The sequence below is a fragment of the Oncorhynchus mykiss genome, chromosome 25 (genome assembly GCF_057628025.1).
Source record: "Oncorhynchus mykiss isolate SJ-2025 chromosome 25, ASM5762802v1, whole genome shotgun sequence".
NCBI lineage: Eukaryota > Metazoa > Chordata > Actinopteri > Salmoniformes > Salmonidae > Oncorhynchus > Oncorhynchus mykiss.
In genome coordinates this window covers 55,783,167-55,927,001 of record NC_143046.1, presented here as the reverse complement: position 1 = coordinate 55,927,001, position 143,835 = coordinate 55,783,167, and the positions used below count along the sequence as shown (strand labels likewise).

The 143,835-nt window shown below is 44.2% G+C and overlaps 3 protein-coding genes and 1 long non-coding RNA gene across 8 annotated transcripts in view; 3 read left to right on the top strand and 1 right to left on the bottom strand.

Moving 5' to 3' along the window:
• The window catches only part of mboat2a (membrane bound O-acyltransferase domain containing 2a), a 117,732-nt gene extending 104,446 nt beyond the window's left edge, over window positions 1–13,286 (top strand). For 2 of the 3 annotated variants that reach the window (XM_090220574.1, XM_036962314.2), the window contains 8 exons: window positions 2,136–2,190; window positions 4,112–4,295; window positions 6,158–6,350; window positions 6,875–6,978; window positions 7,088–7,152; window positions 7,438–7,570; window positions 9,992–10,143; window positions 10,925–13,286. In XM_090220574.1, the coding sequence (XP_090076700.1) occupies window positions 2,136–2,190; window positions 4,112–4,295; window positions 6,158–6,350; window positions 6,875–6,978; window positions 7,088–7,152; window positions 7,438–7,570; window positions 9,992–10,143; window positions 10,925–11,111 (1,073 nt within the window). In that variant the 3' untranslated portion in view covers window positions 11,112–13,286. Of the gene's footprint in view, window positions 1–2,135; window positions 2,204–4,111; window positions 4,296–6,157; window positions 6,351–6,874; window positions 6,979–7,087; window positions 7,153–7,437; window positions 7,571–9,991; window positions 10,144–10,924 lie in introns of all 3 variants that reach the window. The other variant, XM_090220575.1, reaches the window with a different exon arrangement.
• Window positions 13,287–16,585: 3,299 nt separating this feature from the next.
• LOC110505318 (uncharacterized) lies at window positions 16,586–19,346 on the top strand. The gene is made up of 3 exons (XR_016491887.1): window positions 16,586–17,134; window positions 18,442–18,566; window positions 18,746–19,346. It is a non-coding gene; the product is annotated as an uncharacterized LOC110505318 (long non-coding RNA).
• A 5,595-nt stretch (window positions 19,347–24,941) lies between these two features.
• Window positions 24,942–122,990, top strand: kidins220a (kinase D interacting substrate 220a). Of its 3 annotated transcripts, none has more exons than XM_090220573.1 (30): window positions 24,942–25,598; window positions 34,785–34,937; window positions 35,154–35,252; window positions 35,995–36,093; window positions 37,754–37,852; window positions 37,959–38,057; window positions 38,234–38,332; window positions 38,682–38,879; window positions 39,123–39,221; window positions 39,581–39,679; window positions 39,907–40,005; window positions 40,192–40,369; window positions 40,633–40,797; window positions 41,116–41,295; window positions 41,580–41,745; window positions 41,872–42,023; window positions 44,828–44,928; window positions 45,066–45,251; window positions 45,707–45,847; window positions 58,367–58,607; window positions 59,028–59,116; window positions 61,224–61,368; window positions 61,514–61,676; window positions 102,244–102,422; window positions 103,830–104,056; window positions 104,573–104,695; window positions 111,757–111,894; window positions 117,648–117,746; window positions 118,630–118,845; window positions 121,096–122,990. In XM_090220573.1, the coding sequence occupies exons 2-30, from the start codon at window positions 34,806–34,808 to the stop codon at window positions 122,134–122,136; spliced, it is 5,052 nt and encodes a 1,683-aa protein (XP_090076699.1). In that variant the 5' UTR covers window positions 24,942–25,598; window positions 34,785–34,805; the 3' UTR covers window positions 122,137–122,990. The 3 variants fall into 3 exon arrangements, with proteins under 3 accessions (XP_090076699.1, XP_036818610.1, XP_036818611.1); XM_036962715.2 differs by lacking the exon at window positions 24,942–25,598 and adding an exon at window positions 27,444–27,678; XM_036962716.2 differs by lacking the exons at window positions 24,942–25,598; window positions 104,573–104,695 and adding an exon at window positions 27,444–27,678.
• Window positions 122,991–124,369: 1,379 nt separating this feature from the next.
• Window positions 124,370–128,294, bottom strand: id2a (inhibitor of DNA binding 2a). The gene is made up of 3 exons (XM_021584480.3): window positions 125,813–128,294; window positions 125,492–125,553; window positions 124,370–124,954 (listed from the first exon to the last, which is right to left on the bottom strand). Exons 1-2 carry the CDS (start codon window positions 126,161–126,163, stop codon window positions 125,497–125,499), a joined length of 408 nt encoding a protein of 135 aa, XP_021440155.1. The 5' UTR covers window positions 126,164–128,294; the 3' UTR covers window positions 124,370–124,954; window positions 125,492–125,496.
• Window positions 128,295–143,835: the final 15,541 nt, after the last annotated feature.

Below are 143,835 nucleotides of genomic sequence, written 5' to 3'. Positions count from 1 at the left end.
TGCAAATAGAGCAGTAAAAATAAATATTCTGTCATACCCGTGGTATACGGTCTGATATACCACAGCTATCAGCATCCAGGACCAAAACGACCTGGGATATAGTAGGGGCGGCAGATAGCCTAGTGGTTAGAGCGTTGGGCCAGTAACCAAGGTTGCTGGATCAAATCCCCTTGCTGACAAGGTAAACATTTGTTCTGCCCCTGAACAAGGCATTGTTCCTCGGTAGGCCGTCATTGTAAATAAGAATTTGTTCTTAACTGACTTGCCAAGTTAAATAAAGCTTCCATTTTTAAAAAGGAGAGAAGACTGGCTTCCACCCAAATGGCACTCTATTTCCTATGCAGTGCACTACTTCTGGTCAAAAGAACACTAAAATAACACATCCTAGATCTGAATGAATGAAATAACTTTTTTTTTTACATAGTTGAATGTGCTGACAACAAAATCACACAAAAAGTATCAATGGAAATCAAATGTATCAACCCATGGAGGTCTGGATTTGGAGTCACACTCAAAATTAAAGTGGAAAACCACACTACAGGCTGATCCAACTTTGATGTAATGTCCTTAAAACAAGTCAAAATGAGGCTCAGTAGTGTGTGACCTCCACGTGCCTGTATGACCTCCCTACAACCCTGGGCATGCTCCTGATGAGGTGGCGGATGGTCTCCTGAGGGATCTCCTCCCAGACCTGGACTAAAGCATCCGCCAACTCCTGGACAGTCTGTGGTGCAATGTGGCGTTGGTGGATGGAGCGAGACATGATGTCCCAGATGTGCTCAATTGGATGCAGGTCTGGGGAACGGGCGGGCCAGTCCATAGCATCATCATCATTCCTCTTGCAGGAACTGCTGACACACTCCAGCCACATGAGGTCTAGCATTGTCTTGCATTAGGAGGAACCCAGGGCCAACCGCACCAGCATATGGTCTCACAAGGGGTCTGAGGATCTCATCTCGGTACCTAATGGCAGTCAGGCTACCTCTGGCGAGCACATGGAGGGCTGTGCGGCCCCCCAAAGAAATGCCACCCCACACCATGACTGACCCATCGCCAAACCGGTCATGCTGGAGGATGTTGCAGGCAGCAGAACGTTCTCCACGGTGTCTCCAGACTCTGTCACATGTGCTCAGTGTGAACCTGCTTTCATCTGTGATGAGCACAGGGCGCCGGTGGCAAATTTGCCAATCTTGGTGTTCTCCGGCAAATGCCAAACGTCCTGCACGGTGTTGGGCTGTAAGCACAACCCCCACCTGTGGACGTCGGGTCCTCATACCCCCCTCATGGAGTCTGTTTTTGACCGTTTGAGCAGACATATCCACATTTGTGGCCTGCTGGAGGTCATTTTGCAGGGCTCTGGCAGTGCTCCTCCTGGTCCTCCTTGCACAGAGGTAGCGGTCCTGCTGCTGGGTTGTTGTCCTCCTACAGCCTCCTCCACGTCTCCTGATGTACTGGCCTGTCTCCTGGTAGCGCCTCCATGCTCTGGACACTACGCTGACAGACACAGCAAACCTTCTTGCCACAGCTCGCATTGATGTGCCATCCTGGATGAGCTGCACTACCTGAGCCACTTGTGTGGGTTGTAGACTCCGTCTCATGCTACCACTAGAGTGAAAGCACCGCCAGCATTCAAAAGTGACCAAAACATCAGCCAGGAAGCATAGGAACTGAGAAGTGGTCTGTGGTCACCACCTGCAGAACCACTCCTTTATTGGGGGTGTCTTGCTAATTGCCTATAATTTCCACCTGTTGTCTATTCCATTTGCACAACAGCATGTGACATTTATTGTCAATCAGTGTTGCTTCCTAAGTGGACAGTTTGATTTCACAGAAGGGTGATTGACTTGGAGTTACATTGTGTTGTTTAAGTGTTCCCTTTATTTTTTTGAGCAGTGTATAATCTACAAACCCTGGAATGAGTAGGTGTGTCTAAACTTTTGACTGGTACTGTATATCAATATTTTTTACTCTATTGTATTGCAATCAACACTTGATGAGTAAATAATATTTTTTCTTCAAATTGAAATGCATACACTTCTTACTTACTGTATTAGGAGTTGACTATACAGTAAAAAATAATAATTGTCAAAGGGTTGGCTTTGGTGCAGTCATGTGACCACACTGTGTTCCCATAGGCTTGGCGAGGAAGGAGGAACAGCTGACCCCCAGTCAGAGATGCCTAGCTGTAAGGTATGTGATCCAGGTATGTTTTTACTCTCCCAGCTGGACTAGAGACAGTTCTACTGCCGTACTCAAAGCTAGGTATTAAAATGCTTACTGGGGATGTTTTATTTTCTTCGATTTTGACCATTTTAAAGCACAATACAACCACACGTGGACACTGCATTTAAAAATCACAGAGGATGACAATTGTATTTCCTTTTGGGTCCCCTTATAAATACATCAAAACTAAATGTATACACCAGATTATAACATTAAATGTCCAATGATGTTTGTTCTGCTTCTTTATTGGGTCTCTTCTTTCTCTCCCATTGTAACAAACGGGGGTCTTTTTTTCAACTTCTACTCTGATTCTACAATAATATTGAGTGAGAATATCGAATGCTTTGGACACAAGGAAAGATTGTGTCCAGCACCATGCAAAATGTAGCTCACAACGGCATATTTGCTTCTAAAAGAGGAATAAGATGGAAATGATTGCCTCTGGAGGAATCTTAGAATATTGTATTTTCTTCTCATGAAATGACTGAGTACAGAATGCTCTCGGTATCAACAATAATTAGTGGTTATTATGACTTAAACACCCCACGGCTCCTCTGTCACAGGGGCTGTGAAGGAGTTTGTATCCCTGCTCCCCCCTCACATTTTGATATGCAACCTAATTCAGTGATTGTCATGAATTTTGAGTTGACGATTGGGCTATTTCTGTTTTTATATTTTACTGTAAAAATAGGGGTCTAGAATTAGATTTTTTTTTTTGTTCAATATAGATGAATTTGCTTCAATAGAGATCAATCTTTATATGCACTAATATATATTGTGGAAACTCTGAACACATTACCTAGATCGCTAACTCTAAATATAACACCTACTGCTAGTAGCCATGTATTCATCTAACAATGAATGTAATGTCCTGAAAAAAACGGGGCCTAGTGCACTTGCGATAGCCAATGCTCAATTTGTTCCGTATTTTGAGCTCAATAATGATCGTTGAGAAATAGAGACCGTCCTCTCTTTAATATGGACAACTAGTTACTTCCACGGCTGTTCTTTTTCTTCTTCTCAGAATTGCATTTTGAAATGCAATCACAAGGGGCACACGAGGTGGGGGAGAGTGTGTGTTAGGCTTGCTCATTACAGCAGCCAGGCACAGCGGCAGGGCAGAAACTTTCAGTACAGGAATCATGACGATAATGCAGTTTGTTTAACCTGCCCCCCCCCCCCCCCCCCCCCCCACCTGTGAAAGGAATTTAATCTAAGAGTCGTTTTGGCACTACTTTAACAATATCTGTGCAAGTTTAGTAGGACATTGAACAAGTCGTCCTTGAAAAAAAAACAACCAGAAAATGACACATCGTTGTCAAATCAGTCTTGTGAAGTACATTAGGAGTTAAGAAACATGCTTTACGTATGTCATCTGCTGATGTGACCCCTAACACCTCAACTACAGTGCAACCTAGCCAACCCTTTGGCCGAAACACCTTGGTTATTGTGATTTTGCTGCTTGCCCTTGAGACAAACCCCAACTTTGCTGTACCTCCACCACCACACTCAACAGCTTGCACGTTGCAGGGAAAGGCCTCACTTCCTCCCTGCAAAGAGCCAGACAGACGCAAATGGGCGTTCACTATCGCCATGCTAGAATGCTACGCCAAAAGTGCTGACGCATGTGCTACTTGTTTCTAAACCTAGGGTCAAAGCCGGGGTAGGGGTAATGTTACCTACTTACCGTGCTAAAAGACACATGGATAGAAACGAGACGAGAGTAACGTTAGATGGAAGGGAGGTTCGAGCGCTCCGAGAACGCCGTCCAGCACGTTCACGTTTTCTAGCGTGGTCAATAGAGACGACCCTCCGCTTGACCGCTGACGGCTGCCTCTCTTTGACATCTGTCTAACGTCTCATCCGTTGTCTGGTCCTCTTCCCCCAGGAAGATGCCCAGTCTGCTGGAGTACCTGAGCTACAACTGTAACTTCATGGGCATCCTGGCCGGGCCCACCTGCTCCTACAACGACTACATGGCCTTCATCGAGGGCACGGCCTACCAGCCTCGCCACCTGGAGGCCAACGGGACGGAGAACGGGAAGTACAAGCATACGGAGCCCTCGCCCAAGGTACCACAATGCCAGAGCTCCCTGAACCAGGATGAACCAGGATGAAACTAGTAGAATAGGAAAGATACTTTGTCCATTTTTTGTCTTCAACTCTGGTCCTGGGTTTTGCTCTAGTCCAGTCCTAGCATACCTGGGCTTGAGGATTAGGTGAGTCGTTGAACTAGTTGTCTTAGTGCTGGACTGGAGCAAATGCCTGCGCAGCCTATATTTCTAGGAAGAGTTGGTGATCATTGGTAGTGTGAGTTGGCGATCATTGGTAGTGTGAGTTGGCGATCATTGGTAGTGTGCGTTGGTGATCATTGGTAGTGTGCGTTGGCGATCATTGGTAGTGTGAGTTGGCGATCATTGGTAGTGTGAGTTGGCGATCATTGGTAGTGTGCGTTGGCGATCATTGGTAGTGTGAGTTGGCGATCATTGGTAGTGTGAGTTGGCGATCATTGGTAGTGTGAGTTGGCGATCATTGGTAGTGTGAGTTGGCGATCATTGGTAGTGTGCGTTGGCGATCATTGGTAGTGTGCGTTGGCGATCATTGGTAGTGTGCGTTGGCGATCATTGGTAGTGTGAGTTGGCGATCATTGGTAGTGTGAGTTGGCGATCATTGGTAGTGTGAGTTGGCGATCATTGGTAGTGTGAGTTGGCGATCATTGGTAGTGTGAGTTGGTGATCATTGGTAGTGTGAGTTGGTGATCATTGGTAGTGTGAGTTAGGGCGTAGTACGTAGTGGATAAACAGTCATGGTAAAGTGTGTATTTGTATTTATTAGGGATTACTATTCCTGAGGTCCAAACACATTAAGGCACTTACATCACACACACAACAAAAGCTAAAACAGTACATCATATAACATTTGGTACCCCACTACATATCTACAATACAACATGTTTAATGCAACAATATTACAATGTACGTGTGTGTGTGTGTCTCTCGTCAGTCACTGCTGTAATGTGACATGGAACTTTGACCAGGAAAAACTCCAGGCCCTAGTTATGCCGTCTTGTAGTTCAGAATGGAAACACTGTGCTTTTCATGCCTAAAGCGAGAACAACCAGTACCACAGTCCTTTTGTCTAGAAATTCAGCTGTCATTCCAATGAATTCAACTACAGATGCTGAAAAGTTCAGATGAGACACCATCAGACAGTCAGCGTTTTATTCTCCTCCTAATCCCCGCGATGGTGTTATCACCAGGTTACCAGACTAGACTGAGGAACTCCGAGCCTGCGTGTCAATGAAGGAGCTTATTTTGCCTGATAACCGCCAATGAATTCAGTCTTTCCTGATAATGTTTGGTTTCACGGGTAGAAGAAAAATGCCCTCTTACTCTGTGTGTGTGTGTGTGTGTGTGCTCGTGTGTGTCCACCACAACAATGATAATCAATCCCATGACCTACAATCCATATAATGTGTTGATTCCTCGGTAAGATTTTAATCACAACCCAAATAAGCTTTTACATCAATACAAGCCGTGCTAAATATAGACTTCTCAGACAGCCTCGCTGAAGTGTCACTTTTTTTTACAAGTGAATTTACAGGCTAATCTTGAACAGAGGTGGCAATTCAAGACGGCAAAACACAAAAGCTGCAACACAACATGTCCAATATTTCCTGCTGTTGTACATTATGGGATAGGCCTATACCTGTCAAGTTCCTCACACCCCCCCCCCCCCAAAAAAGCTGATATTTCTGACGTTAACTATTGACTATAGTATTCAAATTCTCACACATCTACGGTAAATTGACTTTAAAAAATGTTAACCCTAGTTTGCAGGTATAATCGATTTATCTGGTTAAAATGCTTCTTAAGACTGTCATAAGCTTGCATGACCTCCGTATGTCTTAAAATCATCCGTTTCGCCTTCACAGAACAACGTGATCTCCAAGCTGTGCACTTGTGCCATCTCCCTGGCCGTCTTCCTGTCCGTGTCGAAGATCTTTCCTGTGGAGCGCTCCATCGACGACAAGTTCATGGCCTCTACCCCCTTCATCCTCCAGGTCCTCTACCTGTACCTCTCCATGCTGGCCACCCGGCCCAAGTACTACTTCATTTGGACCCTGTGTGAGTGCACCTGAATATTATTCACGTGACTAAATGTGAAGTTTAAAAAAAACATGTTTTTCTTGGGAAGTCATTTGGGATTTGAAGGCTGTTGGGGAATAATTATATGGGTGCTGCTTTATTTAACTAGGTAGGTCAATTAAGAACACATTTTTATTTACAATGATGGCCTGGCCAGAGGCCTTGTGGTGCAGGGATTAAAAGTGTAAGACAAGATGGACGACAGACCTTTTGGGCATTTGAAGGCTGTTGGGGGAGAATTATGTGGGTGCTGGCCACCCCATATAACAAATCAGGGTGACATTAGAAGGACCACTATCCGAGGCAAAGTCACACAAAAAACTTGGGCTACTATTTTGAGTTGTGTTACACTGCCCTCCTGTGGCAATGTGGAGAACAATACCCCCGAAGAGCCTAGTACAGTCAAACGAAATGGTCTTGACAGTAAGGGATAATGTTATTCTTTGTTGGCCTCTGCAATTCTGCCTGGTAACTTTTCGTTTGTTTTTTTCCCCATTGGACAGCTGATGCCATCAACAACGCTGCAGGCTTCGGCTTCAATGGCTACAACAAAGATGGCACACCAAGATGGGACCTGATATCCAATTTGAGAATACTGGACATTGAGGTAAGCCTTTAAAAAAAAATATTATTCACATTTCACTAGTACTGTAGAAGTAGGCTATTATTCATTATTTAGGCTACATTCACTACTTCAACAACCACTCTCTTTCCAGTTTGCCACCAGTTTCAAGATGTTCCTCGACAACTGGAATATCCAGACGGCGCTTTGGCTCAAAAGGTAAAATGCATCATAAACCAGATTACGTTGTACTATCGCACAACAGTAGTCGTGTGTGTGTGTGTGTGTGTGTACAATCTACATGACGGTATATCTACTATCACAGATAGTAGGCTTATATCAGTAGTAATGCTGATAAATGCACTGAATCTGCTAGCGTCTGGGCCGTTATCTCTACACGGGTGCTAGTGTGCTAATGCTAGATCTGCATCATGTGCAGTCAGGCTGCGATTTGCATTAGCGGGGATGCTAATGCTATATCTGTGCCATGTCTGTCTTCAACAGGGTGTGTTATGAGCGCTGTCCCATCAACCCCACGGCGGCCACCTTCCTACTGTCGGCCATGTGGCACGGAGTGTACCCCGGGTACTACCTCACCTTTCTCACGGGCATTGGCATGACCATGGCAGCACGGACAGTGAGTAAACAGCCAACACAGCTGGTGTTACTGACCTGGAATCATACCTGGGGTTGTCTGCACACCTCAACTGCATTACCTCTTTCAGCTGGTATTTTATTATGATCCCCATTAGCGGTTGCAAAAGCAGCAGCTACTCTTCCTGGGGTCCACACAGAACATGACATATTAACAGCAGAACATTAACAGCTCAAGGACAGTAATGTCCTTGAGCTGTTCTTATCTGTTAATGTTTTGTAATATAAAAAATATAAAAAAAGTTACAAGTAGCCTTTCATATCACTATCAATACACACAAACTATCTAGGTCCAATAGGGGAGAGGCGTTGTGCCGTGAGGTGTTGCGTTATCTGTTTTTTAAAACCAGGTTTGCTGTTTATTTGAGCAATATGAGATGGAACAGAGTTCCATGCAATAATGGCTCTATATAATACTGTACGCTTTCTTGAATTTGTTCTGGATTTGGGGACTGTGAAAAGACACCTGGTGGCATGTCTGGTGGGGTAAGTGTGTGTGTAAGTTGACTATGCAAACAATTTGGGATTTTCAACACAATGTTTCTTATATAAAGAAGTGATGCAGTCAGTCTGTCCTCAACTCTTAACCAAGAGCGGCTGGCATATATAGTATTTATATCAGACCTCTGACTACAATGAAGAGCAAGACGTGCCGATCTGTTCTGGGCCAGCTGCAGCGATAGTGTCCATTATGTAATAGTGCCCTGTATAGTAATAATAGCAGAGGTAAGGCGTGATAGTGTCCTGTATAGTAATAATAGCAGAGGTAAGGCGTGATAGTGTCCTGTATAGTAATAATAGCAGAGGTAAGGCGTGATAGTGTCCAGCATAGTAATAATAGCAGAGGTAAGGCGTGATAGTGTCCTGTATAGTAATAATAGCAGAGGTAAGGTGTGATAGTGTCCAGCTGCAGCTTAACTAGGACTTTCCTCTAAGCACTGGACCACACGACTGGACAATAATCAAGATAAGACAAAACTAGGGCCTGCAGCACTTGCTTTTTGGAGTGTGGTGCCACAATATTGTGATCCCTGCATCCAACGGGTACGGATACAGCTTCAGAACAAGGTTCTACAGTAAAAATGTGATCGATACATGTGGTTGATCTTGTTCCTGTGGTGTTTGTAAACACCCTGGTAGGTTGATGAATAACCTGAACCAGATTATAGGTACTGGTTAAACCCTCGGTGTCATGTCTAGGCGCGAACACGAGTTCTGGGGTATTAGGCAGGATTCCATGGGTTGTCAGTACAACTCTAAACTCCGTTAGCCCTTTGAGCTAAAGCCGAGGTGTTACCTCTGGCAAAACCAGAATTCCTCAGGTGTCACGCAAGGTCACAAAAGCACATAACTGATGTCTTTTAGCTGGTGTTGCCCCCATCTCGTTCCTCAATGCATTTGTCACAGTCACCATTAGCGACAAAACAGACCTTAAATTTGATAAACATGCCACCATTTTACTTTTATGGTTATGTAAAGACAGCAGAGAGGTGACACGGGGGGAGACAGAGCCGTGACCCTGTTCTTATTTTAACGAGAGACTATAGAACGACAGACCCTGGGCACTGTCCGCTCGGATCTAAAGCTCATACCCCACAGTGGTTGTGTGGGTGGGAGTCTGCTTTACGCATGAGCAATACGCCAGCCAGGGTGTGTGTCGCAGTATGATAGAGCCCGAGATCACAGGGTAATGGACAGACGGATCCCCACGGCGACAGTAGGAAAGTCCTAGAGGATAGAAAGAGAACCTCTCCTCAATACGCGGCTCCCATTCTCCCTCTCATCACATCTAGGAATAACACCATCACAAGATGTCACGATACACAGAACTAGAGGGACTTTTTTTTTACGGTTCCCTATCTGAAAGTGTGCACTTTGCACTCACCCTCATGGATTCATTTAAGCATTGGATTTGGTGTAAGCATGGGAGTTTTCATGCGTCATGTTTGTTAGGCCAGTGCATTCTCGTACAAACCACGGGGGGGGGGGGGGGGGGGTGAATGAGTGAGAACGGTAGCGAAACTCAGCCATGTCCTGAAAAACTATTTCAGAAAGACGAAGCTCTACTTTTTGAGATTCATATCGTTACTCTAAATGCAGGACGTGGTTGAGTTATGCACTAATGATAAAGTACATTGCTTCTGTCCATGTAAGGTAAAGAACGGGGTCAGTAAACCTCTTGTTGGGCAATTTATAATGGCTACAACATGCCTGAAAGTCTGAAAGCTGATTTTGTTTCTGTGCCTTCACTGATGGGTCTATCGTTTAGTCTTTAACCTCCATCACATCTTCTCTACAAGTGTTTTAGTTTTTACTTTCTGCATCTTAAAGTCAATGCAACATAATGATGTGAGGCGTTTGCTGTGGGACCGATTCACAATGTATTCCTTTGGCTCACTTCCAGCTTAGACACAACATCAAACCGTACTTCCTGGGTTCCACGACACACAAGAGCGTCTACGATGTCATCACGTGGGCAGGGACTCAGGTCGCCATCTGCTACACGGTTGTGCCATTCGTCCTATTGGCCGTTGGGCCGTCACTCAAGTTCTACAGGTGAGTGACATGACTGATTCCACATGCATCATGTAAGAAGTTGTTATATTTAACAATGTAGGCCTAATTTTCAAAACAGTAACTTTTATTAATACATGTGTAGACTACAAAGGTGACATACTGTGTTGGGTCCTGGGAAGCACCACCAAGTTCAAAACCTCTCCTGATTTTTATGGGACATTTTTACAAACGCCTGTTTAAAAAGGCAGGCCAATAAAACGAGTGAGCACGGCACAGATGGGCACACGGCCCTAGGTCTTTCCCCTTTAGTGTCCAACTGTTAACAAGACCAGTTAATGACTAGAAGACGGGGATGATTCACACGGAGAAATAAGAGGGGCTTTATGCATTCAGAGCACTCCAGTAAAATGGAGGCAAATATTCTGTATCATCTGCCAGGTTGAGGAGCGTATAAAACCCAGTCATTAAACAGGAGAGTTTGGGGACGGCTGGCTGCTGAAAAGGAAGGAAGGACTGGACCTTGAGGACATAGTGTTCCCATAATCAGAGATATAAAACTCAGGATTTTCTATCCCGTTAGGATTAGCTAGAATAACTTGTTGGGACCCGTAATGAGTCCATATCATTTGTATTCACAATGACATTTTGCAAACTCTTCTGGAATCTTTACGCCACATAGAAAACTGTCCTCGGCATGCTCTTTCCCGGGGCTTAGGCCTGGATTTGTGTTTCGTGACAAATGCATTTGTGAAGAGTGCTATACTGAACAGATGACATTGGATTGATTTGATTACTTCACTGATTGATTTTCTCTCGCCAGGTCATGGTACTACTGCATACACATAGCATGCCTGCTGCTGGTGTTAGCCCTTCCAGTGAAGCCATGGCACCTCCGCGCCAAGGAGGAGCAACCGCAGCAGAACAGCCTACAGGGGGGGTTGACCGGAGACCACAACAGCCACTCCATCACAGACAACAACTGCAACCAGAAACACAAAGCCACATGAGACCCGGGAGGAAGCCCCTCCACCCCACACCTTAAGAGCTCAAACAACCGGCACAGAGAGAAACAAACTCTGTGCGAACACTGAGACAAAGTGCAGCGATTCTTTGAGACCACAAAGAACCAAAAAATTGACAGGAACACCGGAATAACAGACAATAACAAACTCAGTTTAACAACAACCCATCAAACCTTCCAGTAGCGAGGAACGACAGCAAACCACGCTTTGGAGAAATATGAAGTAACGAGAAGAATGGATAGAGAAATATCCGAGGGCCACTAAACGGCTAGGATCTAATGAGTGATAATAATGACATTAGCGATGATGCTAACGGTGCAATGCTAAATGACAGAATGCCGAAGAGTGCAAAGCTGACTGAAGTTTCCTTACCTCTATGTATTGCTAACAAGTTAGCGGCTAGGTTTGGTGCAGATTCTGCAGGGTGAGAAAGGTTGTGTGGAGGGGGAGAGCTTGTGGCATTGGGAAATGAAGGAGTTGCAGTTTGACCTCGAGTGTAGAGGGCGCTATACAGGCTAGGGTATCGAGAGGATTTTTGTCAGGGTAGGAAAACGATGTGACCTCTACTAGGAAAAGAGGTGTAATAGAAATATGAAATAACTTTTTTTTGTCAGATGCCAACTACAAGCAGGCCTTAGGATCCTCTAAACATTGTTTGATTGCTGTCACTTTTCTTTTGATTTACTGTCACCTTTTTTGTAGCTGCTGCTTTTTTTGGAATGATACTCGTTCTTTAGAGGGTTAATTCACGGTAATTGATTAAGGGCTTTTTTGACATGGGGTTAATTCTGTGTAGCTTCCTTGTTTTCCTACTGTATCTGATTACAAACTGTAGGTTTCCTCTCGGTTCATATGTCTTGCCTACTTCTGTAACATCAGTTACAAAGTTCAGTTCTGTTTAACTGGTTTGAAATCCTCATGTAGGCTTCTAGTTTTACTATGATCTCAAGTGGAAATCTCCATCTAGATTCGTTTTCGAATCCATCGCCTCAATGAAATGGAACAAACTGTATTGTTTGTGACCTAATCACTCGTGGACAGACTGACCAAATGATGCAAGATTTTAGTTCTGGGTTAACCAAGATTATTTGACCTTACTGTATGAGTAATTGGATATACTGTAGGATGTAACGTTTACTATCACAATACAAATGCAGCTGATTTTAGATTAATATGAATGACCTTTAGTAACACAGGTTGGGAAAATATGTAATTGACATAATTGGAAAACAAACATAACAATTCTTACGCTCCAATCGTGAACCCTAACTTGTATGCTCGCTTGTCTTGTGACCCTCTTAATCAACAAATATTTCAAGCCAGTTCCCAGACATGAGCCACAACCCAAGAGGTTCCCTCGTTCTAGTAATGTAGAAAACACTGGTGTACTAGAGTTCTATCAGGTGGGTCCAACCAACTCTTCCATGAGGTGGGGTGTTAATTGTGGTGCAGAGGACAGCCCATGAGCATACCCTACACGTCCTGATTAAATGTTCCACAGTGCCCTGTTTCTGGAGAGGTATGGCACATTCCATCTCATACAGTACAGGCAGGCATAGATGTGCCATAGCCACATCTTTTGGACCACACACACCATTCATTAGCTGGTAAGAGTTGGATAAGTACTGTAGTACAACCAAGAGGGGAGCCAATGGACCAGTTTAGGGGTTTATTTTGTGATGAGTAACAACCATGCAGCAGATTTGAGTTTCCAAATGTAATCTTTCCCTAACGTGCACACTGTACTCCTGCCATAAATGTGTGTATGTGATTTTTAAATGTTCCTGTGGTCTATAAGTGTATTTGTAGTCAAGGTATAAATGCCCGAGGGGAAAGGTGTGCCATCTTTACCAGCAAGTTGATAATTGCACTGCATGGCCACCCAAAACTAGCCCGGTGAAACCAGACGTAACACTACGCTCACCATAGCTTGTGTATTATTCAGTCTGGTTTAACTAAGCTACCCCAAACCAGCAGATCAATGCTAACTGCTCCATATGTCCAAAGTGCCGTGTGTGTGTGTGTGTGTGTGAAAGCATAATGGTTATTTTTGTGTCAAGAAAGAAGAAACTTATGGAAAGATTTGTATAATGGTACTTAACTGATTTATGTCAAAGGGAAATTATTTTTTAAATACTAATACAGAGATTTTAAACCAGAGTTCTCCCTCGCCTTCTTTTGCACCTTTGGTTGGAATGTGAAGTACTACACTGCTCAAAAAAATAACAAAATATTCTTATTAAATAATTCTCTTTACATAGTTGAATGTGCTGACAACATAATCACACAAATTATCAATGGAAATCAAATTTATCAACCCATGGAGGTCTGGATTTGGAGTCACACTCAAAATTAAAGTGGAAAACCACACTACAGGCTGACGTAATGTCCATAAAACAAGTCAAAATGAGGCTCAGTAGTGTGTATGACCTCCCTACAATGCCTGGGCATGCTCCTGATGAGGTGGCGGATGGTTTCCTGAGGGATCTCTTCCCAGACCTGGACTAAAGCATCCGCCAACTCCTGGACAGTCTGTGGTGCAACGTGGTATTGGTGGATGGAGCGAGACATGATGTCCCAGATGTGCTCAATTGGATTCAGGTCTGGGGAATGGGCGGGCCAGTCGATAGCATCAATGCCTTCCTCTTGCAGGAACTGCTGACACACTCCAGCAACATGAGGTCTTGCATTAGGAGGAACCCAGGGCCAACCGCACCAGCATATGGTCTCACAAGGGGTCTGAGGATCTCATCTCGGTACCTAATGGCAGTCAGGCTACCTCTGGCGAGCACATGGAGGGCTGTGCGGCCCCCCAAAGAAATGCCACCCCACACCATGACTGACCTACCGTCAAACCGGTCATGCTGGAGGATGTTGCAGGCAGCAGAACGATCTCCACGGCGTCTCCAGACTCTGTCACTTGTGCTCAGTGTGAACCTGCTTTCATCTGTGAAGAGCACAGGGCGCCAGTGGCGAATTTGCCAATCTTGGTGTTCTCTGGCAAATGCCAAACGTCCTGCAGTGTTGGGCTGTAAGCACAACCCCCACCTGTGAACGTCGGGCCCTCATACCACCCTCATGGAGTCTGTTTCTGCATGCACATTTGTGACCTGCGGGAGGTCATTTTGCAGGGCTCTGGCAGTGCTCCTCCTGCTCCTCCTTGCACAAAGGCGTAGGTAGCGATCCTGCTGCTGGGTTGTTGCCCTCCTACGGCCTCCTCCACGTCTCCTGATGTACTGGCCTGTCTCCTGGTAGTGCCTCCATGCTCTGGACACTACGCTGACAGACACAGCAAACCTTCTTGCCACAGCTCGCATTGATGTGCCATCCTGGATGAGCTGCACTACCTGAGCCACTTGTGTGGGTTGTAGACTCCTTCTCATGCTACCACTAGAGTGAAAGCACCGCCAGCATTCAAAAGTGACCAAAACATCAGCCAGGAAGCATAGGAACTGAGAAGTGGTCTGTGGTCACCACCTGCAGAACCACTCCTTTATTGGGTGTGTCTTGCTAATTGCCTATAATTTCCACCTGTTGTCTATTCCATTTGCACAACAGCATGTGAAATGTATTGCCAATCAGTGTTGCTTCCTAAGTGGACAGTTTGATTTCACAGAAGTGTGATTGACTTGGAGTTACATTGTGTTGTTTAAGTCTTCCCTTTATTTTTTTGAGCAGTGTATATGGGGAAGAAGCCAAGAAAGGGATGGAGAGTGAGAGTGAGGATAGAAATATTTCATCCATGTGGAATTATTGGAAGGGGTTTGTTTTAGGGTGCATCCTAATAGTCTAACATGGATTACTTTTCTTGTCTCCTTCCTTTCATCCTCACTAGTTTGGAACTATAGGACATGTGAACGCACTATGGTAGATGCCCTAGCTGCCAGCCAAGCTTCCACTAATCGAGCTCTTTCAAATTGGTATAGATGGAGGAAAGGAGATGAAGCCACTTTGGACTATTGAGATGCACGCTAAATACTGTGTGTCTGACTCTGGCCCTGTAGCTCACTGGAAAGGGCGCTTGGCAAACGAGCTAGTTAACGAGCGTAAAGTCACTGGCCCTAATCAAAAGCGGAGTGGAAATGAAAAGGCTTGCTTTGTTTCTGGGTCTATGAGATCCCTCTCATTTCCTAACCTAAAACAAACAAGGATCCTCTGCTGTGTGCGTGTGAGAGGTTCTGTGTAGCTGTCGCTCAAACCATCTCTTCGTTAAACTTGGAAGCATTTGTTTTAGTCATGTCTATGATAACATGCAGACTTGGGAGGAAAAACATGTAAGACAACACATTAGCCTTATCCCTCCATCTACCATCAATGTCCCACATGACTGCTAATAATCCTAATGTAGCCCTTGTCAGTCAACATGGCTCTGAATGCTATATCAGTTTTGGAAGGCTTTCACCAGTCCTCTCCCAGGTATTAGCTATCATTACTCAGTAGGTTGTATAATGCGAATTACATTTTCCAAAAAATCCAGACACTGAGATATGTTGTTGACAACTGAATAGTATTTGCATTTTACTTACAAATTTAAATTTCCCGTTTGAGCTATAATTCTTCAAATGGATTGGTAAATGGATCTTTCGAATTACTGACCTAGTTTATACCAGGTGATTACATTTCTAGGTCACTTTCAGTGGTTCATAGTAAAGGCTATAAAACCTAGCTGTGGATACAATCCACGATGATCTTGCACTGTTAATGTAGGCATATCAATAAACCAGATTACATGACAGGCCAGTGTTAAACACATTTCTAGCCTCGAACGATGATAGATCTATTTGAAAACTTCCAGGAACGGTGCAGCTGTTTAAACTTTTTTCGCAACCTTTTCTCCACGTCACGCCCTCGCAAATCGTCAAAAAACGTTCTTAACAAAGCCTGCCCGAAACACTAAGTACAAGAGTGTTGTGGTTTCAAAGCAGTGAAGAAACTAAACGTTGGAAAATTAAAAAAGAAACAGGGTAACCCAGTTCGAACGAGAGGGCGTGGTGTTTGTTTATCGTAAAGGTAAGATGCAAAGTGGGTTTTTGTGATTAGAAATCGTGTTACCTAGCCTCTGCATTTGGTGTTTTTGTCGTGACCAACAACAGTGGCATCGGGATTCGCCTTCAAAATAAATCACCCATTAACTTGCAAACGGATTTTTTAAAAACTAATTGGAATTATGCCACACTTGTTCTAAACAAGGTTGTAATGTTATACACATTCAGCCTACTCGGGAACACAATGAAGTTCACACATGTTCGCGTTGTAGCTCTTATTGTACTACTTAAACTATGGACAATCACCTCACTATTCAGCCTATTGTACTTGTTGAACATTCATATTGCTATTGTATATTACCCCCATTTCATGGACTCAAGATCAATGGGTATCAGCTTACTTTCAATTTCATGGACCCAATATCCGTAGGTAAGGTAGTTGAGCGTTCAGCCCGTTCTCTTGAGGTGGAGTTTGAGTTTTGATTGCTGGTCGCGGAATTTGGTAGCAACAACATTGAGTCTCTGTCAGTCGATTCTTGTAAAAGTGTCAATTCTGAAAACGCTTACCTGTACAACTGCGGTTTTTCCGCGGGGTGCTGAAATTCATTTTTTTGGTTAAAAGGATACAACCTCCCTCTCGTTTGTGTGGCACAAATCCGCACGCATGTGCCAATTGAATCTCAGTTTACGTAGTACGACCGACACGAGGAAGAAGTCAGTGGTTTTATTTGATAAAAGTTTTTAAAGTATGAATTTTCAGGACTGCAGTTGTAAAGGGTAAACCGGTAATGTAGGCGTTTTCAGAATTGACTGAAGGTGACTGTTGTTGCTTGTAAATCCCGCGACCGGTTATCCAAACTCAACTATAGGCAAGGCTGTACATTTCAAGATGAATGTTAAATACACACAATAGGCTGAACAGTCAGGTGATTTCCAATAGTTGAAGTCCCGCAATAAGAGAGACGATAATATTTGTAACCTGTGGGTGACGCTGAGTAGGCCGGACCCAAGATCCAGACAGAGGTAAGGCTGTACAATGCATATAAGACCTATGTCCCCAATGCAATTATGACGTCTAATACATCCTCAGTGCGATGTCAACTCATTATACTTTATCTGTGTCAAATTAACGGCATTTTGTTGAATTTATACAACATTAAAAACTTGTTTAGCATTAACTAGTCCAATTGGCACGATTCCATTATTTGCATCAGTTTCAATGGGGGACTTTTATTTTGAACGCTAACCGCCGATTCCAATATTGCCTATGCCATCTATATATTTATGTGTACATATTCTTATTCATTCCTTTACACTTGTGTGTATAAGGTAGTTGTTGTGAAATTGTTAGATATTACTGCATGATCGGAACTAGAAGCATTTAGCTACACTCGCATTAACATCTGCTAACCATGTGTATGTGACCAATACGATTTGATCCTCACACTGATGTTGTTCATGACACAGTGGTCAGTATTTGGCACTTCTTCCGCGCGTGTAAAGGTGTCCGCATGCTTCCCAGTCGAAACAGTTCGTGCATATATTATGTTTGTGGACTTCGTTGAGGGTTTATGGAGACAAGCCGAAGTCTACTGATCATTTTCCATCAATGGATGTTTTTTTATTTATCCGTTATTTTACAAGATAAGTTGACTGAGAACACGTTCTCATTTACAGCAACGGTGTGGGGAATAGTTACAGGGGAGAGGAGGGGGATGAATGAGCCAATTGTAAACTGGAGATTATTAGGTGACCATGATGGTTTGAGGGCCAGATTGGGAATTTAGCCAGGACACTGGGGTTAACACCCCTACAATAAGTGCCATGGGATCTTTAATGACCGCAGAGGGTCAGGACACCTGTTTAAAGTCCCATCCGAAAGACGGCACCCTACACAGGGCAGTGTCCCCAATCGCTGCCTTGGGATATTTTTTTAGACCAGAGGAAAGAGTGCCTCCTACTGGCCCTCCAACACCACTTCCAGCAGCATCTGGTCTCCCATCCAGGGACTGACCAGGACCAACCCTGCTTAGCTTCAGAAGCAAGTGGCCCCACCACCAAGCAAGTGGCCCCACCACCAAGCAAGTGGCCCCACCACCAAGCAAGTGGCACTATGAAGACTAAGGAGCTCTCCAAACAGGTCAGGGACAAAGTTGTGGAGAAGTACAGATCAGGGTTGGGTTATACAAAATATCCAAAACTTTGAACATCCCACAGAGCACATTAGGGCCTAATTAATTTATTGCAATTGACTGTATAAACTGTAACTCAGTAAAATCTTTTAAATTGTTGCGTTTATATTTTTGGACCATTGGCTTCCCTGAAAACAGGTACTGACAGGAGGCGTGACGAGGACGCTGATCCAGTGGACCTGGTGCCAGTAAGGATGGTCTTCACGGAGGCGATAAGACCGTCCAGGATAGAGAAATCCTTCGACTTCACTGCCTTTTCAATAGTAAGGTCCCTTGCACCACTTGACCTCCACCACTGCTGTGGTGCCCACCAGACCATCTGGTGAGGCACTCAGGATCCCAGACCCCATGACCCAAAGCCCTGACTCCTGCACATCCATCCCTGTAGCCATTTTGAATGCCTTAATGTCCTCCTCTTTGTTATCTGTGCCCTACTTTACAGACAACACCCCATCCAATGACTGTGATCTGAGGACCCTTTTTTTTTTTAGCAGCGAGGGAGTAACGTGCTTGGCCCTAACTACTGCGCCAAATGTCTGGCCGTCAACCTCCCTCTCCTTATGATGTGCCAGTTGGGGTTGGTGCACTGTGCCAACTGTTGCCTGCCGTATAGCATCCTGCTGCTCCACCGACAGCGCCATGCATGCTCCAGGTGCCTTTAAAAAATATATGTTTGGTACAGACATGCCATTCCACTGAACCTGCCCCAGAGATGGTTCCTTAGTCACTGAAGATCCTCCTCTGTGGGCTCTAGGGACAGAGACTTAGTCGTCTTTCGGCCAGGTAAAGATCCTCCACTGACTGCATCTGGTTGGGCACAAGTGGCTTCCTCCACTCACATTATACAGCCGATATTGTGAACCGCAAAAATAGCCAATGCAGTTGCATGGCTGCACTTAGGAGCTCCACATGTGGTAGAGAGAATCCCCTGGTCACCTATAGAGACCTGCCAAGAGGAAAGTGCTATATGCATGACTTTGAACACCTTGAAATGCATTTGTTGTAAGAAATGTGCTATATTTATTGAACAAAAATAAAAAAAATCATACAATTTCAACGATTCTGAGTTACAGTTCAAATATAAGGAAATCATTGCAATTGAAATAGTCATTAGGCCCTTCCCACATGACTGGGAAGGGGCGCAGCCTTGGGTGGGCCTGGGAGGGCCCACCCATGGCCCTCCCACCCATGTGAGGAGATTCATGGGTGGGCCTGGGAGGGCATAGGCCCAGCCAATCAGAATGAGTTTTTCCCCACAAAAGGGCATTATTACAGACAGAAATACTCCCCAGTATCATCAGCTGCAGAAAAGTCAGCAAATTCACATGCAATAAGTAAATGTTAATCTACTGACTGGTTTATGCTACAGAGTGGACAGTGTTGTCCCCAGTGACACCAGTTTGATTATTTGAAGCTTAATGTTTGAGATTTTATCCCAGCATTTAGAATGTGAGGTTCTGAGGCTTATAATTTTCATGTTCATGGTCTCAGACGATCCCACAGATGAAGAAGCTGGAAGTGGAGGTCCTGGGCTGTCCTGGTTACACATGGTCTGTGGATGTGAGGCCAGTTGGATGTACTGCCAAATTATCTTACAAAGTTGAAGGCGGCTTATGGTTTTATTGTCCCCAGCACAAGGTGCACCTGTGTAATGGTCATGCCGTTTAATCAGCTTGATATGCCACACCTGTCAGGTGGATGGATTATATTGGCAAAGGAAAAATGCTCACCAACATGGATGTAGACAAATTTGTACACATTTTGTGCATAATGGAACATTTCTGGGATCTATTATTTCAGCTCATGAAACATGGGACTAACACTTTACATGTTGCCTTTTATATTTTTATTCAGTATAAAGTTATTTGATTGATTGACATTACAGCTGTAAAATATTTAACAAGTGCAGTTGTTCCATAAACGTTCAATTGAGAACTTGGGATTGTATCACTTGACATACCATACACTGTGAAGGATCCTATAAATCAAGACTGAATGCATGTGGCACTCTGAATAAATAAATACTGTGACTTTGAAGATTTGTCTCTGGTTATGCAACAACAATACAGGCTGGATGTTTAAAAGTCAATCATTCTGAATGTCAATAGATTATTAGATAAATTCTCATCAAATGACAACATTCTAGAATTGCATTATCACTCATCTAAGTCAGACCTGGGGAAATCTGGTTGATGATTATATAATTGATTTTCTTTCCTTGTAGAATGTTGACAGTATAGAAAACATTGTCTCAGTGGGTTTTGTCCAACATGTCTCTGGACCCACTCACTGTCACAGTCATACGCTGGACCTAGTTTTGTCCCATGGAATAAATGTTGTGGATCTTAATGTTTTTCCTCATAATCCTGGACTATCGGACCACCATTTTATTACGTTTGCAATTGCAACAAATAATCTGCTCAGACCCCAACCAAGGATCATCAAAAGTCGTGCTATAAATTCACAGACAACACAAAGATTCCTTGATGTCCTTCCAGACTCCTTCTGCCTACCCAAGGACGCCAGAGGACAAAAATCAGTTAACCACCTAACTGAGGAACTCAACTTAACCTTGCGCAATACCCTAGATGCAGTTGCACCCCTAAAAACTAAAAACATTTCTCATAAGAAACTAGCTCCCTGGTACACAGAAAATACCCGAGCTCTGAAGCAAGCTTCCAGAAAATTGGAACGGAAATGGCGCCACACCAAACTGGAAGTCTTCCGACTAGCTTGGAAAGACAGTACTGTGCAGTACCGAAGAGCCCTTACTGCTGCTCGATCATCCTATTTTTCTAACTTAATTGAGGAAAATAAGAACAATCCGAAATTCCTTTTTGATACTGTCGCAAAGCTAACTAAAAAGCAGCATTCCCCAAGAGAGGATGACTTTCACTTTAGCAGTGATAAATTCATGAACTTCTTTGAGGAAAAGATTATGATTATTAGAAAGCAAATTACGGACTCTTCCTTAAATCTGCGTATTCCTTCAAAGCTCAGTTGTCCTGAGTCTGCACAACTCTGCCAGGACCTAGGATCAAGAAAGACACTCAAGTGTTTTAGTACTATATCTCTTGACACAATGATGAAAATAATCATGGCCTCTAAACCTTCAAGCTGCATACTGGACCCTATTCCAACTAAACTACTGAAAGAGCTGCTTCCTGTGCTTGGCCCTCCTATGTTGAACATAATAAACGGCTCTCTATCCACCGGATGTGTACCAAACTCACTAAAAGTGGCAGTAATAAAGCCTCTCTTGAAAAAGCCAAACCTTGACCCAGAAAATATAAAAAACTATCGGCCTATATCGAATCTTCCATTCCTCTCAAAAATTTTAGAAAAGGCTGTTGCGCAACAACTCACTGCCTTCCTGAAGACAAACAATGTATACGAAATGCTTCAGTCTGGTTTTAGACCCCATCATAGCACTGAGACGGCACTTGTGAAGGTGGTAAATGACATTTTAATGGCATCGGACCGAGGCTCTGCATCTGTCCTCGTGCTCCTAGACCTTAGTGCTGCTTTTGATACCATCGATCACCACATTCTTTTGGAGAGATTGGAAACCCAAATTGGTCTACACGGACAAGTTCTGGCCTGGTTTAGATCTTATCTGTCGGAAAGATATCAGTTTGTCTCTGTGAATGGTCTGTCCTCTGACAAATCAACTGTAAATTTCGGTGTTCCTCAAGGTTCTGTTTTAGGACCACTATTGTTTTCACTATATATTTTACCTCTTGGGGATGTTATTCGAAAACATAATGTTAACTTTCACTGCTATGCGGATGACACACAGCTGTACATTTCAATTAAACATGGTGAAGCCCCAAAATTGCCCTTGCTAGAAGAATGTGTTTCAGACATAAGGAAGTGGATGGCTGCAAACTTTCTACTTTTAAACTCGGACAAAACAGAGATGCTTGTTCTAGGTCCCAAGAAACAAAGAGATCTTCTGTTGAATCTGACAATTAATCTTAATGGTTGTACAGTCGTCTCAAATAAAACTGTGAAGGACCTCGGCGTTACTCTGGACCCTGATCTCTCTTTTGAAGAACATATCAAGACCATTTCAAGGACAGCTTTTTTCCATCTACGTAACATTGCAAAAATCAGGAACTTTCTGTCCAAAAATGATGCAGAAAAATTAATCCATGCTTTTGTCACTTCCAGGTTAGACTACTGCAATGCTCTACTTTCCGGCTACCCGGATAAAGCACTAAATAAACTTCAGTTAGTGCTAAATACGGCTGCTAGAATCCTGACTAGAACCAAAAAATTTGATCATATTACTCCAGTGCTAGCCTCTCTACACTGGCTTCCTGTCAAAGCAAGGGCTGATTTCAAGGTTTTACTGCTAACCTACAAAGCATTACATGGGCTTGCTCCTATCTATCTCTCTGATTTGGTCCTGCCGTACATACCTACACGTACGCTACGGTCACAAGACGCAGGCCTCCTAATTGTCCCTAGAATTTTTAAGCAAACAGCTGGAGGCAGGGCTTTCTCCTATAGAGCTCCATTTTTATGGAACGGTCTGCCTACCCATGTCAGAGACGCAAACTCGGTCTCAACCTTTAAGTCTCTACTGAAGACTCATCTCTTCAGTGGGTCATATGATTGAGTGTAGTCTGGCCCAGGAGTGGGAGGGTGAACGGAAAGGCTCTGGAGCAACGAACCACCCTTGCTGTCTCTGCCTGGCCGGTTCCCCTCTTTCCACTGGGATTCTCTGCCTCTAACCCTATTGCAGGGGCTGAGTCACTGGCTTTACTGGGGCTCTCTCATGCCGTCCCTGGAGGGGGTGCGTCACCTGAGTGGGTTGAGTCACTGATGTGGTCATCCTGTCTGGGTTGCCCCCCCCCCCTTAAGTTGTGCCGTGGCGGAGGTCTTTGTGGGCTATACTCAGCCTTGTCTCAGGATGGTATGTTGGTGGTTGAAGATATCCCTCTAGTGGTGTGGGGGCTGTGCTTTGGCAAAGTGGGTGGGGTTATATCCTTCCTGTTTGGCCCTGTCCGGGGGTGTCCTCGGAGTGGGCCACAGTGTCTCCTGACCCCTCCTGTCTCAGCCTCCAGTATTTATGCTGCAGTAGTTTATGTGTCGGGGGGCTAGGGTCAGTTTGTTATATCTGGAGTACTTCTCCTGTCCTATTCGGTGTCCTGTGTGAATCTAAGTGTGCGTTCTCTAATTCTCTCCTTCTCTCTTTCTCTCTCTCGGAGGACCTGAGCCCTAGGACCATGCCCCAGGACTACCTGACATGATGACTCCTTGCTGTCCCCAGTCCACCTGACTGTGCTGCTGCTCCAGTTTCAACTATTCTGCCTTATTATTATTCGACCATGCTGGTCATTTATGAACATTTGAACATCTTGACCATGTTTTGTTATAATCTCCACCCGGCACAGCCAGAAGAGGACTGGCCATCCCACATATGCTCTCTCTAATTCTCTCTTTCTTTCTCTCTCTCGGAGGACCTGAGCCCTAGGACCATGCCCCAGGAATACCTGACATGATGACTCCTTGCTGTCCCCAGTCCACCTGACTGTGCTGCTGCTCCAGTTTCAACTATTCTGCCTTATTATTATTCGACCATGCTGGTCATTTATGAACATTTGAACATCTTGACCATGTTTTGTTATAATCTCCACCCGGCACAGCCAGAAGAGGACTGGCCACCCCACATAGCCTGGTTCCTCTCTAGGTTTCTTCCTAGGTTTTGGCCTTTCTAGGGAGTTTTTCCTAGCCACCGTGCTTCTTCACCTGCATTGCTTGCTGTTTGGGGTTTTAGGCTGGGTTTCTGTACAGCACTTTGAGATATCAGCTGATGTACGAAGGGCTATATAAATAAAATACATTTGATTGATTGTATTGCTAAGATTCTCAAACTTAAACCTCTACAGGATCGGTGTCCCGACCTCGGGTCGGTTGAGCTAAAGTAGGCTAATGTGATTAGCATGAGGTTGTAAGTAACAAGAACATTTCCCAGGACATAGGCATATCTGATCTGGGCAGAAAGCTTAAATGATTGTTAATCTAACTGCACTGTCCAATTTGCAGTAGCTATTTCAGTGTAGAATACCATCCTATTGTTTGAGGAGAGTGCACAATTATGAACTTAAATTTATGAATAAACCAATTAGGCACATTTGGCCAGTCTTGATACATATTTAATAGATATGCAATAGTTCATTGGATCAGTCTAAAACTTTGCACATACACTGCTGCTATTCAGTGGCCAAAGTCTAAATTGCACCTGGGCTACAATAATTCATTATGGCCTTTCTCTTGCATTTCAAAGATGCTACAAAAAAATAAAGACACCTTTTTTTGTGTGTATTTACCAGATGTAATGTGTTATTCTCCTACATTCATTTCACATTTCCACAAACTTCAGTGTTTCCTTTCAAATGGTATCAAGAATATGCATGTCCTTGCTTCAGGTCCTGAGCTACAGGCAGTTAGATTTCGGTATGTAATTTTAGGCGAAAATTTAAAATTGGGGTTGGATCCTTTAAGAGGTACACTCACTGACACAGGATAAACTTTATTCCTCATGTTGGCCCTCACCAAACCTTTAAATTGCCCTATCACTATAGCTGCACTTCTCCATATGGCCAGATTTAGTGGTATTCTCCCCTTTTAATGCTCATCATTGAAAAATGCCGAAAGGTCTGAAATAGACACCGAAGTCGACATACTGTACAGACAATGATCTATAGTAGGCTAAGTAAAACAACATGATTCGATCAACTGCTCTGCTAACTAGCTAGCTAAAGTGTAGTCTGTGGCTAGCTAAGAAGGATAAAGGGGACGTAAGAAGTTGAACACTTTATTCATTTCAATACAGCACATAGATTCACCATGGAAAGGCAGAAAAATGCATCCGGTCGCGCTAGTGAACGGTAGCCGACAGTGTTGGCTACAAATGACCCGCAGGAATTTGTAGTCTTGCCGAGGTCTTCTCTGTTGCCAATTAACATTTCGAATTTTTGAGAGTAAATTGAGGCGAATAAATTGATTAACAACTCACCTTGTTCGAGAGAGAATTACAAGGTCACCAAAACCGTCACGCCAAGTTAAGCCAACACCAAACATGTATTTAATTGGAAGTGTTTGGAAAATAAATTATGTCAAGACGATTGGAACCTTTTTCCGGGTGACCGCTAGTTTTTTTTTTTTTTTTACCGTGGAGGGGGGAAGAAGGCACACAGATACCAATGTTTGGAAGTCAAATATGACTTTCCTGTGAATATTTTGTCTCATATTTCCAGCCGAATAAGGACGAAATCAGCGGACAGGTAGAGTCAGTTCAAATGAAGTGTATTCAACATTTAGACTATATGTTAGGTAGGAGTGAGAAAATAAATGTCACATTCGGATTCGAAAGAGGCATCCCCTCTAGCGACATTGTGACAGCTTATTGTGCATAAACTGTCCAATAAGCTGTCACACTAACCAGTGGTGGAAAAAGTTCCCAACTGCCATACTTGAGTAAATGTAAAGATACCTTAATAGAAAATGACTCAAGTGAAAGTCACCCACTAAATTATTACTTGAGTAAAAGTACTTGGTTTGAAATATACTTGCTCAAATATGCTTAAGTATCAAAAGTAAAAGTACAAATCATTTCAAATTCCTTACATAAAGCGAACCAGACTGCACCTTTTTCTTGTTTTTTTTTAAACCAGGGTACACTAACAATCAGGCATAATTTACAAACAAAGCATGTGTGTTTAGTGAGTCCGCCAGATCAGAGGCGGTAGGGAGGACCAGGGATGTTCTCTTGATAAGTGTGTGAGTTATACAATTTTCCTGTCCGGCTAAGCATTCAAAATGTATGGTCTACTTCTGGGTGTCATGGAAAATGTATGGAGTAAAAAGTACATTATTTTTTATAGGAACGTAGTGAAGTAAAAGTTGTCAAATATAACTAGTACTTTAAAGCATTTTACTTAAGTACTTTATACCACTGACAGTAACCTGCCCATTACATTAGAAACATCTGAAGAGTTGTCTAGCTATCTTTAAAAGTCCGTCATTGGCATAGTTAGTCACCCATTATAGCCTATGGTTCATCATTTTTATGTTACACCTAGCTTTGATGCCAGCACAATGTCAAAAGTCTCTTGGTTGCGTCAGAGCTATGTTGGACCATGTCCCAATGGACTTTTAGGCCATTTAGGCTAGGTGCAAAATGACGAAACATTAACTCTGTACCTAGGCTGTTGCATTCAGAAACATGTCCTTTCTAAGCTGTCTGACCCTTTGCTCTTCCAAACAAAAGACCTTGTGACCAACACATTCCCATGGAAATATATCGTCAGCATTTTCATCCCCCATGACAGGAAGACAGGCTATAACGAGCTGACTGGTTAAATTTAGAGATCTTGGAACTACACTGAACAAAAAAATAGAAATGCAACATGAAACAATTTCATAGATTTTTACTGAGTTACAGTTCATATAAGAAAATCAGTCAATTGAAATGAATCAGTTAGGCCCTAATTTATGGAGTTAACATGTCTGGGGAATACAGATATGCCTCTGTTGGTCACAGATGCCTTAAAAAAAAAAGTAGGTGCGTGGATCAGAAAACCAGTCCATATGTGGTGTGACCACAATTTGCCTCATGCAGCGCGACACATCTCCTTCGCATAGAGTTGATCAGGCTGTTGATTGTGGAATGTTGACCCACTCCTATTCAATGGCTGTGCGAAGAGGCTGGTTATTGGCGGGAACTGGAACACGCCGTCGTACATGTTGATCCAGAGCATCCCACACATGCTCAATGGGTGACATGTCTGGTGAGTATGCAGGCCATGGAAGAACTGGGACATTTTCAGCTTCCTAGAATTTGGTACAGATCCTTGCGACATGGGTCAGTGTATTATCATGCTGAAACATGAGGTGATGGCAGCAGATGAATGGCATGACAATGGGCCTCAGGATCTCATCACAGTATCTCTGTGCATTCAAATTGCCATCGATAAAATGCAATTCTGTTCATTGTCTGTAGCTTATGCCTGCCCAAACCATGTGGGTATAGAGTTTTTACCTTGTCCTTCTTGTGGTATTTGAACCTAGAACTTATTTATCCTTTTCAGTAAATGTGCATCAGAAGGTAATATGCATTAATTCATTAGTATTTGACCGGGTTTCATTATTGAGACATCCGCTTTTTAAAAGCTGTGAAAGGATGGATTCAGTGACAATGGGGTTGGGGCATGGCTCTGCCTGCTCATCCATTATTCATGAGAGTCAGGGAGGGATGTGGAGCCTAGGCAGCGCTTGTTGATACTCAGTCAGTGTGGGTGAGGGATAGTAATTGAAGAACAGCCATTGCCATTCAGTGCAGTCAAATTGACATTTTCCATAAAGGTAAGCCACTCGGTTCTTTGTTAGTTATTTGACTTTGCTCATTGCTATTTGTGAGGCTTGTATAAAATTAAGGCTATTTAGTCTACTTATCTTCTATTTCTTGGTGTTTCTTTGTTGGTTTCTGTTTTGCAATGGTGGGGGATGAGGTGAAGTTTTCAACCCCCTCAATCAATACTCTGTGCAGGGAATCCTTGAGGTTCCATTGATTGTTGTCTGGTCACTCATTGTCCATTCTTTTGTGCTGATAGCGGCTGTGCTGCCTCTGATACACATGAGGGTGTGTCAGCGGGTTCGTGTTGCCTCAGCTGTAAACAAAGGCTCTGTTCAGTTGTGTGTATGAATAATCTGATATGAGAGAAAATAAATCATAGACCTTTTTTTTTCATTTTAAACTAAGCCTGTTATCTGCTAGCCTTACCATACTTTCTTTGATTTAGCCTATGTAGGCCTAAAGGCAGAGAATCAGATTCAATTTTCTTCATCTGCTGTTTGGTGGCAGACTGATGTAGCCACCAGTTTTCAAAATATGCTTCTTTCTTACAATCATACAGGCAGTGTTGAATCTTAATTTTTTCAAACAAAGTTTTATGCATTTATGATGTTGGAAGAATAATTAAGACCTATCTAAGGTCTTTGCTGAAGTTAATATATTATGTATAGGCTAATAAAATGATTCATTCAAGTTTTATAGGCTAAATCATTATATTTGTTTAGGCATACATTTTCAGGCTCCGTTGCTCATGAAGGCTTTTCCAGCTCTTTTTGTCTTAAGTTTTGTCATTGGGCATACCGCATAATTCTGCAAGTAGACGGCACAACAATCGTTCTCCACTTAGCCAATCCTTGAAAGGTTTCCCCATCTCATTTGTTTGATTATTTTTCAACTAAATCATGCTATGTAGGCTAAGGCCTAATGATCAGCTACAATCGCTGATAGTAAAAAGGCAATTTTAGGCCGAGACCCTGCCCTTGTCCAATAGACAAAGTTAAGAAGGCACAGCACATCCTGACATAGCCTAAGTAGCAGAAATTGGAGTGCTGTGTATGTCCATAACTGCCAATTAAGTAGGCTTCGGGCTTTTTCTTTGCCTTCAATGATGGAGCTCATCTCATTATTGTATTGGGCTGTATTGTTTTGTCTTATAGTCTAACGTAGCCATGGTGACTGCTTTGCTCTCATTATTCCTCTATGTCTGGAATACGTACTGTAGTTCCTAATTAGTTCAGATTGTCAGAAGTATGAGTGGGTTCGACATCTTTGGTTCAGAGACAGGGTAATGGGGGCATAGCCTACTGTTATTAGGGGTAGCCATTTCATTATTATTTTTTTGACTGTTTGAGTACTCGTGTGTTTTTTTTTTTAGAGTACTCGAATGAAAATAAAAAATATTTTTAGAACAAAAGGCCCGCACTGGATATATTTTTTTGCGCATTTATCTATACTGAGCAAAAATAGAAACGCAACGTGTGAAGTGTTGGTCGCATGTTTCATGAGCTGAAATAAAAATAATCCCTGAAATCTTCCATACGCACCAAAAGCCTATCAAGAAGCTATTTAAACAGTATAAGGCCACTCTAAAATGTGCGGTTTTGTCACACAACACAATGCCACAGATGTCTCAAGTTTTGAGGGAGCGTGAAATTGGCATGCTGACTACAGGAATGTCCACCAGAGCCGTTACCAGATAATTTAATGTTAATTTCTCTACTATAAGCCTCCTCCAACATCTTTTTAGAGATCTGGCGGTACGTCCATCCGGCCTCACATCCGCAGACCACGTGTAACCACGCCAGCCTAGGACCTACCCATCCGGCTTCTTCACCTGTGGGATGGTCTGAGACGAGCCACCCGGACAGCTGATGAAACGGTGGGAACTGTCTCAGGGAAGTTCATCTACGTGCTCGTCGTCCTCACCAGGGTCTTGACCAGATTGCAGTTCAACATCGTAACTGACTTCAGGGAGCAAATGCTCTCCTTCGATATCCACTGGCACGCTAGAGAAGTGTGCTCTTCACGGATGATCCCCGGTTGAATCTGTCCCGGGCAGATGTGTATGGCGTCATGTGGGCGAGCGGTTTGCTGATGTCAATGTTGTGAATAGAGTGCCCCATGGTGGTGGGGTTATGGTATGGGCAGGCATAAGCTACGGACAACGAACACAGTTGCAATTTATCAATGGCAATTTTAATGCACAGAGATACTGTGATGAGATTCTGAGGCCCATTGCAGTGCCATTTATCCGCCGCCATCACCTCATGTTTCAGCATGATAATGCCCATGTCGCAAGGATCTGTACACAATTCCTGGAAACTGAAAATGTCCCAGTTCTTCCATGGCCTGTATACTCACCAGACATGTCACCCACTGAGCATGTGTGGGATGCTCAAGATCGCCGTGTTCCAGTTCACGCCAATATCCAGCAACTTCGCACAGCCAATGAAGAAGAGTGGGACAACATTCCACAGGCCACAATCAACAGCCTGAACAACTTAACGTGAAGGAGATGTGTCACGCTGCATAAGGCAAATGGTGGTCACATCAGATACTGACTGGTTTGATGATTCACACCCCTACCATTTTTTAAAAAGATATTTGTGACTAACAGATGCATATCTATAATCCCAGTCATGTGTTATACATAGATTAGGGCCCAATGAATTTATTTCAATTGACTGATTTCCTTATATGAATTTATATGAATTATTTTAAATTGTTGCATGTTGTGTTTTATATTTTTGTTCAGTGTATATGCCAATAGTGTGCATCAATGCCTACTTTATCATAACCATTACAGATAACAAATTCTAATTGCTAAATGGGCCTGACAATGGGCCTCAGGATCTTGTCACTGTATTTCTGTGCATTCAAGTTGCCATAAAAACAATGCAATTTTGTTCGTTGTCTGTAGTTTGTGCCTGCCCATACTATAACCACACCGCCACCATGGGGCACTGTGTTCACAACATTGACATCAGCAAACCGCTTGCCCACACGATACCATACTCGTGGCCTGCGGTTGTGAGGCTGGTTGGACTTACTGCCAAATTTTCGAAAAAGTCGTTGGAGGAGGCTTATAGTAGAGAAATGTACATTCAATTCGCTGGCAACTGCTCTGGTGGACATTCCTGTAGTCAGCATGCCAATTGCACGCTCCCTCAAAACTTGAGACAACTATGGCATTCTGTTGTGTGACACAACTGCACACTTTAGAGTGGCCTTTTATTGTCCCCAGAACAAGGTGCAACTGTGTAATGATCATGCTGTTTATTTATTTTTTATTACTCCTTTTTCTCCCCAATTTCGTGGTATCCAATTGGTAGTTAGTCTTGTCTCTGCAACTCCCATACAGACTCGGGAGAGGCGACGGTTGAGAGCCGTGCGTCCTCCGAAACACAACCCAACCGAGCCGCCCCGCTTCTTGACACAATGCCCACTTAACCCGGAAGCCAGCCACACCAATGTGTCGGAGGAAACACCGTACACCTGGCGACCATGTCAGCGTGCACTGCGCTCGGCCCGCCACAGGATTCGCTAGTGTACGATGGGACAAGGACATCCCTGCCGGCCAAACCCTCCCCTTACCCGGACGACGTTGGGCCAATTGTGCGCCGCCCCATGGGTCTCCCGATCGCGACAGAGCCTGGACTTAAACCCAGAATCTCTAGTGGCACAGCTAGCACTGATCATGCAGTTTAATCAGTTCATTGATATGCCACACCTGTCTGTTACTTTTGCTCATGACAGGTGGGATCAACACTTCACACTGAACAACATTATAAACACAACATGTAATTTCATATACTCAGTCAATAAAAAAGTGCCATTTACTATTCAAATATTATATCATTAACACAATCTTCAAAAGGGAAGTAACCTCAGCAGTGGCACTTGCTTGTAGAACCCTACGGCTGTGCAATGGCATAGCCTTGTTTTGTTCATTTAGCAGACAAGACACTTATTTTCCAAGCTCTTATCACAGTCAAGACACGCCCATTTTATAGTAAAAAAACATGATGTAATATAATAAAATAGAACAGAGTAGTGCAAAATGATTCTTATTTCTCGTAAGGTTTTTGTTCTACATTATTTTGTTGTACTGCATTGTTTGGTTTAGAGCTTGCAAGAACGGCATTCCACTGTACTTGTGCACATGACATTCATTTAACTTGATGTGCATCCTGCGCCTGGAACAGTTATTCCCCAGGAGTGATCATTTGAAACCGGGCTCAATTTGGCGAGTTGAAAGACCATTTTTTTCAGGGTTGCAAGCCAAAATCGGTCATATTTTCGATATACAGATTTGTAGTTTATTCTGCCTGTTCTTTGGAATTTTCTAAAATGGATTAACAATTCCACATTGAATGCTGCATGGGGATGAATTACTCTGTTTGGTGATTAGGCCTAAGCTTAATGATTCTGATTAAAATACACAATTTGATGAAGACAAACTTAAGTTTTTGCATATTTTCAGTGTGGACCCTGTATGTTTAGGGAGGTTATTGCGTACAAATTCCGAATGGCACTAGCAGTTCGCAAAGGAGGGTTGTCAGTAGTGACCACAGCCACAAAGTCATACATCCCACCTATTTATACCTAACCCTTAACCACACTGTTAACCTTAAATTAAGAACAAAAAGCTTTTTTTCCCTTCCTGAATTTGGGCGATATAGCCAATTTTGACTTTGTTCATGCGGTGATAAACGCAAGTTGGCCTAAGCGAAAAATAAAAATAGACCAGACGCAATTATTTCAAAACTGCAGTTTATTATTGGAACACATATTTCCCTGCTTCAGTCAACCAGTCCATTTTGAATTTGTGATACAACTGTCATCATTTGGCAATAAATGTAGCTTGTGTATCCCATTAGTTAGTTGTTATAGGCCTAACAGAGCTTGTGCGTACACTCGGCATGTGTGTAGAGGGAGTGGTCAGAACGCAATTGAGCGAGTGAGACACAGATGGAACAAGGGAATTTTGGGAGAAAAACCGTGTGATGCTTGGCATGGTTTATTTTTTGTTCTGTACCGCAAATGCACATGCACAAATATAACACTAGAGTCCAAATGAAATGTAAGTGTTCTTCAAGACAAGATTTAAACCAAATCGTTTTAAAGTATATAAAAAATAAATCTGGTTAAAGATCGAGTTTTGACAGTTCATTTGAGTGCTTGAATACTCATGCCCGTCTCTAACTGTTATAATTATAGTTGCTGTCCAGTCTCATGTCCTCTGCCATACTTATTAGGCCTGTATGAAATACAAGTGTACAGTGCATTCGGAAAGTATTCAGACCCCTTGACTTTTTAGTTAGTCATTCTAAAATGGATTAAATCACCCCCCCCCCCCCATCAATCTACACACAGTACCCCATAATGACAAAGCAAAAACAAAAGTTTTTTTGACATTTTTCCAAATGTATAAAAATATATGAAACTGAAATATCACATTTACATAAGTATTCAGACCCTTTACATAGTACTTTTGTTGAAGCACCTTTGGCGGTGATTTTTCTCCCATTCTCTGCAGATCCTATGAAGCTCTGCCAGGTTGGATGCGGAGCATCGCTGCACAGCTACTTTCAGATCTCTCCAGAGATGTTCCATCGGGTTCAAGTCTGGGCTCTGGCTGGGCCACTCAAGGACATTCAGAGACTTGTCTCGAAGCCACTCATGCGTTGTCTTGGTTGTGTGATTATGGTAATTGTCCTGTTGGAAGGTGAAGCTTCGCCCCAGTCTGTGGTCCTGACTGCTCTGGAGCAGGTTTTTATCAAGGATCTCTCTGTACTGTGCTCAGTTAATCTTTCCCTAGATCCTCACTAGTCTCCCAGTCCCTGTCACTGAAAAACATCCCCCCCAGCATGATGCTACCACAACCAATTTGTATTTATTTTATTTATTTAACTAGGCAAGTCGGTTAAGAACAAATTCTTATTTACAATGACATCCTAACCCGGGCGGCGCTGGGCCAACCATGCTTCACCATAGGGATGGTGGCAGGTTGCTTCCAGACGCTTGGCATTCAGGCCATGGTTTCATCAGACTAGATGTTTCTAAAGGTCTGAGAGTCCTTTAGGTGCCTTTTGTCGAACTCCAAGCGGGCTGTCATGTGCTTTTTACTGAGGAGTGCTTCCGTCTGGCCACTCTACCTTAAAGGCCTGATTGGTGGAGTGCTGCAGAGATGGTTGTCCTTCTGGAAGGTTCTCCCATCTCCACACAGGAGCTCTGTCAGAGTGACCATTGGGTTCTTGGTCACCTCCCTGACCAAGGCCCTTCTTCCCCGATTGCTCAGTTTGGCCGAGCGGCCAGCTCTAGGAAGAGTCTTGGTGGTTCCTAATTTCAAGCCTCATAGCAGAGGGTCTGAATACTTATGTAAATAAGGTATTTTTTAAATATATTTTTTTATAAATTTGCAAAAATGTCTAAACCTGTTTTTGCTTTGTCCATTATGGGGTATTGTGTGTAGATTGAGGAGGAAAATAAGGCTGTAACGTAAGAAAATGTGGAAAAAGGTAAGGGGTCTGATTACTTTCCGAATGCACTCTGTCTGCACTGCTCACTGTTTGCTTCTACGAAGTTGAACTTCTGATAACATATCAAAGCTCAAAGAAATACCATCCTTTTGAAACACAAAACAGTGAGTGGACAACAAACAATCCCTTTGTTTGTACTGCTTGGCTTAGGGCCTATTTACAGTCATAATCCATTCATTTGATTTAACTATGTCAGTAACACATCCATAACGCGTTTAGAAGCATTTTGACCGGTGGATGCTGCTGAGGGGAGGACGGCTCATAATAATGGCTGGAACGGAGCAAATGGAATGGCATCAAACACATGGTCACCACGTTTGATGTATTTGATACCGTTCAACCTATTCAACTCCAGCCATTACCCCCGAGCCCGTCCTCACTAATTAAGGTGCCACCAACCTCCTGTGATGTTGACTGACGTTTGAACTAAAAACATCAACTTGTGGTTGTTGACTCATGGCTTATTAATGTGTTGGGTTGTCCTTATGACAATGTGCCTCGAATATGTCCAGCCAGCTTTGACTGTGCCAGGTGCATGTGTACATAGGCTAATAACCTCTCTTTGTGTCTCCTAGTCACGGTGGTGAGGCGTAGTCATGGACACCACCACCTCTCTGAAGATGACCACTCTGGCCACCCAGAGCCTGTTCAGCTACGTTGAGGAGAACAACGTGCCGGCCATAAAAGCCCACCTGGACAAGTTCAAGGAGGTGGACAGCAGGAGCGAGGTGAGTCAACGACCACTGGATACTAGGCATCGCGCGGAACACAGTAAACATACAAATGAGAGTTAACATAAACATCTAAATAAGTACTAGGCTAATTTGTTTAGCTGGGTTTTGCTATAAAAGTGAATGCTCCAATTAAATCAGTGCTCGGGTAACTATTTTGTGATTAGTGACCGTCTCTCTGTCTCTGCCCCCCCCCCCCCACCCCCCCTTCAGAATGGTCAGACTCTCCTCATGGTGACGTCAGAGCAGGGCAACATAGAGATGGTCCAGGAGCTCATCAGGAGAGGAGCCAACGTCAACCTGGACGACGTGGTACACTCACACACACACACACACACTCGCACACCACACTTAAAAGAAATGGTAGCTAGACAATGGGTTTGAGGGTTGCTGTCACATGACTTTTAGACCTAGGACTTTTCCAATCACAGCCACACGCCTATGCTCAGGACAGGGAGAATAAGTCTGCTGGGAACACGTAAGATTTAGGTCGCTCAAGGTACATAGTAAAAACCATGGTTCAACCCTGAAATGCACCATGATGCCAACAGAATACATTACCGCACAAAGTTAACATTTGGTCTCCACTGCCCGAAAAGCCCTTAGTGTCCAGCCTGATGAACTCACCACACTGTGGGTTAACACAGAGACCCATAATGAGCACCTGTCGAATGCCTCAGGCCTCTGTTAAAGTAAATTACAGGGTGTAGAGCTGCTGTCTCCATCAACACACCCAGCCTCAACCTCTTACTAAACCTCAGACACACACACTCAGACTCTCACTACACCAGACTGAGTGAGACGGACCAGACCTGGACACCGCGTCTCTCTCTCCCTCTCTCCTTTGCTCTCTGTTCTCTATCTGACACGCTCTCTCTGTCACCTCCACCCCGCGTCCATGAGCACCTGGTACGACCAGCTGGTAGGTACAGCACTGTGCAGCGGATTAATACAGACCGGCAGCCCTCTGATTGGTGGTGGTCCACGGCGACGACGACATGATTGGAGTTTCCGTGGTGACCAAGTGTAACCCCTGTGTTCTGCCCGTCAACAGGACTGCTGGACGGCACTTATCTCAGCGGCTAAGGAGGGCCATGTGGAGGTGGTGAAGGAGCTGCTGGCCAACAATGCCAGCCTGGAGCACCGGGACATGGTGAGAGAGGAGGGTGGGCACTGGGTACAGGGTATTGGGCAAGGACATTGCAGAGTGGACACTAAAGTAAACTTTGGGCAACATGAAGTAAAGCTTTTGTACCTGTGTGTAACATTTCTCTTGAAGTAGTAGTTTGATTGAAAAAGTGTGGAAAAAACAGCATAACTAAAAGATGAAAGGAGGATTATTTTAGGTTGGACCGTCTTTTATCTGGATGCATTTTCAAAAGCGGTCAACCGTCTGGGGTGAACAAGGTCACCTACAACTCTGGCACAGCAGTCATTGACTGTCATTGATGGTGGCCATTGGGTATTTTGTATGAGAGCTATAATGCAGTACAATACTTGCTTTATTGGTCCATTTGCACTGAAATTCATATTTTCCTTGCTGTCACAATACCCAACGCGCGCACACACACACAAACACACACACGCACACACGCAGTAGAAAGAGTCTATTCATATTCTTCCTCTACTGTCTTATGTCTGACTTCAATCCATTCCAGGCTGCTTTGAAGTGATTTATCCATTAGATTGGGATGCGATTCCATTACCTCCAATATAATCTCCTCCGTTTTGTAATAATTGCATTTACTGAGCTCTGGATGTCCGGAGTACATTAACCTGGGATATGGTTAATATCTGTAATACAAACCTCTCAGTGGAAGAAGCCTACTTCACATCCTATTCTGTCTGCAGCTCTGTTCGTTCACAGTACGGTTTAGGTTATTCAATAGGCCGTGTTTTTGCACTTCTGCATGTTCCCCGGAGGGGTAAAGACTAATTGACAGTGTTCATTGTGAGTGTCATGGCCAAAGCTTTTGCCTTCTGAAATGTGCTATTTCCATTTCATATTTACACTGGTACACTGGTTCTAGTGTAAGGTGACTCAGGCACTCAATCATGGCTGTGTTGCGTGTCAGTTCGGGAACAGTTTCTGCATATGTTATGACGACATTATGTGACATTATGTGGCTATTTATTTATTTATTTTTGTACGTTTTGGACTTCGGCAAGAGATTTTTCGTCTCTTCAATGTTTTGCCAAAAGTCGCTAGCCGACGTCGGCGACTGGCCGACCGTAGGATTCTTCAACGAAGTGCCTGTTGTCATTCAACGAGAGATGACTCATCCTCACGCACATTTTTTCACTTGAGAAATACTGCACCAGACGTCTTAGTCAGATGGAAAATCTCCTCGTCAAAAACAGGAAAATGTAACACAGATTTATTGAGGGATCTTGGATTCGTTCTGACTATTTTGAGGAAGTGCATACTGGCTACGGTGTCTCAAAACGGACAAACAATTGCCGTTTATTTTAATCACTTTCCAAGCGAAGGTCTTTGAAGGGAGTATGCGAGCAGACTCGAGTTCCAAACCTCTTAGGCGCCAGCCGAACTGAAGCCTGCTGACGCCTTAAGCCACCCGGGTGCCAGCCTGTCTGTACTAATAACAGGATTAAACCCACTGTTTGGCTATGTGCATGTCGTGCTGTATGACATCATGACATCATACAGAAGATGACTGCTCTACTTCTCCCTGGCACTGTGGGAATTGTGGCAATAGCCACTAACTATACTTGTCACCACTTCCCATTTAAAGTGTGTGTGGTGTGTGTGTGTGTGTGTGTGTGTGCGCGCGCCTGTGTGGTTTACTGTACAGGGGGGATGGAGTGCCCTCATGTGGGCTTCCTATAAGGGTCGTGTGGAGGTCACCCAGCTACTGTTGGAGAAAGGAGCTATCCCCAACATCACTGGCCAGGTACACTGGTACTATTCCTATCTAAAGCGCATCAGGCCTTCTATAAATGGGTAAATAATTAGTGTATTTCAGAATGAGTTAAATATGCTAATGTCTGTCCTTACAGTACAGCGTCTACCCCATTATCTGGGCGGCTGGACGAGGCCATGCTGATATAGTGCATCTCCTGATTCATCACGGAGCTAAAGTCAACTGCTCTGACAAGGTAAGCACTCACCACTGGTCCTGTGTTCAATTTGTCTTGTATAAAAACGCCATAAAAGTAATAAAAATGACAAAGTAACCTAAAGTAAGTACACTAAATGACCCTACATTCGGGTGTTTCAATAGTCATCAACGCTCTCTCTCTCTTTCTTCTTTTCTCTTCTCCCCTGTTCTTAGTATGGCACTACCCCGTTGATCTGGGCAGCCAGGAAGGGCCACTATGACAGTGTGATACACCTGCTGGTCAATGGGGCCGATGTGGACCAGGAGGGAGCGGTAAGTGGACCTCCCTATTCTCGTTAAAACCTCATTACACAAGGCCTGAGCGGATCACACACACAATGGGCTCAAGCAATGGGTCGGTTCACTCCAAAATGTATTTTTTTAATCTATTTTGTCTTGGGGGGGGGTATGAATATTCACAAATGCATTGTCAGAGGTTTTTGTCATGCGCTTGACTACACACTCTTTAAAACAAGGCCTTATCTGATGAGTCAGAGCTTTGTCCGTATAGATATCCATTCATTCCCGTTCATCGGGAACAAATAGGCTTCAGCTGAAATCAATGAAAAGGAAACACTGTGTTGAAATGACAACAACCTGACTGTTATTCTCTCCCTATCAGAATTCCATGACCGCTCTGATCGTGGCTGTGCGGGGTGGTTTCAATGAGGTGGTGAAGGAGCTTCTGAAGAGGAACCCCAACGTCAACATGACAGACAAGGACGGCAACACGGCCCTGATGATCGCTGCCAAGGAAGGCTACACTGAGATAGTCCAGGACCTGCTGGACGCTGGCACCTACGTCAACATACCAGACAGGGTAGATGACCATCGATGAGCTGAAACATTGCCCCGATAACCCTGACAATAAACAGTAGAGTCTAGACAGGATGACATCAACCTGAATGATAATGGTCATGCTATATGGATAGATGTGCTGATGGTCACAGCACGTATGGTCTTCTCCTCTACAGTATAACCCATCTTTTCTGTTGTGTGTTGGTTTGAGTTTGCGTTCTCTGTATTGAAAACCTGTGATGTTTATTGTGTGTGTGTGTCACAGAGTGGGGAGACGGTGCTGATCGGAGCAGTGCGAGGAGGCCACGTGGAGATCGTCAGAGCCCTCCTAAACAAATATGCCGACATTGACGTCAGGGGACAGGTAGGAGTCCCCTCCCCACCCAGACATTCCCCGCAAAATGCTTGCTTGGGGAATTGCTCATTGCCAAGAAACTATTGTTGTTTCTTTTTGACCATTTTAAATGAAAGCGATCACAGTACTTAATTGTTACCCAGAAATGATTTGATATTGAGATGAAAAACCGCCGCATTGGACCTTTAACATCTCTGATCGATCGTCATGCCAATTTATTAGGGCACACCGTAGCAAAATGTTTAACAACGGAAAACAAAAACAAGCGTTTCTTATTGGATATGTTCTGGTAGTCCCGCCCTGTTTCTATCAGGTTTCTTTTGTTTGGTGCCTAATGAATATGACCCTTACTCAACTGTGTAAAACAGGATAGTAAGACTGCCCTCTACTGGGCAGTGGAGAAAGCGAACGCCACCATGGTGAGAGACATCCTCCAATGCAACCCGGACACTGAAAGCTGCACCAAGGTAAGGAACTGCAACAGCTGCTCTACATAAGTGAACAGTCATTTTATAGCACTGTGACAAATTCCTCTCGTTGTCAACATCATCATTGTGATAAAGTGGTGACGGTTTTAAGAACGCGTTTTAAACAAGTGCGATTAGCGTGGCAAATGCACATTTGCTGGCTTCTATTCTCACCAATCACTGTTCTTGGTCTGAGATGATGATGATGATGATGATGTGTGTTTCAGGACGCAGAGACCCCTTTGATCAAAGCCACCAAGATGAGGAAAATTGAGATAGTGGAGCTGCTCCTGGACAGAGGGGCCAAGGTGGCTGCTGTGGACAAGGTACTGTACAAACACGACATATAGAGCCCAGCCTATGTCTTTAGAATAACACCACAGGTTCTGTATTCGAGCCAGCGTCTGACGCGGGACCACCCAATACATATCCACATTGTGCAATCCAGTGTTTCGACCGCACTTTACCTCAACGCCAGTCTACTATAACCATCTCTCTCGTCTCCTGTCCAGAAAGGCGACACGGCCCTTCACATTGCCATCAGGGGGCGGAGCCGCAAGCTGGCTGAGCTCCTCCTGAGGAACCCTAAAGATGGCCGCCTGCTCTACCGCCCGAACAAGGCCGGCGAGACGCCCTACAACATCGACTGCACCCACCAGAAGAGCATCCTCACTCAGATCTTTGGAGCCAGTGAGACCTGATACTCAAATCACATAGACATACATGTAGTGCACAAGAGTACTCTAGGGTGGTGTTTTAGCCTGTTATTGTGAATGAAATTGTAATGCCCAACTGGTATTATTTAAAACATCTTTTAACATGAATCATTACTTTTAGCGTTTTCAATCTTGTTTTGAAAATGAGATGATTTATTGTTTGGCAGTATTGCTGTATTTATCAAGTGATGACCCCTCACACTCTCCCCTCTCTCTCTCTCTCCCCCTGTCTCTCAGAGCACCTGTCTCCCTCCGAGTCTGACGGTGACATGCTGGGTTATGACCTGTACAGCAGTGCCCTGGCAGACATCCTCAGTGAGCCCACCATGCAGCCGCCCATCTGTGTGGGCCTGTACGCCCAGTGGGGCAGCGGCAAGTCCTTCCTGCTCAAGAAGCTGGAGGGTAAGAGAGCACCACCAGGAATATCACTGGGGCTCTTCTTTTGCTGGTGTCCCGAGGCTCTCGTTTGAAAAATAATTAGGCTTTTAACCTCTCACTAAACAACAGCAATATGAATCTAAAAGGGAATATGTCCACCCATTTGGTCACGTTCTGTGCATTAGCTCTATAAAAATGAGTTTCCTTTTTCTCATTGCCAGGCTTGACTGCCTCGGGGCCTCATTTGTAGTTTCCTGTGTAAGGCAGGAACCGCTAGGGGTCCTACTCATTTTCACTTGCCTGTTCATTTTTTTGTATAACCTCTCTCTCCCGCTCCTCCAGATGAGATGAAGACATTTGCAGGCCAGCAGATTGAGCCTCTGTTCCAGTTCTCGTGGCTGGTGGTGCTCCTGTCCCTGCTGCTGTGTGGTTCTGTAGCTCTTGTCCTGGGCTTCACCGTCGACCCCCGCCTGGCCATCGCCGTCTCCCTCAGCCTCCTCACCCTGCTCTACGTCTTCTTTGGTGAGGAACACTAGAGTAGAACGGAACGGAGGAGAATGAAACGAGTCAACAAAAACTCTGGGCCTTCGGTTTCCAGCAGTTAAGGAGAGTTGCGTGTATTACGTCACTAGAGGGCGCCTTGGTTCTGCGCTTCGAGCGATTCTGACAGCGTTTCGCCACATACAACTACATTTCTCACGTTCCGCCCACTGGACGCCGTCATAGGTAGGGGAACGCCTGATGGTCAGTCAGAAATGTGATGTAATCTTTTCTCTCTCTCTCTCTCTCTCTCTCCCTCCCTGCAGTGTTGGTGTACTTCGGGGGTCGTCGTGAGGGGGAGAACTGGAACTGGGCGTGGGTCCTCAGCACCCGTCTGGCCCGCCAGGTGGGCTACCTGGAGCTGCTGCTCAAACTCATGTTTGTCAACCCCCCCGAGCTGCCAGAGCAGACGACCCGCGCCCTGCCTGTCAGGTAACACACACACATACATGCATACATAAAATACATGCTTGATGCCGCTCGTGCACACGCACCTTGATGTGAACGACCTTCAATAGAAAAAGTATATTCTAGAATCCTTGCCTGTGTGTGTGTCAGGTTCTTGTTCACAGACTACAATCGTCTGTCCAGTGTGGGAGGGGAGACCAGCCTGGCAGAGATGATAGCCACCCTGTCTGATGCCTGTGAGAGGGAGTTTGGCTTCATGGCCACCCGCCTCTTCAGGGTGTTCAAGAACGAGGAGAACCAAGGTACTATGTTTGTCTCCACTTTGGATAACCAAAGTGTGTACAGCAGGCCTCGAATTTCCCTGCGGCTCCCTTGTGTGGGCGTTGTGCCCCCCTGGGCTGAAATATTGTAGTTCCCTTCTACCGGTTACCAATCTCCGTGCTCCAAAGCACCTATTACTCACATGGCTTTCGCAGGTATTTCTCAGGTATCTCAATTCTTAATAGCCAATGCCTGTCAGGTGACCGGGTCCTTATCACAGGCCTCGCAGCTTCGAAGTACAAGTGAAGACCGACGCATCGGGATGCAACGGTGCACGCCATTCTTATGGGATTCCCGAGGTGCACGTTGAAGACCTCTAGAAGAACTGTCCACGTTTGCTTTTCCTCAGCCAACAGGACGAGTAACAAACAGCAGAAGCACTAGCTTATGTCAACCTACTATCCCCCGAAGTACAAAAGTTGACCCATTCTGTTGGTCAGCTTGTCATTCTGTGCTAGAAATAAGTCTTCCAAACAGAATCTGGGACAGTTGTGGGACGATGGATCTCAAAATCGTACTACGAGTACATTAAAAACAAAAATATTTGAAAAGCAATAAAGCTGATGCAACAGATCAGAACATTTAGCTTAAAATGTTGATAACCTAGTATTTCATCGCATTATAAGTGCAGCAATGTGCACACAGCAGTAGGCTTTGCAGTGCATTCAGAAAGTATTCAGACCCCTTCCCCTTTTTCCAAATGTTATGTTGCAGCCTTATTCTAAAATGCTAGCAGTTTCACGTGACAAAGATGAAAATATCCTTTAGAAATGTCGAAAGATCTAAAGATGCGACAACGTGGGTCGCTAATGTGGCTACGTCTTTGGCTGCAGGACAGTAACAGAAAGTTGATTTTGAAAACCAATAGAACACGAGAGCCTGCTGCTTTTGTGCTCAAATAATTCCCTCGATATTTCTAAGGTCGGAATTTGGCCAGGCTACTTTGAAGTAAGGTAAAAGACATGACTCCTACGTTTTAAACCATTATGTTTATTGTTAAATGGTTTCAAAATGCCGACTGCCTCCGCTTAGATTGCGGAGCACTGTTCTTTCCCTCCTATCTGAACGAACAGTTCCCCGAGTATGTCGACAGAATCAAGCCTTTAGACATTAATAATCCTACATTTTATTGGTCAAACATGACTGGCATTTAGCCTATGTATGTAATTAAGTCTCATTAAAGTGTGGCTACATTTTCTGGTGCCTCTGTCATGTCAGATATCAGTGTGGACATGAAAGGCTGTAAACAATACGAATAGGCTATCACCTACCTTTGACATGTAGGCTAGTTATTCATGTACATTTACATACACTTGTGTTTTTCTTGAATAGCAAGTGTTTTTTGGTTTCAAATCAATTTAATTGGCTATTTTGGTTAATGGCCTTGGTGCCCTAGCAGATGGCCTTGGTGCCCTAGCAGATGGCCTTGGTGCACATTGAGCACCTCTTGAAGAATGGTATTGCCCCTAAAAATCACGCAACTCCAGGCCTGGTGTACAGGGTCTTCAGGAAGTATTCATACCCCTTGACTTATTCCATATTTTGTTGTGTTACAACCTGAATTCATAATGATTAAGTGAAAACGTGTTTATAGACACTTTTGCACATTTATTGACACAGAAATATCTCATTTACAAAAGTATTCACACCCCTGAGTCAATACTTTGTAGAAGCACCTTTGACGATTACTGCTTTGAGTTGTATTGGTTATGTCTTTATCAGCTTTGCACATCTGGAGTTGGGGATTTCCTCCCGTTCTTCCTTGCAGATTTTCTTCACGGTCTGTTAAGTTAGATGGGAGACGCGGTGAACAGCAATGTTCAAGTCTTTCCACAGATTTTCAATGGGATTTAAGTCTGAGCTTTAGCTGGATTCTTGTTCTGAAGCAAATCCAGCATTGCTTTGGCTGTATGGTTGGGGGTTATTGTCCTGTTGGAATGTAAAGCTTCACCCCCAGGTACGAGGTCATTTTCACTCTGAAGCAGGTTCTCATCAAGGATTTGCCTGCATTTGGCTCCATTAATTTATCCCTCTACAGTATCCTTACTAGTTTTTCAGTCCCTGTTGCTGAAAAGCATCCCCACAGCATGATGCTGCCACCACATTTTTGTCTCATCAGACCACAGAATCGTTTACCTTATGATCTGAGTCTTTCACGTGCCTCTTTGTAAACTCCAGGCGTGCTGTCATGTGCCTTTTTCTCTTGAGTGGCTACCGTCCGGCCACTCTCCCATAAAGCCCAGATTGGTGAAATGCTGTAGAGACAGACTGTTGTCCGTCGATCAGGTTCTCCCATCTCAGCCAAGTAACTCTGTAGTTCTGTCAGAGTGGTCATTGGGTTCTTGGTCACCTCCCTGACCAAGGTCATTTTTTTGCCCGTTTGGTCGGACAGCCAGCTCAATGCAGTCTGGGTACTTTCATTTTTTTTTTTTTCAATTTCTCAATGATGGAGACCACTGTGCTCTTGAAATGTTCAACATTTTAGAAATGGTTTTATCCCCTTACTCAGATACAGTATACCCCTCAACACAATTCTATCTCGGCGCTCTACAGACCGTTCCTTGCACTTCATGGTATGGTTTCTGCCCTGACATGCACTGTCAACTGTGGGACCTTATATAGACAGGTGTGTTTCTTTCTAAATCATGTCCAAACAATTGAATCGGGCCACAGGTGAACTCCAATCAAGTTGCAGTGATCAAATGAAATTTGATGCGCCCGAGCTCAGTTTGGAGCGTCGTAGAAAAGGGGTGTGAATTAGATATTTGTCCCCTCTCCCCTCTAGGTAAGAAGTGGAAGAAGACTTGCTGCGTGCCCAGCTTCATGTTGTTCGTCGTGACACTGGGCTGCCTGATCACAGCCATGGCGCTGCTGGCCATCTTTAAGGTACCTACACTGACACACGCACAAATGTGCACATACACAAGCACACACACACACACACACACTGTGTCGAGCATCTGCTGTACATTGAAAAAAACCAACATTTTTTGGCGTGTGTGGACCTCGTTACATGTATTTAGGTGCAGCGGGAGAACCTGACGGTGAACGCGGTGCTGATCGCCATGGCCAGCGTGGTGAGCCTGGCCCTCCTGTTGAACTGTAGGACCTGGTGGCAGGTGGCTGACTCCGTCCTCAACTCCCAGAGGAAGAGGCTGCACAGTGCCGCCAACAAGATGCACAAGCTCAAGAGCGAGGGATTCATGAAGGTAGTGTAAACCCCTTTTTATAGCCCATTTTCAACGTCTTTTCAACGTCTTTTGCTCATAGGGAATACTCTGTTTGATAGGTTCCTCTCCAGTTATATTCAAATGGGGCCGAATCCCTGACTTGAGAATAGATATGTAACTTGTAAATCACGCAGCAATGTCGATACAGACTTAGAACATGGAAGTTACACGCACGTGTAGATCAAATTAGTTGATCGAGTTAGGACTTGGCTCATCATGTCGCTAGTTAAATGGTATTCTACAGTTTTAACATGGTTAAGAATTAATACGTTATGTTGTTACGTGATAGCGTTAGGCACTCGGGAGCTACATTCCTACGACCACTATCAAAACGATGAATTAATAGGAAGAGGCACATTGTCTGTAGTTATACAGTATGTAGTGGTTGATGGTGTGTGTGTGTGTGTGTGTGTGTGTGTGTTTGGTTGCTCCAGGTGTTGAAGCATGAGGTGGAGCTGATGTCCAAGATGGCCAAGACCATCGATGGCTTCACCCAGAACCAGACCCGCATGGCGGTCATCATTGACGGCCTGGATGCCTGTGAACAGGACAGAGTGCTGCAGATGCTCGACACGGTGTGTGTGTGTGTGTGTGCCTTTGCTGTGTGTGCATGTGTGTGTTTGTAACAATGACTGAATACGATGTTAGTAACAATGGCTAAACACAAACATGTAGACTATACAATACTATACACAAAACACACACTATCCATAACCATTTAGGGTTAAATCATTATCCATGACTCACTGGTCATTACTATTGATGGGGGGGGGGGGTCGGTACAGTACATATCATGATATTATTTTTGACAATATTATATCTATACTTTGACTCCAAGTATAGATTAAAAATCTATTTAAAAAACACTCTATATACAAAAGTATGTGGACACCCCTTCAAATTAGTGGATTTGTCTATGTCAGCCACACCTGTTGCTGACAGATGTATAAAATCAAGCACACCTCCATGCAATCTCCATAGACAAACATTGGCAGTAGAACGGCCTTACTGAAGAGCTCAGTGACTTTCAACATGGCATAGTCATAGGATGCCACCTTTCCAACAAGTAATTTCTTCAAATTTCTGCCCTGCTAGAGCTGCCCCAGTTAGCTAAATGCTGTTATTGTGAATTGGAAACGTCTAGGAGCAACAATGGCTCAGCCGTAAAGTGGTAGGCCACACAAGCTCACAGAATGGGACCGGCGAGTGCTGATGTGCGCAGTAATTGTCTTTCCTCGGTTGCAACATTCACTAACGAGCTCTAAACAGACTCACAAGAACTGTTCGCCGAGACCTTCATGAAGTGGGTTTACATGGCCGAGCAGCCGCACATAAGATCACCATGCGCAATGCCAAGCATCGGCTGGAGTGGTGTAAAGCTCACTGCCATTGGACTCTGGAGCAGTGGAAATGCATTCTCTGGAGTGATGAATCACACTTCACCATCTGGCAGTCGGACGGATGAATCTGGGTTTGGCGGATGCCAGGAGAACGCTACATGCCCCAATGCATAGTGCCACCTGCAAAGTTTGGTGGAATAATGGTCTGGGGCTGTTTTTCATGTTTCGGCTAGGCCCCTTAGTTCCAGCAAAGGGACAGCTTAACACTACAGCAGGGAATGACATTCTAGGTGATTCTGTGCTTCCAACTTTGTGGCAACAGTTTGGGGAAGGCCCTTTCCTGTTTCAGCATGACAATACCCCCATGCACAAAGCAAGGTCCATACAGAAATGATTTGTCGAGATCAGTGTGGAAGAACTTGACTGGCCTGCACAGAGCCCTGACCTCAACTCCATCAAACATCTTTAAAATGCATTGGAACGCCGACTGCGAGCCAGCTCTAATTGCCCAACATCCGTGCCCGACCTCACTAATGCACTTGTGGCTGAATGCCAGCAAGCCCCCGTAGCAATGTTCCAACATCTAGTGGAAAGCCTTCCCAGAAGAGTGGAGGCTGTTATAGCAGCAAAGGAGCGACCAACTCCATATTAATGCCCATGATTTTGGAATGAGATGTTCAACCAGCAATGTCCACATAGTTTTGGTCATGTAGTTTACATACAGTGTGTATGTAAGATGGCGCCGGAGAAGAAGGCACATGTTTTACGTGCCACCAGCCGATTGTTTTTTTTTTGTTCGTTTATTTGCGATGTTTGTAACTTATTTTTGTACTTATTTTGTACATAATGTTGCTGCTACTGTCTCTTATGACCGAAAATAACTTCTAGACATCAGGACTGTGATTACTCACCACAGACTAGCAGAATACTTTTTTTTCGTTTCGCGACTCTGACGAGCTTGACGCGAAATATGTACTGCTTCCTCAGGTACAGGCACCAATCCCTGTGATCTGCGTGAAGAGGGGGCGGAGAAAGAGGGGCCGAAGAGCGGGCTGCCTTCTGAGAATTCGTAGGCGATCGAATAAACCCCCACTCCATTCTGCCAGCAAATGTGCCATCCTTGCAGAATAAAATTGACGAGTTACGCGGAAGATTAAACAACCAACGGGACATTAAAAACTGTAACATCTTATGCTTCACGGAGTTGTGGCTGAACAACTACAATATCGACATACTGCTGGCTGGTTAATCGATGTACCAGCAGGATAGAACAGCGGCTTCTGGTAAGACAAGGGGCGGCGAACTATGTATTTTTGTAAATAACAGCTGGTGCACGATACCTAAGGAAGTCTCTAGCTATTGCTCGCCTGAGGTAGAGCATCTCATGATAAGCTGTAGACCACACTAACTACCAAGAGAGCATGAGCTGTATTCCACCATAAGAAAACGCTCACCCAGAGGCGGCACTCCTAGTAGCCGGGGACTTTAATGCAGGGAAACTTAAATCTGTTTTACTAAATTTCTATCAGCATGTTAAATGCGCAATCAGAGGGGGGAAAAAACTCTGGACCACCTATATTACACACACAGATGTATACAAAGCTCTCCCTCGCCCTCCATTTGTCAAATCTGACCATAATTCTATCCTCCGGATTCCTGCTTACAAGCAAAAAATTAAAGCAGGAAGCACCAGTGACTAGATCAATAAAAAAAGTGGTCAGATGAAGCAGATGCTAAGCTGCAGGACTGTTTTGCTAGCACAGACTGGAATATGTTCCAGGATTCCTCCGATGGTATTGAGGAGTACACCACATCAGTCACTGGCTTCATCAATAAATACATCGACGACGTCGTCCCCACACTGACCGTACGTACATCCCCCAACCAGAAGCCATGGGTTACAGGCAGCATCTGCACTGAGCTAAAAGCTAGAGCTGCCGCTTTCAAGGAGCAGGACTCTAACCCGGAAGCTTATAAGAAATGCCCTCTGATGAACCACCAAACATGCAAAGCCTCAATACAGGACAAAGATCGAATCGTACTACACCGGCTCTAATGCTCGTCGGATGTCGGATGTAGCAGGGCCTGCAAACCATTGCAGACTACAAAGGGAAGCACAGCCGAGAGCTGCCCAGTGACACAAGCCTACCAGACGAGCTAAACTACTTCTATGCTCGCTTCGAGGCAAATAGCACTGAAACATGCATGAGAGCACCAGCTGTTCCGAAAGACTATGTGATCACACTCTGCAGCCAATATGAGTAAGACCTTTTAAACAGGTCAACATTCACAAGACCGCAGGGCCAGACGGATTACTGCGAGCATGCGCTGACCAACTGGCAAGTGTCTTCACTGACATTTTCAACGTCTCCCTGTCCGAGTCTGTAATACCAACATGTTTTATGTAGACCACCATAGTTTCTGTGCCCAAGAACACTAAGGTAACCTGCCTAAATGACTACCGACCTGTAGCACTCACGTCTGTAGCCATGAAGTGCTTTGAAAGGCTGGTCATGGCTGCCATCAACACCAACCAACCAGAAACCTTAGACCCATTCCAGTTTACATACCACCCCAACAGATCCACAGATGATGCAATCTCTCCACACTGCCCTTTCTCACCTAGACAAAAGGAACATCTATGTGAGAATGCTATTCATTGACTACAGCTCAGCGTTCAACACCATAGTGCCCTCAAAGCTCACCAATAAGCTAACGGTCCTGGAACTAAACACCTCCCTTTGCAACTGGATCCTGGACTTCATGACGGGTCGCCCCCCAGGTGGTGAGGGTAGGTAACAACACATCTGCCACACTGATCCTCAACACAGGGGCACCTCAGGGGTTTGTGCTCAGCCCCCTCCTGTACTCCCTGTTCACTCATGACTGCATGACCAGGCACAACTCCAACACCATCATTAAATTTGCCCATGACACAACAGTGGTAGGCCTGATCACTGACAACGATGAGACAGTCTATAGGGAGGAGGTCAGAGACTTGGCCTTGTGATGCCAGGACAACAACCTCTCCCTCAGCGTGATCAAGACAAAGGAGATGATTGTGGACTACAGGAAAAAGAGGGCCGAGCATGCCGCCATTTTCATCAACGGGGCTGCAGTGGAGCAGGTTGAGAGCTTCAAGTTCCTTGGTGTCCACATCACCAACAAACTAACATGGTCCAAGCACATCAAGATAGTCGTAAAGGGGGCACAAAAAAACCTATTCCCCTTTAGGTGACTTAAAATATTTGGCATGGGTCCTCAGATCATCAAAAGGTTCTACAGCTGCACTATCGAAAGCATCCTGACTGGTTGAATCACTGCCTGGTATGGCAATTTCTCGGCCTCCGACCGCAAGGCACTACAGAGGGTAGTGGGAACGGCCCAATACATCACTGGGGCCAAGCTTCCCGCCATCTAGGACCTCGTCTGCATACCAGGCGTTGTCAGAGGAAAGCCCTAAAAATTGTCAGACTCCAGCCACCCTAGTCATAAACTTTTCTCTCTGCTACAGCACGGCAAGCGGTAATGGAGCGCCAAGTCTAGGTCCAAGAGGCTTCTAAACAGCTTCTACCCGCAAGCCATAAGACTCCTAAACATTTAGTCAAATGGCTACCCAGACTATTTGCATTGCCCCCTTCTTTACATCACTGCTACTCTCTGTTGTCATCTATGAATAGTCACTTTAATAACTATATGTAAAAACTACCCCAACTAACCAGTGCACCCGCACATTGATTCTGTATCGGTACCCCCCTGTATATAGTCTCGCTGTTGTTATTTTACTGCTGCTCTTTAATTACTTGTTATTTTGATCTATTATTCTTAACTGCTTTGTTGGTTATATAGTACCAGTCAAAAGTTTGGACACAACTACTCATTCAAGTTTTCATTAAAAATATATATATATATATTCTACATCGTTGAATAATAGTGAAGACATCAAAACTATGAAATAACACATATGGAATCATGTAGTAACCAAAAAAGTGTAAACAAATCAAAATATATTTTAGATTCTTCAAAGTAGCCCTTTCTTTGCCTTGATGACAGTTTTGCACAATCTTGCTATTCTCTCCACCAGCTTCACCTGGAATGCTTTTCCAACCGTCTTGAAGGAGTTCCCACACATGCTGAGCACATGTTGGCTGCTTTTCCTTCACTCTGCAGTCCAACTCATCCCAAACCATCTCAATTGGGTTGAGGTCAGGGGATTGTGGAGGCCAGGTCATCTGATGCAGCACTCCATCATTCTCCCTCTTGGTCAAATAGCCCTTACACAGCCTGTAGGTGTGTTGGGTCATTGTCCTGTTGAAAAACAAATGATAGTCCCACTAAGCGCAAACCAGATGGGATGGAGTATCGCTGCAGAATGCTGTGGTAGCCATGCTGGTTAAGTGTGCCTAAAAAAATCACCAACAGTGTCACCAGCAAAGCACCATCACACCACCTCTTCCATGCTTCACTGTGGGAACCACACATGCGGAGATCATCCGTTCACCTAATCTGCGTCTCACAAAGACACGGCAGTTGGAACCAGAAATCTCACATTTTGGACTCATCAGACCAAAGGACAGATTTCCACCAGTCTAATGTCCATTTCTCGTGTTTCTTGGCACAAGCAAGTCTCTTCTTCTTATTGATGTCCTTTAGTAATGTTTTCTTTACAGCATTTTGACCATGAAGGCCTGATTCACGCAGTCTCCTCTGAACAGTTGATGTTGAGATGTGTCTGTTACTTAAACTCTGTGAAGCATTTATTTGGGCTGCAATTTCTGAGGCTGATAACTCTAATGAACTTATCATCTGCAATAGAGGTAACTCTGGGTCTTCCTGTCCTGTGGCGGTCCTCATGAGAGCCAGTTTCATCATAGCGCTTGATGTTTTTTGCGACTGCACTTGAAGGAACTTTCAAAGTTCTTGACATTTTCCACATTGACTGACCTTCATGTCTTAAAGTAGTGATGGACTGTCGTTTCTCTTTTCTTATTTGAGCTGTTCTTGCCATAATATGGACTTGGTCTTTTACCAAATAGGGTTATCTTCTGTATACCACCTTGTCACAACACAACTGATTAGCTCAAATGCATTAAGGAAGGAAAGAATTTAACAAGGCACACCTGTTAATCGAAATGCATTCCAGTTGAGAACCGAACTCATGAAGCTGGTTGAGAGAATGCCAGCGTGTGCAAAGCTGCCATCAAGGCAAAGGGTGGCTAATTTGAAGAATATACAATGTAGATTTTATTTTTGGTTACTACATGTTAATTACTACATGTTTCCATACAGTATGTGTTATTTCATAGTTACTACAATGTGGAAAATAGTACAAATAAAGCTTCCAGTTGAGCACTTGTGAGGCATCTGTTTCTCAAACTAGACACTCTAATGTACTTAGAGTGTCTAATGTCTTGCTCAGTTGTGCACCGGCGCCTCCCACTCCTCTTTCTACTCTGGTTAGAGCCAGTTTGCGCTGTTCTGTGAAGGGAGTAGTACACAGCGTTGTATGAGCTCTTCAGTTTCTTGGCAATGTTTCGTATGGAATAGCCTTCATTTTTCAGAACAAGAATAGATTGACGAGTTTCAGAAGAAAGTGCTTTGTTTCTGGACATTTTGAGCCTGTAATCGAACCCACAAATGCTGATGCTCCAGGAACTCAACTAGTCTAAAGAAGGCCAGTTTTATTGCTTCTTTAATCAGCTTTCAGCTGTGTTAACATAATTGCAAAGGGGTTTTCTAATGATCAATTAGCCATTTGAAAATGATAAACTTGAATGAGCTAACACAACGTGCCATTGGAACACAGGAGTGATGGTTGCTGATAATGGGCCTCTGTAGATATTCCATAAATCAGCCGTTTCTAGCTACAATAGTCATTTACAACATTAACAATGTCTACACTGTATTTCTGATCAATTTGATGTTATTTTAATGGACAAAAAATGAGCTTTTCTTTCACAAACAAGGAAATTTCTAAGTGACCCCAGTCTTTTGAACAGTGGTGTGTGTGTGTGTGTGTAAACACTTTTTTAAAATGTCTTTGCTAGGTAGCGTTAGCTAGTGCTAGCGTGCTGTACCTGCGCCACAACTCTGGTAGTTTTCCTTCTATAGCTTGTTCTCCATGTTTTTAAATAGTGAGCCAACATGTTTTCAGCAATTTTATTTCCAAAACAAATGTTCTCATGCTCTCTCTTGTCTCTCTGCAGCAGACATATACAGAGCAATATATTTGGAACATCAAATCGCAATAAAATCACAGTATCAAGTCACATGACCAAGGTTGACCTTTCAAAGCCTCTTGCATAAAGCAATAATTGTATGGACTATGGACACAGTGCATACAGTAGCCATCCCCTTTCAGCCTCCCCTATTACCCAGAGTTCAAATTCCTCTTCCCAGCTGGAGTAATAGAATTGCCTCAAGCTAAATGTTATCATTTGGGGAAGAGTAATCCCCCTAGTAGTTTGCTAATGAAATGTTCTGTGCAAACAAACCAGCACCTCGCCTCCCTCTGAGCTAACTCTCTTATTTTTAATACGAATATTAGACAATTGGATTTTTCAGCAAAGTAAATATTTTTCCATTCTTTCGATGTATGATATTACAGAGCTATATTCATATGATGATATGAGGACATAGATATGAATAGATACAGAATGAGTGATTATCAGGTAAAATTAAATGACAGGAACAAACACAGTATAAGCAGATAGTTGTTTTGCTGTGGACACACACGCACCGTCCGAGGGTGGTTAGTCCTGTGGACACACACGCACCGTCCGAGGGTGGTTAGTCCTGTGGACACGCACGCACCGTCCGAGGGTGGTTAGTCGTCCGAGGGTGGTTAGTCCTGTGGACACACACGCAGTGTCCGAGGGTGGTTAGTCATCTGAGGGTGGTTAGTCCTAGACTGTAAATGGAGCACAAATCAGGATCATGTGACACTTCGACAATGTCTCTCATCAGGCTTGGAAAGTCCCTGTGTGTGTGTGTGTGTGTGTACGCGCCGTCGACCATCAGGTTCCCTCATAGTGATTTAGAGGGGTCTTCAACCTTTTCTTGCCTAGGGACCCCTTCCCAGGCAAACCGGTGACCCAGGGACCCCGATCATACATTAGCATCAAAATAAATCTTCACATTTGTCTTACCAGGTGAATGATAATGGCAAGGAGAAGTAATCAACATTTTAACCCAATCGGTCCCAAGACCCCAGCAAAAATCAACTTTTCATTTATCTCTTTGATTTATCTGCATGTCCAACCCTTGTACACAAAAGTATGTGAACACCCATTCAAATAGTGGATTTGGCTATTTCAGCCATGCCCGTTGCTGGCATGTGTATAAAATCTAGCACACAGCCATGCATTATCCATAGACAAACATTGGCAGTAGAATGGCCCGTACTGAAGAACCCAGTGACCTTCAAAGTGGCACCGTCATAGGATGCCACCTTTCCAACAAGTAATTTAGTTACATTTCTACCCTGCTAGAGCTGCCTTGGAGTTGTAAGTGCTGTTATTGTGAAGTGGAAACATCTAGGAGCAACAACGGCTCAGCCGCAAAGTGGTAGGCCACACAAGGTCACAGAACGGGACCGCTGAAGCACATAGCGCATAAAAATCACCTGTCCTTGGTTGCAACACTCACTACCGAGTGTTGCCTCTGGAAGCAAAGTCAGCACAATAACTGTCCGAAATGGTTTGTACAGAAATGGTTTGTCGAGATCAGTGTGGAAGAACTTGACTGGCCTGCAAAGAGTCCTGACCTCAACCCCATCGAATACCTTTGGGATGAATTGGAATGCCGACTGCGAGCCAGGGCTAATCGCCCAACATCAGTGCCCGAACTCCGCAGCAACGTTCCAACATCTAGTGGAAAGCCTTCCCAGAAGAGCGGAGGCTGTTATAGCAGCAAAGGGGGGACTCCATATTAATGTCCATGATTTTGGAAGGAGACGTTCGATGAGCAGGTGTCCACATACCTTGCGCCGGCATTACAGTGGGACTCATTGGGTTAAAATAAATAGATTTGGTAGATCCCTTTTCATTATTTTGACCTCCCCACATTATAATTGGAAGAGGAAGTGCAAACTCTAACATAGCCTATAAGCTTGGATGGTGACTCCAAACACATTTTCACTAAGAGAGGCTACTTAGCTGGTTAAACAGTGGTGAGCCATGTGTTAGCCAAAACGTAATTTCCCAGTCAAGAAAGCTTACCAGCAGCCTACGGCACTATAGCTTTTAATGCAAACTATTAAGAGCTACAGTGCATTTGAAAAGTATTCAGACCGCTTGACTTTTTCCACATTTTGTTTCCGTTACAGCCTTATTGTAATCAATCTACACACAATACCCCATAATGACCAAGCAAAAACAGGTTTTGACATTTTTTGCAAATGTATAAAAAAAAAAAAACGGATACCTTATTTTCATAAGTGTTCAGACCCTTTGCTAAGAGACTCGAAATTGAGCTCAGGTGCATCCTGTTTCCATTGACCATCCTTGAGATGTTTCTACAACTTGATTGGAGTCCACCTGTGGTAAATGCAATTGATTGGACATGATTTTGGAAAGGCACACACCTGTTTTATATAAGGTCCTGCAGTTGACAGTGCATGTCAGAGTTAAAACCAAGCCATGAGGTCGAAGGAATTGTCCGTGGAGCTCCGAGACATGATTGTGTCGAAGCTCAGATCTGGGGAAGGGTACCAAAACATTTCTGCAGTTTTGATGGTCCCCAAGAACACAGTGGCTTCCATCATTCTTAAATGGAAGAAGTTTGGAACCACCAACACTCTTCCTAGAGCTGGCTGCCTGGTCAAACTGAGCAATCTGGGTTGAAGGGCCTTGGTCAGGGAGGTGACCAAGAACCTGATGGTCACTGACAGAGCTCCAGAGTTCCTCTCTGGAGGAAAGACAACCATCTCTGCAGCACTCCACCAACCAGGCCTGTATGGTAGAGTGGCCAGACAGAAGCTACTCCTCAGTAAAAGGCACATGACTGCCTGCTTGGAGTTTACCAAAAGGCACTTAAAGACTCTTTGGCCTGAATGCCAAGCATCACGTCTGGAAGAAACCTGGCACCATCACTACAGTGAAACATGGTGGCAGCATCATGCTGTGGGGATGTTTTTCAGCGGCAGGGATTGGGAGACTAGTCAGGATCGAGGAAAAGATGAACGGAGTAAAGTACAGAGAGATCCTTGATGAAAACCTGCTCCAAAGCACTCAAGACCTCAGACTGGGGGGAACGGTTCACCTTCCAACAGGTCAATGACCCTGAGCAGACAGCCAAGACAATGCACGAGTGGCTGCAGGGCACGTCTCTGAATGTCCTTGAGTGGCCCAGCCAGAGCCCGGACTTGAACCCGATCTAACATCTCTGGAGAGACCTGAAAATAGCTGTGCAGCTACGCTCCCCAACCAACCTGACAGAGTTTGAGAGGATCTGCAGAGAAGAATGGGAGAAACTCCCCAAATACAGGTGTGCCAAGCTGGTAGCATCGTTCTAAGAAGGCTGTAATCGCTGCCAAAGGTGTTTCAACAAAGTACTGAGTAAAGGGTCTTAATACTTACAGTACCAGTCAAAAGTTTGGGGACACCTACTCATTCCAGATGTTTTATTTTATTATTTTCTACATTGTAGAATATTAGTGAAGACATCAACTATGAAATAACAAATGGAATCATGTAGTAACAAAAAGGTGTTAAATAAATCTAAATATATTTTAGATTTTGGATTCTTCAAAGTAGCCACCCTTTGCCTTGATGACAGCTTTGCACACGCTTGGCATTCTCTCAACCAGCTTCAGGAGGTAGTCACCTGGAATGGATTTCAATTAACCCTTGTTAATTTGTCAAATTCCTTTCCTTAATGCATTTGAGCCAATCAGTTGTGTTGTGACAGGTTAGGGGTGGTATATAGAAGATAGCCCTATTTGGTAAAATACCAAGACCATATTATGGCAAGAACAGCTCAAATAAGCAAAGAGAAACGACTGTCCATTACTTTACTTTAGGACATGAAGGCCAGTCGATGTGGAAAACATCAAGACCTTCAAAATTTTCTTCAAGTGCAGTCGCAAAAACCATCAAGCGCTATGATGAAACTGGCTCTCATGAGGACCGCCACAGGAAGGAAGACCTAAAGTTACCTCTGCTGTGGAGGATAAGTTCATTAGAATAACTGCTTGTATCTCAGATTGTAGCCCAAATAAAGAGGATAAGTTCATTAGAGTTAACTGCACCTCAGAAATTGCAGCCCAAATAAATGCTTCACAGAGTTCAAGTAACAGATACATCTCAACGTCAACTGTTCAGAGGAGACTGCGTGAATCAGGCCTTCATGGTCAAATTGCTGCAAAGAAACCACTTCTAAAGGACAACAATAATAAGAAGAGACTTGCTCGGGCCAAGAAAACACGAGCAATGGACATTAGACCGGTAGAAATCTGTCCTTTGGTCTGATGAGTCCAAATTGGATATTTTTGGTTCCATCTTCCATGTCTATGTGAGACTCAGAGTAGGTAAACGGATGATCTCTGCATGTGTGGTTCCCACCGCAAAGCATTGAGGTGTGGGGGTGCTTTTCCGGTGACACTGTCTGTTATTTATTTAGAATTCAAGGCACACTTAACCAGCATGGTTACCACAGCATTCTGCGGCGATTCGCAATCCCATCTGGTTTGAGCTTAGTGGGACTATCATTTGGTTTTCAACAGGACAATTACCCAAAACACACCTCCAGGCTGTGTAAGGGCTATTTGACCAAGGAGATTGATGGAGTGCTGCATCAGCTGGCCTCCACAATCACCTGACCTCAACCCAATTTGAGATGGTTTGGGATGAGTTGGACCGCAGCGTGAAGGAAAAGCAGCCAACATGTGCTCAGCATATGTGGGAACTCCTTCAAGACTGTTGGAAAAGCATTCCAGGTGAAGTTGGTGGAGAGAATAGCAAGAGTGTGCAAAACTGTCATCAAGGCAAAGAAAGGGTGGCTACTTTGAAGAATCTAAAATATATTTAAATTTGTTTAACACTTTTTTGGTTACTACATGATTCCGTATGTGTTTCATATTTTTGATGTCTTCACTATTATTCTACAATGTAGAAAACAGTAGTTTTTTTAATTAAAAAACCTTGTTGAGTAGATGTGTCAACTTTTGACTGGTATTGTATGTAAATGTGATACTTAATTTTTTGACATTTAATGTGTTTGAACAAAAACCCTGCTTTACCTTTTCATTATGGGGTAATGTGTGTAGATTGACGAGGGGGGAAAAAAATCAATTTTAGAATAAGGCTGTAACGTAACAAAATGTGGAAAAAGTCAAGGGGTCTGAATTCTTTCTGAATGAACTGTATATTCGTGGGTGCTTTTTCAAGGCCTATGTCAGAGGGCCGCAGACCCCGGTTGAATACCCCTGATTTTGAGAGACAACTAGTAGGGAGGCCCCCTATTTGAATTGCTGTTGCATGTCCTCTTTAGAAACAGAATGTGATCAACAGATATGTGACCCACAAACTCAACCTAACAAGATACTACACATTTTAGCCACAGTTTACAGATATTAACAAGTTGATGTCAAGTTTTCTGTTCCCCAGTTGTGTGTGTATGACCACACTATGAATCTGACACAAGGTTCACCCTCAAATGATTTCAGGCTTTTATCATCCCAATAAGTTCACTACGGATGAGCAGTAGTGGATGAACCCAGGTCTAAATCCTCCTCCTATTCCCCTCCTCCACCAGGTGAGGGTGCTGTTCTCCAAAGGCCCCTTCATCTCCATCTTTGCCAGCGACCCCCACATCATCATCAAGGCCATCAACCAGAACCTGAACAGCGTGCTCAGGGACTCCAACATCAACGGCCACGACTACATGAGGAACATCGTCCACCTGCCTGTTTTCCTCAACAGCCGGGGGCTAAGCACGACCAGGAAGCTGTGCACGGCCGCCCCCACCTCCAACGGAGACCTGGCCAACCCTGAGGGTACGCAAGACATATGCACGGCGTGTGTCACACAAACATGAAAATGCGCACACACACACAGGCCAGTGTTTCTTAATCCTGGTTCTGGGGACCCCAAAAGGGTGCACATTTTTGTTTAGGGTGCATCAATTTGGGTCCCGTGGACCAGGATTAGGAAACACTGACATAGGCATAGAGTAGACACGCACGCACACACACACACACACACACACACACACACACACACACACACACACACACACACACACACACACACACACACACACACACACACACACACTCGCACATTCTGACTTGCTGTAGGAAATGGTAATAATTTATTGTGAATAGGTTGCTTCTTTACATTAGATGTTGTGATGAGACGTCCCTGATGGTACTGTCTCTCGTTTTATCTCTCCTTTTCCACTCCTCTCTTCACAGGATGGCACGAGGAGATGGACAGGAACCTGTCCTCCAACAGTCTGGGGGACCAGGCCAAGTTTGGCAGCAAGACGGCCCTCAACCGCAGGGTAAACTCATTCAGCCGGCCAACCCTCTCCATGCCCAGGCTGGGCCATAGATCTACCTGCAGAGGTCCTGTAGACCGGCAGAGTTCTGGCACAAAGACAAGTGATACAACAAGGAACATAAGGAGATTGGGCGCCTGTGCGGGCAATGAAAGCACAGTAAACGCATCAAAATGTTGCCCCTGAAGTGGTTTTTCTGCTTCTTTTCCCATAGACACAGCTAGAGAAGACTAACATAGAAAGGGTGAGATAATGCACTTAAACCCACAGGCCCGGGGGTGTAGCTAGCTTCCTCTCGCCTTGCGGTGAACATAGTGGAGAGGGGTGGAGGAGGTCGGGAGCAAAAGAGCCTGTCTCCATCGCCGAGGAGTCTCTGCCTGGTAATTGATGTAATGTCTGTTTATCCTTCCTGCTGCGATGCCACACTGCCTAATGACAGGGAGGAGCAGCAGTGTGTCCCAGTGACAAAACGCTGGCAATCGGTGGCTGCTGGCGGGAGGCTAAGTGGCCCTGCCTGCTTCCCCCTGCGAGGACCCCGTTTTGTTTGTTTATCTGTTTGTTTGTTTGGGCGTCTGATTTATTTGCCTGTTTTTTTTTTTGTCTTTATTTTCCTTGGGTCCCTTTTTTTATTTCGGCGCCCACTTCTTTTTGTTTGCCCTCTCTGGCGGTTTCTTGGCTGCCAAGAAGGCAGTGAGTGGGTCTCTTTACAAGTGGAGCTAAGAAGGATTGGAAGGAGAGAAAAAGCTCTCTGTCTCTTGGCTACTTAATTGCGGAGTTGTGGATCTTTAGCCTTCCAAGATGGCAGGGGAGGGGAAGTGAGGGAGGCAGGCCAGGCGAGCTCAGGCTTGTAAACAGTACTTTGGCGCTGTGCTCTGGGCTGATGTGAGCTCAAAGTAAGTTTGCTTGTTTGGAGGAAATATCCCAACTCTTACAGCAGCTTTTCAACAGTCAGATTTCAACCATTTCTCCTGACTTTCACCAATCATATTTCACTCTTTGAGCATGTCCAATGCATCTACGTAAGGATCAAAGGAGAGCCAATCACCCCCTCCTCCTTACTGAACCAATACTGGCTATACACTCTCTCCCTACCAGTGAGGTTGTCACAAGGCAGGCATTAAGTCCACATCACAGTCCGCTTAGTGGCTGGTGGTGGCGTTCTGAGTGCTTGTGGCCTGACGAACGCTCTCCTATTTCCAGCATTGCTGCACCGTTCGGCAAGCAGCACCTATTGTGGTCCTCCAGACAGCATTCCACTCATTCTGGACTCGCAGACAATCCAGAAAAGAGGTGAGATGTAGTCTCAATACACAGTTCAGTCTTTGCTTGAGACACACACACACACACACACACACACAACCCTGTGTGGAACCCAGGAAGCGTGGCGGTGGCTATTGTAACAGCTAGTGGGAATCCGAATATCAAACTTTGACCCAGCTGTGTAAGGACAGTGACTGTGGACAGCTGATGCCTCTGTCTTGGTAGCGCACAGTGTATATCCGTGCGTCCAGCCCTGGCCCATTCCCTGTCGAGCTCAACTGAGATCTCCAGTCGGTTAATTGGGCCCAGTAACAGAGCTGCTTGTGTGTTGGTGGGTATGGGATGGGTGTTGGGAAAACGAGGATAGAAGGAGGAAGAGACGGGACTCCGGGACGAGAGGTCACGCACCCAGGGAGCCGCTTGTCGCAAGGTGGACGGCACGCCACGGGGTGATGTCACCATGAGACTGCCACAAAACTGTCACGCGGTCATGTGAACTGTAGGACACAGGACAGGTTAAACGAGGCCAGTGCTTGCTGTAAATAATGTTACTATCATTTTGATGTGTGAAGCAAACACATAATATACTCTCTGTGGCCAGTTTATTAGCTATACCACCCCGTTCACAAAAATGGTTCGCTCTTGCAGACAGTGAGTCATGTGGCCGTGGCTTGCGATATAAAGCAAGCAGACAGGCATCGAGGCATTCAGTTACTGTTCGATTGAACGTTAGAATGGGCAAAACGAGTGACCTAAGCAAAAATGACTTACTGACTGGTTTGTGGAAAGACCAAGGGCTAATCCAAGTATAAACATGAGGTATTGTGTGTGTGTGTGTGTGTGTGTGTAGGACACGTACCGCAGGAGGCAGATGCAGAGGACTGTTACCAGACAGATGTCCTTTGACCTGACCAAGCTGCTGGTCACCGAGGACTGGTTCAGTGACATCAGCCCCCAGACCATGAGGAGGCTCCTGAACATCGTCTCTGTCACAGGTAACACATCACCTATTCGATTACCTTTATATCACCCAAGGGGGAGAGTCGACTACTCCCAGCATGGCACTTATTATCGGAAGGGGAGTAGTAGGCGTTTCAACCAACATACCAAACGTCACTTCTCATTGGTCCATATTTCCAGGACGTCTGCTGAGGGCCAATCAGATCATCTTTAACTGGGACCGTCTGGCGTCGTGGATCAACCTGACGGAGGAGTGGCCCTACAGGACCTCCTGGCTCATCCTCTTCCTGGAGGAGACCGACGGCATCTCAGACCAGGTCCCCCTGAAGACCATCTATGAGAGGTACGCACACACACATCTGCACTCAAACAAGCACGCATGTACAGGAAGACGCACACACAAGCAGACGGGCACACAGGCAGACACTCACTTTTTAGACTCTTTCCGAAAGGTTATTTTTGCTCCACACACACGCACGCCTCAAATAATCGAAGATGAATAATGAAATGTGATGTAAAAATCATGTTGACCAGCAGGTGGCAGCAGATGATCTTCCATTTCCACTTCCAGTACGTCATACAGGAAGGAGTAAGTCCCCTATAGGCTTCAGAGAGCCTACAGCCTAAATAGATCGTTGTATTCAGATCACGCAGGGAAACGCATGGAAGTAAGAAGTAGCATATCATTATTCATCTGTTGATTTGAATTGATAAAGTGTTAGAAGCACAGCCAGTGCTGGTTTAACTAGGCATGAGAGTGTGGACAAGGGGGAGGGAATCAGCACATAGTCTGAGTCATTAGGATTGCTGCTGTTCTGCCCCAATAGTTGGCCTTTAAAGGTTGCACTCTGCCACTCTATCACAATACACTAGCGCCCGGGAGTCCCGGGGCGCTGAAGTGTCACCAACACTCAGTGTCACATAGTCATCGTCACCATCCCTATCCTTCACAGAGTTTCTGGATGAATAAATGGCTTTGGACAAATATATGTGAGGCAGCAATGAGCCTGTAATATACTTGTGCAATAAAAGAGCTCCTTAGCACAGAGCTTTACCTGGGTATTGGGTAGGTATCACCTGAAATGGCCAAGTTGGGTAGGTATCACCTGAAATGGCTTCTGCAATGGCAGTTTGTGATTAAAGGAAGCACCAAACGAACATGGATGCCAGGATGAGCTGAGCAGCCCTTATCTGGAGAGACATCTCCTCATTGATAACGCTGAATCGCCTCTTTCCCTTTCCTCCTCCTTCTTTCTCTCTCTCTCTCGCTCTCTCTCTCTCGCTCTCTCTCTCTCTCTCTCTCTCTCTCTTCCTCTTTCTTTCTCCCCCTATATCTCTCTTCCTCCTCTTTCTTTCTATCTCTCTTCCTCCTCTTTCTTTCTCTCTCTCCTCCTCTCTCTGTTTCTCTCTCCCCCCCTCTCTCTCCTCCTCTCTCTCTCTTTCTCTCCTCCTCTTTCTTTCTCTTCCTCTTTTTCTCCTCTCTCTTTCTCTCTTTCTCCCTTTTTCTCTTTATTTTTCTCTTTCTCTCTTCCTCTCTCTTTCTCTTTCTCTCTTCCTCTCTCTTTCTCTTCCTTTCCCTCTCTCCTCCTCATCTTTCCTTCTCTCTTTCTTTCTTTCTCCCTCTCTCTCCATCTCCTCTCTCTTTATCTCCCTCTCTCCTCCCCTCTCTTTCTCTCTCCTTCTCTTTCTCTCTCTCTCTTTCGCTACTCCTCTCTCTCTCTTTCTCTCTTCCTCTCTCTCTCTTTCTCTCTCTCTCCTCCTCTCTTTCTCTTTCTTTCTCCCTCTCGCTTTCTCTTTCTTTCTCTCTCTCTCTCCTCTTTCTCTCTATTTCTTTCTCTTTCTCTCCTCTCTCTCTCTCATTGTATCTCTTTCTCTCCATCTCTCTCTCCTCTCTCACCTCTTTCTCTTTCCTCCTCTTTCCTTCTTTCTCCTTTTCTTACTCTCTCCTTCTCCTTCTCTCTCTCTCTCCTTGTCTCTCTATCACCTCTTTCCTCTTTCCTTCTCTTTCTCTCCTTCTCTCTCACTCTCTCCTTTCTCGCTCTCACCTCTTTCTTCTTTCCTTCTCTTTCTCTCTTTCTCTCCTCTCTCTCACTCCTCTTTCTCGCCTCTTTCTCTTTCCTCTTTCTTTCTCTCTCCACTCTCTCTCACCTCTTTCTCTCTCGTACTCATTCTCTCCTCTCTCACTCCCTTTCCTTCTCTCTCTTTCTCTTTCCTTCTCTCTCTCCTCCTCTCTCTCTTTCTCTCCTCTCTTTCTCGTTCTTTCTCAATTCAATTCCCTTTCTCTCTCTCTTTCTCTCTCTTTTGCTTTTTCTCTTCCTCTCTCTCTCGCCTCTTTCTCTTTCCTCCTCTCACCTCTTTCTCTTTCCTCCTCTTTCTTTCGTTCTCTCTCTTTCTCTTTCCGCCTCTCTTTCTCTTCTTCTCTCTTTCTCTCTCCTTCTCTCTCTCTCTCGCCTCTTTCTCTTTCCTCCTTTTTCTCTCTCTTTCTCTTTCTCTCTCCCTCCTCTCGCCTTCTCTTTCTCTCTTCCTCTCTCCTTCTCTCTCTTCCTCTCTCACTCTCCTACTCTTTCTCTCTCTTCTCCCCATTCTCTCTCTCTCCTCCTCTCTCTACTCCTCTTTCTCTCTCCTCCTCTTTCTCCTCCTCTTTCTCACTCTCTCCTCTTTCTCTCACTCTCCTCCTCTCTAATTTTCTCTCTTCCTCCTCTTTATTTCTCTGTCTCTCTTCCTCTCTCCTCCTCTTCCTCTCTCCTTCTGTCTCTCCCTCTCGCTCTCTTTCTCTCTTCCTCTCTCCTTCTCTCTCTTCCTCGCTCCTTTCTCTCTTCCTCTCTCCTTCTCTCTCTTCCTCTCTCCCTCCTACTCTTTCTCTTCCTCTCTCCTTCTCTCTCTTCCTCTCTCCTTCTCTCTCTTCCTCTCCTCTTTATTTCTCTCTCTTCCTCTCTCCTCCTCTTCCTCTCTTTCTCACACTCTCTTTCTCTCGCTCCTTCTCTCTCACTCTCCTTTTCTTTCTCCCTTGCGCTCTTTCTCGCGCTCTCCCTCTCCATCTTTCTCCCTCTCTCACTCTCTCCATCTTTCTCACTCTCACTCTCTCCATCTTTCTCCCTCTCTCCTCCTCTTTCTCAGTCTCTCCTCTTTCTCTCTCTCTTTCTCTCCCTCTCTTTCTCTCTTCCTCCCTCTTTCTCTATTCCTCTCTCCTCCTCCTCTCTCTATTCCTCTCTCCTCCTTCTCTCTCATTCCTCTCTCCTCCTCTTCCTCTCTCTTTCTCACACTCTCTCCTCTCCCTCTCTCCATCTTTCTCCCTCTCTCACTCTCTCCATCTTTCTCCCTCTCTCTCTCCTCCTCTTTCTCTCTCTCTCTCCTCCTCTTTCTCTCTCTCGCACTTCCTCTCTCTCTCTCTCACTTCCTCTCTTTCTCTCTCTTTCTCTCCCTCTTTATCTCTTCCTCTCTTTCTCTCTTCCTCTCTCCTCATTTCTTTCTCTTTCTCTCTTCCTCTCTCCTCCTTTCTTTCTCTTTCTCTCTTCCTCTCTCCTCCTTTCTCTCTTCCTCTCGCTCTCTCCTCCTCTTTCTCTCCCTCTCTCTCACTTCCTCTTTCTCTCTCTTCCTCTCTCTCTCTCTCTTCGGGTAGCCATGTCTTTTTATGTCTGCTGGTTTCTATTGCCAATTGGTGGTCACTCAGCCTGTACTTGGTAAGGATCTGCCTCTGCTTTGTATCTCTGACAGAGTAGAGATAATCAGCCAATTCATATTCTCTGTTTTGGGTTAGATGGCAATTTAGTCAGCTTTGGGATTTTGTTTAGTTTTTCCAAATTTGTAAATATGAGTCCTTTTCATTGGTTCATGATTTTGTTTATTGGAATTCTTTCTTTTGAAACAGTGCTATTGTCAGCTTGGTTGGTGAGGTCCAACACCAGCTGACTGAGAGGGCTCATTTCTGGGCTCAGCTCTTGGTTTTGAAGTGCTTTAAATTGCAGACTTGAATTTGTACTTGAATTCAGATGTAGCCAACATTTTGATGATCTTTTCTGTATTTTCTTTATAACTGGAAAGCGGCCCAATTCTGCACTACGTGCATTAGTTGGTGTATTTCTCTGGACTTGTAGAATTTTCAGACAGAATTCTGCATGTAGGGCTTCAATTGGATGTTTGTCCCTCATATTAAAGTCCAGTTTATTGAGTGGCCCCCAAACTTCACTGCCATGAAGTGCTATTGGTAGGATTCCACTGTCAAATATTTTAGTCCAAATTCTAATTGGGATGTTGATATTGAATATTTTCCTTTTTATTGCACACATTGCTCTGCGGGCTTTTTCTTTGAGTGCCTTCACTGCCATATTAAAGTTTCCTGATGCAGATCTGGTCAGACCAAGGTACGCACATTTTTTTTGTGTGTTCGATTATGGTGTTGTTCAGGGTGAATTTATATTTGTTTCTGACATCTGTTTTTTTATATATTTTTTTAAAATCATGATTTATTAATTTTTTCTGCCAGGGCCCAATTATGTCAGTATTGCTCTAGAATATTAATGTTCTGTTGAAGACCTTCTTTGGTTGGTGATAGAAGTACCAAGTCATCAGCATATAGCAGGTATTTGACCTCTGTGTCAAATAGTGTGAGTCCTGGGGCTGGAGATTGGTCCAACATGTCTGCTAATTCATTGATATAAATGTTGAAAAGATTTGGACTCAAACTGCAGCCTTGTCTCACACCTCGACATGGTGAAAATAATTCTGTTCTTTGGTTTTTGATTTTTATTGCACACTTGTTTTCTGTGTACATACATTTTATTAAGTCATACATACCTTACCACCAAGCCCATTTTGTAGAATAGCCCTTCGTGCCAAATAGAATCAAATAAAGTCAATAAAGCAAGCAAAGATTTTGCCCTCTTTTTTTTGTAGGACGTGTTTATTAATATGCTCAGTAGTGCGACGGTTGGGGAGGAAGCCAATTTGACATTTACTTGTTACATTTTTTTCTTGAAGAAATTCAAAATGCTACAAAAAAACCTTTCCAAGTTCCTGCTTACGCAAATTCCCCTGTAATTATTGGGGTCTGATGTGTCTCCACTTGTGTGGATAGATTAGATGAGCCTGCTTGTGGCTTTGTCGTGCTTAAATTGTTCCACATGTCCCAGAACTGATTTTGGTCGATTGCGTTATCAATTTCATCTAGTGTTTTGTTGGTATAATTCAATTTATTGCGTTTCAGTGTATGTTTATACTGTTTCAGAGTTTCAAATTATTCATAGCGTAGCTCTGTGTTGTATTGCTGCTTATGTTTTTCGTTTGACATTTGTCTTAGGTGTTTTCACATTTTTCAGAATCATTTAGTTTTTTTGTTTCTGATGTTGCATTTCTTTATATTTCTGAAATTTGCTTTCGATGCTGCTTTTTGGAATATCCAACTGATGTTTTGAGTAGCTGAATTGACACCTTTCATTGTTTTGGTATTGTGAGTTATTGAAGAACTGTGTAGAGTTCATCATTTCATTTGAGTTCAATGTTTCAATGCATCTCTCTGCACTGTTTTGAGCCCATCTGTACGATTGGTTTATGATGTAGAGTTAAGGGCTGTTTTTTTAAATGAATGTTGCTGGTTAATTTCTTCAGAAACAAGTTGATCTGACTATGATCTGACAATGGGGTCTGTGGTCTGACAGTGAATGCGCTAATAGAGGAGGGGTCAGTGTCAGTGATGGCATACTCGAGAGCTGAGCAGTAAGTAAACCGACCTAAAGAGTCCCCTCTGATTCTACCATTAAGCATGTACAGGCCTAAGGCTCGACAGAGATGCACTAACTCCTTCCCATTTTTTTTCATTATTTGGTCAGGACTGTTTCTATTATTTATAATACTGTACACTGGAGGGGTGTCCAAATATGTGGTGGTTACCTCCCGCATCAGTGTAGTCAGGCTCAGAACCTGTTCTTGCATTGAAATCTCCACAAAGAAGCACTTTACCCTGCGCCTGAAATGTAATGATTTCTGTCTGGAGATTATCAAAAAACTGATCATCATAATATGATGAATCTGAAGGAGGAGCATAAGCTGCACATATGTATACATCCATTGTCACAATAGATTGTACCTTTGTTAAGTTTTAGCCAAATGTGGTTAGTACCTTTTGTCTTCTTCATTTCGTTCAGTGCTAAGTCCTGCTTATGCTAAATTATGATTCCACCTGAGGCTCAGCCCCGTTTAACATTTTTATGTTTGATTGATGGTAGTTAACTTTCTCTATAGCCTGAGGGACCCTGTCCCTTGATGTTTTTAATCAATTCTGGATTTGTTGTTTTATAACCAAAATGTGAAGAGTATAGGCACTGGATATACCAACAGCTGAGAATTAATGATCTCATTTGGATTGAAAAAAACCCATATTAATATATATATATATATATATATATATATATATATATATATATATATATATATATACTGCTCAAAAAAATAAAGGGAACAATTAAACAACACAATATAACTCCAAGTCAATCACACTTCTGTGATATCAAACTGTCCACTTAGGAAGCAACACTGATTGACAATAAATTTCACATGTTGTTGTGCAAATGGAATAGACAACAGGTGGAAATTATAGGCATTTAGCAAGACACCCCCAATAAAGGAGTGGTTCTGCAGGTGGTGACCACAGACCACTTCTCAGTTCCTATGCTTCCTGGCTGATGTTTTGGTCACTTTTGAATGCTGGCGGTGCTTTCACTCTAGTGGTAGCATGAGAAGGAGTCTACAACCCACACAAGTGGCTCAGGTAGTGCAGCTCATCCAGGATGGCACATCAATGCGAGCTGTGGCAAGAAGGTTTGCTGTGTCTGTCAGCGTAGTGTCCAGAGCATGGAGGTGCTACCAGGAGACTGGCCAGTACATCAGGAGACGTGGAGGAGGCCGTAGGAGGGCAACAACCCAGCAGCAGGACCGCTACCTCCGACTTTGTGCAAGGAGGAGCAGGAGGAGCACTGCCAGAGCCCTGCAAAATGACCTCCAGCAGGCCACAAATGTGCATGTGTCTGCTCAAACGGTCAGAAACAGACTCCATGAGGGGGGTATGAGGGCCCGACATCCACAGGTGGGGGTTGTGCTTACAGCCCAACACCGTGCAGGACGTTTGGCATTTGCCAGAGAACACCAAGATTGGCACATTTGCCACTGGCGCCCTGTGCTCTTCACAGATGAAAGCAGGTTCACACTGAGCACATGTGACATACGCCACAGAGTCTGGAGACGCCGTGGAGAACGTTCTGCTGCCTGCAACATCCTCCAGCATGACCGGTTTGGCGGTGGGTCAATCATGGTGTGGGGTGGCATTTCTTTGGGGGGCCGCACAACCCTCCATGTGCTCGCCAGAGGTAGACTGACTGCCATTAGGTACCGAGATGAGATCCTCAGACCCCTTGTGAGACCATATGCTGGTGCGGTTGGCCCTGGGTTCCTCCTAATGCAAGACAATGCTAGACCTCATGTGGCTGGGGTGTGTCAGCAGTTCCTGCAAGAGGAAGGCATTGATCCCTCAGGAGACCATCCGCCACCTCATCAGGAGCATGCCCCGGCGTTGTAGGGAGGTCATACAGGCACGTGGAGGCCATACATACTACTGAGCGTAATTTTGTCTTGTTTTAAGGACATTACATCAAAGTTGGATCAGCCTGTAGTGTGGTTTTCCACTTTAATTTTGAGTGTGACTCCCAATCCAGACCTCCATGGGTTGATACATTTGATTTCCATTGACAATTTTTGTGTGATTTTGTTGTCAGCACATTCAACTATGTAAAGAAAAAAGTATTTAATAAGAATATTTCATTCATTCAGATCTAGGATGTGTTATTTTAGTGTTCCCTTTATTTTTTTGAGCAGCGTATATATACAGTTTAAGTCGTAAGTTTACATACACTTACGTTGGAGTCATTAAAACTAGTTTTTCAACCATTCTACAAATATCTTTTTAACTGTAGTCTTGGCAAGTCGGTTAGGACATCTACATTGTGCATGACACAAGTATTTTTTCCAACAATTGTTTACAGACAGTTTATTTCACTTGTAATTCACTGAATCACGATTCCAGTGGGTCAGAAGTTTACACACACTAAGTTGACTGTGCCTTTAAACAGGTTGGAAAATTCCATAAAATTATGTCATGGCTTTAGAAGCTTCTGATAGGCTAATTGACATAATTTGAGTCAATTGGAGGTGTACCTGTGGATGTATTTCAATGCCTACCTTCAACCTCAGTGCCTCTTTGCTTGACATCATGGGAAAATCAAAAGAAATCATCCAAGACCTCAGAAAACCAAATTGTAAACCTCCAAGTCTGCTTCATCATTGGGAGCAATTTCCAAACGCCTGAAGGTACCACGTTCATCTGTACAAACAATAGTACGCAAGTATGAACACCATGGGACAACGCAGCCATCATACTGCTCAGGAAGGAGACGCGTTCTGTCTCCTAGAGATGAACGTACTTTGGTGGGAAAAGAGCAAATCAATCCCAGAACAACAGCAAAGGACCTTGTGACAATGCTGGAGGAAACAGGTACATAAGTATCTATATCCACATAACCTGAAAGGCCGCCCAGCAAGGAAGAAGCCACTGTTCCAAAACCACCATAAAAAAGCCAGACTACGGTTTGCAACTGCGCATGGGGACAAAGATCGTACTTTTTTGTGAAATGTCCTCTGGTCTGATGAAACAAAAATAGAACTGTTTTGCCATAATGACCATCGTTATGTTTGGAGGTAAAAGGGGGAGGCTTGCAAGCCGACGAACACCATCCCAACCATGAAGCAGGGGGGTGGCAGCATCATATTGGGGGGGTGCTTTACTGCAGGAGGGATTGGTGTACTTCACAAAATCGATGGCATCACGAGGAAGAAAAATGATGTGGATATTTTGAAGCTACATCTCAAGACATCAGTCAGGAAGTTAAAGCTTGGTTGCAAATGGGTCTTCCAAATAGACAATGACCCCACGCATACTTTCAAAGTTGTGGAGGACAACAAAGTCAAGGTATTGGAGTGGCCATCACAAAGCCCTGACCTCAATCCTATAGAAAATTTGTGGGCAGAACTGAAAAAGCGTGTGCGAGCGAGGAGGCCTACAAACCTGACTCAGTTACACCAGCTCTGTCAGGAGGAATGGGCCAACATACATCCATCTTATTGTGGGAAGCTTGTGGAAGGCTATATAAGTGTTTGACCCAAGTTAAACCATGTAAAGGCAATGCTACGAAATACTAGTTGAGTGTATATAAACTTCTGACCCACTGGGAATGTGATGAAAGAAATGAAAGCTGAAATAAATCGTTCTCTCTACTATTATTCTGACATTTCACATTTTTAAAATAAAGTGGTGATCCTAACTGACCTAAGACAAGGAAATTGTACTAGGATTAAATGTCAGGAATTGTGGAAAAACCTGAGTTTAAATGTATTTGGCTAAGGTGTATGTAAACTTCCGACTTCAACTGTAAACACACACTCATACACCATTACATATAATTATTATACTAGCAGTGCCAACATAATAAAGAATAGTTGTAAACAGATTAATAATAATCGAATAAGCTTGCACAAATAAATAAGTTCAATGCGATCTGCAACCGTGTGTGTTTTAAAAGGGTCGGTCTAGCCCAGTAGTCTCTATATTAGATGCAGTAGTTGGCGCACCTCTCCTATGTCTGATTGTTCTAGGTGTCTTTTGCCAGAGGTTACCTCAGCATATATAGGCTGATGATCTGAATGATACATGGTGTGGACTGCATCATGTGGTGTACTTCTCTGAAGGACGGTGTTCTGCCCGACCCTAGAGTAGTGGTCAGTGCTTTGTTGTGATGGCCCAGGTCCAGTAGTGCTGTGTTGTGATGGGCTGGATCTAGTAGTGCTGTGTCTGGTCTAGAGGTCGACCGATTATGATTTTTCAGCACCGATACCGATTATTGGAGGACAAAAAAATGCCGATACCGATTTGATTTATTTTTTATTTGTAATAATGACAATTACAACAATACTGAATGAACACTTATTTTAACTTAATATAATACATCAATAAAATCAATTTAGCCTCAAATAAATAATGAAACATGTTCAATTTGGTTTAAGTAATGTAAAAACAAAGTGTTGGAGAAGAAAGTAAAAGTGCAATATGTGCCATGTAAGAAAGCTAACGTTTCAGTTCCTTGCTCAGAACATGAGAACATATGAAAGCTGGTGGTTCCTTTTAACATGAGTCTTCAATATTCCCAGGTAAGAAGTTTTAGGTTGTAGTTATTATAGGACTATTTCCCTCTATACCATTTGTATTTAATTAACCTTTGACTATTGGATGTTCTTATAGGCACTTTAGTATTGCCAGTGTAACAGTATAGCTTCCGTACCTCTCTCCGCTCCTACCTGGGCTTGAACCAGGAACACAACGACAACAGCCACCCTCGAGGCAGCGTTACCCTTGCAGAGCAAGGGGAACAACCACTCCAAGTCTCAGAGCAAATGACGTTTGAAACGCTATTAGCGCGCACCCCGCTAACTAGCTAACCATTTCACATCACATCATTACACCAGCCTAATCTCGGGAGTTGATAGGCTTGAAGTCATAAACAGCGCAATGCTTGACGCACAACGAAGAGCTGCTGGCAAAACGCACGAAAGTGCTGTTTGAATGAATGCTTATGAGACTGCTAGTGCCTACCACCGCTCAGTCAGACTGCTCTATCAAATCATAGACTTAATTTTAACATAATAACACACAGAAATGCGAGCCTTAGGTCATTAATATGGTCGAGAAAACAAGACGTTTATTCTTTCAGTGAAATACGGAACTGTTCCATATTTTATCTAACGGGTGGCAACCATCAGTCTAAATATTCCTATTACATTGCACAACCTTCAATGTCATGTCATAATTACGTAAAATTCTGGCAAATTAGTTCGCAATGAGCCAGGCTGCCCAAACTGTTGCACATACCCTGACTCTGTGTGCAATGAACGCAAGAGAAGTGACAATTTCACCTGGTTAATATTGCCTGCTATATATATATATATATATGCAGGTTTAAAAATATATACTTCTGTGTATTGATTTTAAGAAAGGCATTGGTTTTTATGGTTAGGTACACGTTGGAGCAACGACAGTCCTTTTTCGAGAATGCGCACTGCATCGATTATATGCAAAGCAGGACACGCTAGATAAACTAGTAATATCATCAACCATGTGTAGTTATAACTAGTGATTATGATTGATTAAGTTTAATGCTAGCTAGCAACTTACCTTGGCTTCTTACTGCATTCGCGTAACAGGCGGGCTCCTCGTGAGGAATTTATACATCTGGTGTCTAGGGAATAATCTTTCCTGGACTAAGAACTTCCCATTTGAATCAATAAGGATTGCAGGGTGATTGTCTGGGTGGAGCAGACTGGAAGGCTTGTATTCAGACCTGAGCTGGAGCAGACCGGGCGGCTGGTTGGCTGACCTGGGCTGGAGTAGACTGGGAGGCTGGAAGGTTGACCTGGGCTGGAGTAGACTGGTAGGCTGGTAGGTTGACCTGGGCTAGAGCAGACCGGGAGGCTGGTTGGCTGACCTGGGCTGGAGCAGACTGGGAAGCAGGTTGGCTGACCTGGGCTGGAGCAGACTGGGAAGCAGGTAGGCTGATCTGGGCTGGAGCAGACTGGCAGGCTGGTGCAGTGTCATCAGGCTGTGTGGCTGAGGCCATGCTGGTCTCAGGTTCTGCTTGTGTTGTGCCAAGCTGGTGGACATGTTCTCTAGCTGCAGAGGACATAATGACTAGCTGCTGGTTGAGGGTGTCAATGTACTTCTCTCTTTGTTCTAGCTCCTTTCTTGTTGTGCTCAGATGGTCTCTGAGGTCATCATTTGTATGGCTCAGTGTGTCCATTTTTGCTTTCGACTTTAGCAAATCGATGCACTGTTTCATCTCTTCTTTTAGTTTCTGGACAGTGTCCCCCTCTTGAAGCTTGTTCCCTCTGAGTTCTATGACCTCTGCTTCGACTAGAGAGAGGGTGTTGTGGAAACGTTGCACATCAGGTGTTCTTGGTGTTGTAGGCATGTCCTTGGCTCTGTCTGCTGCAGGTGAGGTAGGTAGAGGGCTTCTTGCTGTGTCACAGAGACCATTTCTGCTTTTAGGGTAGCAAACCTATTCTCTAAAGCCTGGAGGCTTGAATCATTGCCTTGTATCAATACAATTCCATTATTATATAAGTTCACTGTTTGATACGTGTTGCTCTAGTCAGCTTCTTCAAAAATGCTGATCTGACATCCTTGACTGATGCCTCTCTTTTTTGAGAAAGGGAAATGATTGCAAATAACCCTTTTCCATATGTGCCCTCGATTGGTATTAAATATTACATTTGCTCTTGTTCTGCAACTGGTAAGATCTGCAAACAGGCATTCATGGTTCTGTCCCATCAATAAACCTTTGAAACTTTTCTTCGCTTTCTCCGTTTGGATGTCTGGTGGGTAAACGATCTCCATAGCAACGCTGCTGATGATGGCTGCAAAATAAGTGTTGTTTCTTGTATTATTGTCTCTTGTGTCTTTAGAGGACTGTTTTACGTTGATTCTGTCCTTATTTTGTCTTATTTTGTCTTTCTTTTCTTCTGTTAACTAGATATTCTTTGTTAGCTAGCTAGCTTCTTCCAGGAGAGTCCCTAGCAACTGCTTAGCAACTGGTAAACAACAAACAAAGATAACTGTACAATTTAATGATATTTTTTTTTCAAAAGCCTATCTTCTTTGTTTGTTGCTTGTTTTGTCTTCTATTCAGTCTTGCAGTTTCCTTTAGCTTTCCCCCGATGTATTTCACTCTAAAAACCATGTAAATTTCAATATTTGACGGAGTTCATTTTTTCAGCAGCCGCTGCTCAATTTGGAACTCCCACTGGTTTGGTTTTTGGACATCCATCTCCCTCCTCCTCATCTCTCTCTCTCTCTCTCTATGGGTTGTATTTACAATGGTGTTTGTTCTTCAAGACTTGTGACCTGTTGCCACGAGAAAAGGGCAACAGGCAACAGGTCACAAGTCTTGCTGCTGTGATGTCACACTGTGGAATTTCACCCAGTAGATATGGGAGTTTATCAAAATTGGATTTGTTTTCGAATTCTTTGTGGATCTGTGTAATCTGAGGGAAATATGTCTCTCTAATATGTTCATACATTGGGCAGGAGGTTAGGAAGTGCAGCTCAGTTTCCAGTGAGCACATAGCCTGTCTTCTCTTGAGAGCCATGTCTGCCTACGGCGGCCTTTCTCAATAGCAAGGCTATGCTCACTGAGTCTGTACATAGTCAAAGCTTTCCTTAATTTTGGGTCAGTCACAGTGGTCAGGTATTCTGCCGCTGTGTATTCTCTGTTTAGGGCCAAATAGCACTCTAGTTTGCTCTGTCAAGTAATTAATTATCTTTTTGTTTTCTCATGATTTAGTTGGGTCTAATTGTGCTGCTGTCCTGGGGCTCTGTGGGGTGTGTTTGTGAACAGAGCCCCAGGACCAGCTTGCTTAAGGGACTCTTCTCCAGGTTCATCTCTCTGTAGGTGATGGCTTTGTTATGGAAGGTTTGGGAATCGCTTCCTTTTAGGTGGTTGTAGAATTTAACGTCTCTTTTCTGGATTTTGATAATTAGTGGGTATCGGCCTAATTCTGCTCTGCATGCATTATTTGGTGTTCTACGTTGTACACGGAGGATATTTTAGCAGAATTCTGCGTGCAGAGTCTCAATTTGGTGTTTGTCCAGTTTTGTGAAGTCTTGGTTGGTGAGCGGACCCCAGACCTCACAACCATAAAGGGAAATGGGCACTATGACTGATTCAAGTATTTTTAGCCAAATCCTAATTGGTATGTTGAAATTTGTGTTCCTTTTGATGGCATAGAATGCCCTTCTTGCCTTGTCTCTCAGATCTTTCTCTGTTTTGCTTTCTCTCGCTCCTTCTCTTTCTCTCCTCTTTCTCTCTCTCTCTCCTCTTTCTCTCTCATCCTCTTTCTTTCTCTCCTCTTTCTCGCTCTCTGTTTCCTTCTTTCTCTCCTCTTCCCCCTCTCTCTCTCTCCTGTTTCTCTTTCTTTCCTTCTTTCTCTCTTCTTTAACTCTCCTCTTTCTCTTGCTCTCTCTCCTCTTTCTCTCGCTCTCTCCTCTTTCGCTCTCTCTCCTCCTCTTGCATTCTCCCCTCTGTCTCTCTTTCTCTCTTTTTCCTTATCTTGTCTCTTTCTCTGTCCTTCTATTTCTCTCTCCTCTTTCTTTCCCTCTCTCTCTCTTTCTCTCTCTCCCTCCTCTTTCTCTCTCTCTCTCTCTCTCTCTCTCTCTCTCTCTTTCTCTCCCTCTCTCTCTCTCCTCTTTCTTTCCCTCTCTCTCTCTCCTCTTTCTTTCCCTCTCTCTCTCTCCTCTTTCTTTCCCTCTCTCTCTCTCCTCTTTCTTTCCCTCTCTCTCTCTCCTCTTTCTTTCCCTCTCTCTCTCTCCTCTTTCTTTCCCTCTCTCTCTCCTCTTTCTTTCCCTCTCTCTCTCTCCTCTTTCTTTCTCTCTCTCATCTTTCTTTCGCTCTCTCCTCTTTCTTTCCCTCTCTCCTCTTTTTTCCCCTCTCTCCTCTTTCCCTCTCGCTCCTCTTTCTTTCCCTCTATCGCTCTCCTCTTTCTTTCCCTCTATCGCTCTCCTCTTTCTTTCCCTCTATCGCTCTCCTATTTCTTTCCCTCTCTCTCTCCTCTTTCTTTCCCTCTCTCTCTCCTCTTTCTTTCCCTCTCTCTCTCCTCTTTCTTTCCCTCTATCTCTCTCCTCTTTCTTTCCCTATCTCTCTCCTCTTTATTTCCCTCTCTCTCCTCTTTCTTTCCTTCTCTCTCCTCTTTCTTTCCCTTTCTCTCCTCTTTCTTTCCCTCTCTCTCCTCTTTCTTTCCCTCTCTCCCATTTCCCCCTCTCTCTCCTCTTTCTTTCCCTCTCTCTCTCTCCTCTTTCTTTCCCTCTCTCTCTCCTCTTTCTTTCCCTCTCTCTCTCCTCTTTCTTTCCCTCTCTCTCTCTCCTCTTTCTTTCTCTCTCTCATCTTTCTTTCGCTCTCTCCTCTTTCTTTCCCTCTCTCCTCTTTGCCTCTCTCTATCTCTCTCCTCTTTCTTTACCTCTCTCTCCTCTTTTTTCCCCTCTCCTCTTTCCCTCTCGCTCCTCTTTCTTTCCCTCTATCGCTCTCCTCTTTCTTTCCCTCTATCGCTCTCCTCTTTCTTTCCCTCTATCGCTCTCCTATTTCTTTCCCTCTCTCTCTGCTCTTTCTTTCCCTCTATCTCTCTCCTCTTTCTTTCCCTATCTCTCTCCTCTTTATTTCCCTCTCTCTCCTCTTTCTTTCCTTCTCTCTCCTCTTTCTTTCCCTTTCTCTCCTCTTTCTTTCCCTCTCTCTCCTCTTTCTTTCCCTCTCTCCTATTTCCCCCTCTCTCTCTCTCCTCTTTCTTTCCATCTCTCTCTCTCTCCTCTTTCTTTCCCTCGCTCTCTCTCCTCTTTCTTTCCCCCTCTCTCCTCTTTCTTTCCCCCTCTCTCTCCTCCTCTTTCACTCGTTCTCCTTGTCTTTCTCTCTATCATTTTTCTCTTTCTCTGTGTCCTCTTTCTCCTTTTTTCTCTTGCTCCTCCTCTTTCGCTCTCTCCTCCTCGTTGTCTCGCTCTCCTCGTTGTCTCGCTCTCTCCTCTTTCGCTCTCTCGCTCTCCCTCCTTTTCTTTATTTTCTCTTCCTCTCTCCTCATCTTTCTCTCTCTCCCCTCCTCATTCTTTCCCTCTCTCTCTTTCTCCTCCTCTTTCTCTCTCTCCTCCTCTCTCCTTCTTTCCTCTTTCTCTCTCTCCTCCTCTCTCCTTCTTTCCTCTTTCTCTCTCTGTCCTCCTCTTTCACTCTCTGTCCTCTCTCTGTTTTTCTCTCTCTCCTCCTTTCTTTCTCACTCTCTCCTTCTGTTTCTCTCCTCTTTTTCTCTCTCCTCCTTTCTCACTCTCTCCTCCTTTCTCACTCTCTCCTTCTGTTTCTCTATACTCCTCTCTTTCTTTCTCCTTTTTCGCTCTCTCTCTCCTCTCGCTCTCTCTCTCCTCTCGCTCTCTCTCTCTCCTCTTTCATTCTCTTTCTCTTCTTTCGTTCTTTCTTTCTCCTCTTTCTCTCTCTCCTCCTCTCTCATTCTTTCCTCTTTCTCTCCCTATCCTTCTCTCTCTGTCCTCCTCTTTCTCTCACTCTCTCCTCTTTCTTTCCCTCTCTCCTCTTTTTTCCCCTCTCTCCTCTTTCCCTCTCGCTCCTCTTTCTTTCCCTCTATCGCTCTCCTCTTTCTTTCCCTCTATCGCTCTCCTCTTTCTTTCCCTCTATCGCTCTCCTCTTTCTTTCCCTCTATCGCTCTCCTCTTTCTTTCCCTCTATCTCTCTCCTCTTTATTTCCCTCTCTCTCCTCTTTCTTTCCTTCTCTCTCCTCTTTCTTTCCCTTTCTCTCCTCTTTCTTTCCCTCTCTCTCCTCTTTCTTTCCCTCTCTCCTATTTCCCCCTCTCTCTCCTCTTTCTTTCCATCTCTCTCTCTCTCCTCTTTCTTTCCCTCTCTCTCTCCTCTTTCTTTCCCTCTCTCTCCTCTTTCTTTCCCTCTCTCTCTCTCCTCTTTCTTTCTCTCTCTCATCTTTCTTTCGCTCTCTCCTCTTTCTTTCCCTCTCTCCTCTTTGCCTCTCTCTATCTCTCTCCTCTTTCTTTACCTCTCTCTCCTCTTTTTTCCCCTCTCCTCTTTCCCTCTCGCTCCTCTTTCTTTCCCTCTATCGCTCTCCTCTTTCTTTCCCTCTATCGCTCTCCTCTTTCTTTCCCTCTATCGCTCTCCTATTTCTTTCCCTCTCTCTCTGCTCTTTCTTTCCCTCTATCTCTCTCCTCTTTCTTTCCCTATCTCTCTCCTCTTTATTTCCCTCTCTCTCCTCTTTCTTTCCTTCTCTCTCCTCTTTCTTTCCCTTTCTCTCCTCTTTCTTTCCCTCTCTCTCCTCTTTCTTTCCCTCTCTCCTATTTCCCCCTCTCTCTCTCTCCTCTTTCTTTCCATCTCTCTCTCTCTCCTCTTTCTTTCCCTCGCTCTCTCTCCTCTTTCTTTCCCCCTCTCTCCTCTTTCTTTCCCCCTCTCTCTCCTCCTCTTTCACTCGTTCTCCTTGTCTTTCTCTCTATCATTTTTCTCTTTCTCTGTGTCCTCTTTCTCCTTTTTTCTCTTGCTCCTCCTCTTTCGCTCTCTCCTCCTCGTTGTCTCGCTCTCCTCGTTGTCTCGCTCTCTCCTCTTTCGCTCTCTCGCTCTCCCTCCTTTTCTTTATTTTCTCTTCCTCTCTCCTCATCTTTCTCTCTCTCCCCTCCTCATTCTTTCCCTCTCTCTCTTTCTCCTCCTCTTTCTCTCTCTCCTCCTCTCTCCTTCTTTCCTCTTTCTCTCTCTCCTCCTCTCTCCTTCTTTCCTCTTTCTCTCTCTGTCCTCCTCTTTCACTCTCTGTCCTCTCTCTGTTTTTCTCTCTCTCCTCCTTTCTTTCTCACTCTCTCCTTCTGTTTCTCTCCTCTTTTTCTCTCTCCTCCTTTCTCACTCTCTCCTCCTTTCTCACTCTCTCCTTCTGTTTCTCTATACTCCTCTCTTTCTTTCTCCTTTTTCGCTCTCTCTCTCCTCTCGCTCTCTCTCTCCTCTCGCTCTCTCTCTCTCCTCTTTCATTCTCTTTCTCTTCTTTCGTTCTTTCTTTCTCCTCTTTCTCTCCTCCTCTCTCATTCTTTCCTCTTTCTCTCCCTATCCTTCTCTCTCTGTCCTCCTCTTTCTCTCACTCTCTCCTCTTTCTTTCCCTCTCTCCTCTTTTTTCCCCTCTCTCCTCTTTCCCTCTCGCTCCTCTTTCTTTCCCTCTATCGCTCTCCTCTTTCTTTCCCTCTATCGCTCTCCTCTTTCTTTCCCTCTATCGCTCTCCTCTTTCTTTCCCTCTGTCTCTCTCCTCTTTCTTTCCCTCTATCTCTCTCCTCTTTATTTCCCTCTCTCTCCTCTTTCTTTCTCTATCTCTCTCCTCTTTATATCCCTCTCTCTCTCTTTATTTCCCTCTCTCTCCTCTTTCTTTCCTTCTCTCTCCTCTTTCTTTCCCTTTCTCTCCTCTTTCTTTCCCTCTCTCTCCTCTTTCTTTCCCTCTCTCCTCTTTCCCCCTCTCTCCTCTTTCTTTCCCTCTCTCTCTCTCTCTCTCCTCTTTCTTTCCCTCGCTCTCTCTCCTCTTTCTTTCCCCTCTCTCCTCTTTCTTTCCCCCTCTCTCTCCTCCTCTTTCACTCGTTCTCCTTGTCTTTCTCTCTATCATTTTTCTCTTTCTCTGTGTCCTCTTTCTCCTTTTTCTCTTGCTCCTCCTCTTTCGCTCTCTCCTCCTCTTTGTCTCGCTCTCGTTGTCTCGCTCTCTCCTCTTTCGCTCTCTCGCTCTCCCTCCTTTTCTTTATTTTCTCTTCCTCTCTCCTCATCTTTCTCTCTTCCCTCCTCATTCTTTCCCTCTCTCTCTTTCTCCTCCTCTTTCTCTCTCTCCTCCTCTCTCTTTATTTCCTCTTTCTCTCTCGCTCTCTCTCTCCTCTCGCTCTCTCTCTCCTCTCGCTCTCTCTCTTCTCTTCTTTCATTCTCTTTCTCTTCTTTCGTTCTTTCTTTCTCCTCTTTCTCTCTCTCCTCCTCTCATTCTTTCCTCTTTCTCTCCCTATCCTTCTCTCTCTGTCCTCTTTCTCTCGCTCTCTCCTCTTTCGCTCTCTCTCCTCTTTCATTCTCCCCTCTGTCTCTCTTTCTCTCTTTTTCCCTCTATCGCTCTCCTCTTTCTTTCCCTCTATTTCTCTCTCTCTGTTCTTTTCTCTCTGTTGTCTCTCCTCTTTTTCTCTTTCTTCCTCTTTCTCAATCCTCCTCTCTCTCTCTCCACTTTCTCTCTCCTCTTTCTTTCCCTCTCTCCTCTTTCCTTCTCTCTCCTCTTTCTTTCCCTCTCTCTCCTCTTTCTTTCCCCCGCTCTCTCCTCTTTCTTTCCCCCGCTCTCTCCTGTTTCTTTCCCCCGCTCTCTCCTCTTTCTTTCCCCCGCTCTCTCCTATTTCTTTCCCCCTCTCTCTCCTCTTTCTTTTCCCCCTCTCTCTCCTCTTTCTTTTCCCCCTCTCTCTCCTCTTTCTTTCCCTCTAACTCTATCCTCTTTCTTTCATTCCCTCCTCTTTCTTTCCCTCTCTCTTCTCTCTCTCTCCTCTCTCTCCTCTTTCTTTCCCTCTATTTCTCTCTCTCTGTTCTTTTCTCTCTGTTCTCTCTCCTCTTTTTCTCTTTCTTCTTCTTTCTCAATCCTCCTCTCTCTCTCTCCACTTTCTCTCTCCTCTTTCTTTCCCTCTCTCTCCTATTTCTTTCCCTCTCTCTCCTCTTTCTTTCCCCCGCTCTCTCCTCTTTCTTTCCCCCGCTCTCTCCTCTTTCTTTCCCCCGCTCTCTCCTCTTTCTTTCCCTCTCTCCTCTTTTTTCCCCTCTCTCCTCTTTCCCTCTCGCTCCTCTTTCTTTCCCTCTATCGCTCTCCTCTTTCTTTCCCTCTATCGCTCTCCTCTTTCTTTCCCTCTATCGCTCTCCTATTTCTTTCCCTCTCTCTCTCCTCTTTCTTTCCCTCTCTCTCTCCTCTTTCTTTCCCTCTCTCTCTCCTCTTTCTTTCCCTCTATCTCTCTCCTCTTTCTTTCCCTATCTCTCTCCTCTTTATTTCCCTCTCTCTCCTCTTTCTTTCCTTCTCTCTCCTCTTTCTTTCCCTTTCTCTCCTCTTTCTTTCCCTCTCTCTCCTCTTTCTTTCCCTCTCTCCCATTTCCCCCTCTCTCTCCTCTTTCTTTCCCTCTCTCTCTCTCCTCTTTCTTTCCCTCTCTCTCTCTCCTCTTTCTTTCCCTCTCTCTCTCCTCTTTCTTTCCCTCTCTCTCTCCTCTTTCTTTCCCTCTCTCTCTCTCCTCTTTCTTTCTCTCTCTCATCTTTCTTTCGCTCTCTCCTCTTTCTTTCCCTCTCTCCTCTTTGCCTCTCTCTATCTCTCTCCTCTTTCTTTACCTCTCTCTCCTCTTTTTTCCCCTCTCCTCTTTCCCTCTCGCTCCTCTTTCTTTCCCTCTATCGCTCTCCTCTTTCTTTCCCTCTATCGCTCTCCTCTTTCTTTCCCTCTATCGCTCTCCTATTTCTTTCCCTCTCTCTCTGCTCTTTCTTTCCCTCTATCTCTCTCCTCTTTCTTTCCCTATCTCTCTCCTCTTTATTTCCCTCTCTCTCCTCTTTCTTTCCTTCTCTCTCCTCTTTCTTTCCCTTTCTCTCCTCTTTCTTTCCCTCTCTCTCCTCTTTCTTTCCCTCTCTCCTATTTCCCCCTCTCTCTCTCTCCTCTTTCTTTCCCTCGCTCTCTCTCCTCTTTCTTTCCCCCTCTCTCCTCTTTCTTTCCCCCTCTCTCTCCTCCTCTTTCACTCGTTCTCCTTGTCTTTCTCTCTATCATTTTTCTCTTTCTCTGTGTCCTCTTTCTCCTTTTTTCTCTTGCTCCTCCTCTTTCGCTCTCTCCTCCTCGTTGTCTCGCTCTCCTCGTTGTCTCGCTCTCTCCTCTTTCGCTCTCTCGCTCTCCCTCCTTTTCTTTATTTTCTCTTCCTCTCTCCTCATCTTTCTCTCTCTCCCCTCCTCATTCTTTCCCTCTCTCTCTTTCTCCTCCTCTTTCTCTCTCTCCTCCTCTCTCCTTCTTTCCTCTTTCTCTCTCTCCTCCTCTCTCCTTCTTTCCTCTTTCTCTCTCTGTCCTCCTCTTTCACTCTCTGTCCTCTCTCTGTTTTTCTCTCTCTCCTCCTTTCTTTCTCACTCTCTCCTTCTGTTTCTCTCCTCTTTTTCTCTCTCCTCCTTTCTCACTCTCTCCTCCTTTCTCACTCTCTCCTTCTGTTTCTCTATACTCCTCTCTTTCTTTCTCCTTTTTCGCTCTCTCTCTCCTCTCGCTCTCTCTCTCCTCTCGCTCTCTCTCTCTCCTCTTTCATTCTCTTTCTCTTCTTTCGTTCTTTCTTTCTCCTCTTTCTCTCTCTCCTCCTCTCTCATTCTTTCCTCTTTCTCTCCCTATCCTTCTCTCTCTGTCCTCCTCTTTCTCTCACTCTCTCCTCTTTCTTTCCCTCTCTCCTCTTTTTTCCCCTCTCTCCTCTTTCCCTCTCGCTCCTCTTTCTTTCCCTCTATCGCTCTCCTCTTTCTTTCCCTCTATCGCTCTCCTCTTTCTTTCCCTCTATCGCTCTCCTCTTTCTTTCCCTCTATCGCTCTCCTCTTTCTTTCCCTCTATCTCTCTCCTCTTTATTTCCCTCTCTCTCCTCTTTCTTTCCTTCTCTCTCCTCTTTCTTTCCCTTTCTCTCCTCTTTCTTTCCCTCTCTCTCCTCTTTCTTTCCCTCTCTCCTATTTCCCCCTCTCTCTCCTCTTTCTTTCCATCTCTCTCTCTCTCCTCTTTCTTTCCCTCTCTCTCTCCTCTTTCTTTCCCTCTCTCTCCTCTTTCTTTCCCTCTCTCTCTCTCCTCTTTCTTTCTCTCTCTCATCTTTCTTTCGCTCTCTCCTCTTTCTTTCCCTCTCTCCTCTTTGCCTCTCTCTATCTCTCTCCTCTTTCTTTACCTCTCTCTCCTCTTTTTTCCCCTCTCCTCTTTCCCTCTCGCTCCTCTTTCTTTCCCTCTATCGCTCTCCTCTTTCTTTCCCTCTATCGCTCTCCTCTTTCTTTCCCTCTATCGCTCTCCTATTTCTTTCCCTCTCTCTCTGCTCTTTCTTTCCCTCTATCTCTCTCCTCTTTCTTTCCCTATCTCTCTCCTCTTTATTTCCCTCTCTCTCCTCTTTCTTTCCTTCTCTCTCCTCTTTCTTTCCCTTTCTCTCCTCTTTCTTTCCCTCTCTCTCCTCTTTCTTTCCCTCTCTCCTATTTCCCCCTCTCTCTCTCTCCTCTTTCTTTCCATCTCTCTCTCTCTCCTCTTTCTTTCCCTCGCTCTCTCTCCTCTTTCTTTCCCCCTCTCTCCTCTTTCTTTCCCCCTCTCTCTCCTCCTCTTTCACTCGTTCTCCTTGTCTTTCTCTCTATCATTTTTCTCTTTCTCTGTGTCCTCTTTCTCCTTTTTTCTCTTGCTCCTCCTCTTTCGCTCTCTCCTCCTCGTTGTCTCGCTCTCCTCGTTGTCTCGCTCTCTCCTCTTTCGCTCTCTCGCTCTCCCTCCTTTTCTTTATTTTCTCTTCCTCTCTCCTCATCTTTCTCTCTCTCCCCTCCTCATTCTTTCCCTCTCTCTCTTTCTCCTCCTCTTTCTCTCTCTCCTCCTCTCTCCTTCTTTCCTCTTTCTCTCTCTCCTCCTCTCTCCTTCTTTCCTCTTTCTCTCTCTGTCCTCCTCTTTCACTCTCTGTCCTCTCTCTGTTTTTCTCTCTCTCCTCCTTTCTTTCTCACTCTCTCCTTCTGTTTCTCTCCTCTTTTTCTCTCTCCTCCTTTCTCACTCTCTCCTCCTTTCTCACTCTCTCCTTCTGTTTCTCTATACTCCTCTCTTTCTTTCTCCTTTTTCGCTCTCTCTCTCCTCTCGCTCTCTCTCTCCTCTCGCTCTCTCTCTCTCCTCTTTCATTCTCTTTCTCTTCTTTCGTTCTTTCTTTCTCCTCTTTCTCTCCTCCTCTCTCATTCTTTCCTCTTTCTCTCCCTATCCTTCTCTCTCTGTCCTCCTCTTTCTCTCACTCTCTCCTCTTTCTTTCCCTCTCTCCTCTTTTTTCCCCTCTCTCCTCTTTCCCTCTCGCTCCTCTTTCTTTCCCTCTATCGCTCTCCTCTTTCTTTCCCTCTATCGCTCTCCTCTTTCTTTCCCTCTATCGCTCTCCTCTTTCTTTCCCTCTGTCTCTCTCCTCTTTCTTTCCCTCTATCTCTCTCCTCTTTATTTCCCTCTCTCTCCTCTTTCTTTCTCTATCTCTCTCCTCTTTATATCCCTCTCTCTCTCTTTATTTCCCTCTCTCTCCTCTTTCTTTCCTTCTCTCTCCTCTTTCTTTCCCTTTCTCTCCTCTTTCTTTCCCTCTCTCTCCTCTTTCTTTCCCTCTCTCCTCTTTCCCCCTCTCTCCTCTTTCTTTCCCTCTCTCTCTCTCTCTCTCCTCTTTCTTTCCCTCGCTCTCTCTCCTCTTTCTTTCCCCTCTCTCCTCTTTCTTTCCCCCTCTCTCTCCTCCTCTTTCACTCGTTCTCCTTGTCTTTCTCTCTATCATTTTTCTCTTTCTCTGTGTCCTCTTTCTCCTTTTTCTCTTGCTCCTCCTCTTTCGCTCTCTCCTCCTCTTTGTCTCGCTCTCGTTGTCTCGCTCTCTCCTCTTTCGCTCTCTCGCTCTCCCTCCTTTTCTTTATTTTCTCTTCCTCTCTCCTCATCTTTCTCTCTTCCCTCCTCATTCTTTCCCTCTCTCTCTTTCTCCTCCTCTTTCTCTCTCTCCTCCTCTCTCTTTATTTCCTCTTTCTCTCTCGCTCTCTCTCTCCTCTCGCTCTCTCTCTCCTCTCGCTCTCTCTCTTCTCTTCTTTCATTCTCTTTCTCTTCTTTCGTTCTTTCTTTCTCCTCTTTCTCTCTCTCCTCCTCTCATTCTTTCCTCTTTCTCTCCCTATCCTTCTCTCTCTGTCCTCTTTCTCTCGCTCTCTCCTCTTTCGCTCTCTCTCCTCTTTCATTCTCCCCTCTGTCTCTCTTTCTCTCTTTTTCCCTCTATCGCTCTCCTCTTTCTTTCCCTCTATTTCTCTCTCTCTGTTCTTTTCTCTCTGTTGTCTCTCCTCTTTTTCTCTTTCTTCCTCTTTCTCAATCCTCCTCTCTCTCTCTCCACTTTCTCTCTCCTCTTTCTTTCCCTCTCTCCTCTTTCCTTCTCTCTCCTCTTTCTTTCCCTCTCTCTCCTCTTTCTTTCCCCCGCTCTCTCCTCTTTCTTTCCCCCGCTCTCTCCTGTTTCTTTCCCCCGCTCTCTCCTCTTTCTTTCCCCCGCTCTCTCCTATTTCTTTCCCCCTCTCTCTCCTCTTTCTTTTCCCCCTCTCTCTCCTCTTTCTTTTCCCCCTCTCTCTCCTCTTTCTTTCCCTCTAACTCTATCCTCTTTCTTTCATTCCCTCCTCTTTCTTTCCCTCTCTCTTCTCTCTCTCTCCTCTCTCTCCTCTTTCTTTCCCTCTATTTCTCTCTCTCTGTTCTTTTCTCTCTGTTCTCTCTCCTCTTTTTCTCTTTCTTCTTCTTTCTCAATCCTCCTCTCTCTCTCTCCACTTTCTCTCTCCTCTTTCTTTCCCTCTCTCTCCTATTTCTTTCCCTCTCTCTCCTCTTTCTTTCCCCCGCTCTCTCCTCTTTCTTTCCCCCGCTCTCTCCTCTTTCTTTCCCCCGCTCTCTCCTCTTTCTTTCCCCCTCTCTCTCCTCTTTATTTTCCCCCGCTCTCCTCTTTCTTTCCCTCTAACTCTATCCTCTTTCTTTCGTTCCCTCCTCTTTCTTTCCCTCTCCTCTCTCTCTCTCCTCTCTCTCCTCTTTCTTTCTTTCTCTCTCTCTCTCTCTCTCTCTCTCTCTCTCTCTCTCTCTCTCTTTCTCCTCTCTCTCTCTCCACTTTCTCTCTCCTCTTTCTTTCCCTCTCTCCTCGTTCCCTCTCTTTCCCCCTCTCTCTCCTCTTTTTTTCCCTCTCTCTCCTCTTTTTTCCCTCTATCACTCTCCTCTTTCTTTCCCTCTATTACTCTCTTTCTTTCCCTCTATCGCTCTCCTCTTTCTTTCCCTCTATCGCTCTCCTCTTTCTTTCCCTCTCTCTCTCTCTCTCCTCTTTCTTTCTCTCTCTCCTCTTTCTTTCCCTCTCTCTCTCTCTCTCTCTCCTCTTTCTTTCCCTCTCTCCTCTTTCTTTCCCTCTCTCTCCTCTTTCTTTCCCTCTCTCCTTTCCCTCTCTCTCCTCTTTCCCTCTCTCTCCTCTTTCCCCCTCTCTCTCCTCTTTCTCCCTCTCTCTCCTCTTTCTTTCCCTCTCTCCTCTTTCTTTCTCTCTCTCCTCTTTCTTTCTCTCTCTCCTATTTCCCTCTCTCCTCTTTCCCTCTCTCCTCTTTCTTTCCCTCTCTCTCCTCTTTTTTCCCTCTCTCCTCTTTCCCTCTCGCTCCTCTTTCTTTCCCTCTCGCTCTCTCCTCTTTCTTTCCCTCTATCTCTCTCCTCTTTCCCCCCCTCTCTCCTCTTTCCCTCTCTCTCTCCTCTTTCTTTCCCTCTCTCTCCTCTTTCTTTCCCTCTCTCTCCTCTTTCTTTCCCTCGCTCTCTCTCCTCTTTCTTCCCCCTCTCTCTCCTCCTCTTTCACTCGTTCTCCTTGTCTTTCTCTCTATCATTTTTCTCTTTCTCTGTGTCCTCTTTCTCCTTTTTCTCTTGCTCCTCCTCTTTCGCTCTCTCCTCCTCTTTGTCTCGCTCTCCTCGTTGTCTCGCTCTCTCCTCTTTCGCTCTCTCTCTCGCTCTCCCTCCTTTTCTTTATTTTCTCTTTCCCTCTCTCTCCTCTTTCTTTCCCTCTCTCTACTCTTTCTTTCCCCCGCCCTCTCCTCTTTCTTTCCCCTGCTCTCTCCTCTTTCTTTCCCCCTCTCTCTCCTCTTTCTTTCCCCCTCTCTCTCCTCTTTCTTTTCCCCCTCTCTCTCCTCTTTCTTTCCCTCTCTCTCTCTCTCTCCTCTTTCTTTCCCTCTATCTCTATCCTCTTTCTTTCTTTCCCTCCTATTTCTTTCCCTCTCTCTTCTCTCTCTCTCTCCTCTCTCTCCTCTTTCTTTCTTTCTCTCTCTCTCTCTCTCTCTCCACTTTCTCTCTCCTCTTTCTTTCTCTCTCTCCTCTTTCTTTCCCTCTCTCTCCTCTTTCTTTCCCTCTCCTCTTTCCCCCTCTCTCTCCTCTTTCTTTCCCTCGCTCTCTCTCCTCTTTCTTTCCCCCTCTCTCTCCTCCTCTTTCACTCGTTCTCCTTGTCTTTCTCTCTATCATTTTTCTCTTTCTCTGTGTCCTCTTTCTCCTTTTTCTCTTGCTCCTCCTCTTTCGCTCTCTCCTCCTCTTTGTCTCGCTCTCCTCGTTGTCTCGCTCTCTCCTCTTTCACTCTCTCTCTCGCTCTCCCTCCTTTTCTTTATTTTCTCTTTCCCCCTCTCTCCTCTTTCTTTCCCTCTCTCTACTCTTTCTTTCCCCCGCCCTCTCCTATTTCTTTCCCCTGCTCTCTCCTCTTTCTTTCCCCCTCTCTCACCTCTTTCTTTCCCCCTCTCCTCTTTCTTTTCCTCTCTCTCTCTCTCCTCTTTCTTTCTTTCCCTCTCTCTCTTTCTCCTCTTTTTTTCCCTCTCGCTCCTCTTTCTTTCCCTCTATCGCTCTCCTCTTTCTTTCCCTCTATCGCTCTCCTCTTTCTTTCCTTCTATCTCTCTCCTCTTTTTTTCCCTCTCTCTCTCTCTCTCTCTCTCTCCTCTTTCTGTCCCTCTCTCTCTCCTCTTTCTCTCGTCTCTCTCTCCTCTTTCTTTCCCTCTCTCTCATCTTTCCCCCTCTCTCTCTCTTTCTTTCCCTCTCTCTCTCCTCTTTCTCTCCCTCTCTCTCTAGTCCTCTTTCTCTCCCTCTCTCTCTCTCCTCTTTCTTTCCCTCTCTCTCTCTCTCCTATTTTTTTCCTTCTCTCTCTCTCTCTCCTCTTTCTTTCTCTCTCTCCTCTTTCTTTCTCTCTCTCCTCTTTCTTTCCCTCTCTCTCTCTCCTCTTTCTTTCCCTCTCTCTCTCCTCTTTTTTTCCCTCTCTCTCTCTCTCTCTCTCCTCTTTCTGTCCCTCTCTCTCTCCTCTTTCTCTCGTCTCTCTCTCTCTCCTCTTTCTTTCCCTCTCTCTCATCTTTCCCCCTCTCTCTCCTCTTTCTTTCCCTCTTTCTCTCCCTCTCTCTCTAGTCCTCTTTCTCTCCCTCTCTCTCTCTCTCCTCTTTCTTTCCCTCTCTCTCTCTCTCCTATTTTTTTCCCTCTCTCTCTCTCCTCTTTCTTTCTCTCTCTCCTCTTTCTTTCTCTCTCTCCTCTTTCTTTCCCTCTCTCTCTCTCCTCTTTCTTTCCCTCTCTCTCTCCTCTTTTTTTCCCTCTCTCCTCTTTCTCTCTCGCTCCTCTTTCTTTCCCTCTCGCTCCTCTTTCTTTCCCTCTATCGCTGTCCTCTTTCTTTCCCTCTATCGCTCTCCTCTTTTTTTCCCTCTATCGCTCTCCTCTTTCTTTCCCTCTATCGCTCTCCTCTTTCTTTCCCTATCTCTCTCCTCTTTCTTTCCCTCTCTCTCCTCTTTATTTCTCTCTCTCTCTCCTCTTTCTTTCCCTCTCTCTCCTCTTTCTTTCCCTCTCTCCTCTTTCCCCCTCTCGCTCCTCTTTCTTTCCCTCTATCGCTGTCCTCTTTCTTTCCCTCTATCGCTCTCCTCTTTCTTTCCCTCTATCGCTCTCCTCTTTCTTTCCCTATCTCTCTCCTCTTTATTTCCCTCTCTCTCTCCTCTTTATTTCTCTCTCTCTCTCCTCTTTCTTTCCCTCTCTCTCCTCTTTCTTTCCCTCTCTCCTCTTTCCCCCTCTCTCTCCTCTTTCTTTCCCTCGCTCTCTCTCCTCTTTCTTTCCCCCTCTCTCTCCTCCTCTTTCACTCGTTCTCCTTGTCTTTCTCTCTATCATTTTTCTCTTTCTCTGTGTCCTCTTTCTCCTTTTTCTCTTGCTCCTCCTCTTTCGCTCTCTCCTCCTCTTTGTCTCGCTCTCCTCGTTGTCTCGCTCTCTCCTCTTTTGCTCTCTCTCTCGCTCTCCCTCCTTTTCTTTATTTTCTCTTCCTCTCTCCTCATCTTTCTCTCTCTCCCCTCCTCATTCGTTCCCTCTCTCTCTTTCTCCTCCTCTTTCTCTCTCTCCTCCTCTCTCCTTCTTTCCTCTTTCTCTCTCTGTCCTCCTCTTTCACTCTCTGTCCTCTCTCTGTTTTTCTCTCTCCTCCTTTCTTTCTCACTCTCCTTCTGTTTCTCTCCTCTTTTTTCTCTCCTCCTTTCTCACTCTCTCCTTCTGTTTCTCTATACTCCTCTCTCTTTCTTTCTCCTTTTTCGCTCTCTCTCTCCTCTCGCTCTCTCTCTCCTCTCGCTCGCTCTCTCTCTCCTCTTCTTTCATTCTCTTTCTCTTCTTTTGTTCTTTCTTTCTCCTCTTTCTCTCTCTCCTCCTCTCTCATTCTTTCCTCTTTCTCTCCGTATCCTTCTCTCTCTGTCCTCCTCTTTCTCTCTCTGTCCTTCTCTCTCTGTTTTCTCTCTCTCCTTTCTTTCTCACTCTCTCCTGTTTCTCTCCTCCTTTTTCTCTCTTCCTTTCTCACTCTCTCCTTCTTTCTCTATACTCCTCTCTCTCTCCTTTTTTTCTTTCTTTCTTTGTTTCTTTCTTTCTCCTTTTTCGCTCTCTCTCCTCTCGCTCTTTCTCTCCTCTTCTTTCATTCGCTCTCTCTCCTCCTCTCTCCTTCTTTCCTCCTCTCTCTATCCTCCTCTCTCTCTGTCCTCCTCTCTCTCTGTCCTCCTCTCTCTCTCCATCCTTCTCTCTCTCTGTTTTTCTCTCTCCTCCTCTTTTTCTCTCTCCTTTCTTTCTCACTCTCCTGTCTCTCTCCTCCTCTTTTTCTCTCTCTCTACTTCTGTTTCTCTATACTCCTCTCTCTCTCTCTCTCCTCTCGCTCACTCGCTCTCCTCCTCTTTCGTTCTCTCTCTTCCTCTTTCGTTCGCTCGCTCTCCTCTTCTTTTGTTCGCTCTCTTTCCTCCTCCTTTCTCTCCTTTCTCTCTCCTCTTTCTCGCTCTTTCTCTCGTCTTTTCTCCCTCTCCTGTCCTTCTCTTTGTCTCTGTCTTTCTCTTTCTCTCTGTCATTCTCTCTGTCCTTATCTTTCTCCTTCTCTCTTCCTCTTTTTTTTCTCTCTTTCTCGCTCTTTTTCTCTCCTATTTGTCTCTGAACTTCTCTCTCTGTACTTCTCCTTATCTCTCTCCTCTTTCTCTCTCTTGAACACGTGAGCTGGGCCCCAATTCTCTTTTTATAGCCGGGTGAGTCACACTGCCGGTCTTTCTCAACAATCACTTGCCTCACTTCAACCTCAGGCCCCTGTCTGCCTGGTAAATGTGCACTCGAGGAACAGATAGCTGCTTCTTTGAATGGTCGCCTTGTGGCCAGGTCAACATGGCGTGGATCCCCTCTCTCAACTGAAACTCAACCAAGCACGCCATTGCTATCTCCTCTTCTGCTCAACTACCACTTACTGTATAATGTTTGTGTCAGACCACAGTGATTTAGATACTGTAGGTTATTCGATTAGACCGTAGACAACTATCTTTACTGCGATCTTTACCCCCCGTGAAGGGTTTGTCAGTTTTCTCTGATGTGTAAATAGCATGACAGTGTTGTCGGTAATCCACATGACTGGGACGTTGTTGGGGGAGTGTGATGATCTGTTCAAAATGATCCAAATCCAATTTTATTTGTCACGTGCTGAATACAACAGGTGTAGATTTTTACCATGAAATGCTTACTTAGGAGCCCTTTCCCATCAATGCAGAGTTCAAAAGTAAGGAAATGGTAACGCACAATAGAATATCAATACCGAGGCTAAATATAACGAGTACCGGTACCAAGTCAGTGTGCATGGGGTCGTTGAGGTAATATGTAGGTAGGGGTAAAAGTGACTAGGCAATCAGGATAGATGCTGAACAGCAGCGTATGTGAAGAGTGTCCGAGGGGATATATGTGTGTGTGTTGCGTCAATATGCACGTGTGTTTTGTGTGTGTGAGTGTGTGGGTAGCATCCAGTGAGTGTGCATAGAGTCAGTGCGAGAGAGTAAAAAATAAGGGGGTCTTTCCTCTGACACCGCCTGGTATGTAGGTCCTAGATGGCAGGGTGCAGTGCAGCTGCAGTGATGTACTGGACCTTAGGCACTTTATCTTTAACGCATTTCAGTCGGATACCAGGCGGTTGCCATACCAGGTGATACAGCCAGTCAAGATGCTCTCAGTGGTGCTGAGAACTGTAGAACGTTTTGAGGATCTGAGGGTCCTTGCCAAATCTTTTCAGCCTCCTGAGGAGGGAAGGTGTGTTGTTGTGCCCTCTTCATGGCTGTTGGTGTGTTTGGACCATGATAGGTCCTTAGTGAGTTGGACAAAGAAGAACTTGAAGCTCTCGACCCACTCCACTGCAGCACCGTAGATTTAAATGGGGGGGTGCTCGGCTCTCGATTTACTCATTTTGTCTTGCTGACATTGTTAGTTGTCTCTACACTAGTTGTCTCTACGCTAGAGCGCTTCATATCCCCCAAGTGTCTAGTAAGTGAATAGATTACTGCTGATGTGTATTTGGGGGTGAGTCAACTACTCCTAGGCCAACTGTCATTCCACATCTCTGGCATAAGTACTCTCACTCCATAAGGTTTATTGCAGCCTATATAAGCCACAGAGCACAGCATGTACTTGGAAGACCGTGAATTTGTGATATTAGTAGTATTTTTTAGTCCTGTTAGTATATTTGCTATAAAGCCTAGTCATATTTGTAATGTTCTGTGAAACTGTCACACTGTCCCTCCAACTAAAAATAAACTATAAATGTTGCATGTGCCTCTTGACTTCTTAAAAGAAAGAACAAGGGGAAAAAAACGGACTTCTTGATATCACACAAACAGGCTGTCAAAAATGGCCAAAAGCTATTTTTTAGCAACTTTCATCCCAGAAGCGTGATGCCGTTGGCGGAGCACAGTGAGAGGTACACCCGATTATTCCCGTTGCCAAAGTGGGCCAAGCAGTCTAATCTGCTGCAGAATGTGCCTAATCTGTCTAATAACATCAGCCATTTTTTTTTATCGTTAACAGTAAGGCCAGCTCTGCCAAGCAATCTTTTTAATGTAGAGAAAGTAGGGGAAAGTGTATGAAACAAAAGATGGCATTATCCTGCGGGGGAATTGGGGACATTGGCCCCAAAACCACAGCCACACATGACCGGACCTACGTGTTTGTCTCACTTGTTCTGCAGGGAACACGTAAACAAATGACTCCTTGGGTGGCAAGCCAGTGTGCAGGGCCTGCCTAACGCACTTACGGAAATTGAAACGCAAACAAAATGAAAAGTGTTTTTGAGAGCGCCGGTATTTATAGCTGTCAGATTTACTGTTCGAATGGAGATGGTGGATCATTGTTCTTTTGATCGCAAATTGAACGAGAGTCTTGAGAGTCTGTGAGTTGTGGTGCAATGTTCGATGCAGCCTTTTCATTTCAGTTTTTAAAGGAGACGCAAATCGGTCTCCCTCTGGTCGTTATGAGGATGAATAACAGCTGCTGGCTTCTGTGGTTGTTGTTTCAGATCAGGAATACATATCTTCAGATCAGTACCCCAGAGTGGTATGTTATGTTCAGCATCGCACCAAAAAAAAAAAAAAAAGCTTCCGGAAAGAAGCAAATGGAAACTATTTTGGCGATCACAAAAGAACACGAGTAGAGATTTCCGGCTGTCGGTAGCCGTGATCTGTGGGGAAGTTTGAGCCCAGTCAGATCCTAAGGGAGTCTATTTCGGGAGCTCCAACCGGATTTTTAGCGCAAAAAGTGTTGGTTGGTCGGTCCTTCGAGCCAGAGCCTTGGTCCTGGATCTGCTCTGACATCTGGTGCCCGGTCTGTGCCAGGATAACCCTGTAGTATCCCCCCCCCCCCCCACCCTCCACACACACACCTCTCACACACCTCCAAGCTCTCACAGAGGAGAGGAGCGGTGCGGCGCGGGAACATATGTCACCCCCCCACTCCTCTGAGGATCACTGTAATTAATCAGACCCCGAGACGCGAGCGAGGCACGTTCACTCTCACACACACACACACACACACACACACACACACACACACACACACACATACAGCCTCTCACAGGAAACAGAAGGCCAAGAATGCGTGTCAAGCACCAAAAAACACTTTTCTTAACTACTCTATATAGCTTTCGTCCATATGTCTTTCCCTGGCTCGTTCTGTTTCACGACACCACACAATTCAATCAAACGCTGTATTCAGTTTTTGGATTGAGGCAAAACAAACAGTTCTCTTGCACTGAGAGCATGTTTCAATCCATTTCTGGTTTGATTTCTAAATATACTGAGCAAAAATATAGACGCAACAATCAACAATTTCAAAGATTTTACTGAGTTACAGTTCATAGAAGGAAATCAGTCGATTATAAATAATTTATTTGAAACTAATCTATGGATTTCACATGACTGGGCAGGGGTGCAGCAATGGGTGGGCCTGGGAGGGCATAGGCCCACCCACTGGGGAGCCAGGCCCAGCCAATCATAAATATTTTTTGCCCACAGGAAAAACTGTCTGACCTCCGCAGGTGAAGAAGCCGGATGTGGAGGTCCTGGCCTGTCCTGGTTACACGTGGTGTGCGGTTGTAAAGCCGGTTGGACATACTGCTGAATTTTCTAAAATTACGTTGGTGGCTTATGGTAGAGAAAGGAACATTCCATTTTCTGGCAACAGATCTGATGGACATTTCTGTGGTCAGCATGCCTATTGCACGCTCCCTCAACTTGAGACATCTGTTGCATTGTGTTGTGTGACAAAACTGCACATTTTCGAGTGGCCTTTTGTCCCCAGCACAAGGTACACCTGTGTAATGATCATGCTGTTTAATCAGTTTCTTGATATATCACACCTGTCAAGTGGCTGGATTATCTTGGCAAAGGAGAAATGCTCACTAACAGGGATGAAACCAAATTTGTGCACAAATTTTGAGGGAAATAAGCTTTTTGTACGTATGGCGCATTTCTGGGATATTTTATTTCAGCTCATGAAATACGGGACCAACAATTTACATACTGCGTTTACATTTTTATTCAGTATTTTTCACATAGGAAAATTGGTTTTACTCATTCAGTGAATTTAGATTACAACATCACAGTTCTTAAACTTCCATATAGGGGTTATTGCTTGGTCAGAGGCCTCAGTCTCCACCACTATGCTGTCCCTGGGTCCTGGCTGTCTTTTAACAGGAAGGGATTTAACTCTGAAACTCTCTTCCATTCTCTGCCACTCTGCTCTCGCTCAACCTGCCGCTGTCACAATCCTCCGCTACTGCGTTCATCCAGGGAACAATTGACCTCTCAGAGACGTGCCCGGATCCAGGCTTTCCAGCGATTCTCTTGAGCGCCTCAAAACTTACAACTAATGACACTTGAAATGAATATGTGCAAGGCAATTTAGGCTAATTAGGAAGCCTCTTCTCCCAAGTACTGAAACATCAAGATGACATACTGTTCATTCTGGATTACTTTAATTGGGACAATTATTGTAATTTTGTCGCAATTACGTGTTGAGATAAAAGCGCATGTGTGCGATTCTCTTTATGTAAAATCCTAATAAGCTTCTAAATACTTGGCCACAAAAGGAGATTAGCTTTTTTTTCCTGGAACACTTTTGAACTTTTCTGCCTTTTTGAATGAAGTCCCTTTGCTTCCCTCCCTCTATACGCCATTGTTAATGCCGTATTTCCATCACGTACACGGCTTGTCTGTAAAATCTCGATTGCACTGCTAACAGTAGAAAGATGTTTTTCTCCCTGTCGCCTTTCCCCTCAGAGGGAGCCCATTGTCCCTGAGCTAAATCCTGCAGGAGGCATTTTGGTGAAAGGAGTAAACTTGTAATTCAATAGTGCCTTCGTTATTTACCAAGAGGCCCTAAAGCACTATAAATTATAAAGCTGCTGGAAAGCCCTCTATTTCCCAATAGAGTGTCGTCTATCTCTGATAGGGAGCTCTTTATTGAGTCCACACAGTGTCTGTGACAAACCGTACGCCCTCCAGATAGCGGAGATGGAGCGGAGCGGGTGGAGGGACCTCTATACAGGACTGTTATGAGGTCTACAGGACTACAATTGTGGCTGATGTGAATACCCCTTGTCAATGCCAGGTGTCCTCATAAACCCGGATTGTTGGCACATTGACATAGCACCATAGTATCCGGCAACGACAGGGAATCCCAGAGTTTGTCTAACAGTGCTGAACGGAAAGGTTGTGGGTGTATCAGCGGTGACTACTTTAATGGCCTACGCCCTGGTTATTGCTGTGGTCCAGTGTCCACCTGGTAGTTTTCTCTCAGGCGGCCTGAGAGTGTTGGGCAGTCCAGGTGGTGATGCTTCATTCTGCCTTCGCCTCTCATATGGACATGTTTATCCAGTGGTCCAGCAATACCCACCCATCTGTTGTGTGTGTGTGTGTGTGAAGATGGGAGAAGCACCAGGGCCTGGGTGGGTGTGTTAGTTACATACATCTCTCAGGTGTTGGACCGTCGTGACTAAGGGATGAATCAGCAGGAGATAGACGAGCTTCACCAGGCTCCCGCAGAGCAAACAAAATGGCCAGTCTATGGAACAAAATGTGATAGAAAATTCAAAGAAATGCAATTTAGTACGGAACTGTGGCCGATGTCCACGGGCCCAGCCTCTGTGTTGAGGTGTGTTGAGGTTTCCCTACCACTACCACATACTCTGGTGGATAATAGCCATGTGATGGAAAAGCAGTCTGTTACGCAGCATTCCGTCTAGGCAAATCGACTTAGAGCCCTTTCATTATGTCACAAAGCCGAAGTTGAATTTGAAGGATTAAACACTTTGAAACAGGAAAACCAGACTGTTTTCAGATTGAAGCAGGGATAACATCCATGTGATCTAAAATGTTGTAAATCAAGGATAGACTATCAAAGACTAAACTCCATAATCCGAATATATAAGGCAATAGACTGCTCGGATTTTGTGCTTGGTTTGACCTGTGACTAGACTTTGACTACACTGCACTTTGTATGCTAGTGTGGTTGAGCCCATAAGCATTTGTGTGGGTGAGTGAGCATGTTTAGGCTGGCTTCTGTCTTTCTGGATGGGCCTCCTGTGGACATATCAGTGATCTCCCTCCCTCTCTATTGTGCCGTATGGAGGAGAAGGTGGCAGGGGTATTATAAATAGCAGCGCTGGGCTGCAAGCGGTCATCGGTGACCTTTTTAAAGTGGACAGTGTTGCTCGTCACCAGTCACAGGGCCTAGGGCACACTGAACCCCCTCTAGCTTTGATGTGCCACCCAGGGCCACAAAGGTCAAATAGGGTCAAGCCAGCATGGAGGAAAGGATGGTCACTAGAGATAAAGGAAGTGTGTGGCGAGCAAAGCCTGTGTGTGAAAATGGCAACTCTTCTGGGAACTCCTTTTCTGGAAATCCCTTGATCCGAGCAATGTCAAAAAAAAAAAAACATTGGGTGTCTTTTCCCATCGCCACTTGAAAGCGGCTTCTTATTCTGAGCATAGTTATGCAGCTACTGTATAGCTGAAGGATTTATCAGCTTTATCTGGTACCGAGTTCTTGAATGACAACTTGGAAGCTCTCTGTTCCAAAGAACTTTCTTAAGAGCTTTCTTAAGAGAATCCTGCTCTTAGCTGGCCACTCCTCTTTCTCCCGTTCCCAGACAGGAAGACGAATCGAGGCGAGTTGCAGAAGTGAATCCGTGGTCATCTCCAAATAGAACTGCCTCTCTTTCTCTCCCTCTGTTTATTACTCTGTCTGTCTCTTCGCCAGGTCATCCTATGTCTGAGGTATCTCTTCCTCAATAAAGTTAAGTAAAGGATTACTGGTCGGGGCTGTTTTCATGTTTTTGCCAGAAAATAGCTAACTTTATTTACCTGGATGGATTACATGAATCACTTGTTTGACTTCTCATATACTGTCTCAACCCCGACACACATCAAACACCCACGTTGACTGACTGCTCAGCTCAATTCATGTCAGGAATGCCTCATTCTATTACCGTTTAGCCACACTCGGCAATGGAGTTCAGAACGCTCCCTTTCACATAAATCATCAAACTGGGCCTAGTTTTCTAATATCCTGTACAAGGTTTGTTAGGAGTTGAGTTTAGCTCCCTTGAATGAAGGGTTCAGCTAAGGTTTTTGGGGTCTGGAACGGGTAGGTTTGTGTACAGATGAGTTTAATCATTTCGGAGAAACTCTGAATCCCAACCCCATTTCTGAGAGGCCATTCTGAGGCTGCAGCGTTTTTTTATCAGAGTGGTATGTTTCCCATTACGCTGCATTTCTCTGCGGTCCGTTTTAGATACAAAGGCCTGGCTTAATACATAGGAATGGCAATTACAGGCTTAAACTTTGCCACGGATGTATACGAAAAGCAAAGTTGCGTTTTAATGTCCGCTGGCGTAGCGGAGAGAAGATGCAGCCCAATTAGGCCAAAGAAACACGACGGTTTAAGAAAATGGAAACATGGCGGTGTCTCAAGTGAAAACATAATTTGCTCTCGTTTTCAGGTAGACGAGGGATTGGCAGACTCCTCTAGCACAATAATCCTCCCACTCTGGAGTGTTGACGCTGCGAGGCCACGCGCCAGCCAGTCCATTCGTTGGTTAGAGAGCCTCGTCGAGTTCGCCCACCTGCCCGTCGGCCTGAGGAACGCGCCAAGGCCCGGGCTCGCCATTGTGACGGACCGCTGTTGTTCTTTTCACCGCCAAACATTGATTCTCTTTATGGCCCTCTGAAAACAAATGTGTGTTGGCATTTCCCTTCTCTCCGGGCCCCTTTATGGAAATGCTCAGAGCCTCATTGTGGGGCATCTGCACACCGTCCACACACAGAGGGTGGATGTAAGCATTGTCAAGTGAAACATTCAGCGCCTGCAGAGGTAGGAGAGCGGGGAGGAATAGAGTGAAAATTCTGCTCTTTCCAGTCAGCTGCAGTATGTGGGAGTGTTGGAGGAGAAGAAAGGCTTGTCGAGCCAGTTTTTGGACCGATTAGCATTTGGAAGAGCCCAGAAACCTCCCAAGCGCTAGACGCTGCAACAGACAGCGTATAAGAGCCTGTGCTTGCAATGCAAGACCCCATCAATGGGGCTATTGTGTGGAACCGGCTGCAGGATTCCTGACATGCTTTATTTCTGTCTCCGGCCTTTTAAAAGTAACGCGTCGGCTTCCGATCTCACCACAGCGCGGTCCTCCAGCTTGTCAGTCTCACGAAAGATGGACTGATAGCAATCGGACAAAGCCCCTCCTGTCTCCCTCCACCAGTGTCAGAAGCAATGAACGCCAATTACTTGATGCCATGGCCAACCATTCTTCCTCAATTTACTCACAATCTGTCTCTTGACGTGTCCTATTGGCACGTTCGGAGGCACTTAAAAAAAATAATGTGCCACAGTACAGTAGATGGTCAAACGTGTTGGATGGTGTTCCACCGGGTAATAAACCCATGCCAATCATGTGTGATTTCATGTGTGATTCTCCTGACCCGTGCTATTATCAGAACAAGGGCACTATTATTAAGAGGGATGATGTTTGGATGACTCAGTCCTTTGCGGCTGACTGGTGGCTGCCAGCAGAAGGTTCGGATTGGACGGCGTGGTGTGAATGCTAGGAATGGGGTCTCTGTGCCACAGCGATGGATGCCTTTACTTAGTCCATGCGGTCCATCTTTGGAAGATGCTGTTAAAAGTGTGTGTGCTGGGTACCACCGTGGGTCAGAGTCAATAAAAGGCTCCTCTAAGTACTCGTATATGTAGCTCTGGGCATCTCTGTAGATGTATGCTCGACTCTACTCCCCATACAAACGGTTGAGACTGAAGATTGGACTAGTTCAAATACAGGTTATAGTGAAATACATTGGAAATATGTGTGTTATAGGGAGTTAATAATTTAGAAAAATGGTCAATCCAAAAAATATGAAAACAAAACGTGCAGTGACGTCCGAGGGTAAGGGTTCAGAATACGTTTGCGTGGCCGCGTTCATGAGCAATTCTCTGGCATTATCTTTGCAAACTGTGTGGAATAGATCTAGTTTTTCTTAGGAAAGACAAAGCATCACTTAAGATTCCTTTGCGGCAGTGGAGGAGTGTGCTCTGTGTAGACACTGCAAGAGCTGGAGGAAGTCCCCTCAGTGCTGCACTAGTGTGTGTGTCTCACTGGCTCCTGTTGGTCTGCGTCTGTGCACACAAATAAACAGAGCCCAGCTGGACTGCTGGAACAGCACAAGGCTCTCGGCGCGGGATAATACAGCGCGTGGGAAACGGAATCAAAATCACATTCCCTCACTACCATGAGTCTAACTATCTATGGAAATCCCCATCATCACTGACCCTCCCAGGTGTAATTGGGTGTTTTTGGTGTGTTTTGTGTATTTGAGACTGTTTTGTTAGTGAGAGTGTCTGAGCGGTGATGTGTCTGTTTTGTGTATGTGTACTTCATGACAGACAGAAAAAAACGAGCAACCACCTAATGGCCCTCGTGTGAGAGGTCAGTTGACTATTAGCATGGCCATCTGTCCCTCCCTTCAGGCCGCACTGACCCTTTGGTTAGATGGTTGTGATGGAGCACAGTGAGGGCCATTGTCCAGCGGAGCACAGCTGTTCTGCTCTCCTCTTCTTTCTCACCCACCTGCCTGCACTTCCTCTTGGGCTAGACTCAGACGCTACCCTATGTGTCAGCACTCCACTACTATGGCTAACTACAAAAAAGTTTTGGGCTGATGCCTTAGAGGATAGAAAGCAGGAGTTTTTACTCACCAAAGTAACAACACAGTATAGTCAAAGACTTAGTTGTAGTTGCGCTTTCAAAAATAATAATTTTATGTTACATTTTTTATTTTATTTAACCTTTTATTTAACTAGGCAAGTCAGTTAAAACAAATTCTTATTTACAATGACGGCCTACCCCGGTCAAACACGGACGATGCTGAGCCAATTGTGCGCCGCCCTATGGGACCCCCTAATCACGGCGGGATGTGATACAGCCTGGATACCGATCTGCTATCTGGTTACCTATAACTACAAACATAGTTATGTTTTAGCGTTTTTATATATTTATTACCTTATTCCTGGATATCTAAGGAACTACCCACAATGCACTATTTCGCAACATCGTATGGAGTACCGGTGCTACCTAGCTAGTTCCAGCTGGCTAACGTTAGCTATTAGCCACACTAGCATGTATTTACATTCTAACGTAATGTTAGCAGGCTAGTAGGGCTAAAGTTAGCAGGCTAGTTGGCTTGTAAGTTAGCAGAAAATTACATTGAAACCAGTAATCATAAGTGCAATCGATTTGGTTTCATTTTAAGTTATACTTTTTTTTTACATTATAGGGTTTACATTATAGGGAATAAGCCTGCTTGTTATTTCCGGCATGACTTCAGAAATCAGTTTTAGGTAATAACTTGAAAAATAGAAAAGTTAGGTGTAACTTTGCATTGGGACTTTTGTTGCGTATAAGCCTACTAATGCAAATCCATATTACCATATGTGGTAATGTGTATATACTACCTAACCCTTTAAGTTATTTACAGGTATCAATGTGGGCTCATATTGGTTATTCCAAAAAAGGAATAATAACACAAAAAAGGTTCCATCTAGAACCTAAAAAGGTTATTTGGCTCCCCCATGGGAGAACCCTTTGAAGAACCCTTTTGGGTTCTACCAGGTCAATTGTGGAGTAGCACAGCTAACCAGAACACTTGCTTGAGTAAATCATTACTCGTCTCCGTACTGAGGTCACTGAGTCACGTGCTTGTGGATAGCGTGTCAGTAGGTGCAGAGGGCACTGATTCTGTTACAGCATTTAGCTTACTGTGTGTGTGCGTGCATGCGTTCGTTCGTTCCTGCCTGTGTACAACAACAACGAGGTCTTAACCCCGGTCTGTTTACCCAGCAGATCTAGCTCAGCTGGGCATTAAGGTAGAGCTTCAATTGTGTCAAGATTTTCCCTCCGCAAATTGAACAGATTCGGCCCTTAGTAACGTGATTAGCAAACAGCAGCAGCAAGGCTGGGCCCAGACCAGCCTACCTTCAGTTCGTTTAGTACAATGGTGTGGTGAGCGGCTAATCCAACTGCAGAAAGACCAACCTCTGCCCGATCCATTTTTGGGGCGAAACAATGGGAAATACCCTCCAAACCCAGCATGTGCTTTCCCACAGCTTAAGAGAAAGAGACACACACACACACACACACACACACACACACAGACAGACAGAGATGGCGAGATTAAAATTGATAGGCAAAATGTTTGTTCTCGAGAAATCTGCTCATTCAGCTGATAAGGCTGACACCCACACGGATGATGGAAACATGACTTCATGCCTCAGAATGCATTCATAATGTGCTACTTGCAGTGGTTGAATAACTTTTTGTTCTGGTGGTTGGGTGGAATAGTGCAGTTGGGCCATCTACCATACATCTATCTCTGTGTAATGGATGGACATGCACTATTTGTGAGATGATGCTCAATTGTCATCATCTCCATAAATATACAAGGAGTATGTCAAACATTTGGAACACCTTCCCAACATGGAGTTGCACACCACCCCCTTTTTATCTTCAGAAGAGCCTCAATTCGTTGGGGCATTCAACAGGGATACTGGCCCATGTTGACGCCAACGCTTCCCACAGTTGTGTCAAGTTGGCTGGATGTCCTTTAGGGTGGTGGACCATTCTTGATACACACGGGAAACTTGAGTGTGGAAGAACCCAGCAGCATTGCAGTTCTTAACACAAACCGGTGCGCCTGGCACCTACCATACCCTGTTCAAAGGCACTTCAATCTTTTGTTTTGCCCTTTCACCCTCTGAATGGCACACATGCACAACCCATGTCTCGATTGTCTAGAGGTTTAAAAATCCTTCTTTAACCCGTCTCCTCCCCTTCATCTACACTGATTTGAAGTGGATTCACCTGGTCAGTCTGTCAAATTCATGTAGTGTTTTGTACACTCAAGTGTACATTTACTTCGAGGCTACGAACAAAGATTGAACATCCTCGTTTGCAGAACACTCCCATTTGAGCTTCTAAATGAGTCTGAGCAGCAAACCTCTGATAGTCATCTCCTTATGTTTCCTCTGCTGTCAGACCCAGATAACAAACTGGAGCTATGAGTCACCAAACGAAATGGACTTATCTCTCGCTTTTCATGATGCCGGAACAGCAAGAGCAGCGATGACCGTTGCGGGGCCTCTACTAGAGATAGGCGAAATATCTCAGTGTGTCATCTTTAGCACGTTCAACAGTCCTTCCTCCTATTTCTTCTTTCACTCTCGCTTCCTCTCCTCTAGAATCTCCAAAAACATCCCCACCACCAAAGACATAGAGCCCCTGCTGGAGATCGACGGGGACATCCGTAGCTTCGAGGTGTTCCTGTCCTCTAGGACGCCCGTCCTCACGGCGCGCGACGTGGAGATGTTCCTCCCCTGCACCGTCAACCTGGACCCCAAACTCCGGGAGATCATCGCAGGTCCGTATATTTCCACACAAGCATCACTATTCTAATGGTCATTACACTCTGACCTAGGATCAGTCCCCACCTGTCCATATACTAGTATTCATTATGATCTAAAAGGAAAAACTGATCCCATGTTATCATTTCTACTCTTGAGACTCTCTTTGTAAACATGCCATTAACTGAAATGAATGTGCAGTGCCTTCAGAAAGTATTCATACCCCTTAATGTGTTAATACTTTTGTAAATAGGATATTTCTGTATTTAATTTTACAGACAAAAATGTCAATAAAAACATGTTTTCAGTTTGTCATTGTGGGGTGTAGATGGGTGAGAGAATTTTTGTTGTTGATGTAATCCATTTTGAATTCAGGCTGTAACACAACAATATTAGGAATAATTCAAGGTGTGTGAATACTTCCTGAAGGCACTGTAAGTGTTCTGTCAATATATTTGTGTAATTAGCTAAATTGTTACTTACTCATTGATCTGCAACCAAACACATTTAAATGCAGCCAAAGACAACAGTCAGTCAGCTATCCAACTCATAGGCCTGACGTCACTAATAAAGGAGACTCTGTGTGTGTGTGTGTGTATGTGTGTGTGTGCGAGCGAGCTTTGGAAGGTGACCAATGCCCCTGTCCCTCCCTGGCCAGTCATCCAGTCCTGTTTCCAGTGTCCTCCAGCCAGCCAGTGGGCACAGTGGTCAGTGATACCCACTCACTCACTTACCAGGCTGACTCACTCACTCATAAGGCCTCCATTGTGCTCCCTTACTGCCGGATTGGGTCTCTACTCAACCCATCATTCAACAACATGCACTCTGATGACCGAGACATTTTGGTGCCTGTTTCTTACCTGGCCACTTACCCTACTCTGTTTCGTTTAAAAAACATATATGTTTTTATTGTATTATAAGACTGTTCAAATGCAATTTATCTGCAGAAAAAAATATAGTTTTCTTGGCAAAAGTGAGAGTTTGAATTAATGTTGTCTATTTTCAGTAAAGCCAATAACTTTAACAATGTGTTATTTTCCACGATGCTCCCTCAAGTGCACTCAATCACACAATGAAAGTTTATCCATGTACGTGGCATTTGATTTGCATTCTCTCCGCAGATCTTCTCTATGTGAACCCGCTGAGAACGATCAAGTATGTTTGGTTGAATCTGTTTCTGAGTGGGTGGATCTAAAGTCTCTTTATAGTCGGAGCCAAGACGTGATCTACATCAGCATCAGCGGTGAAATGTCTCCTTTTCGCTCCCCCGCTCTTCTCTCCCTTCCTCCTCTCCCTCTCTCTCTTCATGATGTCTTTCTGTCTCTCCACCCACTCCCTCCCTATCTCTCTCCTTATCTAGTCCTGTTACCATCTTTCCCCCTCACTTGTCCCTCCCCCCCTCCCTTCTCCCTCTCTCCCTGTAGATGTTCGTGCTGCCAGGGAGCAGATGCACATTGGAGGAGTGACCTATCCCACGCTGCCCCTGCAGGACGTCCCAGCCCGCGCCTCTTCTGCCTTCGGCCAGCACTTGGCCGCCTGCTCCCCCACGGGCTCCTTCACTGGCTCCCTGCCCCCCCCAGGGCTAGTGCCCTCCCAGCCCCACAGCAGTTACTACAGCATGCCCGCCCCGCAGCACCCCTTCTACACCCGGGTGAGACGTCAACACAACACAGCAGCAACTGACTGCACCTGACCGTAGCGCAGAACACATTCATTTAGTATACGGTAGAGTACCAAAGTTTTGTACAACGTACTTCAGTACACCTTAGTATGAAGAGAATCACTGTGCAGTTGAAATTACCTCCGTTTTCCTTTGGAGACACACGACTTAAAGGGATAGCGCACCCAAATGATAAAATAAAATGTTTCTCACCCTGCAAGCAGTCTATGAACAAAGGTACGACAGCAATCCATGCTCTGTTAAGTGACGGTTACTTTCCTCTGTTTTGTTAATGTAACTGCACAGCTACCTCAGTGCACATCACAATACAGGTCCATTTACTCACGTCACCTCATTTTTAAATGTTACAGTGCAGACCCTCCTCTCTAAACAAAAAGGATCCTTCACAGCTCTAGGGTTACCTCAGATATATGTGTGTGAATGATCCCTCATACAATCCTCATGTTGTGCGCTTTAACCATTCTCCTTCTTCATCCTTCCATATAGCCTTATTTCCCCCATCATGAGTATCACCTACCCCGGCATCAATACAGCTCCCGTCCTCACCCTGCCCCGTCCCAGTCACGCCCCTCCATTAAAGCAGGCTACCCCAGGGACCCCAATGGACTTGTAAGTACAGAGCTGCCGGTCAGTAGGACACCTAGCACTAGTAGCTAGCAGTAGTCCACTATGGTATAGTGCAGTGTTCTGTTTGAGGTCCACCTAAAGCGAGTCTGATTCAAGACGGGAGCAAATCGAGTCAGAGTCAAGACAAAAGACCGGAGGGGGTTTGAGACCGAGTCAAGACCGAGACCAGAAAAATGCGAGTCCAATTCAAGACCGTGATTGTAATTTTATCAAATCACCACCATAATAAGAGATCAAAATGTCCAGTATTTCTGTGTTCATATTTCAGAACAACATCTGGGTTCTTTAGACATTCAGAAGAGTGAAAAAATGCCTGTTGAGGGCAGATAGAAACACTACAAATTATTACTAACCCAAATACGGTGGGGAACAATGGGCCTTCTACGTCTTCTGAGAAGGGCTAAGGATTTATAAAATAATGATAATTGCATTATTATTTTCAATGATGTTCTGACTTAATCTTGTCAGTTTTTGTTGGAAAGGAAAGGGTTAACAATGAGGAAAAAATATCCAATCATGATTTGTCTTTGCTAGTCTCTGGGGAGATAAATCTAGCTAGCTAAGTTAGCCATTGGCTAGACCATCAGAAGCTAGATAAAAGGCAACATTTTCAATATTTTTACTTAATGAGCGGGACCGTTTTTACAAAAACGCATGGAAACTTCTGCCTTCTTGAAGGTCAACAGCGCAATGGCAGTAGTTTTCCCATGGTCTAGCTAGCTAGTTGTCTGCTAGTTTGCAGCTGGTGTTATCTAACAAGGTGTTGCTAATTTGTTAGCTTCTCCCTTTTCAAGAGTAACTTTCAACAAGAAGTTAAGTTTCAAATGATCATCTGGTGAGTGGAACTGTGTTTTTATTGCAGCGCTCTTGCTGTTGTTAGCCATCTCTTTGAAAATAACTTGTGTGTGAAACATTGTTGCATTTAAAGCAGAACTGACAGCATTTTAGAAACATGAAATCTTATTAAAATATGTTTGAATAGACCCCCAGGAAGAATATGACACTTTAAAAGATATGGTCATTGATATGTTCATTTCCACAAATTCTTAAAATGTTTGGGAATTATGTACACTACTGTTCAAAGGTTTGGGGTCACTTAGAAATGTCCTTGTTTTTTAAAGAAACCACATTTTCTTGGTCCATTAAAATAACATCAAATTGATCAGAAATACAGTGTAGACATTGTTAATGTTGTAAATTACTATTGTAGCTGTAAATGGTAGATTTTTTAAAATGGAATATCTACATAGGTGTACGGAGGCCCATTATCAGCAACCATCACTCCTGTGTTCCAATGGCACATTGTGTTAGCTAATCCAAGTGTATCATTTTCAAAGGGCTAATTGATCATTAGAAAACCCTTTTGCAATTATGCTAGAAGAGCTGAAAACTGTTGTTTGTGCTGATGTAAAGAAGCAATAAAACTGGCCTTCTTTAGACTAGTTGATTATCTGGAGCATCGGCATTTGCAGGTTTGATTACAGGCTCAAAATGGCCAGAAACAAAGAACTTTCTTCTGAAATCCATCAGTCTATTCTTGTTCTGAGAAATGAAGGCTATTCCATGCAATAAATTGCCAAGAAACTGAAGATCTCATACAACGCTCTGTACTACTCCCTTCACAGAACAGTGCAAACTGGCTCTAACCAGAATAGAAAGAGGAGTGGGAGGCCACTGGTGCACAACTGAGCAAGAGGACAAGTACATTGTGTCTACTTTGAGAAACAGACTCCTCACAAGCACTCAACTGGCAGCTTCATTAAATAGTACCCCCAAAACACCAGTCTCAATGTCAACAGTGAAGAGGCAACTCCGGGATGCTGGTCTTCTAGTTACAAAGAAAAAGCCACATCTCAGACTGGCCAATAAAATAAAGATTAAGATGGGCAAAATAACAGACACTGGACAGAGGAAGATTGGAAATAAGTGTTATGGACAGACTAATCTAAGTTTGAGGTGTTCGGATCACAAAGAAGAACATTTGTGAGACGCAGAAAAAATGTAGAGATGCTGGAGGAGTGCTTGACGCCATCTGTCAAGCATGGTGGAGGCAATGTGATGGTATGGGGGTGCTTTGGTGGTGGTAAAGTGGGAGATTTGTACAGGGTAAAAGGGATCTTGAAGAAGGAAGGCTATCGCTCCATTTTGCAACGCCATGCCATACCCTGTGGATGGCCCTTAATTGGAGCTAATTTCCTCCTACAACAGGACAATGACCCAAAGCACAGCTCCAAACTATGCAAGAACTATTTAGGGAAAAGCCAGTCAGCTGGTATTCTGTCTATAATGGAGTGGCCAGCATAGTCACCGGATCTCAACCCTATTGAGCTGTTGTGGGAGCAGCTTGACCATATGGTAGGTAAGAAGTGCCCATCAAGCCAATCCAACTTGTGGGAGGTGCTTCAGGAAGCATGGCGTGAAATCCGTTCAGATTACCTCAACAAATGGACAACTAGAATGCCAAAGTCTGTTATTGCTGCAAATGGAGTATTCTTTGGAGGATTCTATGACGAAAGCAAAGTTTTTAAGGACAATTATTATTTAAATTAAAAATCATTATTTGTAACCTTGTCAATGTCTTGGCTATATTTCCTATTCATTTTGCAACTCATTTCATGTACATTTTCATGGAAAACAAGGACATTTCTAAGTGACCCCAAACTTTTGAACGGTAGTGTATACTAAGGCATTTGTGAAAATGCTATCGCAGTATCGAGTGGGAAAGTGGCCATGCGTTTGGACAAATAATAGACACTGCAGTAAATACATCTGTCTTGAGTATACACAGACCGGTGCGCTATAGTCAGTCAGAGCTAAAGTAGACCTTTATACAAACAAGCCATTTGCCACACTGGCCTGCCATCATTCACTTTGAACTGGACTGTGTGTTTACAGGCAGTTGCAACAGCGCAACTTTAGATCATTAGAAAGCATTTTCCAAAAGCCGCAAAATACACCTGAATTGAATTATGCAAGTATGTAAACACCACAGGAGCCCTCTTACATTTGGGAACTTTACAGTCTTATTGGTCAAACTACCGTGAAAAGAAAGTCTCTCGCTCCCTCATTTATGCACATCAACAACGACAAGATCGACAACCAATGCTAGCCATAGCAAAATGAGCTAAAATCTAAGGAAGGAACATTAGATTAACCCTCTCAAACTTTTTCAGCTAGTAGGCTGTCAAAATTGCTCTGATAAACAATAGGGAAGTTTTGCTTCCTCATCCTGCCAATGCTTGTCCCAACCAAGCACCCAAGCTAATTGGCTACGGTTGGCTAGTTTGCTAGTTAGCTACTTCCAGACGCAAATGAGAACACCTCACTCTGACCATTTTACTCGCTGTAGCAGAGCTGGTTTGACTATTTACATGTTACCTAGAGCATTCTTGACTGTTATTTTTTTTTGCCTGCGTTTACTGATGCTGGTCAGCAGGTGTTGCACCTTCGTAAATGTATCAGTTATTCTGCACTCTGGCACACTCAGACTAGAGTGCTCTGAAATCGGAGTAGATAGCCAGAGTGAATTTGCGTATGCAAGAGAGATGCTAACCGTCTAGCTAACGTTAGGCTCTGTGTTTTTAAGCTTTCTACATAAATAGATAAGCGAGCCTATTATCCACATTATGACTTGTGATCATTAGTTACATTCGTCCAGGTTTTTTTTGTCCAGAATATCGAGTCGTTGAAACTGAAACAGTGCATCCCGAACAAACAATGTACCAGGCCAGCTGTGATTTACAACCTGATAGCAGAAGCAGTGGGTCACATTGACCTTCAGGTCCATTATGTCATCTCGCAGGACATGTACCCCTTTTCTTTCCTCCCAACGTCTTTTCACTCTCTAAGGATTGTGTCGTCATGTATTTTATTTACATCCCATACTAGCTTGAGTTATTCTTATATCCAGTGCCCCCTTACCCGCCCCGTGCCCCGTTCTGTGCCTATGTCCAGATGTAATCGCTGAGGATGCCAGAGAGGGCCTCCCCACCCCCCACTACCAGTGATCTCCCTATGGTAACGCAACAGGCTGGTGTGTAGTGTTGGCATTAGCTGGAGCGTCTGTGTCCTTCCGTCTTGACTGTCACAACTCGACACACACAAAACGCACACCAAAATGCTGTCCATGCACTCGCACGCACGCACACACAGCTAACCGCTTTCATCAGGCCAGATACACTAACATGGCTTCACAAGCAGACGGGGTATGTCAGTGACAACGTCATGTCTCATGCTGAATAGTTGCACCGGTGGCTCCCCTGTTTGTGGCCAGCACCGGAGCGAATTGTAATAGCTCAGTCCTATTTGAATGCGAGTCTCATTGTCCGGGAGTGAACTAACCACTGTGCGAGTGCAACTGCTACCATTCTATACAGTGTCTGCATGTAGGGAGCACATTCATATACAACTAGTGCACAGGAAGGTTGAAGCAACTAAAGGCTAACGACATGGCAATTAGTAATGGATATACACATTTAACAATGGCCAATGTCTCAGCTTAGGTTTCCTTTTGGTAGTAACAATGTGTCTGACTGACTTTTTCTGTTCACTATGGAAGTCCAACAGGAAAAGGCCTATATGCCTACTGTCCTCACTGATCCGTCTCCATCTCTTTCAATTCCCATCACCCTCTGTATCCCACCCTCTCTCTAGCCCTCTAATACTCTCTCCTCTCTCTCTGTTGGTCTGTGTATATAGCACAGTCTGTGTGTGTGTGCAGTGGGCTGCCCAGTGTAATTGCCTAGCCCCAGCTGATGAATAGTGTACCGGCTATATCCCCATAGGGCTGGATGAGGACGGGATTAGCATCAGAGGCTAGCAGGACGGAAGCAGCAACTCAATGTGCACAAGGGCTTATCTTCTCGCAGAGATGCTTCCTCCCTCACAGGCCTCTGTTTCCTCTTCCCCATCCCTCTGCTGCCCACGCCCCGCACCACTGTAATTACAGCCTTATCACACACAGGGAGCTCACACACACACAGTTACACACACTTGTGTGCATACACACACACACTCACATGCGTGTACGTAATGGCACAACGTAACACACTGACACAGTGTACACAGTCACACATCCAAAGTCTGGGTGGAGGACCAGGTTTTGAGGCTTCCTCAGAATGGAAACTTCATCTTTTCTGTGTTAGGGGAGAAGAGTGCTCTCTTTCTCTCCTCTCCGCTTCACTTTCTCTCCAAACATCACGCTCTGTGCTGTTCGTCCTCTCTGCAAAGATCATCTTCTGAATGTCCTCTGTTTCTAAAAATATATCTATATATTTTTTTTTGTTTCCTACTGTAATAATTTGAAACTAAATGGCTTCTCAGTTTGTCTTTGCATGATGGAATGTTGTAAAAGTGCCTTTGCCTGCTGTGGTTCAAGATAAACGTCTTGTTTTCTAGTCTGACGTGAATGTGTCTCCTGTTCTCTTGCGTTCTATGATGACTTCAGCATGTGGCCTAATATCCTGTCTCTCTGTCTGTCTGTCTCTCGCTCTCTCGCTCTCCCCAGAGCAGTTTTCGGTCACAGCCTGTCAGGTACACTCCTCTCTTTGGATTTCACTGTCTCTAACTTTCTCGCCACCTTTCTACCTCACCTCCACCAGCTAATATAACACGCCATGCTTTTCCCTCCGTCCGACATGCATTAGACCTCCACAGATAATGTGTTTTCCTCTAGATAAGGTCGTTTCATGTGGTTGAATGTACAATATTTCTAGGATTTTAGGCCTCTTCTAGGTCATCCAACGTATGATGTGTCACCAGAACGTTTTGGTTGCCATGTTTGCGAGACTCAATTTAGGAACATGTTTCAAAATGCCTGTCAAGTAGTCTAATTTCTACACCCAAGAAGCAGAAATCATATGGGCCATCATTATTGAGGAGCTCTACAGTCTACGAGATAATTGCTCTCTCTGGTGCTTTTAATGAAAAAGGCTGCAGGGGCCATGCTAATCAAACTGACACAAGACACGTCTATAAAACTTAACAGGTAAAGTTGTCTATGTTCCTTTGATACTTGTTCCTTTGCATTAGCAGACATGCAGATTAGTGTGCTACAGCAAGTCTTGACTGCTATAGCCACACACACACACACGCACACACTATTAGTGCAGAGTGCAGCTGATACAGCAGTACGCTACACTCCTTCAGCACTGTCTGTGTACAGTAGCTAACCTCCCTAACTGACCTTCACCCTCTGCCTCCTTTCACAGAGAGACCCCCCCCCCCCCCCCCCCCCGTTCTGTTCGGCTCTGTTAAGACGTCTACAGCTTATTTTCTCTAACAAGCACTCGCAGCGAGAGAGCAAGCACAGACGTCTTCTAAGCCTCGCCGCCTTCTCGCCCATGTCGACAAAGCTGTTGTTTTGTTGTTACTCAGTCTGAAACCATGTCCTAGTGGTATTAATAGAGAGAAAGAGAGAGCGGGGGGAGAGAGGAGGAGGGTTGTTGTGTTTTGTTTCACTGCTAGTGGGTGGCATGTCAGGCTAGCTGGGAGTCTCTGGTTCGAGATCATTAGGGGGGCGAGGATATTGGCTACTCTTCTAGCTTATATGGGGGGGAGACGTGCACACACACACAGCTCATGTGTGTACATTGAATACTGCACTACCATCTACAGTGTTCAGATTAACATAAAGACCCCCAACAGAGCCCATATTGCACATCTGGTGCCACTTTAGGTACAATGCTCTTCTATTGTTACCTCACAGGTGCTTGCACTAACAAAGATAATTGCATTTTGGTGTTGCTTGCTCTTTTGTCTTTGTGCCATGCTGTGAAAAAGGGACTAGTGTTCCTGGCTGCAGTGAATAAGATACTCCAGTGTTAACCTTCGTCCATATTAACCTAGCTGTGGTGGTTGTAACGCTACGCTGTGGTGGTTGTAACGCTACGCTGTGGTGGTTGAAGCATTGCTCTAACCGTATGAGTCTTTGCAGTGGTTGTAAATTATCCATGCTACGCTACTTAGTCAAGTGGTGATTCTGACTGTCTCTGTCTGTCTCCCTGTGCGTGTGTGTGTGTGTGTGTGTGTGTGTGTGTGGACAGGGTTCTGGCTCCGGGGTACCAGGCGCCCCTGTGGTACTCCTCAGCTCTCTGAACACGGACGTGGTGTGTGAGCGCGTCACACACATCGACGGCATGGACCCTAGCATGCTGGCCCAGTACACCGCCACCATCAAGAAGGTGAGGCTTGCTATACACACACACACACACACACACAACCCTCACATACACACACTCGGCCTCCTACGTTTGCTTATACAACACTTCTGTCAATAAAGTTGATTCAAAAGATTCAATTCTCAGATGCGTACTTTTCAAAGCATGCTCCGATGCAAGCTTCAACTGAAATATGAATGTAATATGACGCAACCACATAAAATACATCTCAACATTTCTTGAATGCCATCGGGTTTTGAGCTGAGGTGAGAGAAAATCATCAAGGCTAAAACCGGCACTTTTACTGAAACGTTGATTAATGTGCACTGTCCCTGTAAAAATAAAATAAACTCAAACTCCAACTTTGGAATGAAATGTTGCCCACTCGCATCGCATATGTTACCTGAATACAATATTTTATGTTGATACGTTAATAAATACATACTGTGTTAATTTTGGCATGTTTAACTGCCTAGAATATCCACTGTAGTGTGCATAGACCAGAGGCTGGCTAACAAAGAATTAGCTGCTCGCTAGCTACCCATGAAGAATTTGTAGCTAACGTTAGCCAGCTACTGACCTAACAACATTCGTTTTAGGTCACTTTTACATGTAAAACTAGCTGGCTGGCTAGATTAATAGGATTCACATATAGCTAGCTGATAATGATAAAGTTACAAGCTCACGTTTGCTTTATGTAGTTATCTTGTTTAGTTTGTATTGTTCAAAGTTAATGCAGTAGCATGGGAGTGCGCATTGCTTTTCAAATGTAAATTTGTATGTACTCAAGTCCTCTGAGAACAAACTTGCAGCATGAGAGTGTGGAGCATGGTAGTATGCATACTGATCAACACCCAAGGGTTTAATTTCTGTCTGTATTAAAGTTCTAATGCAGCTGTTTTTATCTCAATATTAAATCATTTCTGGTTAACAATTCCATACTGTACTGTGATTGTTTTCAATTAAAATGGTCAAAAAGAAACAAAATTAGCTTCTTAGCAAAGAGCAATTTCTCAAGCAAGGTTTTTTGCTAGGACTGTCTGGGAGTGGTTGGAGTGGGGAGGGGAAAAGTGAAAGCTAGCTGTTATTGGTAGAGAGGTTTGGAACTTCTTTCTTATTGGTCTATTAACTCATCTATTAACTACCGTCGGATGTTGTCACTAGGCAGGCCAAAGCTCCATCACACCTGTCCGCAATGGATGTGGCTGAAATAGCCGTATCGACAAAATTGAAGGGGTATCCACATACTTTAAAACACATTTTTTACTGCAATGGGCCTTTTAATAATGATCTGAGTAGGCTTTATATGGCCCAACAAAACAGCCGAAGTCGCTGTCTACATTGAGCTTCCAGTCCATTTAGACAGGATGTCATTAATGTCTAGGCAATATATCAATTCCTGTAGACCAGGTATTCCCAAACTGTGTGACGCGTAGCAATGCCGACGGGGGTACGCAAAATAAAAATGTGATTCACATTTTTTTCTTCACATTTTCAAACGGTACATTTTCCAATGGGGCTACACATTTGGGTGAGTTTTTCTTTCTCGCCTGAGTAACCTCCGTTTCACTGCCAAAAATAAAATTATACCATCTGGTGTTTAGCGAAATAACACAATGTCAAATGTTTCATTGCTAAATTGTAATTATTTCACCACTAATGGCCTATTTATTGCCTTACCTCGCTTATCTTACCTCATTTGCACAAACTGTATATACACTTTTTTTTTATTGTGTTGTTGACTGTATGTTTGTTTATTCCATGTGTAACCCTTTGTTGTTGTTTGATTTGCACTGCTTTGCTTAATCTTGGCCAGGTCGCAGTTGTAAATTTAAAAAATATGCCATGGGAGTTTTTGGAGTGAGCATAAAGATGACTTTGAGTAGTAAGACATGTATAAAAGCAACAGATACCATTAAGAAGGGGCTAGAAGTATCTTATATGGTGAGCTACCAAGTGGCTATGACAGGTAAGCCCCATACTATTGTGGAGGACTTAATTCCTCCTGCTGCCATGGATATGGCTGGGACAATACTGGGGGAAGAGGCCCAAAAAACGATACAGACAATGCCTTCATCAAACAACACTGTTTCACAACGCATCAGTGACATGGCAGGAGATGTTGCAGGACAACATGAGAGGATATTTTTAACGTACTGGACAGCTTTGTGACATCAAATGGACTTTGGAGGTCAAGATGTGTTGGTATCTGTACTGATGGCGCAAAGCCATGACAGGGAGACATAGTGGAGTGACGCATGTGTAAGCAGTTGCTCCCAACGCCACTTGGGTACACTGCAGCATCCACCGAGAAGCTCTTGCTGCCAGGGGAATTTGGACACTACAGTGAAAATTGTTAACTTTGTTAAAGCAAGGCCCCTGAACGCTCATGTATTTTCTGAATTATGCAATGATATGGGCAGCGACCGACCATGTAACACTTTTACAACATAGTGCTCTGGCTATCAAGGGGCAACTTTTTTTTTAAATTGAGAGACGAGCTTAATGTTTTCATTACTGACCATAATTTTCACTTGTCTGACCGCTTCCATGATGATGAGTTTCTCACACGACTTGCCTATCTGGGTGATGTTTTTTCTCGCCTGAATGATCTGAATCACAGGGATTCTCTGAAACTATATTCAATGTGCAGGACAAAATTGAGGCTATGATTAAGAAGTTGGAGCTCTTTTCTGTTTGTATTAACAAGGACAACACGCAGGTCTTTCCATCATTGTATTATTTGTTTTGTGTGGAAATGAACTCAAGCTTACAGACAATGTCAAATGTGATATAGCGAAGCATCTGAGGGAGCTGGGTGAGCAATTATGCAGGTACTTTCCCGAAATGGATGACACAAACAACTGGATTCATTATTCCTTTCGTGCCCTGCCCCCAGTCCACATATCGATATCTGAACAAGAGAGCCTCATCGAAATTGCAACAAGCGGTTCTGTGAAAATTGAATTTAATCAGAAGCCACTGCCAGATTTCTGGATAGGGCTGCGCTCAGAGTATCCTGCCTTGGCAAATCGCGCTGTTAAGACATTGATGCCCTTTTAAACCACGTACCTATGTGAAAGTAGATTGTGTAGAAAATTATTTAAGACTGAGACTCTCTCCAATACAACCCAACATTGTAGATGTATGTACATCCTTTCAAGCACACCCTTCTCATTAACCTGTGGTGAGTTATTCACAATTTTTGAGGAACAAATACATTTTTTTCTGTAAGATGGCTAAATAAAGAGCAAAATTATTGATTATTATTATTTGTGCCCTGGTCCTATAAGAACTCTTTGTCACTTCCCGCGAGCTATGTTGTGACAAAAATTCACACTTATTCTTATGGGACAGTTGAGCTAACATAGGCTAATGCGATTAGCATGACGTTGTAAGTAACAAGAATATTTCCCAGGACATAGACATAGACATCGGCAGAAAGCTTAAATTCTTGTTAATCTAACTGCACAGTCCAATTTACAGTAGCTATTACAGTGAAAGAATACCATGCTATTGTTTGAGGAGAGTGCACAGTTTTGAACATGAAAGTTATTACTAAACAAATTAGGCGGGCTTTGGGCAGTCTTGATACGATATTTTGAACAGAAATGTACTGATTCATTGGACTAAAACTTTGCGTGCACACTGCTGTGCACACAATATCTAAATTGCACCTGGGCTGGAATAATACATTATGGCCTTTCACTTGCATTTCAAAGATGATGGTACAAAGAAAATACAAAATAACTGTTGTTATTTTTCTTTGTATTATCTTTTACCAGATATATTGTGTTATATTCTCCTACATTCCTTTCGCATTTCAATAAACTTCAAAGTGTTTCCTTTCAAATGGTACCAAGAATATGCATATTCTGCTACAGGCAGTTAGATTTGGGTATGTCATTTTAGGCGAAAATTGAAAAAGAGGGAGGGGTGTGTGTGTGTGCAGGCTTACAATTATGGTTAAAAACAACATTTGAGAGTGTGCTGACCCTGGTGCTAGAGGGGGTATGCAGCTGGAGGTTGATTGTTTGAAGAACCACTGCTCTAGACCCCAGTCGGCCCACCTAACAACACTTTAAGTGAGACATTGTCTTTGTAAAATGATTTATTGTTTTGTGAGGTGCAGAACCGGGAACACATTTGTTTCCTGAGGAAAGTATAGCAATGTAGAGTTTATACAAGCTCATGTTTGGAAATGTGGCCCAGGACTACTGTATACCATCGGAAGGTAGTAGCCACCCTTTGCATGGATGATAGCTTTGCACACTCTTGGCATTCTCTCAACCAGCTTCATGAGGTAGTCACCTGGAATGTATTTCAATTAACAGGTGTGCATTGTTAAGTTAATTTGTGGAATTTCTTTCCTTCTTAATGCGTTTGAGCCAATCAGTTGTGTCATGACAAGGTAGGGTTGGTATACAGAAGATATCCCTATTTGGTAAAAGACAGAGTCCATATTATGGTAAGAAAATCTCAAATAAGCAAAGAGATTAAGACATGAGGGTCAGTCAATGCGGAAAATCTCAAGAACTTTGAACGTTTCTTCAAGTGCAGTCGCAAAAACCATCAAGCACTATGAGGAAACTGGCTCTCATGAGGACCACCACAGGAAAGGAAGACCCAAAGTTACCTCTGCTGCAGAGGATAAGTTCATTAGAGTTACCAGCCTCAGAAATTGCAGCCCAAATAAATGCTTCACAGAGTTCAAGTAACAGACACATCTCAGCATCAACTGTTCACAGGAGACTGCATGAATCAGGCCTTCATGGTTGAATTGATGCAAAGAGACCACTACTAAAGGACAGCAATAAGAAGAAGGGACTTGCTTGGGAAAAGAAACATGCTCAATGGATGTTAGACCGGTGGAAATCTGTCCTTTGGTGTAATGAGTCCAAATTTGAGGTTTTTGGTTCCAACCGCTGTGTCGGTGGCGTGATGGTGTAGGGGTGCTTTCCTGGTGATATCTTTAGAATTCAAGGCACACTTAACCAGCATGGTCACAGCATTCTGCAGCAATACGCCATCCCATCTGGTTTGCGTTTAGTGGGACTATCATTTTTTTTTCAACAGGACAATAACCCATAGCACACCTCCAGGCTGTGTAAGGGCTATTTGACCAAGAAGGAGAGTGATGGAGTGCTGCATCAGATGACCTGGCCTCCACAATGACCTAACCTCAACCCAATTGAGATTGTTTGGACTGCAGAGCGAAGGAAAAGCAGCCAACAAGCAGCCTCTGCCTCTCTCAGCATATGTGGGAACTCATTCAGGACTGTAGGAAAAGCATTCCAGATGAAGCTGGTTGAGAGAATGTCAAGAGTGTGCAAAGCTGTCATGAAGACAAAGGGTGGCAACTTTTAAGAATCTCAAATATAAAATCTATTTTGATTTGTTCAACACTGTTTTGGTTACTTCATGATTCCATATGTGTTATTATATGTTTGATGTCTCCACTATTATTCTACAATGTAAAAAATAGTCAAAATAAAGAAAAACCCTTAAATGATTGGGTGTGTCCAAACTTTTGACTGGAACTGTACATTTGGGCCTACTTTACTCAATTTATGCCCACTTATGCCCTAATTTATACAGTATGGGGCAGATTCCCGGACACAGATTAAGCCTAATCCTTGAATAAAAATCAAGCTTGATGGAGAATCTCCATTGATAGTGCTTTTTAGTCCAGGATTAGGTTTTATCTGTGGCCGAACTGGCCCAATGTGCATGTATTTGATCAGTCGTGATCATGTCTCTCCCTTTCTCCGTGTTAGGCCAATGTGAATGGCCGGGTGCTGTCTCAATGCAACCTGGAAGAGCTGAAGAAAGAGATGAACATGAACTTCGGCGACTGGCAACTCTTCAGAGGCATGGTAAGACAAAGCCTCCACCTCCGCTTTTAAATACTCAATATCCTCCTTCTATTTCTTTGATATGTACATTAATATCGATTTCCTGATTTATTATTATTTCTTTTTTTTATTCACCAAATTTGTGTTTTGTTTTATTGTCTTCTAAAAAAAAAATCAGGGCATCTTGTAATACATCTTGAGCCTTCTCTGGAGACATTGGAGGGTTTTATAATCCGTATTACGAGAACGTCTGCAGTCTGCTCCGCTCGCTCGGGGGGCTGGAATCAGGAACACATGTAGCTTGCGTTGATCAGATGTCCGTTTGTGCCTCCTTCCACAAACGAATGTTGTGTTGCCAGAACGTGGCCAGCCAGCGAGCCATCTGGTCCAAGATGGCTGAGATTTAGATGAAGGAAGGTTATTGTCAGTGGGAGCTGCAGTCAGCCAGTCTCCATGCAGTCGAGGGGTCTGACTCTGAATAGCTGCAAGGTTTTACAATAAATTGCATTTTTCCCTCTGAGCACTTCCCAAGCCATCTGATGTGGAGACCGGGCCACTACTGTATGCATATAGGCCCTATAGAGTTGACATCATATATATACTCACCATCTATTGAACTAAAATACTATTACTGACTTTGTGTTAAAAGTCTACAGTATTAAGATGATGGTGATGTATTGTGTGCTGAATCAGTGTGCAGTGTGCTGAATCTATTCCCATTGGTTGTGTGTTGTTCTATAGAGTTTGTAGTTGTATGTTGGTTTCATGGCTAGTGTTTATACTGTATATTGGCTCTGCAGCTGTAGATATTTCCTATGTTGAGTCTATGTATACCTTGTGGTGACATGTTTGCTCTGCACATGGCTGGCTGTATGCTTCTCTCTCTAACAGTCCCCTCTCCCAGGTGATGGAGCAGCGTCATGGAGAGAGCCAGGCCCTGCAGGATGAGTCTCATGCGGCCAGCGAGCAGGGCAGCAGCGTAGTCAACGTGGAGACGGCCAGGCACCAGGGAGCTCCCCACGAGGTGGGCAGCTACAGCTTCAACCTCAGCTTCGAGGAGCTGAGTAACGCAGGCCTGGGTCTGGAGGAGCCCCCGAGACCCACTCAGCACTGGCCCGTGGTGAGTTGAATACACACACACCCACTTGTATACACATCTGCACACACACACGTACACTCGTACACACAGACACTCATTGAGAAATACGGTACACTCACGTACACACACACACTGCAACACACGTTCATATGCACCTGCAGTACATACACAGACTCAGGTCCTGTCTTCTACTCATGAGAACAGATAAACACATTCACATACCCACAAAAATACACAAACATACCAAGCCATCCAAATACCCTTAAAGCAGACATGTAAGCAAGTACAGTTGCTAGTGAAAGTCTAAACACCCCTTGCAAAGTCTTTTGTATTTTACTTTCTTGAAATTATTATTATTATTTTTTAAACGATACAATTGTTATTCTTTTTATTTTTTACTACAGATCTGCACAACCTACTCCACATTTTCAAAGTTAAAGTAAAATTATAGAAAATGTTTCAAATAAAAAATGTCACCAACCACCTCAATTCGGTCTTATGTAACAAAATTTGAAATTGTGTTTTTTTTGTTGTTGCCTGAGATAAAAGTAGAGACTCAGAGCTTCAAATGGTATATCATACACTCCAGTTGAGGAACAATGGGAAAGTAGTTCTACTTTGAACGTTGATAAACTTGCACCCCACTTTTGAGAAAATGTTTTTTGTACATGTACTGGAGAGCTCTTCTTTGTCTACACCCATTCCGCATCGTTCACACCCTCTTAAGCCTTAGCCCCACCCACCTCTTTAAGGATTCACATGTCAGGCCACGTGGTTAACAGAGTGAGTAGTGTAGTAAACAACCAAAGATTTTCAAGACTAAAAGTGGTGAAAGTAGTAGCCTACATTAAAGAAAGACTACAAGTAAAAATACACTTCATCAAGTCCTCGGCCTTTATCCTAATCTGACTTTGAAAGTGTCCAGACACACATATTGTATAATTATTAGATGATGCCTACCCAGATACTTTGATGGGTCATGTGAAATAAATGCTATAACCCCCCCCCCCCCCCCCCCCAGTCCAGTCCAGTCTCAGTCCTGGATTTAATCTGCTTGAAAATCAGAGACAAGGTTTGAATATTGCTGTCCATCAATGATTCCCAACCAATTGTACTGTGCTTGAGCAATTTTGACAAAAACAATGGATTATGTTGCACTAAGAGTTGTGTAAGGTTGGTAGAATCTTATTCAAAAAGCTTTATTTTCAGCACTCGGTGGCCATGTCCTGTGAGCTTGTGTGGCCTACCACTTCAAGGCTGAGCCGTTGTTGCTCCTAGACGTTTCCACTTCAAAATAACAGCACTTACAGTTGAACGGGGCAGCTCTAGCAGGGCGGAAATTTGACAGACTGACTTGTTGGAAAGGTGGCATCCTATGATGATGCCACTTTGAAAGTCACGGAGTTCTTCAGTAAGGCCATTATACTGTCAATGTTTGTCTATGGAGATTGAATGGCTGTGTGCTCAAAGTTATACACCTGTCAGCTACAGGTGTGGCTGAATCCACTAATTTGAAGGGGTGTCCACATACTTTATGTGTTGCCATAAATGTTGGTAGAATCTTACTAAAAATGATTCACATCTGTGTAATGGCTGCCAAAGGTACTTTCACCAAGTATTAACTCTGGGGTGTGAAGACATCCACAATCAAATCAATTTGGAAAATGTTCTATAATTCAATTTTATTTTGAAAATGTGGAGCAGGTTGTGTCGATCTGTAGGGAAAATATCCAGTTGAATCCCATTTTACATAAACATTTAAGGCAGCAAAAATGTGAACTGTGCAATGGGTGTGTAGACTTTCACTAGGCACTGTATACACTTACACAATCAGTCATTGAACTCATCAGAGCTAAAATAGCATGTGGATTTGGGTGAGATCACGGCAGTTTTGCCCTCCCCTGGTTGAGGAAGTTGACGTGGCGGATCACAAACACACATGCAGGCTCACACCACCAAAAGGCAAGGCAAGGTGTTAGAAAAGCTGTTATTTTTGCCCTCTCTGTTCAACCGCCAACACGCGAACCTATACGCAAACATAAACTTCTTCTCTAGTATGGCTGTCAGTTTTCTCCTGTCATTATTAGTTCATTGGTGGCTTGCAGTGCTGTTAACTTGTAAATTCAAACAGCACCACCATGACCACAAACCCCATGAGATTGTGCTATTTTACCCAAACCAATAACGTCCATGATGCATCCCGTTCCCCCCTCAACCATAACAAAAACCTTTATACCGCACGTTCCCCTCTTCTCCCCACCCCTCCCCCAGGCGGCCACCCACCGCACCCCCAGCATGTCCAGCCTCAACTCCCAGGAGTCGTCCAACGATATCTGCAAGCTGACGGACAAGCAGCAGGCAGAGTACCGTGACGCCTACCGCGAGTACATCACCCAGATGACCCAGCTGGACGTGGCCGGAAGCGGGGGAGAGAAGCCCGTCCAGCCCCACCCGGGCCAGTTCCTCCAGAGCCGAGAGGCCCGAGACCCAGAGGAAAAGGACAAAGACGGGGCCGAGCAGGAGGGACGCAAGCCCTCTTTCTCCACCAAGAGAGGGGCTAAAGCTACGGATGCGGTCGATACAGATGCCCCCCTGGACCCCATCAGCGAAGAGGACGAGAAGATGTATTCCAGCTCCTCCAAAGCAGGGGGCTCCAAGGTGAAGGGAGCAGGGCCTCGATACCACAAAGTCCCCAGTGACGAGGAGTCAGACAACACCCCTCTGCTCCAGGAAGAAGGGAAGGAAGGGGGAGCCCAAGCGACATCCGACATTGTCCAGGACAAGAAGGACTCGTCTGACTCTGGGCTGAGGTCTGGTGAGAGCTCCTCGGACCACTCCCTAGAGGAAGCCGAAGAGGTTAATAAAGCAGACCTGATAGAGCTGGAGCTAGAATGTCTGGTAAAGAAGAGGGGCCTGCTGTCCAGCAGTCTGAGTGGACTCCAGGATTCCACCATCGCCCGCATGTCCATCTGCTCTGAGGCCCCGTCCGAGGGCAGCCTAATGGCCTCCAGCCCCGACGAAGCCTGGTTCCCCGCCAGCTTGTCCATGAGCAACCTCAACCACGCCTCCAGCACCACCACACTCAACAACAACAGCAACAACGCTGCCACCACCAACACCAGCCAAGACAACCAAGACACAGAGAGCTCCACCCCAGGCTCCAGCACTGCCTCAACCACGGGGCCCATCCACAACCAAAACCTGCGTGGGAACATCCTCAAGAGGGCCCTGAGCACCGGGGGGGCCCTCGAGGGACGCACAGGTGCCCCTGATGCCATTATTCTGGAGGATGAGAGGGAGAGTGTCCTGTGAGAGTGTCCAGGCCTTTGAGGTCCCGTAGATGTTGCTTGATGTGCTTATGAAAAATAAAGGTCCTTACAAATCTGTTACATTGATATAGATGGCAATAAAAACAGGCCTATTAATCTGCAAATTAATTTTTTTAAATACTGAAGGTTGTTAGAAAATTTGAGAGAAAATGTTACAGCATTCAACCAAAATAAGCATGGATTAAATGAAGGAGATCACCTTGTTTGCCAACCATAAAAATATGAAATAATGTGGGTTGATAAATGAATGTCCTGGCTTGTAGACAAACCAAAAATACATCAAGAACTCAGGATACATTTTGTGAAATAATTTGAAAGTTAATGACATCAGACTAATATGGAATAAGTCAAATTTTTAAATGTCCCTGTAATTCAGTTAGATGTTGTGCTGTCATGTTCGTTTTTGCTGTTGGAAAAGGGTAGTGAATTGTGGAGTGATGTGATTGTGGATCCGTATGAATGTTGTGTTTTTGGTGTGGTGTTGGTGCGATGTTGTATACTGTACTTCATTATAGCTTACTGAAAAATCAGAATTGGCTTTGTGCTTAAACTACATTTTCCTCAATTGTAGTTATCAAGTAGGCTACCAGTGAAAATGTGCCATGTTCAAACATGAGTTAATTGGTGTCGTATTGCTGTGAATTCATATGTGACTGAAAGGTATTTTTTTCCAAACAATCTGTTTTGTGCTGTAATTATAGATTTAAAACCTATGAACAGTGTGGTAAACTACTGTTTCTGTGGTATGAAAAAGTGTGTTCCATGCACTACTGATATGTCTCAGGGTCTGAGCCTTTTTCAGAGTGCAATGTGAAACAATAAACATCTTGGCTGTCAGATGCATTTTCTTTTTTGAACTTCCTGCATAAAGTATAACAGTTCATAACTGGCTTCCCATCCCTTGAACTCTACTTTTCCTATGAGCTCAAGATAGACTTGTTTGTTGTTCAAAAATCTCATTAATTTCCCAAAGTCGGGTCCTGGGGCCTCCCCTGGGTTCACGTTGTGGTTTTTGCCCTAGCAATACACATTTTGAATCAACTGTAGTGCTAGGGAAAGAAACTAAACTTGCACCCAGGGGAGGCCCCAGGACTGACTTAGGAAAACCCTGCCATATAGAAAGGGTTAAAACATAATTGCGTCAGCTAGACTTTATTTTCACCAGTAGGTGGCAGATTCTCCATACAAACCCACATTAGGCCAAAGACACATCCCGGTGGGCATGAACTTTCACTTGTGGGGAAAAGGTAAGGCGACCAAATTGGTTATGACATAATATACATAATACCTTGGCCAATCAATTTGACGATTAAGCACTTCCCTTCGTATGTTGGGCACAATTGAGAGTATGCTCTTCTGTGTAAAGGAACTCAAGCTTTCCAATTTGTGGGGAAATGGTGAGCCTGTGCTTTGTCATTCTACCTGTAAAAGTGGAATAATGTGCTGCTATAGTTTAGGCTTGCGCATGGAGCAGTAACCAGGTAGTTCGCCTTACTGTTGTCATTGCACGGTCAGACAAAACGAACATGCGTTTTCTAATTATTGTCATGACACAGACATCCTGAAATGTAGCACTATGGGTCGGTGTTTTTCTACAAAATAGTATGTCGATCTGCACTGGCAGGCCATTTAAAAATGACAATTGGTTTTGAAGTGTTTCTTTTCAGAAGTTAACAGCTTTGTGAGTCGCAGATTAATGCAGAATCTTATTGTCAATAAGAGAGGTTCTGTGATTGCACACAGGTGAGAATCACATTTATTCCCAGTCTCCTATATGCCTACACCCTGGGAGTTTACCCAATCAGTGCGTGTTGAGGTAGAATTACGTCTTAATTCCTGAACACTCAAGATGTTCAGGAATTGAAGAGGTGAATTTGAGCAATGTCACTGTAAATGACGAACTTAGTCAATGAGAATGGTATAGCTTGTATAGCCCCTAAGAAATGACACAACAATTTCTCACCATTCCTTACATTTAATCATTCAGTTGACACAACTGTCATGAAAGATTGACATTCCCACTACAATGACTTCATTACCACTATGGGCTGGGAATTGAAACTCATTTTGGGATTGTAGATGATCGTGACAACCTAGCATTGCAGAACCATTTTCAGCCAAAACATTGTGTCACGTTACCTTTTGTAATTCCAATCTCAAGAATTTCTGTCTATAGGCTACAAGTTTCCATACAGCTGGGAGACATGCTCAAATAATGCATTTGATTTGTTTATTATTTTTTTTTGTATAAAAACGTTACAATTTACATTATTACTTTTATAAAAAGTTTCAGCATAATTAAGTACAGCATTACACTTTTGCAGAAATGTGCAATTCCTGCAACTATACAAGATAAAACTGAGTGCACAAGGTTTCGCACGTTCGGTTTTTTTTGTGTGATTTTTTTTTTTTACAACGTCCAGTCCATGTGCGAAGAAGAGTAACAATTCTGACAAGACAGACTAAACTATATACAGTAACTAACCAAGTTGCCTTCTATTCACTCTCCAATTCCGGAGAAAAAGCGAAGACTTCATGGGCGATAAGAGGAAATCCTTGTGACAATCTCTTATTTGTTTTTCTCCCCGTGTAGGGAGTATAGCGCGCCTTCCATTTCAAGAAAGGACCAAAACAAGTCTTAAATAATATGAGTGTCCGAACTGAAAACACATCACATAGATTGTCCTTTATAAGCAAAGTCTCTTGATTCAATTGAAGAAAATCCAGAACCCGAGGACAAAAATGTAGGGGGAAAAAGTCCGGTTCCCAGGTCCTGTGTGTTGTGTGTCTTAACCAAACACCTGCAAAAGATTGAGAAAGAGGCGTGTTTAGAAACTGCAAACAGGGCAGAGATCCGGACAGACTGGCGCCAGGGAGGAAGCCGCAGTTTTAACATTTAACCAAACACTCAAATACTGAGCAAACCCTGGGCTCCAGATGTACACACACACGCGCAGCATAGGGCACTTTCTCATTCAACTTCAGCCTACTATCTGGGAGAGAATCCGCCGAAATTGCAGTTCAGATGGGCTTAGCCTCTTGCACCAATTATGTAGACATTAGTAATAATCCAGACAACCATTTATTTTATATTACAGACGAGCGTTGCTGCGTTATAACACAATAACAAATAATTAGCCTATACTGTATAGCAAAAATGTTTGCAATGTATTCCGTTCAAATAGTGAACAAATTAACAATGAGATAATGATTAGCCTACTGTCGGAAATATGCACCGACTTTTCAATTTCGTTGAATTCTGCCACAACAGGCTGTGGGCAAATAGACAAACCCCGGACATAATAGTACAGACAGAGTAGAGAACACAGCGTACCTACCCGCTTTAACGATGAAGATTCCTGCTGTCATCTGTTATCAGCTCTGATGGGAACTCCGGAGACTGAAAAACAAACATATATTCATTAGCACCGCCGCAGTCAAATACATGGTATTATTGAGATCACACACAAAAATGCCTACCCTCGCAATGTTGATAATGGATAACATGCCTTTTGTAAACCAAATGGTGTAATTTCACAGTAGACCACAATTGCGCATAGTAAACGCACTCAAAATGCGCAGGCCAATAGGTAAAATAGACCCAAGCAAATGTAGCATCTTTGTTTATATTCTTCTGATATTTCAGACAATATCCTTACCTGTAATGACAAGATGCTGATATCTGTATTGAGAGTTGTTAGGGGAGTCCTGGATGTCGCTTGCCCCGGTCGCGGGTGATGGAGGCTCGTTATTGCGACATTGGAGTCAAGTGCGATCTGCAGGTCCAGAATATAGTCGATGACATGCTGCAGGATTTCCATCTTGCTCACGTTTTTGTTTTGAGGGATGCTGGGCACCAGCTCCTTCAGCTTGGAGTAGCAGTCGTTCATGTTGTAAAGCAGGCTTAATGGATCATCCACCGGAGTCTTGCTCCGAGAGATTCCCAGACTATGTTCAGACAGATTCGCGCTGTTTTTCCGGAAAGATCTTACTGGGCTTATTGCTTTCATGTTGAGACTTGGTGCGAGACGTTCAGTGCTTTCGATGAGAGGTTGGTTTTAGTATTCTTTCTGTTCCTTCGCAGACGGGTCGGTGAGCGAACGGACTGGATTTCCAAGCTGTCATTGTCGCTTATATAGCCAGCAGGCTGGGTTTGCAACGCAGGGGTTTTGTTTGTGCTGATTGGATGAGTAGGTTACGTCAATCCCCCCTCCTCGTGCCCTACCATTGGTCAAGACTGCCTCACAGTCTGGTTCCTCCTTTTTCTTCCGTGTTCTCAGCCAGTGAAAACGCATGTTGAAGGTGGCACCGTGAGAGCTCTTCAGCTCCGGTGGGCAATTTGGAAAATTGAGCCCTTACCTGTTTCTGATGATTCGTAATTTGGCATCACGAGCTTGTGAAGCTCTAGCGTGCATTTTTCTGCTGACTTTAATTGAATGTAAAATAAAGGGTGGAATGTTAACAAAGCTCTTCTGAAGGATTTAACGTAAGAATACTAAAATACAACATCTTATAATGATTTGTATCCATGTGTAAAATGCATCCGGATTTATAAAGGTGAAGGGGCTGTTACGCTCTAATTGTCACAATATCGTGGTTTATAGTCAAGATTAAAAGAGCTCGCTGTCTCTCACACACGCATTCCTTCCTCCCTCACACGCGTTCCGTCACTGTCTACATAACACTACAACCTTGTGATTAATTTGACCATTATCTCTTATTTGAAGTGATGTATAGCCTATAAGAATGTTCTATTTTTAAAGATGAAGAAATTCTGATTGCAGGAATTGTCCATTACAAATCTCAGGGCATGCCATCAGATGTTGAATGAATACATGGACCAAGCATGTATAAAATGGTGATAACAGAAATGTGAACTTTGAATGGGTCATTAAACTGAACTTTGAATGGGTCATTACAGACCCCGGACCGAGCCTACATGGCATGCTTGCTCACACACTGGATCAGTAGGGAAATATGGATTCTGCATAATAGGGAATATTTGAAATAAAACAAGAGGGTGTATGATTGTGCACATTACTGTGAGACATAGGTGATCACTGTCACAGTTTGAATTAGGCCACTTGGATGACGTCTGGATGGACACTGTGCTTAAGGTCCTCAATAATACCCACAACACATTTCGTCAGGATGGCAATAATGCAAAACACTGATTGAACAACAGATCCGTTGGTTGCAAAAATGTTAGGCTACAGTAGCATTGTTCTGTATTAATGAGGCTACATGCGGTTGCATTCTTCAACTGGTGCCGGGCACAGGGCTCCAAAGCTCGCGGAGTGATGCGGCACAAACTAATTGCACCCTGGCTGTTGTGGACTGCAGCGGGTGGTCATTTCGATTTGTGGATTAAAATGCGTAGTTTACTGAAGTGTATTAATTTTCTATAATGAATCAGAATGTGTTTATTATCCTTGTGCACAGCTGCTAAAATTATGTTTTGGGATATAATATTCCGAATATAATAAATATTGCAAAAACGACCCAAAATGATATTTGGGAGAAAAGTGCTGTATATCCACCAATATGCCTACATAATCTAGCAGAACATGCATTTCAACACCAAATGCAGTCCTAGAAAGTACTGCGCAATTGATTCTGATGTTTGGATAGTAGTCCGTCCTCTGCGTACAAGACTGAGCTCTCATGTGCAATAACAAATGTTATACAAACCAATGGATATAGCCGTCCTCCCACCACCAAAGATTTCTGAAAATTATATTGCCAACACTTGAATAAAAAGAGGGCTATTAAATGTTTGGGCAGCAATTTAGGTACATTATGCAGTTTTGCTTTTGCAGCCACGAGACAACTTCGAATATTTAACAAGTCTTTATGCATTTTCCGACAAGATGTGGAATTCTTGCACTCAAATTCAAGTTTTATTGTCACATGCACACGCACAGTGAAATGCTTAACTTGCCATCTCTCCACAACAGTGCACTATTCAGTCATGTCCACATCTGGTGCAATCGGATTTGTCCATTTTCTCTCCTCTTTTTTTTCGTTCTCACAGCTGTGTACATTTCACATGACACCCTGACTGATCCATGACAAGTGATGAATTGGCACCAAGCGAGCGCCAATAGGCCTACCGAACAGCACCGCGAGCTCATGCTCTCCGCAGAGTAGACTCTCTGGCGCCAGCTACGTGACGTCACCCATTCACAGCAGCCCTCCAGCCAGTCCTCACCGCGCCGCTCAGGCGGCTGCTATGGCGACCGGGGGCTGTAGTCAGCACGAGGTCTCAGCTGATAAACGGGACAGAACAGTGAGAGATCGGAGTTTAATTCGTCACCTCTGTCCTCCAGCAATCCGGGGCCCGTACACCTGCATCGATTAAGCATTTCACAAATTACATTGAAGTTGGGAAAGTGTCTCCCATCTTGGTTTGTGAAAAGAACAAGACACGAAAAGGACTGGCTGCCAGCATAACCAAGTGAGGAGTTTGGACACATTTTAGTTTTCAAAGCATTCTCTGGTTGATATGCAAAATAAAAACAATATAAAAACGTATATAAATTCAATTAAAAAATAGTTGCAAAAAAACTGTTTCCTGTTTCTTACTATTCTAACCTAGGATTGATTTGCTCAGTGCATTGTCAATAGCCTACCCAAATAGAGGAGATGCTTTCAGGTAGTTTTTACTCCTGAAACTTGATATCAACATAACTTTAAACTATAATTTTACCTCCTCAACCATGTGACATTTACCACCCTCTCAAGGGAACTGAACTAGAACGAAATTATTTTTCTTTTTTTTAACAAATAAAAGCTTCAACCACTTTTCCGGTCACAAAACGATTTAGTTTAGGTTGAAGAGATAAGGTTCAGAAAACAATGCAGAACTGCCAACTAGTTGAAGTGAGCCCCATAGGCCGGCGTCAGAATGTCTGTGCCTCCTACTTCAAACTGTTGATCCAGTTTTCTGCAGTTGCACGTCCATGACTGCCAACCATGTGCAACAAAGTGATCGCTATTTGACTCTCCCTATACATTTTATTCTATGAATATTGTGCGGACATAGTGTCCATTTGTTGTTTCAGATTATGTTTAGTCTATCTACTATTGATTAAATAAGTGTTATTCCCATCGCAAGAATGTAAGATTTGTGCGTTTAGTTGTAAAAGAAAACGGACAGCCTCCGGTTTAAATCATCTGTTAGCCTATTTATTAGCAGTGCTAATAATACAGGAATACATAGGTTATTATAGCCTATTTAGTTTGAAGAAAAACTTGCAGACAAACCTTACTCTAAACGCGTTTCGGAAAACAAATAAGATACATCTTAACATCAGCCTACAACGTTCCATCGATATCACGTTTTTATCTAAAACCTATATCGCGTTTTGTCAAAAACCTATAATTCATCCCCTCTATTATCCTCATCATCCGATTATGGTAAGAACTCAGCCTATGCAACATTATTTCTCAATTTCGGTTTGAGCGAGTTCTGCCTCCCTTTCGCTTACTGAAGAAGAGCATCCAGTCCAAGGGCACCGGTTCGCAGCGAAGTTTACATGTCTGTCCGCTCTGTATTCGGTATGTAAGAGTAATGCTTTGTTGTCGATTGAGAGGCGTGCCGCATAGTGCTTTGCTGTCGATTGAGAGGGTACCACACGCCTGTAGTGCGGCGCACGACTCTTGTAGCAACATCGACTGCATGGGCGGGGCTTTCGTGTTTTCCTATTGTTAGTCTTGAAAGAAAAGGGTGTCACCGGAAGTCAGTCTGTTACATTATAACAACTTGGTGCAATAACTCTGAAATTCAGATAGCTGGGCTATTTTTGCTAATGGCTAGAGCATGGAGCGCACACATGCATTCGGGACATTATAATCCACATGAAAAGGCGAGGAAAATGTATATTATACACTTGAGTGTACCAACACGACCAGGTGAATCCAAGTGAAGGCTATGATCCCTTATTGATGTCACTTGTTAAATCCACTTCAATCAGTGTAGATGAAGTGGAGGAGACAGGTTAAATAAGGATTTTTAAGCCTTGAGACAATTGAGACTGGATTGGGTATGTGTGCCATTCAGAGGGTGAATCGGCAAGACCAATATCTAAGTTTCCCATGTGTATCAAGAATAGTCTACCACCCAAAGGACATCTAGCCAACTCGACTCAATATTAGGAAGGTGTTCTTAATGTTTTTTTACACTCAGTGTAAATATATATATATATATATATATATATATATATATATATATATATATATATATATATATATATATATATATATAAATATATTACAAATACATTAGACAAAATGAAAGTTAATTTCCTATCCAAAAACACTATACACTGAACAAAAAATGTCAACGCAACATGTAAAGTGTCAGTCCCTTTTTTTCATGAGCTGAAATAAAAAATCACACAAATTTCCATATGAACAAAAAGCTTATTTCTCTCAAATGTTGTGCACAAATTAGTTTACATCCCTGTCAGTGGGCATTTCTCATTTGCCAAGATAATCCATCCACCTGAAAGGTGTGGCATATCAAGAAGCTGATTGAACAGCATGATCGTTACACAGGTGCACCTTGTGCTGGGCACAATAAAAGGCAAACTTAAAATGTGCTATTTGTCATATTTTTTTGCGGGGATTCAGCCACAAGAGCATTAGTGAGGTCGGGCTCTGATGTTGGGTGATTAGGCCTGGCTCGCAGTCGGCCTTCCAATTCATCCCAAAGGTATTTAATGGGGTTTAGGCCAGTAAAGTTCTTCCACACCGATCTCGACAAACCATTTATTTATAGATCTCGCGTTGTGTTCGGGGGCATTGTCATGCTGAAACAGGAAAGGGCCTTCCCCAAACTGTTGCCACAAAGTTGGAAGCACGGAATCGTCTAGAATAGCATTGTATGCTGTAGCTTTAAGATTTCCCTTCACTGGAACTAAGGGGCCGAGCCCAAACCATGATTAAACAGCCCCAGACCTTTATTCCTCCTCCACCAAACTTTACCGTTGGCAATATGCATTAGGGCAGGTAGTGTTCTCCTGGCATCCACCAAACCCAGATTCGTCTGTCGGACTGCCAGATGTTGAAGCATGATTCATCGCTTCAGAGAACGCGTTTCCACTGCTCCTGAGTCCAATGGTGGCAAACTTTACACCACTCCAGCCGACGCTTGGCATTGCGCATGGTGATCTTTGGCTTGTTTGCGGTCGCTCAGCCACGGTAACCTATTATGCTGAAGTAGCTTCCAGAGGCAGTTTGGAACTCGGTAGTGAGTGTTGCTACCGAGCATAGACTATTTATACACAATTTATATGGGCCATTCTACTGCCAATGTATGTCTATGGAGATTGCATGGCTGTGTGCTCAATTTGATACACCTGTCATCAACGGGTGTGGCTGAAATAGCCAAATCCACTAAGGGGTGCCACATACCATTGTCGTACCATTCATCTGCCGCCATCAACTTATGTTTCAGCATGATAATGCACTGCCCCATGTCACAAGGATCTGTACTCAATTCCTGGAAGCTGAAAATGTCCCAGTTCATCTATGGCCTGCATACTCACCAGACATATCAACCGTTGAGCATGTTTGCGATGCTCTGGATAGCGTGTTCCAGTTCCCGTCAGTATCAGCAACTTTGCACAGCCATTGAAGATGAGTAGGACAACATTCCACAGGCCACAATCAACAGCCTGATCAACTCTATGTGAAGGAGATGTCACGCTGCATGAGGCAAATGTTGGTCACACCAGATACGGACTGGTTTTCTGATCCACGTCCCTACCTTTTTTTTAAGGTATCTCTGACTATCAGATGTGTATTTGTATTCCCAGTCATGTAAAATCCATAGATTAGGGCCTAATGAATTTATTTCCTTACAACTGTGACTCAGTCAAATCTTACAAATTGTCGCAAGTTGTGTTTATATTTGTATTCAGTGTATGTAAAATGTATAGTGTGATAGAATGATAATTAGACTACAGACAGAAAACTCAAGTGTTTGGGCTGTCACCCTACTACAGTGACTGAGACGCGACAGTAGCTCCAATCAGACAGACAAACACTCCCTGGTTTGGAACAGAGTGCTGTCCCGTCCCAAATCCCTGCTTCCTCTCACTAGCCATCCCATCTGTCTCTGTCGGATCAACCAATTGATACAGTGCCTTCAGAAAGTATTCACACCCCTTGACTTTTTCCACATTTTATTGTGTTAAAGCCTGAATTAAACATTTATTAAATAGAGATATACATTTTTTTGTCACTGGTCTACACACTTCATAAAAAGCTAAAAAGTCTTGAGTCAATAACTGTTCAAACCTTTTGCTATGGAAAGCCTAAATAAGTTCAGGAGTAAAAATGAGTTGTATGGACTCACTCTGTGTGCAATGGTAGTGTTTAACATTATTTTTTTAAATGACTACCTCATCTCTGTATCCCACACATGCAATTATCTGCAAGGTCCCTCAGTTGAGTAGTGAATTTCAAACACAGATTCAACCACAAAGACCAGGGAGGTTTTCCAATGCCTTGCAAAGGAGGGCTCCTATTGGTAGATGGGTAAAAAAAAACAAAAAAAGCAGACAAAGACATTGAGCATGGTGAAATTATTAATTACACTTTGGATGGTTTATCAATACACCCAGTCACTACAGAAATACAGGCGACCTTCCTAACTCAGTTGCCGGAGAGGAAGGAAACCGCTCAGGGATTTCACCATGAGTCCAATGATGACTTTAAAACAGTTACAGAGTTTAATGGCTGTGACAGGAGAAAACTGAGGATGGATCAACAACATTGTAGTTACTCCACAATAGTAACCTAATTGACAGAGTGAAAAGAAGGGAGCCTGTACAGAATATAAATATTCCAAAACAAGCATCCTGTTTGCAATATGTCACTAAAGTAAAACTGCCAAAAAAATGGCAAAGAAATTAACTTTATGTCCTGAATACAAAGCATTATGATTGGAGCAAATACAACACATCACTCTTTATATTTTTAAGCATGGTGGTGGCTGCATTATGTTATGGGTATGTTTGTCATCGGCAAGGACTATGGAGTCTTTTTTTATGATAAACAAATGTAATAAAACATTTAATAGAGCTAAGCACAGGCAAAATCCTTGAGGAAAATCTGGTTGTCTGCTTTCCAACAGACACTGGGAGACAAATTCACCTTTCAGCAGGACAATAACCTAAAACACAAGGCTAACAATACACTGGAGTTGCTTACCAAGAAAACATTGAATGTTCCTTAGTGGCTTGGTTACAGTTTTGACTTCAAACATGAAGATGGCTGTCCAGCAACGATGAACAACCAACTTGACAGATCTTTAAGAATTTTTAAATAATAATGTGTCAATATTGCACAATCCAGGTGTGCAAAGCTCTTAAAGACTTACCCAGAAAGACTCACAGCTGTAATCACTGCCAAAGGTGATTCTAACATGTATTGACTCAGGGGTGTGACTACTTATGTGAATTAGATATATCTGCATTTCATTTTCAATAAATTTGCAAAGACAAAAAAATAAATAAATCTTACTTTGTCATGATGGGATATTGATGGGTGACATTTTTAATTAATTTAATCAATTTTTAATTCAGGCTGTAACAATAAAATGTGTAATAAATCAAGCAGTATGAATACTTTCTGAAGGCACTGTACAGTATGTGAGAGGCTGCAGCAGGCAACAGACAGCCCAAAACAGGCAGGCAGGCAGGATGCTCGGGGGTGATGTGGACAGATTGGAGGGGAGACAAAGGCCCAGTAGCTCACTGTGTCACAGCCAGAAAGCCCAGGCTGGAGAGATCCACTCCTACCCGCCTCCTTGTGTCCCCCTGTACCCCGCCTCCTCACCCCGCTCGCCTGGCACACAGCTGGCACTTCTGGGGGATGAAAAGTGTTGGAGTGCTCCTCTCTTTTTTCATCCCCTGTCCTTTGAGCGAAAGGTTAATCTGTAGCCAAGGCAACAGTCTGATCTATAGTGATAATGGTGGCATTGAGGCTACAGGGGTGCTTGGTTGTTAAAGGCCTATAGGAATTTATTTCCCCCTATGCAGCGGTGCATTGGTGTGACAGGTGGTTTGGTTTTATTTTTTAAATTCAAATCATTTTGTACTAGTGTTGTGTGCCATGCTAGTCTATGTAAAGTTATTTCAGACACAACGCTGTCATGACATATGATGTTGGTGTCATTTCAATTCCATACTGTCCCAATGTCCTTTCTACACCAAGGGGGAATTGAGAGTTGTGCATGAGCCCTGAAACTGAGTTGTGATACCACCTCAGCCTGCAACTTCTTGGATTCTGCAGTAACTGCACACTCCAGACACAGTGTCCGCTTCCCTAACCCCTATCTCATGCCTTCACCGGGGCTCACTTCCTTTTAGATTTCACCCACAGCCATGTAATTCTTACTCAATCGTCCACTATTTATACAGCGCAGAGGGAAGAGAGAGTTAATGTAGGAAACACACTCCTCACTGTGTGACCGACTTGACCTACTACCAAGGAATAGAGAACAAGCACACACACACACACACACACACACACACACACACACACACACACACACACACACACACACACACACACACACACACACACACACACACACACACACACACACACACACACACACACACAAACCGCTGCTGTGCTCACATCATCCTACGCCATCTCCTACCACACATACTTAGAATTGTTTTTGCGAGTGCGGTAATTTAAAGGTCATTGGTAAAAGCCTGAGGTGCCGAGTTTCTTGGATTTGTTATAGTACTGCACTTGCTTTTATGTACGCCTACTTTTAATGTATGGTATCCTTGAGTTCCCTTAATGGCCGTCCACCAAATAAAATGTATTATTATTATTACACAGTACCACATACTGTATATTCTATTAGGTCCTGTCTTTCTAGGCTGCTTCTCTGTAAAATCTCCCAGTTGATTCCTTTTTGTGAGCATTGACTAAGAAAAGCGCTTTTTTTAAATTACTTTTTTCATCCCACTATACCATGACTATGATGAAAGTCCTTTCTGATTATGAGCACGAACATAGTCCATTTGAATATGCCTTTACATGGAAACATGCAACTTGGGACAAACTGATTTTACCAAATGTAATCCCGGTTCTATGATATGATGAGTGAGGTCTGTCACTTTGGGTAACGCCTCGTTAGAGGCGGAGTATAGGAAGACCCAATCACATTTAATTTTTTTTATTTTACCTTTATTTTACTAGGCAAGTCAGTTAAGAACAAATTCTTATTTTCAATGACGGCCTAGGAACAGTGGGTCAACTGCCTGTTCAGGGGCAGAACGACAGATTTTGTACCTTGTCAGCTCAGGGATTTGAACTTGCAACCTTTCGGTTACTAGTCCAATGCTCTAACCACTCTAACCCTGCCGCCCCCACATAACGTCTGTTGTAGACAGACAGGAGCAACGGCCAATAGTTGACCACTCCACTTCCCTTATAAAGAGCTGTAGTCCGCTCCCATCTTCACTTCTAAGTACGCTTGTCTTCCTTAAGCAAAGCTTGAAGGGTAACGCTGTGAGAGACCTGACTCATAATATCATAGAACCGGGTGACATTATGTAACCTTAAGTTCTTTTTTAATTACTCGTTCAGTCTCTCACTTTGGGGATATAGGTAACTCCTGTGGCACTCATATACTCTCCGAAGCCAAGTCTTAACAGGATCAACCCTCAGAAGTCCCGACACTAAGCACCATATGCGCTAACGAGGGTGCAGTCATGTCCAGTCGGTAGAACCTCGTGAAGGTATGGGGGTAGCCCAACATGCCGCATTAAAAGATCTCTTGAACAGAGATGCCTTTATCAATGTCCATGATGTATCAATACCTCTGGTGTAGTGAGCCCTTGAGCCCTCCAGAGGTGTCAAACCCTTGCTACTATACAGTGTATCATTATAATAGCTTCCACTATCCAATGGGGCAAACGCTGGTGAGAAAAGGGCCTCCCTGCATGGGGAGGTGCACCAAGAGATAAAGATCTGAGCACTCTTTAGTAGGGCTCTTGTCCTGTACAAGTAGATGCACAACGCAAATACGGGACACAAAGGAGTGGAGACGCTCTTCCTCCATGAAGGAGAAAGACGATGGGCGAAAAGGCGATTAGTGAGGCCAGATGTGTGCATCGGTTATAGCAAGACTGCATATGCAGGAGAACCGATCGGAAGATCCTTGGAAGCACATGGAAGATGTGTTCCAACGGTCCCATAGTCACCCTTCCATATTAGTACAACGCTAAGCATTAGTGCCCAATGGTGGCTAAAGCTTTAATGGAACAGGTGACGGGCGCCCATTCCGTCTAACAGTTTGGACGTCAGTTTACTAGATGTGGGGAGCGGTTGCTGTTGCGGGTCGTCAGTGAGACTGATGTACAGTTGAAGTCGGAAGTTTACATACACTTAGGTTGGAGTCATTAAAACTCGTTTTTCAACCACTCAACAAATGTTTTGTTAACAAACTATAGTTTTGGCAAGTCAGTTAGGACATCTACTTTGTGCATGACACAAGTCATTTCTCCAACAATTGTTTACAGACAGGTTGTTTCACTTATAATTCACTGCATCACAATTCCAGTGGGTCAGAAGTTTACATACACTAAGTTGACTGTGCCTTTAAACAGCTTGTAAAATTCCATAAAATGATGTCATGGCTTTAGAAGCTTCTGATAGGCTAATTGACATCATTTGAGTCAATTGGAGGGGTACCTGTGGATGTATTTCAAAGCCTACCTTCAAACTCAGTGCCTCTTTGCTTGACATCATGGGAAAATCAACAGACATCAGCCAAGACCTCAGACAAAAAATTGTAGACCTTTACAGGTCTGGTTCATACTTGTGAGCAACTTCCAAACGCCTGAAGGTATCATGTTCATCTGTACAAACTTAAGTATAAACACCATGGGACCACGCAGCCGTCATACTGCTCAGGAATGAAATGCGTTTTGTCTCCTTGAGATGAACGCACTTTGGTGTGAAAAGTATAAATCAATCCCAGAACAACAGCAAATGACCTTGTGAAGATGCTGGAGAAAACAGGTACAAAGATATCTATATCCACAGTAAACCAAGTCCTATATCGACATAACCTGAAAGGTCGCTCAGCAAGGGAGAAGCCACTGCTCCAAAACTGCCATTAAAAAGCCAGATTACGGTTTGCAACTGCATATGGGGACAAAGATGGTACTTTTTGGAGAAATGGCCTCTGGTCTGATGAAACAAAAATAGAACTGTTTGGCCGTAATGACCATCGTTATGTTTGGAGAAAAAAGGGGGAGGCTTGCAAGCCAAAGAACGCCATCCCAACCATGAAGCACGGGGTAGCAGCATCATGTTGTGGGGGTGCTTTGCTGCAGGAGGGACTGGTGCACTTCACAAAATCGATGGCATCATGAGGGAAGAAAATTATGTGGATATATTGAATATACTGATCTCAAGACATCAGTCAGGAAGTTAAAGCTTGGTCGCAAATGGGTCTTCCAAATGGACAATGACCCCAAGCATACTTTCAAAGTTGTGGCAAAATGGCTTAAGGACAACAAAGTCAAGGTGTTGGAGTGGCCATCACAAAGCCCTGACCTCAATCCTATAGAACATTTGTGGGCAGAACTAAAAAAGCGTGTGCGAGCAAGGAGGTCTACAAAGCTGACTCAGTTACACCAGCTCTGTCAGGAGGAATGGGCCAAAATTCATCCAACTTATTGTGGGAAGCTTATGGAAGGCTACCTGAAACGTTTGACCCAAGTTAAACAATTTAAAGGCAATGCTACCAAATACTAATTGAGTGTATGTAAACTTCTGACCCACTGGGAATAAAAGCTGAAGTAAATCATTCTCTCTACTATTATTCTGGCATTTCGTATTCTTAAAATATAGTGGTGATCCTAACTGACCTAAGACAGGTAATTTTTACTAGGATTAAATGTCAGGAATAGTGAAAAACTGAGTTTAAATGTATTTGGCTAAGGTGTATGTAAACTTCTGACTTCAACTGTAACTTTCAATTGAACAATGAGAATAGTGAGACATCAGCTAATTTGGGTACAGAGAGTGAAATTCAGCATTTTAGCAAGTTCAAGACTGGATTGCCTGTTCCTGAGGCCTAGAATTTTGTGTCCTGACATCTGATACACAGACAAATAGAAAATGTTTGTAGACCTATACTTTAGACCATTTTAAGTTATGTGTAAGCAATTAAGCAGACTAGTCATATTATCATTATAAGCAAAAGTATGTGAGGATGTGGTCATTGTCGATCTTGCTCATCGACTTGGCATCCGGCTGAACCCCACGAGTCAAAAACCCTATATCATGGAATAGAGTGGAATTCACGCTGCAGCATAGTTAGCCAAGTGGATGGGGGACTGGTGACCAGCCCGAGAAGGTTATCCTCGTCTAGTGGATTCTAATAGGATAAAGGCCGGCTAGAACTTCCTAGGATGTGCTCCACACCTAAGGTATTCCTCTCTCCCCCTGTATTCCCCTGACATTGTGTCTGTTTAGGAGGGTGACTGGGAGGTGGGGGGGGGGATCCACTCTTTAGGGTAAGCCCCGAGACAGTGTACTTAAGCCATGTAGTGGTGATGCCTCTTAAGGCTGAACCCAGATAGCCTCATTCTACGTGGTCCAGGGGGACTGTAGAGCAGTGGGCCTGTAGTTGAGTGAGCACAGGTGGACACGGAGCGCAACCGCATGTCCCCTAGGGAAGAAAACTTTGCAAGGATGATAAACTTCTGCTCGACAGCGTGACCTGAGGAAGGGGAGCGGGAGAATTAGTCTCCAATCTTCATATCCCTCACCTCTGGGGAGTTCTAGGCCCCTTGCTGCTTGTTCCCAGGACTGTGAACAGAGCAGATACTTGGGCTATTTGCATGAACGAAGCGCAGGGTGAGAGGGATGGGATGGTGAAGTGAGATACACTATGGGTGTATGAGAAACCAGATAGCTGTCTGGGGCCTATGTCCGCAAGCTAGCGAATGAGCTACTTTTAGTCTTGTGCTTTGCCGATGCTTAGCTGTGTTGCCAGCTAGTCCTGGGGTTTAGTTATAGCTGGTGGCATTCACCTCAAGGGTTAGTAGCCTAGCTATAGCAAGCACACCGCTGGCTGAAGAGAATGTGCATTCTTCGTTAGCTAGCTAGGTTAACTTAGACTGTGGCTGACCGAATTTTAAGTCTCTTTCCTTTCTTCCACCTTGGTGGGAATAAGCAACACGAAGCAGGTAGCTGGGCTGGTAGGGCGAGAGCTAGCTGTGTGGCGCTAGCTGATCGAGCTGTCTGGTACTAACTGATATTGCTGTGTGGCGCTAGCTGAGGCAGAGATTGAGAAGTAGATGTCATGTGAGCTCAGTCCTCTCCATGAGAAGCTGCTGTCCTATGCTCGGCTGCAGAGTCCTTGATGGTCCACCTGTGAACAAGTTAGCAGGAAAGCAGAGGTCCAAGTCGATGCTGAGGAGAGTAGGGGATCTTAATCGAATCCGGAGGAAGACAAAAGAAGTGAATATGGGAGTGGATTACGGCCCCTTATATGGGAAGTGGAGTGGTCCACTATTGGCCGTTGCTCCTCTCTGTCTACGACAAACGTTGTCTAATTGTATCTTCCTCTGCCCCTAATGAGGCATTACCCAAAGTGACAGACCGAACGAGTAATCGAAATTGAACTAGTTTCACACACTCTCAAATGGCTTGTAAGCAAATGTGCTGGCATAGCGCATTCAAGTAGCCAGGTGGGTGATTGAGAACTAGTGCTTTTATTAACTGATCACAACAACAAAGGTCTCACGGCCCCTAATCCTCTTTGGCTCTTATTTCTCCCTCACCCTCACCCCCTCTCTCCCCCACCCTATAGGATCAGATCCAAAAGTCCAGACATTCTCATGCGTGTTTTCCTTTGGAATTCTCCCCCCTCTCTCTCTCTCTCTCTCTCTCTCTCTCTTTCTCTTTCCCTCTCCCTCCCTCTCTCTCTCTCTCTTTCTTTCCCTCTCTCTCTCTCTCTCTCTCTCTCCCTCTCTCTCTCTTTCACTCTCTCTCTCTCTCTCTCTCTCTCTCTCTCTCTCCCTCTCCCTCTCCCTCTCCCTCTCCAAGGGCATCAGGGGGGCTGAAAGAGTCACCCCCCCCCTCTGTAGAGCTGAGTCACGTTTGAAATCAAGATTCAGTCTTTTGAGCCACAATGGCTAAACCCCATTTAAAGTGAAACTCCAGTCTTTCATCCACAATAGCTAAGCCCACTTTGAGGACTGAAATTAAGCACCAGACCCACAAATGTAGACTGATATGGTTTAAGTATATGCATATTCGGTCCCTCTACTACTGAAATGTCAATGTTTTTTATAGCAACAACTATCTTACATTGTTGAGTACCACATTAAATAGTAATTGCATTGTTATTACACAGGGCTGTGCTGTCTTTATTATTGTATACTGTCTGATAGTATCTTTTGAATGACTTTGAGGTGTTTCATATCTTCATCCATCTTTGCACATTAGCCTAAACTACTGTAGCTTGGCATTACCTATATATCAGGAGAATTCCTCAACATTTTGGAGGCTAATGGTGATAAAGTGGTCCTGAGAGAATAAGCGAACCATGTGTTTTCGGGTGGAAAAGTCTGTGTTCTTGTTAGCCTTAGATTATTGGACCTTATAGGAGTAACAGGCTAACGGAATTAAGGTGCAGGGTTTCAGGCTCTCTTGCCAAGACCGGGCTTTTAAAAGGATGTGTTCTGAATAAATAGTGGAACGAAGCGGCCGTCAGGGCAGTACTGTGTGCTTGGCTTTGGAGATATTGAGTGGTTCAGGTGTGCTGCTGTGTTGGCCGTGCAGAGGCGTCTATGAAAGACTGGCTCGGGAGCTGACTTTTAGAAAGGTCCCAACCTTTTTTTTTGTTTTAACGGAAAGAAGTGTTTCTGCAGCTCCTACCGACTCTCGCAAGCGTTCATACCATATGTAGGCTTACAACCAGGTGGCGAACACAAGTACCAGCGCCAAACAGAGCGGTTGGAAGTAAACCTAACATAAGCCTTCTCCAAGATAGCCACGTCTCAATCTATTTTTATCGGCTAATTATGCACACTGAACAGAGCTTAATCAAATGAAGTCTAAATATTTCCCCAAATAAAGCCTCATTTTGTTTCATCTCCCCAATGCTGGTGCCAGACTAGCTCCTCTCGATTAAACGTAATTCAACAGATGTTTTTATTTGTTAGTGGATTAGATGGTAGGCGTCGCTCCTGGCCCCCATGCAGTAAAACGCTCTCATCTGTATTTTAATGGACTTAGAGTAAGTGGGAGGATGTGGCCCCGTGCCATGATTTCACAGAGAAGGGGGATCACATGTAGCAGGTAATCTATTTGTGAGAGTGTTTTATCCGTATAAATGGAATTACTGGAATGGTTTTCCACCCATTAAAAGCAACCGTTGCCTGGATGTCAGCACCAGGCGAACATGTTTGATTGGCTCTAATTGAGGTCTTTGTACAAATGTTTGTGCCATAATGAATCTGAAGAGGGACACAATCTGCGCGGAGAAAGGAAATATTGCTATGAAATAGGAGCCTATACGGCATGAAGTGTGTTTAGCAGCACAACATCCGCTCAGCATTAGCTTCATGAGAGGGATGTTGCAGGCTAAACTACAGAGGGGATGTTTCCTCGCATCTATTAAACCTCTTATAGGGTTGTGGATGGTATTTTAGTATTTCCATTAGCTATATGTTCTGTTCACACAAAAACTCAACATTTGTCTTGGGTTCACTTCCCTTGAAATTTCCTGTTGTAGTCTTTGACAGAAAGGAAGTGGTCACAGAGGCAGGACATTCCTCTCTACTGGATCTCACTTGAGATGTGTGTGGTGAAGTGAGGCACGGTTTTGATCAAATCCGAAAAAGCATAGCACAGCTGTAATGCTAAATGGCTAAACGTTAATCGCTGAGTCCCAGATAACACAAAATACATCAGGCACAAAAACTAGAAATGGTAAATGTGCAGGTCCCTTTCTACCCTGACAATGTGCACCCTTTATCAGTGTGTGAAAGAAAATGGCCACTGTCATGTCTTTCGTCAGAGAGCGCGGCACTGTTGACACTGGGACGACAGCTAATTAGGTTAGGGCCTGCTCAGCATGCATGGCTAACTAGGCTGGCCTTAGCCCCAGGCTCTGTCTCCCAAGGTGACTACTGCAGTAGCACAAGAATTGTACCCCTCTATACCCCACTGTGCTCTCTGTAGAGCTTCATGATCTATAGGCAATCATACAGATGACACAGATTAGTACAGAGGTTGGACAGTGTCTTCTGCTCTAAAGCTCTGATGCCTTGTTGTATTCGTATTCTCACATCATATTTATTGATTTATTCATTGATTTTAAGTCATTTTCACAGGTGTCTAGGCTTTTTATTAATCAGCTGTCTCATCAGGGGGCTGATTAGGACAATGGCTGTGTCTGGGTGCTCAGGGGTGTGCAATGTCTACACAGACACAGGTTGTGGCTCTCATTACCAGCGTTTGAAGTTACAAAGTTCCATCCCAGCCTCATGCAGAGATGCAGGTTGACGTTTATTGGGATAATCGTCTTGGAGGCAGGGCAGAGCAATTTCTAATAGATGGGCCAGCAGGAAAGTCAAAATTGGCGATATATCGTAAAATTTTTTAAGGTTAGGGTTAGGCATAAGATTATCAGTGTGGTTAAGGTTAGGTTCAAAATCTGATTTTATGACTTTGTGGCTGTGCCAGCTAACGAATACCCTGCGGAGCCGCCTCCAGTGCATGAGTCATCCCAATAAATACCAACCTGCTACAGAGATGATCCTCATTATTTATTCATGACATGCTAATGAGATGCAGTGAAATTCCGAAGGCCTCTGAGATCTGGTTGGATGGGAGGAGCAACTGATAAGGATGACAGAGATGATCTGGTTGCAGTCAGTTCCACAGTGGGGCCCATGAAGATTTTGGCTTCTCTTGGGGGTCCATGTTTCATGATATCCCCCACACTGTTAGGGAGGCTACAGGGCTGTTTTATCCGTTTAGCCCACCTCTGTAACGTTCGTCGTCCTCGTCTTGTCACGTTCTGACCTCTATTTCTGTTGTTTTGTATTTATTTAGTATGGTCAGGGCGTGAGTTGGGTGGGCAGTCTATGTTTGTTTTTCTATGTTTTGGGGCATTTCTATGTTTTCGGCCTAGTATGGTTCTCAATCAGAGGCAGGTGTCATTAGTTGTCTCTGATTGAGAATCATACTTAGGTAGCCTGGGTTTCACTGTGTGTTTGTGGGTGATTGTTCCTGTCACTGTGTTTGTTGTCACAGGATAGGACTGTTTTGCGTTTTCACATTTCTTGTTTTTGTTAGTTTGTTCATGTGTAGTGATTTATTAAAACATGAATAACCACCACGCTGCGCTTTGGTCCGCTTCTCTTCCTCCTACAGACGAACGCCCTTACAGAATCACCCACCGCAACAGGACCAAGCGGCGTGGTAACGGGCAACAGCGTCACAAGGAGGAATGGACTTGGGATGATGTGTTGGACGGCAAGGGTTGCTACACATGGGAGGAGATCTTGGCGGGAAAGGATCGCCTTCCATGGGAACAGGTGGAGGCAGCGAGGAGAGCAGAGGCAGCCGGAGAGAGGAGCCGGCGATATGAGGGAACACGGTTGGCAAGGAAGCCCGG

Bases quoted from the DNA above. Each gene is read 5' to 3' on its own strand.
- kidins220a (XM_090220573.1), top strand. From the start codon at position 34,806: ATGGACACCACCACCTCTCTGAAGATGACCACTCTGGCCACCCAGAGC. The intron at 38,333-38,681 runs GTAAGTGGACCT...TCTCCCTATCAG, and splicing joins ATGTGGACCAGGAGGGAGCG to AATTCCATGACCGCTCTGAT. The intron at 38,880-39,122 runs GTAGATGACCAT...TGTGTGTCACAG, and splicing joins ACGTCAACATACCAGACAGG to AGTGGGGAGACGGTGCTGAT.
- id2a (XM_021584480.3), bottom strand. From the start codon at position 126,163: ATGAAAGCAATAAGCCCAGTAAGATCTTTCCGGAAAAACAGCGCGAAT. The intron at 125,554-125,812 runs GTAAGGATATTG...TTTGTTTTTCAG, and splicing joins TCAGCATCTTGTCATTACAG to TCTCCGGAGTTCCCATCAGA.